Source organism: Falco peregrinus, chromosome 11 (genome assembly GCF_023634155.1).
Source record: "Falco peregrinus isolate bFalPer1 chromosome 11, bFalPer1.pri, whole genome shotgun sequence".
Taxonomy (NCBI): domain Eukaryota; kingdom Metazoa; phylum Chordata; class Aves; order Falconiformes; family Falconidae; genus Falco; species Falco peregrinus.
In genome coordinates, this window is record NC_073731.1 from 30,213,829 (window position 1) to 30,358,007 (window position 144,179).

The window sequence follows — 144,179 nt, forward strand, 5'->3', positions numbered from 1 at the left end:
GACATGCTATTCTTAAAACCCAGCTAGGTGTTAAGTATGTATTCTGCAGCATGGATCTAACATAACGATTCTTACACAAACTACCCGTAATGATTAAAATACATTTCTGAACTTTGCTGCCTTAACCTTCACAGTAGTTCTCAGCAGTGTGAATATTCAGAAATAGCAGAGGTACTTATGACCCATACCTCATTAAGGACACTCAATTTTTAAGGCCTTATGCATTTAAAATTTAAACAGTTCTGAGATGCAAGGAGCTGGATTTTTTTTATGTCAGCTGGAACTCTGCTGCATACTGACACCAAATGGAAAAAAAAAAAAAAATCTCTACAGAAGACGGTATCGAGTTCAGATGAGACCGGTAAGCACTTCACACCTAATGACAACACCAATGTTTGGTAGGAAATGCCCCTCTCCCAGCAGGGCTGGTAAAAGATGTCATTAGCAAAGCAGGGCGGGAGTTGCATATAGAACTTTTCAAAAACCCTGTTTCTGACCACAGTGTTGAGACACCGTGTGGTCAGACCTCTGCTTGGGAGGTTGCACGAGGCTGAGCCTGAAAAGCCGTTACATGGCTCTTCGTCCCCGTCTGCACGAGGGGTCGGAATTGAACTGAAGGTGTGAAGACACTGAGGAAAATTCATGGCATGTGGGGTGCTCTCACTCAGGAGTTTTAAGTGGCTGTAGATCTCTGTGGTTTATGCCTTGGAGAATTAAATTACAGTGAATTAAAGACTCTGCTGCACAAACTCAGGTGATTCATGTTGGGAAGATTTAACCGATTAGCAGGCTGTTCCCTCCTCTAGCTGGAGACTTCTTCCAACAGGGTCGTAACTTGGCCTGCCTTCAGCCTCTGCAGTGCTGCAGTCATCGCTCTGTCTTGTTAATTGCTTGTGCAATCAATTGCACTTTGGATTAACTCTTGAGCCGATGAACTGTGGCACCAGGAATCAGACCTTCTCCATCTCCCGCACTCTTGCTTGGTGATAGAAATAAGTGGGAGGACAGGCAGGTGGAAAAGGCAGTGTCCTCTGTCACGCCATCTAAACCTTGCACAGCCTACGTGTTAGGAGCCTGAAGGCATCTTAGCATCATCCTGCAGTCTGAGTGTGTTCTGAATTACGTGCAGCAGGCTTGCCTCGACCCTCCTCAGTATGTCTGCATGTAAACAGGCCCCTAAAAGGGGCTGCTTGCCCTGCTGAGGCGAGCGGGGGAAGGGGGGATGGTTGAGGGCTCCTGCTACCGATGGTCACCCCAGAAACTAGTGGTACTTCTGTTTGCCTTGTTATGTTGCCTCGTTTTCTTACTGAAGCCATAAGCTTGAGGCTGTTGCTACAGGCAGGGATGCTCGGTGACAAAAGGCCTGTGCAACCCACTTCAACAAAAAATATGCCAGCATGAGGTGGGAGTAGAAGGAGCAGGACCCCATGGGGTTGTAAGTTCAGAAGTGGCTGAGCACTGCATAGCAAAGGAAATAAAATAAAAGGGAATGAGGGCGTGAATAGGCTTGCATGTGGTGGTCTTGAGCAGCTCCCCCACCTGCGCGGCAGGGAAAGGGGATGCTGTGGCTGTGGTCCCCTTCCGTTCCTGTGGAGCTTTCCCGTGGAGGGACCCACGCTGGCTGTGGCAGGAGGGCTGCGTGGCCGTGGGCAGGACAGCCTCTTCTGCAGGGCAGGAACAGAAAAGCAACAGGCAGAAAAGCTACAAGCAACCACCAAGGCCACAAGACAGCCCTGAGTTAATTCTTATTTGAATTATTAGTGAAAGCAAACCAAGCCCTCTCCTACTAATGCAATACTTCCCTGTGATGGAGAATCTAATTTACCCTTGGTAAATTGGTCCAGTGATTAAGTACAAAAGTTTTTTAAAAACTGCACTGGGTTTTGAGTGAGGGTGGTTTTTGTGTGGTTTTTTTTTTTTTATTCCTAGCTTTAGGTTCTAGCCATTCAATCTTTGATGCATTTGACTGCTAGGTAACAGGCTGAGATGTGCTCAAATTCCTTCTCCCTAGGTAAGAATTTTTAGGATCTATCCAAGTAACCCCTCAACCCAGATGGGTTAAATAGCTTAAACCCCTGGAATCTGTTGTTCTTAAATGTGCTTTCAAATCCCCCAATCATTCTCGGGAAATTTCTTGGAATCTTTTCTGTTTTCAGGGTTTTTTTGAGTGACAGATGCAGCATTTCCATCACAGATGGGCAAGTCTCATATGCAGAGAAAATCTGAGTTCCCTGCTTCCATCAATACTCTTTAATTATGCACCTAATGACTACATTTGTCCAGGGCCACAGCGCTGCACTAAGAACTCACACTGAACTGATTATCTGCAAATCTGTCCTGCTGAAGATAATGTTTGTTTTTTTACTGTGGAAAGCCAGGGGAAGATTTATCCTGCTGCTGCCTCAAAATGCAAAAACATTTTCTAGGTGGCACTCCTAAAGCATGCAAGATGTCATTCCTCTCAGTCAGAGAGCCAGGCTCTCTAGTCCAGCTAATACTCTGCAGTGACTTGCTCATGTTTTACCATGTGAAGATGAGGAGGCTGGTTTTTGCAAATATGATGTGTCCCACACTTGGTCTATGGACACGAGAAAGAATTTAAATAGACTTATAAGTGCCAAGGGAATAGAGGGAGACACAACACAGCAACTGGCACTGCTCTCACTTGATTTCCCACAACGGCTTTGTTATCAGGAATAGATGCACTTGTCAAATTTCTTCTCCCTTGCAGAAAAAAAAATGAGGAAGGCTGACAACAATACATCTCTGAGGGCTGTATGCCCAGAGCTAATCTCTACAGCTCATTCCAAGGCTGTGCAGAACCGCCTGAGGAACACCAGTTTGTGAAAGCAAAATAGCCACCGTGTAGGTTATTTATAACAGCAGTAGGACCCAGAGGAACAGTGCTTGGGGGAGCACAGAGCTCTCCTGGTGGGTTTGTGTATTACAGAATGAATATTTAGTCTTTCAGGCTTCCGTTGATGCTGCAAGCTTGCATTGTGGTAAGGTGGCTTGCCCATGACCTGTGGATTTTAGAGGAGCAGCAGGTTGTATCCTGGTGGTCATAATGCCTAACATCCTAAGGAAATGGTTTGATTGATCATAGAATGGTTTGGGTTGGAAGGGACCTTAAAGATCATCTAGTTCTACCCCCTGCCACAGGCAGGGACACCTTCCACCAGACCAGGTTGCCCCAAAGCCCCGTCCAGCCTGGCCTTGGGCACTGCCAGGGATGGGGCACCCACAGCTGCTCTGGGCAGCCTGGGCTGGTGTCTCACCACCCTCACAGGGAAGATTTTTTTTTTTTCCTTGTAGCTAACCTAAGTCTCCCCTCTCTCAGCCTAAAGCCATTCCCCCTTGCCCATCACTACAGGCCCTTGTCAAAAGCCCCCCCAGCTTTCCTGTCGGCCCCGTTAGGCACTGGCAGGTGCTGCAAGGTGTCCCCGGAGCCTTCTCTGCTCCAGGCTGAGCAACCCCAACTCTCTCAGCCTGTCTGCACAGGAGAGGGGCTCCAGCCCTCCCATCATCTTCAAGTCCCTCCTCTGGACTCGCTCCAACAGGTCCATGTCCTTGTGCTGGGGGCTCCAGAGCTAGACACAGCACCGCAGGGGGGGTCTTGGGAGAGCAGAGTAGAGGGGGAGAATCCCCTCCCTTGACCTGCTGGCTGTGTGTGGTTTTTGGTTTTTATGCAGCCCAGGGTATGGTTAGCTTTCTGGGCTGCAAGCACACATTGCCGGGTCATGTTGAGCTGCTTTTCAACTAACACTCCTAAGCCCTTCTCCTCAGGGGTGCTCTCCATCCATTCCCTCCCCAGCCTGTATTTGTACTTGGGATTGCCCCAACTCATGGGCAGGACGTTGTACTTGGCCTTGTTGAACATCATGAGGTTCACACAGGCCCACCTCTCAAGCCTGTCAAGGTCCCTCTGGACAGCATCCCATCCCCCAGCATGCTGACCACACTGCACAGCCTGGTGGTGCGCTCCATTCTGCTGTCTGTGTTGCCGACAAAGATGTTGAACGGCTGGGGGTACTTCTTATGCGCCGCAGCAGTGAATTGCACTAATAGTAGTCAGCAAAGCCAGCATGGTTAATTATTTTGATGTAATAGGTACGTGTGATCATGCTGCATGGCCATGCAGAAGAGGTTTCTGCAGTGGATGTACTTGGGAGGAGAAGGGGACTCTGGGCTTAAGCATGATCCAATGTAGATTGGAGACAGGAAGATGCAGGAGGAAGAACATTTAAGAAGGCTTTTAGGTATGATTCTCCACACCATTACTTTTAAGTGTCTCTGAAGTGAGAGAGGGAACATTTTATACCTGGCACTGCAGAGCGGTGGGTGACAGCACGCTGGAGGGGGTGGCAGGGGAGTGCCCGCTGCAGGGGGGCTGGGAGGAGTGTGAGTTGCCTTGGAGCTAAGGCAGCTGCCCATCTTTGGGGGATTTACCTGACTAAAGCGACCCCAAAGATTTTAATGATATAAAGTCTTTTTTTAAATTATTAATAAAAAATAAAAACCAGCATATGAACGAGAGTGAATTAAAGGACACTAACGTGGCATATTTCCTCTAGTCGTATCACTTAAACTCAAGGTTACAGCAATGTAAAGCACCAAAGCATCGAGGCATTTAAAGAAAAGCAATTCTTTAACAGCCTTTCTACCAACACAAGAAGCTCAGGCAATAAACAAGAGGAATTACCCATTCCCTTTTGTGAAAAGAAATTGGATGTTGTCAGGAGCCATGAGAGCTGGTTGGAAGACCAAGATATCTGGAGTGTCCAAATACTGACCGTAGCCTCTGCAGGAGCATTAAATGGGGCAGCAGGGCAGTACGTGTACTTTAGGTGCCTGGGGTGGGCTGGGAGGAGCTCTCTGCATCTGCCATTTGTACCCCAGAGGGATTTATTTCTGACAGGCTCAGGGCTCTTCTATGCCAATAGCCACAGGGCTACATGCAGAAGGGCTGGGAGGTGGTGGCTGAACGAAGGAGGAGGAGTGAAGGTGATAGACCTTTGTAGGGCACCAAGAATATCCCATTGTAATCTAAGTGAGGTAGGTAGAGGGAATAAGCAGAGAAGGTCAGATTTTGGAGTTGTACATTCTTCCACTCACACCATAACCTTAGATTTTCCTAAAAATGGTAGGTAGATTTCTAAGAACAAAAGAAAAACCTATTTTACGTATCATTAAGAAACCCCTGTATTAGATATTATTCTGTTGGGTAAGGCAGCTTGGTTACTTCAGAAGAAAGTGAAAAGCATCATTGCAATGTGAGTGATGAAACCTGATTGCATTTGCTGATCCTATAGCAGATCACTATGGTCAGATACACCCAGCGATCTCTCTCCCTCACTTCCTCGTGGCTCTAAAAAGGAATAATTTTTGAGACAAAATCATAATGAGAAAAATTGAAACATCAGAGCACAAGTGATAATAGAAAGCTCTTCGAGAAAGGTTTATTAAATTTCAAGTCCCTGCAATCTGGCAATCAGGGACAACCAGGCTGCAACCTGCTGCAAATTAGAAGCGACAGCAGTGATTATACGTGAAACCAAATACATGCATCCATGTTCCTGCACATTCCCATACAGCAAACTGGAATGTGAGGTTCTCAAACAAGAAAAAATTCAGAAAATTGATAAAAAATGCTAAAGACAGTGGTGAGCCACCTAAAGCTGTTTGTTTTAAAGGGATTCCTTACACGTCTGAGGAACAGGTGAAGCCTTAGCACTGGTACATGGAGAGTCATAGACAAGGATGATAAAATTATCAGTCTTGATACTAAAAAACTCAGATTTTTCTCATAATGATTTTGTTGGAGCCACCACAGTTTAAAGATTTAGGTAAGGCAAATTTTGCAGGGAGTGCTAAAACCTTTTATTAGACGTGCTATCACTATGATCAAAACTATCCGTTAGTCTCATAAAGATATTGTGTTTCCCTGGCAGCTTTGCCTCAGGATTATTCAGTAACTTTTTGTTCTGTGGTCAGAAAAAAGCAGAATGATGGTTGCATGTCTCAGTGCGGTAACACACACTTTTGATTCTCTGCTTAATTAGGGAGGGTGTGAAACAGCAACTGTTGAAGTTAAACACTTTAAAATCTCCAAACTGGAGTACTTGCATCCAGAAGCATTGAAAAGATTGCCTGAGGAGATTTATGAACTGCTTGCACTGATTTCTAGCAAGGCTTGGAGCACGAGGGCTGAGGGTTGCCAGAGCTAATATTATGCCACAATTTAAAAGGGTAAATTGAATGACCCAGCAAATTATAGACCAATTAATCTAGCAGCTCTCCAGAGGAGACATCATGTGGAAAAAGAAGAGGATCCATAAGCAATAAATTAAAAATAATAGCAGAAGTATTGTGGTAGGTTTATGAAACATCAGTTTGCTCAGCTTCATATTGTCAATGCAGTCTGTTTTGATTTCAGCCAAACAATTGAAATCTGCTACTTGATGAAAATATTGGCAGTCTGCAAATATCATGGTGGACCCTTATCAGGTGGATCGCATGCCAATTAATCCACTAAACTGGAAAATGTAACTGTGAAAGGAGAACTGTTATCCAAAGGAGGGTATGTCTGTTGGCTCTCTGCAACTGTGATCCGCCTGGTAAGGGTCCACCATGATATTACTCATTCCATTACTGGTTTAACACTTTAGCAACCACCAATGTAGTATTCGTCAGCAATTTTTACTTCTTATTTAGCAATTTTTTTAATGATTTAGAATAATAGTCATCTGTAGAGCTTGCAGCAGTGGCTGGACTGGCAGAGCAGTCAATAACGTTGGATGGAGGGAAGAGCAGCAGGCGTGTAAGGCGGTGTGTCTGGGGAGGAAGTGTGATGGGCATCTCATTAACAGCGTTGTGTCCTCCAACACAACGAGGCTGAGATCAGCTCAGGGCTTGCCGTGGGAGGCGTGCTGAGCATGTGTGCCAGCTGGGGTGGCGAGGCAGAGCAGGCAGCCGCAGTGCCTGGGTGTGCAGCGTGCCGAGAGCGGGCAGGGATGTGGCTAACACTGCCCTGCACCCTGCCCTGGCAGCCTGACTGCAAAACGCTGAGGGGTGGGAGAGGGGTTGGAAAAGAGAGGCTGGGTTATGTGTGAGTCTGACAACATGCCCTGAAGCCAGTAAACCTGCCCTGCAAGTGAGCTGCTAATCAGAAGGACCCAATCATTCACTGTGCACACAGCTGCAACTTTTTCTTTAAAAAAAAGAGGAATTAAAGTTAATTTTTACAAGGGTGTGTCTAATTTATCCAAGATAAAGAGGCGAGCTGTTCATTGTATACATCTACTTAGAGGGCAAGAAGATTCAGGAGAAAAGCCAGCCCTGTAATGCAGCAGAGAAAAAAGTGATTAAGGACAGAGATGCGAGGGATTCAGGATGGGCATAAATATATTAATGCATACTTTTCCTTTTTTTTTTTTTATTTAATGCAGCAGGAAAAAAAGAGTAAGGACAGAGATGCAAGAGATTCAGGATGGACATAAATATACGAATGCATTCTTTTCCTTTTTTTTTTTTTTGTTCAATGCAGCAGGAAAAAAAGAGTAAGGACAGAGATGCAAGAGATTCAGGATGGACGTAAATATATGAATGCATGTTTTTCCTTTTTTTTTTTTTTTTTTTCTAAATGAAGACATAATCACGTAGAAATCTTATGTTGGGGTCACTACACCATTTAGACTTCTAACCACACTGAGTTACCTTGTCAAGGGACTCAGCACAAGGGCACCACAACTGTAAGTTTGCAGATGATGCTGCGTGAAGTTGTCTGTGTCATGCAGACACCACTGTTAGAACTGTCTTCCTGGCCTTAAAATCTCAGAAGTGGGGAATATCTCACTGGTTTAAATGGGCAGGCGATTCATCCTGAGGAGGTGAGTAAGCTCAGCTGGTGAAATAGTGGGAATCTGCTGGAAGGCTTGGGTTTAAGGGCAGTTGAGGGTGTCCGTACAGTGAAGGGTTGGGCTTTCCTGACAAAGCAGTTCATTTGTACTGCTGTTTATGCTGACAGAATCACATCAATTGCTTTTTTTCCTCCTCCGGAATTTTAATGATCCTGTACAGATTTAACTTTGCCATTATGGCAAAGTGGTTCTTTCTTACGAACACAAGCACTCAGCTTGGAAATCTCAAACCACCGTTACAATCTCCATCCCCACAATAAAAGTCTCTGAATGGCAAAAGCTGCAGAACACCCATCTAACTTTTATAAAATCAAACCCTTAGGCAAAAGTCATAAAATAAAAAAAAGCAGTTGGAAAAGAATGATTTTATTTTGAATTACTTTGTGTTTTTCTATGTATTAAAATACATTTTGCTCTAATCTATTCCTATGTTTGCAAGCAGAATCTAAAAGGACAAAATATCACGCAAAAAGTGCAGTGACCCGATACATTTACTATTACCATACACTTGTGGAAGCCAAATAAAACAAGTGTTTTCAGTTGCATGTAAATAAATATATATTTTAATAACAGTTAATGTCAGTTCATAAAAGGAAGTGCACTAGGAAAATTCTTTAAGAGAAGATTACACTCTCAGTGCCAAATCCTTTCCTAGAAAGTGATTGAAAAGAAATATGAACTTACAAAATATCATCTCCGGCACAGGAAAGTCTCAGCTTCATTTTGCTCTTCCTCCCTTAGGAAAGTAGAATGGCATTATTAAGGCATATCAATCAATTTTGGTAGCACCTTTATTGCCTGATATTATCACTGTGTACATACTGATAATTTCTCCTCCTATTGTTTACATAGTACATCTTACTGGTCCCTGCTTCCTGCATGTAGACGTTATCACAAAAATGTACGTCTTGAATAATGCATGTGCACAAAGCACTCGGTGATACTTTGACATTATCCACCACTGGCAGAATCTGCAAGAAATGTAAAGAAAAGGTCCCTTTCACTCGGGCAGCATAACCCCACATTAGTCACAGCCAGCACTCCTCACTGAAGGCTTTGCCTTCAAACTGTGCAAGTATTTTTTCAAGAGATACGTGTCATACTGTGATGGATGAAGAATAAACTACAGCTGTAACTAGAAATTACACCCCCCCCACCCCACCCCCCCCTTGAACTTTATCACAAACCTGCTGTCAGACTGGTTCTGGCCAGAGGTCAGTACTGTTTGGATCTTGGGTTTCATCTCCACTCGCCACAGACAGAGTCAAGGTCGGGACTATGAGTGGTTGTCCCAGGATCTTCTTCGGCTCTTACATATCCTTTGGCTCTTACACTTGTTGCTCACTTAGCCTGAAATAGCGTGTAGTGAGTCAGTGCTGCTGCACAGGGAGGGGGGGCTTCAAGGAACCAGCTGTGTCTTCACGACCAGTCCGTCCCCGTCACAGACAACTGTGTTTCAGGCACTTTATTATAAAGAACCACTGAACACCTCTTGTATGTACCATTCCTTTCTTCCCCAGCTCAAAAAAACCCTGAAGAAATGTGGTAAAAGACCAAAATCTCCAAATACAGTGTGCCACAGGACAGCTGAGGATGTTTCCAGTGACCCAAGACTTGCAAAAGTGAGGTTTTGGTTGGAGAAAGCTCCCAGGCTGTGATGAAGTAGGTCATACCAAGCAACAAGAAGATGGAAGGCAAGGAAACCATAAGCAGTCAGGTGGGAAACGAGCATTGCAAAATGATCTGAAGAAAAATGGTTTCGACTCCAAACCAGATGAGTTTAACCCTGAACAAATGAGGGAAATGCCAGCTGGGCACCTGGGAGGGGTTTAGTGTCAGCCAGCACACGCTATACTGTCTCCTGTGGAGAAGCTCTTGTGCTGCAGAAGAAGCTGCCCTCCCCCCCCTTCAGAAGCCATGTTATGTATGTATGGGGAGGAAGAAAAAAGGCAAAAGAACCCCTCACATCCCCTGTCCTAGTAGCCTCCGAGATCTGAGGCAGGTGTAAGTGCAGAATAGGTGCGGACAAGCGCTATTTACAAGCAAGCTCCGATCAGCTCTCTGCTTGGCATATACTGAGAAACCAGGGGTGTCAGGACTGGTACAGCAATCCTATGTTATAGTCCCTTCTTTATACAATCTGTTCCATGAACTTATCATCCTCCTTTTCAAACAATGGGAGGTCCAAGCTCCCACTACCTGGTCTGTCGACTGCTTCGCAGTGTCATTTTTTGGTTAATCAGATCCAGTTTTTCCAATTTCCAGTCTGAATTTGTTCCCGATTCCCTCATATCTATTTCATTTTGTATCAGTCTTAACTCAAACAATTACTCTTCCCTTCCTATGCACTTTCAAATCCATTTATAAATAGACATGATAATGGTGATGTCACCAAGAAAACTGTAGGATGGAAAAAGGGAACTGGGGCAGCCCACATCTTCTGGCAATGAGAAGTAACTGTTGACTGACTGCGACTACTTCTGGAACTTACATTTTTTTTGACTGGTACTGCTGAAATGCTCAAACCATCTCATGATAGACCTCTTGCAAGTTAGAAGTGAGAAGCTGATATAAACAGGGCCACAATTAGCATTTCAGAGACCTGGGCTCGCTTACCACACACAATGGAGCGCCTGCATTAGCATTTTCGAGCAGAACCAGTTTTGAAATTAATTTCCTGGCCATCCCTCCTCACTCCTCTTTTGGTTCCCACTGTGGAGCAGTCTTGGACCACATGGGGTTTGCAGGGGGAACTAGAGACGTGCACCCTGTGCACTGCCTGTGATTGTGAGTTCAGCTCTGTGGGACAAGGCTGGAAGTAAATACATAGCAAAGACTGTCCACGTGGGTGTTGTGAACTGCACGCAAATACCACGGACCTCTGGTTGTAGAGGAATGAAGCTGGGTTAATTAACATTGATAACATACAGCTGTGGGCTGGCTTCAGGGGCGGTGGGTTGGCCGATGTAGATAAGGTGCAGCTGTGGCTGGTTCTGTGAAGTGGTTGAGAGCCGATGGGGAGGGAGTAAGCCGAGGAGGAAGCAGGGAGAAGAGAGAGAACGCATGCCCTGGGTGAGGCAAGATGAGGAGAAGGCAGCAGAGGGACTGGCGTGAAGTGTGTGCTGGTATGAGATGGTAAAAGACCTTGTTGCAGCCAGTAGTTTGAAGAGTGCTGTGACATCTGGTCTTCAGCTGTTCCTCCCTACAGCTCCACTTCTCTTGGGCTGCGCTACCTGATAAGCTGTACGTGTCCTGCATGACCACAGCAAGTGATGCCAAGGATCTGTGCCCCCTGTTTGCCATCTGTGAGACAAGGGTCACTTGTGGTTTCACACTTGAGATGGTTAGAATTGTAGGTGGCTTGTGCTGCGTGCTTACAACCGTGATCTGCAACAATTCTTATAACCTCCTCTGCTTCATGGCACCAGAAGTCTGGCGTTGCTCTTAATTAGTAACCAACTGAACAAAGGAAGGGGGTAACTCCTCCCCGCCCCCCCCCCCCCCAAAAAAAAGCAGACAAAGACTTTACTGAAAGTCTTTTCACTGTGGTTTTGAAGAGCTAAAACTCATTAAATGTTTGGTTTGAATGTAGTGACTATTTTTGAAATGAGAGGTTTTGTTTTGATATTCTGCATTACTTCTGAAAATTTCCACAAGTAGTTATTTTTTGTTTAAACTTAACACAAATTTTGTTTTAAAATATAAGACCTGATTATATAACAGACAGCTATATCCAAAGCATTTGATTTTTTGGTCAAATATGACTTTTTTTTTTTTTTTTTTTTTTACTTAGTCCAGAATATGTGTTTCTAGAGTTCTTCTTTGTAATTTTTCAGGTAAAACTGTAAATATTCTAATCTGACCTGAAACAAATTTCTTGTAAATTTTCAGATCAATCACAAAATCGAGAAGAAAAAAATAATAATCCATTATTTCCCAAGCTATCCAACAAAACACTGAAAACAAGCAAAATAAATGGAGAGTGAGATGACTTTTAAAAGAAAAATCCTTGCGTAAACTCCATATTCAGCACAAGCCTCCTGTGGTTATGCTACATCATTGGAACGCGGCTTTGAATCCTAGAACAACAGTCTTTGGTGCACTAATACATCATTGATGTGTCTGCCTTCGCCTCTGAGCTGCCAGAGCATCTCTGCTTGAGACCACAAGACTTGCACCCTCTGGGGAGAAGGTTTGCAGCTTAACCAGCCCTGGCTGGGGCAAGTGTCTGTCCTTACGGGGCAGTCACCATAAACAACCGGGTCTCATATGCAGATGTGTTGAATGTATTCACACATTTAAAGCATTCCTCTTTACGCTGACTTCAACTCAGTTAACATTAATGAACCCTTTTAGCACAGTTTGACAATGGTTCCAAATTAAGCTGTTTTCATCCTTTTTTTTTTTTTTCCTTTCTTTCTATCTCCCTGTGTTGTGGAGCAAAAATGAATATATCTGAATTTTTTTCTTCTTCTGATTGCAGCCTAAAATAATTAAATTCAGTAACTCCCTTCTACCCAGCAGTGAGAAAGGCTTCCCATCACACTCAAAAGTCATGTGATACTCAACTGGTTTCTGGTTCCTGACTAGCTCCAGCAGGATTTTCTTTGAGATCTATTAGTGACTACAAATCTTCAGCAGAAATTGCAAATGGAATAATTCAGCTGCCTCCAGAGCAGCACAATTTTCTGGTGTCAGGACCCCATTTATTTGTTTCAAAGTCATTAGTAAAAGCCACATGGCAAGTATTCTGGGTCTTCATTTGTCTGAGCTCACATGCAGGAGTTGATAGAAATAGCCTCGATGCCAATGCCTGTTAAATATTTGTAATGTAACAGATTGTTTATTTTCTTGTGGTTTTTAGACCCCCAGCGAGCTGAATGTAAAAGGCTGCCCAGGTCTGCAAACCACAGTTCCCCAGCTTGCCTACAGGAATGGACACCCTGATGAACTGGAGGAAGACCATTAATACAAGATTCAGTGCTGTGGAGCATCAGTTCCAACAAAGACAGGTCAGTCACTTCAGATTCTAGAAGAAAAGCAACAATGTAATGTAATATTTAATGATAACAGTATTTTTTAAAGGCTCATTTTGCCTGTGACTCTCCAATCGAGCAGATGCTAAAGAAGAAAGGGTGGGGTTTTTTTTCAGCATTAGTCAGGCTTGGTTTTTCCAGGTGGAACAGTGCTGGGTGGAACTGGATGGCTCTCACCAAAGTACTGCTCTGTGCCTGCATTAGTTGTTCTTGTCCTCATCCTCTAGGCAGCAAAGCAGCTGAGCCTTGAGCTAGCCCTGAGAAGAATAGAGTCTTCTAGGGATCTGGAAAGCACCACGTGCATACCTAGTGGAGAAGTGGATTGTTTTGTCTGGATTTACATGGTGATTTAGGCAATGAGTTGCATAGTTTTGTTCCTTGGCAGAGTTAAGGTTAAACCTGCACTCTCGTCATGTTGCTAGTGTGCTACTCTGTGCGTTCATATATATGATATCATAGATATCATGAAAGCTTCAGAGATGGAAGATGTGAGGTAGAATGTCCTTTATCTTTGAGCCTTCATTACTATTACAAGGGAAAGGAAATCTTAAGGAATAGAACCACGTATGCTCAGAGCACACGAACAAAGCACACTTCATGTGGCAGGTGTTCCTTTGCTCCTTACATCGTGAAATTCAGGCACTCCCATCGGAAGGAGTCTCCAGCCTACTGTAGGAGAGGCAGCAAACTGCAGTAATTCCAATTTGCATCCACATTTTCCTGTTACATGAAAACAGAAGTTAATTCCTCAGCAAGCATGTATGCTCCATAACACCCCTTCTAAGAAGAAATAAATATTTCCTAGGGCAGACCCTCTGCCTACGGTCCTGGAGATGACAGCTACAGCTCTGATGGGAGCAGCCAGCCCATAGAGAGCCCCTTCTTCCTCAGAGAATAACTTCTCCCTTTGTCATATTTTGCTGCTGCTAGCCACCTTGCTGTACCTTTTTCTTGGACTCTCATGGTTCATTGTTGCAGATCTGGTGCGTTCAGCGGAAAAACCCCAGCTATTCCCCTGGCACCTTTCCCTTCTGGGTGTCCAAATGCACCAAAAGGTTGTGTAATTTGCTTTGCAGTGTATCTCCCTTTTGGAACACGTTATTACATTTAATCTAGCAGTGTGGTGGGTGTTTGGGGTTTATGCTGAGCAGAATGTTTGCATACATTCCGTCCCTGAGATTTCACACAAACATGACAACCTTTCCAAGAATAGCTCTGGGAACATGGTGGTGGTTAAAGTTTCATTTTGTGGGGGTTTTGCTGCTGCTGTTTTAATTTTCAGACTTCTCTCAAATTTTTTAAAGAAAGCATCACTTATATCATTGTCATTCATAAATAAAGTATGAACATGCTAGGCCAATATATGACACTCAAGTTCTTGGTATTTTACTGGATAACAGTGGTACAGCCAGCAATGCAGAAAATGTCAAAATAAGTTTTCTTATTAAAGAAGGTTTGGTACCAGTTTCTCAGTATAATCACCATACAGTGTTTGATATCATTAAATCAATGAAGGGTAAATCTTCAGTGAGCACCACCACCACCACCATCCTTTTAAACCATCCGTATTCAAAACCCGTAACCTGGGCATCGACTTCTGTACAGAGAGGTATGGAAACCACTTATTTCCTTGGTCTTCCCAAAGCAGCTCGGAGGATTGCCTTCCTCCTGAGCATGTGGGGCATTTTGTAGGGAGTCACCGAGAACCTCAGGGAACGGACCCCTATATGGGAGTTGTAACCTCAGCATAGCAGGCTTGACTCCCAAAGCACATTGTCTTTTTATCCGTAGAATTAGTCTTTTGTCCCATAAATGGAAAACCTGGAAATGCATTAAAAAATCCACTTGAAAGCATAGTGTAAATCATTACCAATGCACGGAGAGAGAAATCCTGAAGTGAAAGTGCAGCTATTACAGGGCTGGAAAGAAACTAATCTGTTTTTCTGAATTTCCTTTTAGGTGAAATGCTTATTGGAGAGGGAGGAGAAAAAGCAACAAAATGACATACTTGCAGCAGTACGTGACAGGAGATATATCAAGATGAATGCCTGCCTTTTTGCTGTGAGCAAATCTCTGCTGTCAGGCTCCTGTAAGGGTTCACTCATGTGTGCAGCACTGTCTCCACCTTCTCACCTGGTATTAAATGCATCTGAACTCCTGTCAGCTTCAACAGCATGGACAGTAGAAATGTAATCTGGGGATCTCTTACACAGCACAGAGAAACTACAATCCCAGTCACAGTCAGTGATCTAACTCAGCCCGGTTACAGCTTTTTTTTTTTTTTTTTTCTTGTGCATGTTTCAGATGCTGTTGACATACAGAAAGGAGCAAATGCTGAGCACTTGCAAAGTGCTTGCAGATGGGATAAATTCAGCGTCACCTGCCTGCACCGACGTTCTGCTGACGGGTTAGCAGGGCTGGCTGTGGGTCAGGGCCAGCCGTGTGAGCATCCCCTGAGGTCCCCTCTCACCCTCCCATGATAAACCTGAACGTGCACGGTGGGGGGAGCCTGACAGTCCTTTGCTCTCCTCAGACCCCCAGGAGATGCTGGGCCCCTTGGTGCTTTTATGGGGGTGGGACCATAAAGCTTCCCTAAACCCCCCACCCCATCCTCTCTCTGGTGAATTATTTGAATTATTTTCCATGGGCAGGAAGCAGAGGAAGAACACTGGCAAGGTCATAAGCACCAGGATGGAAGGAGCCGGCCTTTCCTGCCCTGCCTGCCAGCATCCTTACATTTTAATCATCCTTTTTGAGGTAATTTTTTTGCTTTTGTCCTTAAGGAAGGAGTGTTTCCCAGTATAGGCATGATGTAATGCTCTTTTTTTTACTTCGGAAAGAAGACAGGCATTACAGTCTGTGTCTCAATAATATCTGTGCCGTTAAATAACTCATTCTGCAGCTGTGTGTGGGAGCACACCACAGCGTACGTCTCGGAGTAACTCATTTTTCAGGCGCAGCAGCGCCGAGGAGGAAACTCCCTGGCACTGGGCTGACCATGGATGGGGGAAGCAGCCAAGCGACCGTGCCACGGGCTGCTTTGCCTGCTCCTTGCCATCTGGGAGTGACGGCTGAGCCAGGCAAAACTTCCCCACAAAGTGTAGTGTGTACTGAGGCTGAGCCAAGCATTGTGGCCCTGGATCCCTGCGATGTCTCTATCTTGCACAGCTTGTTCTTCTCACCTCTGGATCCGTGGCTCTCTCCTGAGCCAGAAGCTGCAGCAGGAGGGAGCTGCTGGCTCCAGCAGTTTGTACCCGCTGTGGGGCATTTTGGACATTTCCAAAGGATGAAGGGAATTGCATCATGGTGGAGGGTGCCCCTTTCCAACACCTTGCAAGCCTGAGGTGCATAAGATATGGGCTGGAAACACCAGCATCTCTCCAGGCAATGGGCATCACTGATAAGGCAAAATTTCCTTTGATGTTTGGCAGCTTGAAACACTCATTGACGTCAGTGGCACGTTTTCCATAGACCAGGGTGAGCTGCCCATGCACCCTGATGTTTCCCCTCAGGGTGCTGCTCACTCACCTCTTTGGGACTGTGCACCTCTGCCGTCGATGCACCAATTGCCCCAAGAGCCTGCTGCTGCCGCCGCAGCGTGTGCCCGTCATTTGTACACCAGCTTTCCTGGCCGCAAGCTCTGCTGTTCTCCCATAGGCAAAACAGCTGTTTTTGAGACCGTTCAAAAGTTTTCAGCCACTGAGAAATTTCTGTCAGCTCCTGCTGCTCAGCCCTAGTGTTCATGTCCTTCTCTGAGCTTGAGCCTCCAGCATAAAAGCCTGTTGTATTGCCACAAAGCAAGACTGGAATGTATTAGTATTTTTATTATTCTGCTAGCACAAAATGACTGCTGTGAAAGCCCATCATGATAAATTCCTCTGGGATGCGATGGCCTGAACCCCGTCAAAGGCATTAGGGATGCAGAGTGGGGAGTGAGTGCTTCCAGCTGGTGCACATGTGCCAGCAGTGCCAGTGTCCCCAAGGACCGATGTGGAGGAGAACAAGAGGCACCCAGCAGCGTCCTGACAGCACCCAGCATGTGAGTGTTACCATGGAAAAGGGATTGTGTTGGTTTTGTTTTTTTTTTTATTTAAATGCCATACCTAAAAGCTTCGCAAGGTCATAGTTCTCTGGCATAATGACCACATTTTTCCTAAGGTGTGAAAGCATGGGATTTGCTAACTCATAGTATTTTTTCCAATTTAACTGGTTAGCAAACAAAACCCTCCCTGCAGGTCCATGGTACCTTACTTTCCAAGAAGGAAAAATACATCAGAAGTCAAAAAAGGGTATCTTACCTGAGCAGCTGCATAACTCACTAGATTTTACTTCACAACAATCTCTAATGTGTCAGGACCTTAAGCGTCTGCAGAAAAATTTATACTGTTTGTCCAAAATGGCTCAGGGCTCAGGAGAAGCTTGACCAAACCTCTGGAGTGTATGCTGCAATGTGAAGGCAGTCCTGTCTTCTTTTCAGTTCTGTGTGCACATTTTCATTGCGTGACACTAAAATCTCACGTTATTCTACTAGGTAAACCAGAAAAAGCGATGCGAGGAATAATTTAGGTCTAAGGAAAGAAGTTCAAAGGAAGAGGATAACCTTTTCTTCACCCTCAGTCATGGCAAGAAAAAGGGTTAACCGAGCTGTCCAGAAAATCTTGGTGGGGCTGCAGGTATGAGAAAGGAGAAAGCAATACTCACTGCTCTGAGAGGAAAGCCTGAAGTCTATTCCTGGCAGGCGCATGGGTCAGGTCTAGGAAGTAGAGCAATCGCGTTATAAATAATGCTGAAAGCTATGCCAGAAAGAGCTAGCGAGCAGCACCGGTAGCTAATGCCATCCCATTCACACGCTAAGCACTGGGTACTGTAGAAATCCAGGACAGCTACTTTCTACTTTCAGAGGAAAGGGAAGCTTCTGGATTATTAATATGGATGGGTTGAGACTGGATATTCTATGCAGCTGCCAGGTAATCCCGGTAAAGGGAATGGCTAGGAAAGTGTGATGAAGCGTCACAACTACGAAAATTGCAGGTGGTCACAAACACCTGGCGCTGGGGGAGCACAGGGGCATGGCACAAGCTTGCCCTGTCCTCTGCCCCCCCCAAGCCCAGCTGGCAAGAGCCTGCGAGCAGCAGAGGCAGCCCACTGCCAGGTCCCCCTGTGCGGTTGCTGCGCCCTTCATCTCTGCCTGCAGGGCTTACCAGATGTAGGGAAAATGTGCAAAGAGCTCAGGAATGTGAAGAGGAGAAAATTTATGCATGTTCACAGCAATTGCCCAGCAATTGGCATTTCTGCCTTCTGGAGTGGCTGCTTGGTGCTAGGACCCTGGCCGGACCACCTGCGGATTGCAGGGCACATGCATCCAGCCAGTCTGATTTTGTGGCTGGAGGCTGCTTAGCTGTGCTTTTTTTTTTTTTTTCCCTGGCAGAGCTTTTAAAGCACAGCAGCTTTCTTTACTCTGCTATTACACTTACATGCTAGCAAATGCCAGCCAGTGTCCTGTAAACAACGTGACAATCAGTTTTCATAATTGCTAGCATTTCTAACTCTCCATCTCAGTCTACCTAAACCAAGCTCTTCTGAAGGGTTTAGTCTTTACTTGCAAAAGTCCTACCCAAAATCAGGACACAAATGCTTTCAGGATTCTTTGGGCTTGGCCAAGACTTCTCCTTCTGCTTCTTCTAAATCTCTCAAAAAAGAGATCCATCAGCCTCTTGACCAAGCTCAGGTGTCCTGCCTTGAGCTCCTCAAATCTCCCCTCCAAGCTGTTGGGGCACTTGAGGAGTGCGGGATATTCCCATCAGGAGTGAAACATCTGGGTTGTTCAAAGAAATGTAACAGGGAGGGAAAGGGCAAACCAGGAAAGCGCTTAAGCAAAAAGAGAAAGGGAACACGTATGCCTTGAGAGGTGGTGGAGGGAAACACAGAAGTGGATTGCGGAGGAGAAATGTGGCACAGCTTGGTGCATAAGGAAGGAGGCAGGACACGAAGGAGCTGTAACGGTGGCAGAGCCGTAGGCACCACGGCACCGCCTCAACCTCATAACCACCTGGGCTGGGTGCTTTCTTCTGCTCTGAGAGTAGATGCTTTAGCTTTTAAAATGCTACATATAGAGAATACATAGGCTTGTGTGTGCGTGTGTGAAGCAGAGGGTCTAGCTCTCCCACCCCCCAAAAAGCGAGGGGCAGCCCTTGAGCAGCTGCCAGGCTCAGCCTCTTCCCATGGAGCCCACGGATCACGCCGGTGAGCAGTTAACGGTGCACAGGCAGCATCTTATTTTTGTGTCCTGGCTCTTAACAAGTAGCAAGAGAAAGGCAATAGCAAAGCACAGTATCTTTATTTCCTCGGCTCTGTACTTGCTCCCTTGCTCATCACACACATTTGTATAAAAAGAAATTTACGCAAGGATGAGGGGAGGACAGGGAGTGCCCAGCCTGCTCTCTGCTGTTCTCTGCAGCCCACCCTATCTGTTTTTACTTTTAGTGCCCTCACAGTAGGTGGGACAATATTCGCTTAATTATTTCACATGCTTTTCTCTGCAAGTTACTCTGATGTGGTGCGCGATCAAAAGCAATTCTGCAAAAGCACTGAGGTTTCACCTTCATTTTGCAGCGCCTAACATGCTTCCCAGGGAAAGCACACCTTGCATGTCTGAGTTTGTCAGCTCTGTGCAGCTCCAGTGACTCTGAGGAGTGAAGAGGCTTGAGTCAGTCTGCAGACACTGCTGTGATTGCTGATTTTGACATTATCAACCGGCAGCGAGGGATGGGGTCCTGGCATGCATGTCACCTTGCAGGCATGAAGTGGGGAGAGAGTTTGCTCTGTCGCTAGTGGAGACACCAGTACCCCACGCAGGCATGGGAAAACTGTGAGTGGCAAATGGGATGTTCATTGCAGACGGGCTTTCTGGTGGTGGGAAGGGCTTGGTTCGAAATGGATCAGTTTCCTGAAAACTGAAGGAAAACATGGAGATGAAGCCTGGCGGTAACGAGGCAATGAGACGCTTGCATTCAGTAGTGGTAAAAGTGATGCCAGATGATGAAACAAGTTTTGGTTTTTTTGCATGTATGTTTGTAAATTCAGCTGTAATTCTGCAGAGGAGCTCATTTGGTCTGTTTCTAGGTCAAAATACATATAAATCCCTGCCAGAAGCAATAGCCAGCCCAGCTGCTTAGCTGTTGAGACGACAGAAGACTTTGTGGGCTCTTTGCTCCTCTCTCGCCACCTTCCAGCCCTTCAGCCACCCTCTGCAGAGGGGAGGGTGTTTGCTTGGAGATGTTGGGAGCTGAGACACCCAACTCCAACGCACCTTTTCTTTGCCCAGGCTTTCTTCGCTCTGTTTTTTCCATGCAGCTAGAGCAAGCAGGAGCTCAGGTGCTCCTGTAACATGTTTGCCTCTTTTCTGGGACTTTCAACTCAAAAAAGACTGTCCTGATCCTAGGTAATAGGCAGGAGTCGCCTATCTTTTGGGGAAGAATTTCATCATACACCTTTTTTTTTCTTAATAGGATGTTGCTCTGGTGTTGTTTTGTGATGCAGCGCCTTGAAGCCAAACGGGCACACAAACAAATGCGTGTTAGGAGTGACTGGGTGTGATGGGGCAGGTGTGGGCAATTTTTCATAGGCAAAAGACAAGCGTTCCTTCCTCAACATGCAATTTGCTGCAGTGCAGAGGGCGAGCACAACACTTACACATCATGTCAGCCCCACTTTAAAGGTCATTTATTGTGGAAATAGTCCTTGTACTGGTTCCCTGAACAGGGGTGGATATTAGTCTCGGTGCGGAGCGTTGCTCACGGGAGGCCCAGCTTGGAAAAATTAGACAGTGGATTTTTTATGAGCCTCTTCAGTACAAATTTTTTCACTCCCCTCACAAGAATTATTTGGATAGTTTTAAGTAAGAGAAATTTCATTCTCCCCATCTTCCCTCTCTCTCCTTTCTCAACACTCTTTCTTCAGAGTTTGCCAAGATTAAAAAAGAGACGAGGCCTTTGAAAGCCTCACTAGGACTCTCTCCTCAGCCAACCATCTTTTCTTTGCTGGCTGAATAGCACAGGACATGGAAGATTTGCCCCAATACCACCTGGTTTCTGGGTGCTGCCTTAAGGAAATCATTCTACTTCTGACATACGGCAAAAGCTCCTGATAAGTGCATCTTGTTTTCATGGATGCTATCCCTCCCTTATTTGTGATTCTCCGCACCCTGCTAGCAGTGAGTGTTTCTTCAGGCTTACCCCTCAAAAGCCTTTTTATTCTTGTGATCTTTTGGGATCGGGGAGAAAACCATGAAGGTAAGAAGGGGACGGCTAGAAACTAGCCTTTATGTAAGTAAGTATTAATTAAAATATGGCAGATGATCATCCTGTCTCATGTGAAACCATAACCCTTTCCCCCAAGGAGTTTTCCGAGACTGAAGGGATGCTAAAAACTCAAGTCTTCCAAGGAGGTCTCTCGGTGAATGCCCCTGAATCTATTCTTTAGGTCCCTCTGAAGATCTCTGCCTACGTTCTTCACTATTGTCCGCAGGCAGCTGTTAGCTGGAGCTCTGCAAAAGTGAGGAAAGCGTGGAGGTTGCAATAACTTGATGAGCAAAGGAAACACGCATTATGCAAACAGCCTCAGCTCGCTCGCAGCCGTAGGCATCGCCATCTGTGTCTGCTAGGCAAGGGGATGCCAGACAGAGCACTGGCAATTGTCTCTCACCTTTTGAAAAAGTGACACAGGATCTTTGCTTATGAAAGAAGTAACTAGAAGCCACTTGGGCTATGACTCACATGGGATGCTTCACAGAAAGAAAATGAATGTGTTTGTTAATGAATTATTCCTAAAGAGGAAACAAACTAAAGGATTCCTGGACTTTTATTTTTCAGAAATTAGGTCAGACCTAATTAGTTGCATAATTAGTTGCCTGATTACCTAATTAGTTAACTGTTAGTGACCTCTTTTAACTTGTGGTGACAAATGCAACATGCATGTTTCACAGGAAAGGTTCCCACTGACTGCAGCTCTGACACTGAGTTTTGGGATGCAGCTGAGCCGTGGCGATGCTGCCCCGTAACGCTATGTGGTACATGGAGGTTTACATGATGCAACAAGGAGAGAGGCCAAACTGGAATTAGATGTGTTGTGATTTGGCTGCCCTTCAAGTGCCCCTTGAGGTCCTTGAGCAAGGATGAGGCTGTTCTGAATGCAGGTCGCCTGTTTCTTCCCCGGTTTCACATTTCCCAGATGGCCCTTCGCATGGGCAGAAGCAGGTCCCTGCTGCTGGCACCGAGGAACGCCAAAGCAAGGGCTAGCACCTACAACAGGGTCATCAAAACATGAGGTCTCTTGGGTGGATCTGGGAATGATGCTGCTTGTCTGGTTAACACAGGTGGACGAGGAAGAGCAAACCAAGACCAATGGCACTACCGAGCTGGTGCCTTCATTAATAGTCTCCTGTAGGACAGACACTGAGGCTGAGCACTAGTTATGATGGTGTTAAATGCGTGGAAAAATATTCTGTAGGCAGAGTGTTACCGTGAGGTAAACAACACCTTTATGTAAAAAAAAAATAAATTAAATAAAAGTAGAATACCAATACCTTGAAAACTTTTTCAGTGATTAACAAATGTTTCAATTGTGGCTCTGGCAGAATCATGAAAAAGCTGCCACTGTCCACGGAAAGGAACAAAAGCTGCTAATAAAAGTGGTAGTGTGGGCAGCCGTGGTCGTTGAAGGAAGAGAGAACAAGTACTCCAGGAGAAAGGTAATGTTGGGTAGCAGCAGAAGCTGAAGTTGCTGGAATAAACCCCAAACCTTGGTTAATTTAACATGGTTGAAGACACACTGCCATCTCTAGAAAAACCTCAATTTTTGCCTAGTAAGTAAGTTAGTGCTGCTGAGGAACAGTGTGTTAGCACAGGTGCAGCACTGAGCAAACCCACCGTTTCTGTTAGCCCTTGCTAATTCGGTGTTTTGGCATGGGCTCATGCCATGCGGACATGTGCAGAGACCCCACGGGAGGGTGACTGCTGTCTTAACGCAGACCTTGGTGCAGGAATTAAGAAAAAAAAAAAAAAAAGAGAAAGACTTTGGGTTTTCCCTTGAGATGAGTTCAGGCAGTCCCTGGGGCACGTGGGGATCATTTAGAAGCTGCCCTAATTTGGCTGTGCTTTTCTAACTTTTGATGGCCCCACCTTATCCAGACTGCATTTCCTCCCCTCTCCCTCCCCCAGAGCACTTAGGGATGCCCTATGCCACCATGACATCTGCCAGACAAGGGAAAGATGTAGCTGACAATGTGGGGAAGGAAAACTCTGAATCACCTACATAAAAAGAAGATTCCCCCGCCAAGTCCAGTGAATATGGCAGGGCAGGGAGAGGGATCCATGTATTTCACTCTGATTTATTGAAGTCAGCTGGCTCAAATAGTGACTATTCAAAGCAGAACATTTTAGGCTGGGGAAATGGGGAAATGGCCAGTGATACTCACAACAGTCACTCAGATGAATAACCAAAATGGGAGACAGAAACTGGAAGGCAGCATAGAAGCCAGGAGGACGGGGCCAGGCTCTGTTCAGGGCTGCCCAGCGCCAGGACAGGGGCAACGGACACAGACTGCAGCACAGGAACCTCCATCTGAAGACGGGGAAAATCTTTACTGTGAGGGTGACAGACCCCTGGGACAGGCTGCCCAGAGAGGCTGTGGGGTCTCCTTCTCTGGAGACATTCAAACTTGCCTGGATGTGGCTCTGTGCAACCTGTTCTAGAACCTGCTTCAGCAGGGGCTGGACTAGATGATCTCCAGAGGTCCCTTCCCACCTGATCATGCTGTGATTCTGTGACGCTGATTCTGTTTATACATGACTGTAGGTAAAAGCAGAGCACTTCTAAGCACAGGCAGCTTGAACCATCACCATGGAAAGGATCAAGATGGGATAAAGCTGAGGCAATGAAAGTACAGACACCAAAGGGACACATGCCTGTCTATTCAGCAATGGCAAGAAAAGAAACTGATTAGATGTTTGTAGCTCACACACAATGCACTGAATTGCAATGCAAAGGTGACTGGTGATGGTGCAGTGTGCAGCCTGTATGGCCCCTAAAGGAGCTGTCATCCCTTTTCCCGGAGATGGCACATACATGCTATTTGTCTCAATCTTTTGCTTTTTTCTTTGACGATGAAATAAAAACCCAGGACTTGAACTTCCTTCTAAGTTTATTTCTCCATAGGATTTTCCAATGCAAATTGCTATTGCTTGTTCCCTGGGAACTACAGCCAAAATAGCCTCTTTAATGCAGAATTTTAGCACTGGATGTTTGGATGACTCAACAGAAAAGCCCAGCTTGCTCAGCCCTGCTCAGTAATCTTCCACCCACTCATAAATACAGCACGTTCCCATCTGTGCCTGGTCTCATTGTGATCTTGCTATTTTTTCCTGTTCTTTTTTGGTGTGGGTAAGTGATACAGGTGTCCAGGCTGGGGTAACAAAGATCCAGGTAACACATGGCAAAGTCTGCATGAGACAGAAAAAAAGACAACACAGTGTTTTAGTTGCAACAAGGTTCTGTGAGGCATTTGTCTGATGTGTTGGACCTGTAAACATATTTTTGTCTCATCCAGCATCATTTCACTTGGAAAACCAATGCTTTACAGAAGGTTTTCAATGGACTTGGGGGAGGGAGGGGGGCAAAGGGTCCTCTGCAGTTTCTTAATGCTTGAAATCCATTCCTGAGCACTTTCATCCCTAATTAAAGGTCACCTACTGGTTCGAGAACAACTGTTAATGAAGAGTTTAATTATCCAGATGACAGCTATAAAATCCTACTCCCTGTGCTTGAATATTTTAAAGCAACAAGGCTCAGATTTTAAAAAATGTGCTTGTAACCAAGTACTTAGACCAAAAACTCATGCTGAAGAAGAGCGCGTATGTGCAATTCACATTTGCATACACAATGGGAGATTACACATGCCCGCATTAAAGATGCAAATCTGTGAGGAGGTTTGTATGTGCTTACTTGACTGTTTGAGCCAGACCCACCTTTCTTTTCTGTTCTTTCGTTCAGGGAGGAATGGTTAAATTATTCCTCGAGGATAAATTATTTCGCATTATTAACTCTTCTTAACAAAGCTGCATAAATTAAATGTAAGATTATCTGCAGTGTTCTCAGTGGAATGATGAGGAGGGAATCTACAGGAGAGGAATGTGGTCAAATGATTTGAAGACTTGCTAAATGGGATGCAAAGCCTCATCTTGCATTCTTAACAAGCTCGGGCATAGACCTGCCTTCTAATGAGCACACCCCGCCTGGCACAGCCGTGCAACCCCAGAGTAATGTTGTAAAGCAAACGGCTCATGTTTCATTTTCTCTACTGAGTCAACTTTTTGCTTTTAGTGATGCTTTTGACCAGCTTCTCCCATTCCCTCTACCTGTAGTGGCAATTTTTGTGATGTGGCCTTTAGTCTGCTGAGCTGGAGTGGCCACATTTCTCGCTCCCTATCACACCACCCGAGAACGTGTGTCTCCAGGAGGTCAGGTACGGGTTCACCACAAGGTACATGCCGGAAGGAATGATGCTTCTATCAGGCAGATGAAGTTTTTTATAGTGTCCTTGCTGCCAGCTCTGATGATATAAGGGCATAAGGGCAAAGATAGTCATAACTCTTTAACTAGGTGTTTTTCTGGGGCTTGGTGGAGACTGAAATCAAGGGATACGTTAAGGGACTGGAGGGAAATCAGAAGGTATGACAACATTGTTGATGGTCACGTTGTCTTTGGAGCGAGCTAGCAATGGGCTCCCAGTTAGAACAACTCCACGTTTTCTCCTGAGCCAGAGCTTGGCTTTGACTCTGTTTCCTTGATACCCGTGGCCTGTCTCTCCCACACACGTGCACACAAGTGCACACACAGGCACACACTTACTTGTATGAACAGAAGACTCAACAAAACAGAGCTCCAAGCCCTGACTATGAAAGCGTGGGAAATAAAATTAGAGTACATCACATAAGAAGAACCATTTATATATATTAAAAAGGAGAAAAATGCTGGTCAGAGTTCTGTCAGTGGTTTCAAACATACCTTTCTGTGCTTTGTTAACTCTCCAATAGGCTGCAGGAAGGTTTTCTTTGCAGAGTCTCTCATCAGGCGAGTTCCATCTGTAGGTCACAGTGACCCGACTGCGGAGGCTGTGCCACATAAATGCAGCTCTCCAGACAGATAAGCAGTAACGTTTATTGCATACTTTGTCAGCGTATCTCTGGCCATACACTTGTTCTCAAGGCACTTTGTTTTGGTATTTGTTTTATTAAAATAGATTTCAGAAAGGGAAATGTAAAATAGTTCAAAGTTTACACACATAAACATGTTAAGTGCTGAGAAAATCCACAACAGAAACCAGCGGGCTTTTTTTGCATTATAAGCGTAACTAAAATGTATCTTTTTTTTTTTTTTTCTTTTACTTCTTTCTTCAAAAAAACCCCACTGCTTTAAAAAACTGCTATAAACTGACCAATGTCCCACATAGGGAAACGCATAGGTCCTACAATGCCCCCCACAGTTTGGAAGATGCTTAAATTTAAAATCCAAAGAACAGTGAAAGCCAAGGAGATCTGAGGACTACAAGACAGAGGTTTTTGTCTTGGCAACCACACGGGCAGCCTCCCAGCTTTGGAGCTGCTGCCACAGCCTGAGCTGCCATCTGAGCTCCTGCACAGCACATGACGGTAGAATGACGTGTGCCTCAAGCATTTGTGTGCTGTCCTCCTGCTAGGGACGAGGCAACGTGTCCAGTTATGCAGGCTCTACTTTCTCTTCAAGTACCACCCCGTGTCTCTTCTGGACTTCATCCCTCGGGCCCTGGTCTGACTCTGGCTACAAGACACAAACCTGCAAGGTCTTTTTTTCAGGGGTTTTCATTTGTAAATCATATGCAACTTGGTTGTGATTCTACAAATGTCTGGGCAAAGTTTTTGCATCAAGGAGCTGAGCCGTACCAAGCTCATGTGCCTGATGTAGCAGCTGCCAGAGGGTTTACAAGGCTGGCTTCTAGACCATGCCTGTGCTGCCCTGAGCTGACAGGTCTCATCCTGCTGCCTTTGCAAACGTTCAGCACCCAGGCAAAAAAGTGGGATGCACTACAAGAATTTGCCCTGTTTATCCACAAAAATGGGCTACTATTTGCCAAAGAACACCCCTCATTTTTGGTCCAAGAATATTCAGGAGCCTTTTTTAATGGAATTAGGATATTTGTCGTTTTGGAACATCACCATTCAGACACTTCCATCGGGGTGGGGTTAAATGGCTACACACCAGTACATTGTATGTGACACAAAGCATTTGTGAAGAAATTATTCCTCTAAGGAATCCGAAGAGCTTTCCAGAGATGAACTGCCTTTCCTGTTTTGCTCTTTCATTCTTCCTTCTCCTGGATCTTGGAGGGAGTGTTACTTGTCTTGGGTAATGAAATTTCTGCCCTCAAACACACTGGTTTACACACTAGGAAGCTGGTACTTCCTTCCCTGGCTAGGACTGAACGACTAATCGTCTCCTGCAGTTATTCACATCAGGTTCAGGTGCTGAAATATGAAGATGATGGCAGGAAATTATGGGTAGAAGCATCAAGATTTGCTACTGAAATTTCAGGAGTTGTGGGCAAGAAACATTCAAAGCACATCACCTTTAACCATGAAGATCCTGAAGTTTTCTCATGGGGCAAAACTGTGAATTGTTTGCAAGGTGGGAATGAAGCCCAGACCCCTATCCTGGTGTTTTCTTTATGCCCACATACCCACACAGAGACACGCAATCAGCATGAGAAAACCCTACACAAGCCTAAATCTTTGGTGTGATTTGGAATGATTAACCCTCAAAAAGTTTGATATTCAAACCATGTAAAAACTCTGTATGATCATTGAGATGTTATTCAAAACCCCTGTAAAATCAGGAAATCTCAATTAAGACGTTTTTCTCTTTTTTGTTATTTCAACAAATGCAGCATATGTTTTCTTTCAGGTCTTTCCATCTAGACCATCACCTGAGAATGTGCACATGAAGGACTTTTTTTAGAAGAGCAGGGGAAAGAGAACTTTTAGGATTTCACAAAAACTTTTGTTCAGGTTTTCAAAAGCCATATCTGGATCTGTCGTCCTTTACACAGCCTAGGCAGCATACATAATGCACTAATGCCTCTGTATGGCCAACCTGCTTCAGGTACCATGTTAGAGCAGCCCACTGGCCTGTCCTGCCATAACCCAGGGGCACCAGCCCCACAGTAGTGATTTCAACCCAACTTGGTGAGATCAACTTGAGAAAACACCCCCCTTATTGCAATGGGTTTCTCCTGCTCTTGCTCTTCCTCTTTCTTGCCTTGAAACCAAATCAACCCCTTGATCCAAACTCAGATGAAATCTGGTTCTCTGAGCCCACCATTCTAGATCAGCGCAAATCCTACCCAAAGTTGTGCAGACTAAGGCAGGTCCATGCAGCGTGGAACAGCAAACATCAGCACAGCTGGAGATGTCTCCTGCTCCTCTGCTGTGGCCAACAGAAATGGAAACAAACCAAGATATTCTCATCCCTAGTAAGTCTGTGCTGAAGGAGTTGACCTTCTGCCTCCTGTAAGCCCAGGAGGTATGATTAATGAAAAGACCCAATTATCTGTCATTTTTATAACATGCTTCACAGGCAAAAAAATTAATTCTGAATTTTTTTTCATTCAACCATATATAACCACCACTTAATTCTCAATAAGCAGCTAACATCTTCTTAGAACGAAGGGATTCTCTTCCTGTATGGTGGGAGATACCAGTTTATACTCTCGTTTATTTCTTGAGACAAGTCTACACGAACACTCTGGCACATACTGAAGTTCTGTTCTTTGTTCTTCAAGAACTGATGGAGATGATGTGTCATCTCTTATGGCTGTTCACTGAACAAAAATAGCAAAACAGAAATATTTTTTGCTCCTAAAAAATAAGTTTACATGCTATGCTGAAGTCATTATTTAAATTCACAGTTGAAAGTGATTATCACACTGCTTCAGACACCAATTAATGCAAGCAGTTCAGTTCAAGTGATTCAGAGGCACCAATGAATAAATAGTCCCACCACTGTTTTTTAATGCAGGAGGAGGGCAATGGCCATTTCTTGTGTGCAAATTATGAGCAGATGAGGAGGTCTCTGTTCTGTACATCTGGGCTTGCATTTCACAGCAACCAAACTTGCTCAACAGAATGAAGAAATCCCTGCGGAAGGTCTTTGTGAAAATGGCATAGAGGAAAGGGTTAGCACAGGAATTGATGGGGTAAAACAAAACCAGAAGGATCTTGGATTTGGACACTGTGATGAGAGGAACCTTGAGTGAGGCTGATATTGCAAAAAAAGATATTGGTGCCATGCAGAGGAAGTCCGTGAATATCAGTATGGCCATGCGCTTGGCAATCTTGGTGTCACTCTTTGACGAGATGACATTAGGGTTTCTCACAGTAAAGTAGATGCAGATGTAGCAGGCACATATAATAAAAAATGCGAGTACATTCAATACTAGAAGAAATATAACGTAAGCTTGAGAAAACGGTGTTTCTATATCCATGGGCAAACAGATGCTGACCTTCATGTAGCTGCTGACTCCGAATATGGGAAAAAGTGCCACTGTAAAAGCAAACATCCAGCCAAAAATCATGATAATCACAGCATGACGAAGTCGAACCTTGCGGTCCAGTTGCATGGCGTAGGTGATGGTGTGCCACCTTTCCAGGGTTATCACAGTCAGCGTATAGACTGAGAGTTCACTTGCAAACACTGTAAAGAATCCTGCAGCGTTGCATCCTGCCCCAGTTTGCCAGTCTATGGCATAGTTATAATACTGGCTTTTGGTCTGGATATCTACCGATGCGATGAACAGCAGATAGATACCTATGCAAAGGTCTGCAAATGCAAGATTGCACATGAGAAAGCGAGGTACGGTGAGCTTGTATTGACTGCTTATTAAAATAATGAGGACAATAATGTTCCCAGTGATTGCTAAAATGCTGATAAACCATATCAAGACTCGCAGAACGTTGTATCCCATGATATCTTCACAGGGATTGAAAGCATCAGGTTTAGGTGAGCAAGCTACGTTAACTACTTCATTGCATAAACCATAGTCAAATTCGTTCTCTGCTGGGTCAAATCCTATGCCGTAGTTGGAAAAATAATCATCAGCTGCAGATCGTCTGTGTGTCTTATCTCCAGGCTGCTCATCAAGGTCTTGCTTGGCCTGAGACATTCTACATATCGGATGTAATTCGGTGCTGAAATGGTAAAAAGAGTAGAGTTGGATACTAAGAGACATAGCATGAGGCATACTACAAACACAAAATCATCCAGTTCCCATTAACAGCTCAGTTTTTCTGGTTAGATAATTATATATTCTATCTTGGACCTTGAAATTAATAGTCTGGCTGGTCCCTGTTTATAAAATATTACATGCAAGTGTAAATAATTTGGAAACATCATAAAATGTAAGGGAAAGGAAAGCCTGATGATTGCCTTTACTAACAGTCATGATGCTGTTATCCACCTGGATAACACATTGTGTAGGAAGCCTCCCTTATTTCAGCCAAATCGCTCACATAACCTGTCACTGATAAGCTGATTCTTGCATGGAGGAAATACATGGTGACGAATTCCGATGTGAGAGCGAACTTTGAAGAACAAGTAAATTCAGCTGCGCCCATAACGAGTTTGTATGATCACAATAATGCTACTGTCCCTTGGTATTACTCTCAAATTCTCTTTTTCCTAAAGTTTTCGACAGTCACTGTGCCATAACTTGTACCTCTGTCAGGGCACAGAACCACTCCAGCCTGTGCCATTCATTTTAGGTATCTCATATCATATTGGAAACTGGCCAGTAACACAAATAAATAGCATCAATAAGTTCATGCAGGTTTCCAAATAATCTCTATAAGCCAGATGCCAACACAGATACAAACACAAGACACAGTAGAACATTTTGCTTAAAATCTGTTCTTCAAAGAAAATGGACTAGAAACCAAGTGAAGCAAAACCAGACCAAGCCAAGTCAAGCCATGCCAAACCAAACCATGCCGAACCAAACCACACCACACTACCCCAAACCAAACCAAACCAACATTTCTATGGAAACAGCAGTTGCTTTTGTTTCTGTCAGAAAGGTTTTTTTTAAACATTTTGATAAATCTCAGTGAAGGCAAGTAAAGGAAAAGAGTTTCAAGAAAAAAATGCCTTTGAAGGTAAAGCTAGTATTTTTCGACAGTTTTATGTTTGGCTTTATTTCCCAGATTATTAACTCGATAGCCTTCTCCATGCCTAGACCAACAGAAGAAACAAATGTTTTGGCTGAGATGATAGAAAGATGATCGGCTCCGTGAAGCTAAGAAATATCAAGGCATATCAACAGGAGATAAAGGGTCAGACTTTACAGCTGCTTCTCCAAGGCCACCTTTGAAGTTTGCTATCTCAGAAACTTGCATCCATAGCTCTGCACAAAACGGACCCAGACCTAACCTGAGTTAAGGAATAAAACAGGTGACCAAGTGTTGCAAAACCAACGCAGTTCAGCTCTGCCTACTTCCATCTACAGCAATATAGGTGTATAATTTCTGAGACAGGAGCTCAGCTTACCTTCCACCCTGACTTGCAGTACAGGTGAGACTTTCCAAGCAAGGTAAGTTGAAATTTTTAAACAATTGCTAGCAGTTTAAAAGGGGGAATTCTTTTTTGTAACCTAATTTTACCCTTTGACTTTGTGCACTCACTGCATCTTCCAAAAATTGAGTTTAAAAGGTCTGCAAGAAAGGAAAACTAATGAAGGCCCAGTACCAGAATGTGAGGGACATTTCCTATGAGGTTCTGAGCATCCTTTGCTATTATCAATATTTTTTATCTTGCCTGTCAACTGAGGCAGAAAACTGATTTTCTGTGAGGTCAAATATGCACTATGAAGGTCACAACAGCAATAACAAGGCTTTATATTTTGCTCCCCTGTGTTTTGCTCGCATAAGGATGAGTGAGGTGTCCGGTGTATTGATCAATATATCAACAGTTCTCTAGCTGAAAGGGAATATATGCTCCAAGGAGAAATAATGGGAGAGAAAGTCCCTCAGTTTTGAGAGCAACAGGCACTTGAGGGCACTGAAAACCACTGCAGCTGGTGGTTCCTCATAAAAGAACTGAAGCAAATGTTTCTATCCAGTCATTTCTCAGGTATGAGCCAAAAATAAACCTTTTGGAACCTGTAGTGATAGGATAAGGACTAACAGCTTTAAACTAAAAGAGGGTAGATTTACACCAGGATTTACACCAGTATTAGGAAGAGATTCTTTACTGTGAGGGCGGTGAGACACCAGCACAGGTAGTCCATGGCAGCTGTGGATGCCCCATCCCTGGCAGTGCTCAGGGCCAGGTTGGACGGGGCTTTGGGCAAACTGGGCTAGTGGACAGTGTCCCTGGCCATGGCAGGGGGTTGGAACTAGGTGGTCCTTAAGGTCTCTTCCAACCCAAACCATTCTACGATATGACCCTATGATACGATATGATTAGCAATTTTCCCCCCAGATTATGGAGGCACTGCCTGGAGCTAAATCTATCCCCTGACAAGACTACTACGTAAGGCCAATTAAGTATTTCTGAGTATTAAAATTCTTTAATTCTTGAATTATTTTACGGTCAGTGGTCCCAAATAAAACGTAGAGCGAGCTGCTCTGTTTGCTGTGAGGATGGGTGGTGAGGGGTGACCCTGCTGGTTACCTGCACCGTGAGCAGATAAGATGGGCAGTTACCTCTCAATGGAAAGAAGAGATGTCCTCTGGTACTGACTGTTCTTTGCCCTGGGATATTTGCCCTCTGGGCTGTGCAGTGCATTCAGAGCAACAAGATAAAACATTTTTTGGCAAGGGATGGGTCCTTTCTTTCTTTGGAGATGGTGGGTATCATAACACAGTTAATTTATTCAGTCCCTTTGTAACATGCTAACTGTTTAACATCGCATCGCTTGGTTCAACCCGCTGAAAAATAAACTAGAGAGAGGACAACTTAAAGAATAACATTAAAATTGGCAGAGTGCTCTGACAAAAATAAACAAAAATTACTACCTTTGTGCAAGTTGTTATTTTATGTGCTTTGTCTGGATCCAGTGACAGCAAGATCTTGTGTTGAGAAACACACTTAGCAGAATAAACGGTCCCGACCTAGGTTCTGTATTGAGCCCTATCTCAAACCAATCATCCTCACTGAAAAGTGACATCAAATGAGTTGTGAGCAACTGATATTATGTTCTCATAAGATGAGGCCCAAACACGACTCCTGATGCTGCCACATTTTTTAAAAAAGTAGTATTTCAAGTGACAGCTCCTCCAAAGAATAATGATCAAGTGTAAGGACAGAGTCATATCAATGTCATTCTTTCAGGCTGAAGGTGATCTTTATGTCTAAGAAAGCCAAAATCTCGCTGAAGTTCATAATGGTCTATGTCAAGTTGAGGGTTTTAACATCCAGCTTCTGCCCTATCTGCACTTCCAGGATATTATTTTCCCATCACAGAAAAATGTGAGGGGGTTTGAACATACTGCACTGGGCTTGTCCTAAGAAAGCAGTTTACCTTCTGCTAGGCTAGAAGTTCAATATTCCAATCTGATAAATCCACAGATCAATATTTATCATGGCATCCTTATTGGAATGGACAAAAAGAAAGTATCAAAAGTGTCTACGTTTTTAATTTGTGTCTCAGTCTGCTGGAGCTGTGCTTGACGTGACAGACTCCAAAATCTAGAAAGCACTGCTGCTGTGACAGGTTCAAACTCTCCGTTATCAGAACAGTGCCTGTTACATTATCAGAACAGTGACTACTCCAAGGTGCAGGCAGATCTGGGAGAGGTGATCGAGCATGATCCACTATGGCAACTTATTTTATCTAAGGTTCTTAGACAGAGTGCTGCAAAAGTCTCAGACAGGGGAAATTAACATAAATAGGGCAGCCAGAAAGGAGCCACACATCCCTGATTTCCCATGCGAGCACCAACTGCTGCTGTAATCCTTAGAAATGAACTTCTGGGGATGATGAAACATCCTTTTTATCCTCTCTGGACTACCTGGAAGCATTCTGAGACCCAATCAGCCATGGGAGAATGACCGCCTCCTGTGAAGGTGCACGGTGGGTCAGGTCCTGTCAGGGTGTCACCACCACAAGTAATGCCCGCTGCACTGAACCAAGCATAGCTTTTGCCAGAGAAATGATACGCATCGTGTGACCAAGGACTGCAAACTATTAATAACGCTTAAACAACCCAAGCAGTCTTCAGTGCACTCGCAGCATGTGCCAGCTGTCAAGAAAACTGCTTTGAGATGAAAGCAGGTGTAGCTACTGTACGTGTGACTCATCTCTGCTGAGGTGTGTGGCCATACCTTTGGTATTCCAACTGATCGAAAATGTGTCTGGTTTCTCTCTTTAAGCTGAAGAGAGGATATCAGTCTCCTACTCATTTCAGTACAAGACACATGACTGTATGAAAGAAATTACCATTTTTAATTGTTTTAAAGCAGTTAACAGGAGGGGTTGATCTGAGTAATTGGTTCTAATAATTTTGCGTTTATGCTTAATATTTTGTAAAAGATACATCTGGTAACTATTAAAAGTTACATATAAACACATTCAACTTTGTTCTGTCGACTAGGGTGGCACAGTTCACACGCACATTCATTCAAGTGATCCTGGCTTACGTATCATAAAGAAGATGATACATACTCCAACTTGAGTACTATTTCTTACCATTGCACCACACCTGCTGCTGCTGGGGACTGTGAAGTTGCTCCATCAGCAGTCCCACCACCGCGTGGGGCTCCAGCCCAACTCGCTGGCCATCTGCACGTGGGTAACGTGAGCTCTGTGCGGTTTGGTGGCATTTCTCTGCAAAATTACACTTGCCCAGGCTGTGGGAAGGGCTGTCTACATTCTCTTTGGATTCTTACCTGCCAGGGGAGAGGCTTCCAGTGGTGGGGCTATACTAAGGGGGAAGTGAGTGCTGTGAGCTTCAGTGCCCTGGGGCAAGTGTGACACAGAAGATATTTAAAGTCCAGGTGAGGGGACTAGATACTGAGAGCCTACCAGAAGGCTAGGGCCATTTCCTCCTGTAGCTTTCCTTCAACAGTAACTCCTGCCTTGTGTTTGATGAGTCCAGTTGCCTGATTTAAGGGGTGGATTCTGAGATTTGGGTCCTGATTTAACCCAAGCAGCCCAGAAGCCAAGCACCTTCAAAAATATGAATCATGATGATATCAAGGTCCCTTTGCAGATTCAGGACTAAATGTGCTTCCATTGGACTCATTGGAAAGTAACACTTTGCCACTGGTGCTGGAAGGACTGGACCCATTCCTGTGTAGCAAGCTACCAAGCACCGTGCCTGCACAAGCCTGCAGAAGTACATAAAAGTGCCTCCTGCTGATAAACTGTCCTAGAAGAAAGTTTAGCATTTTGGATCAAAAATGAGCACAGGGGGATGGATTCTGTCAAATACTTCCCTTATCACTGCAGTCTCCACCACCAGACTTGCACCCTACACAATTTTGCAAACACATGTAGGAGATATTTATTAGCTACCAGCACAAGCAAGATCAGTTTCCATTGCCTGGTGACAGTACAATGCTACAAGTGAAATAAAACGCTACTATTACAATAGAATCTACTAATAGTTTATGCTTCCCCTCTGTCTGGTTTTATTTTTCTTTGAAGTGTTAGGCAAATTCTGAAGACAGTGTCTGGAGTTATAACAATGATCCACTTTTTTTTTTTTTTTTTTTTTTTTCCTGTCATGGCAAATTCCAAGTCTTTGAGGGCATCCAGTAAAGGAAGAACTTCAAACAATTACAAAGGCTTCTGTAGGTACCAGTTCCTCATGACCTCCAGCTGCAAAAATTTGGGAGGTTCATTAGCTAGTTAGCGTGTGCATTTAAATTCTATCTAAGCACCTGAAAATACTCAATGAGCATCATTAATACCTGAAGTCTCACTGCAACTTGCTAACGGAAAATTAAAACAAACATGGAAAATTACTTTGGGAGTCTAAAAAGACCCCTCGCCCTCCCACCCCACTCTGTTGATTTGGGTAAAAGGGGTCAGCTCTAGTTTAACCGTTTCAGAAACTGTGTCCAACAACATTGTGCATGTAGACTTGACAGATAATCTGTGGTGCTTGGTTGGGTGGTGTTCCAATATCAGTGTGGCTTTCTGAGAGAAGAGTTTAAGATCACTCAGTGGTCCTGTTACCCTCCTGGATTGATAGCCAAGTACTGACCAGCTTCTCTGCAAACACAGGTTTTCCTCCAGCTACCTCCTGAAAAGTTATCAAACTTTTTCCTGTGGAATGTCTTCAGTGTGGCTCCAGGCCGGTCCAGGATGGCAGGTCCTGGTGAAAGATGGACCTACGACAGGCGGGGGCTAGAGCTGCAGCTGGGGAAAACACTGATGCTAAGACAGCTATGGAAATTTGGAAATTTATTACTTCCCTGTAATGGAGAGGCAGTGCACTGTGCAGCATGCATAAACCTGTATGTATTATATATTTATTTATCTGCATCCATTTACTTACCTGCACTGAAGAGATTTTCTATTCAGATTTGGAGGAAGTTTATTTAATTTGCTATCAACTGCTAAGAAGCACCAAAAAGAAAAAAAAAAAAAAAAAAAAAAAAAGAAACCACTTACTTTTGTCTTTTCCAGTTTGTAAATGCACAGCAATGGCTAGGATAGGTGAAGTTTGCCTCAATCAAAGATCTAAACTTGCTTAAATCAGGAAGCTTTTTTAAATTATATGTAGACCTTGCTCTTAGCCTCTTAATGAGTTCTAATCCATGACTTGGCAGGAAACTGATTCTTGTCCTTGAAATATCCCTTTAAGAAAACACATGAAAACCTTGGTAAAAAGCAAATTCATTTCTGCTCGGCAGTGGATACGTTTTTTAGACTGTCCTACTCATTCTCAGAGTAGCGATTGGGAAGAGATCAGCTGGAAATCTACACTGAAAAGAGAATCCAGGGATAAATTAGGTGTCCCTCCAGGAAACCTAAACTAATATCCATTGTAAACAACAATCAAGTGATGCTAGTCTGGTCTGGGGAAAAAAAACCCCAAACAAATCTCATAACCTTCTGGGTAAGAATTAGCAGGACAGAAGCCATTAGTGCCATATGATACTGGGTTTAGTAGATGCCCAGCAAATGCAACAATTATCCCAGAATACTGTTACAGGTTAAAAAAGGCTGATGAAATCACAACAGAAGTTTGCTACATGACACACATCATGGGAAGGCTGCTGTGGAAAAAGCAATAAACACAAAGAGAGAGGCTCACGTGGGTGTACATGTATGAGAAGTTGGGGATATTAGGTTTGGTACTCATTTAGAAGAAAAAGAGATTAAAGAGAGACAGGGGTGACATGGTTCAAACTGTGAGAAACAAAAAATAACATTTCCAGAGGTTTAAAAAAACCACAGCCTGAAGAGAAGAAAGGGGCAAGATTACAGGAGGTTAGGGGAGATGTACCTATGTGGAAAGCAATCAGTGTGGGACAGGCTATCAAAGGCAGTGACGGAAGCAGCAGCTATGAATGTATTACAGAGAGCATCAGTGGGGCTTTTAAAAGGAAACACATTGCACAAACAGTAAACCTTGACTTGTGCCATGCAGGTGAGGAAAGGGAAGAAGAACCAAAGGTGCTCCATCACCACACTAAGAGATACTTGGGAACCTGTCCCCATGGTTCCAGGGTGCAACAGCTGGGGTAGAACATCCCCACATTTCCCTCACTGCTTCACAGACTGCGTCCCTCAGCTCGTGACAGGAGAGCGTGCTCCATTCTCTTAAGAGCAACAGTAAAAATGAGCTGTACAAAATCACCCTGCCCTTCAGCCCGTGTGTTCTTATGGCTGAGACTGATCCAGGATACAGTGTTTGCTGAGGCTGCTCTGCTCTTCATTCTCCAACAAAAGAAAGGAATTTTCCCTAATCAAGGAATTGGACTGACAATATTTGTAATTTTCTCCATGTCCCCTCCAAGGGACAGTTTCCAATTCATCTGTAACAGTACGATGCCAGGACAACATGTTATTTGATCTCTATTACCCAACACGCACAAATTGTTTTTATTTTCATATTAATGCAATACAGTGATGCCACGTGAGGGGGAGACCAGGCTTTAACAACATGTAATAAAGTTTAGACAGTCGCTATGTACATTTACACCTCTGTTCTCTATCCTAAGAAATGAAATTAATGGCATGGAACGGCTTGGTTTGACCTCCCAGTCTGTACCCCAGGGTGGCCAAGTCTAACAGGTGCATAGGCAGCTAATCAAGCGGTTAGAAAAATGGGTGGTGGGCAAAGGTGATCTTTGTGTCCGTGCTGAGGCTTTGCATCCAGGCTCCGAAGGAAGCAACCGGACCATGAACGGTGGCAGCAGGGGAGCAAACAGACGCCGCTCCACTGCCCCGGGCTGGGGCCACGGCTGCTGCCAGCAGGGCAAGGCAGCCTGGGGGAGTGGGAAACGCTCGGAACTTCATCAGGTCGGGCTGACAGAAGCCACGCTGTGGTCCTGAGGTTTCTCTGGTCCTGACCTGTTACTCGTGGGAGCTAAAAGCTGATGAGCCATTTTAGGCTATCGATTTCTGACTTAGACAGTTGAAGAAGTAATGAGGTTGCAACAAGCAACCTCGATTGTTTCATGGACTGACTATTGCCCTTAGTGTGCTGCCTAGTGAAAACTGTCACCTGGAGTATATGCACATGACTCAACAGCTAAACAGCAGTTTTCTGCCTAAATTCATAGACAGCACCAGTCATGGCATCGTTAAGAGCCTGTGAAGCTTTACAGGGGCTCATAATTCTGAACAAGAGCATGGGAGATGTTTTCTTTGCCTTGTTAGCTAAAAATCTTTACTGAGTCCAAACTATTATTACACTGGATGGAAATAACAAGTAAATATGAATAGGAATGTCACCTAGACTTAAAAAAACCCAAAATGCTACTGGATTTCTATCCATCTCTAAATAATTTCTTAAGTATTAAAAATTTTTCCATGAAAATTCTTCTGCTAAAATTATTTTGGTTTATCCTCACTTTTGCGCATCAACAGAAGTAAGTTAGGGAAAGTGCATTGCGTACTCCGGCGGGGTTTGTTGGTATTCTGTTAGGGATGGTTATAGATACACCGCTGCAAATCCCTGAACAACAAACACTGACGTCGTGTTGGTGCTTTAGTAACTTATTTCGCTGAGACATCACACGCAGACCTCAGCACAGAGGTTCTTCGGGATGTTGCTGTCTAGTTAGAGGCTTGATAAATTAGATAAACATGATGAACAAGACGATAAAGTGGCAGTAGCAAATCAAACCAGAAAGCATCAGTGACTGGGATACATGTTCTTGTATTATTATTGTTTGGCTGCTAGTCATCAGCCTTGACAGCAGCCGGTGCAGAGCAGCAAAGTGCATCTGACTTCTCTTCCAATCACTTCTCCTTCCCACTGGGAGTCTCTGTTGGATTAGCAAAAATACTGACCAGCTGATGAGGTTTGAAAGGCACATACAGAAATAGCAAGAAATGGCTGGTGGAGCAGAAACCAGAGAGGGGTAGACTGATCAGCGAGAAAAGGTTTCCCTGTGCTTATATCGAACCTGATCTCTGGCTGTGCCGCGGGGGCTCGGCTGCCCAGCCACGGGTCTGCTGGAGCTCTCCTGCAGCCGCCTCGCATGGGCTTCCCGTGAAAGACAAATTGCAAGCGTAGGATGGACCACAGACATACCTTGCCCTGCGTCTGAGTCAGGATGCAGTGAGAGAACTCCTAAGGACTTCACTAAAAGCTGGTGTAAGCCACTACAGCTCCGGGAGCACCAGGAGATTATTAAATTAAATGCTACGGATGAAAATTGAAGCTATGAAACTCCAAGTTGGAAATACAGTGTATTTCTGTATAGAAGGAATATATATAGGTGTGGGAGTAATTAGCTATTTGATTTACTTGCCTACTGTCAGCGCTGAAATCCTTTAACTCAAAACTTGATGTCTTTCCAAAAGAGAAATTCTAATTCAGCCAAGAGCTGCAAACCCGAGAGAGGAATTGATTTGTGAACCTGTGTAGCCTGCACAAGGGCTAGGATGGTGCTTTCTGACATCGCCCTTTGTGTCTGTGGCTCTTTCACCTTATTTCAGTATGTGGAATGACAAAACAGAAGTTGGCATTCAGTGACTGTAGAGCACTGGTTCAGGAAGATCAGGAGTTAAAACATTCTGACGCTCATTCTAATGAAGCGTGGCAGTCAGTGACACAAATTTGATTGCAACAACACTATTTGTCCCAGCAAAGATATGATTATGGGTCAATCATTCCTGTGAGTGAAAGCGTATTCCTGATGTAGTCTGCAGTGACAGATGAGTAAGAAGGCTCTTCTTTCATGATCTCAGTCAGGATAAAAAGGAAGTTTCCCATCTATAGAATAGTGGGTGTATTGGTAACGGAACAGAAAACTTCTTACAGAAATAACCTGGTGTTAGAAATTGAACTATCAAACAAATCTGAACTACAGCCAAATCCATTTGATAAACCTCCAGAATACGACTGAGAAAGCCTCTGATGAACTGGTGAGAGTTTTTTTGTCTCACGAGTTACAGAGACTCCCATGTCTCTGTGGCAGCTCTTGTGTGCTGTGGCTCGTGCTCAGAAACACAAGCAGTTGCGGCACTCACAGGCATTTTCAGACCCCATGGCAAGCCGTGGCTTGAAGCGATGGCTCTGAGATCCATGAGCATCCTGCTGCTGAATTCCCTCCTGCTGAGAGCTCACTTCCCAGCTTATCACACACCCAAGGCACTCTGCTGTAACCGCATGAGATATCTCATACCTCTCTCCGCAGGGGATGGGACACCGCTAGTCCTGTAGGGTAGGGGGCTTATCTTCAGAATATTAAGCTTCAGAGATGCAGGGGCAGACCTTCACTGGTAAGCAATTCAGATTTAAGCTACGAGGACCCCCTCACCTAGTCGTGATTTTGCTCAAGCAAAAAACTAACAGCATTTTTCTCTAGGAAAAAAACCCCAAAGTAGAACTACTCTTACAGAACTTAATCAGCTGTGGAGAGGAATCTGGATCTAAACCCTCGGATCTAAATACTCCCAAAAACTTGAGGACAAAGTGGAAACATGGATTTAGACTGAAATTTCAGTTATGGCTTCAACTTTGGTTGTTTTGGTGTTGGTTTGTGGTTTTTTTTTTTGTTTTTTTATATTCAGAACTACACCCCCAGTTTTGAACTCCAAGGTTTGTGAGATGTTGAAATCCAGACTGGCATTCACATGTTCTTCTCTGTTCTTTTCTAGGGAGTGACTAATGAGAAAAACAGTATCTGAATGTTACTTACAAAACAACAGGCCCATTGGCTCCTTGGAAGACCTCATCCGGTAATTTTTCCAGGTTGCGATTATCACTTAGATTTCTGAAAAACAATGATATTTATGCTAAAACAATCTGAGATTAAGAAAATAGCTTGCAGCATTTACTACCTTCTGATGATTGCTTTTCAAAATAGTAAACAACAGAGATAGTTACAGCTCATCCAGGCAGGTTCCATTGAATGCATGATTCTCAATTTCCTGAATCCCATTTTTATTCAGCCATCTGCAACAGAGAAAAAAAAAAAAAAAAAAAAAAGTTGTGTTCTTATTCACGCTTCTTAACTAAAATGTAATCCAAATCAGTGAAAGGGATCTCAAATTTATTTATTTAATAAAATAAATAATTAATCATTTAATTAATTATTAAATGGATATTCAAATGGTGGCATTTCTACGAATGCTAGGTTGTAAGATCCCATTAGCTGGAGGAAGGCTTTGGAGATGACAGACATGAATGGGGCAGGTGAGCAGGACCTTCGGGGACAATAGCCGAAGTAGTTTCTGAAGCAAGGGTGGATCTGATGGAGATGCTGCCCTGCTGATGGCTCCCCTGGGAAGGCTGCCGCAAAGTCAGCCAGGCTCTTCCAGGTTAATCCCAGGAAGGGTGAGACCAGGATCTTTTCTACCAGTGCCATTGGTGCCACTGAGTTTTACTTTTTGCAAGATGCTTTTGAAACACAGGGTCATGGCTTAACCTTTGCCAGTTATTAGAAACAAAAACCAGACGGCTATCTGCAGTGGTCTCATGTCGGCTGGGCAGGCGGGGGTGATGCTGACTGTCAGCGAGCAGGGCAGAAGCATGGCGGGGTGGTAGTGGTGCCAAACTGCCCGGGGAGCAGCGGATTCCTCCTACATCTGCTGCCTCAACAAATTATGCTGCCTGTCTGCTCTTCTGCCCCAGTCCTGCCTCCCCGGGTTCCTTCCCCCAAGAGGAGACACAGGTAGTAAACCTGGAAATTGAAGCTCCTGGGGCTTTCTGCCAAGTTTTTACTGTAGTACATTATCTAATTAACATTTAACGTCCTTCCCTCTCTTCCCTTCACAGTCCTAAAAATTTACATTTGGGTCAGTTATATTTATCATCTTTATGGTGCAATCTTTCACCTCGCTTTAAACGTCACTTTGCAACTCACGCCCTCTCCAAAAGGCAATGACAGGTCTGATTGATGGCAAAAATGGCCTGATTTAATTAAACTGTCAGCAAACCTGGATGTTTGGTTTCTAATCCACACTGAAAGCTGAGCATGCAGGTGACCCACGTGTCTAAGGTCTGAGGTGGTGAGCTAAGGTCAGCATGAAAATCAGTTATGGGTCTGGCTGGAAGAATTATCCTTTTGACCATGACAGGCAGATGTACATAGCTCCACGTCTATAATGTCTGTCAGGTCAGATCAGCAGAGCTGTCACCGTCCCCTTTGCTTGCAAGCACTATTAGACATGAGTGAGCAGGCACAGAGGAGAGACATGCCCCTGCTTATAATATTTAAAACATTTATTATATTACATTGATCTTGCCCATTCGTAGCTGCCAGGCTGATATATATTAGTACAGTATTAGCACGTACCGCGCTCCCTCACTGAACATGATACTAACGTGATGAGATACTAAGGTTGTAAAATCAGAGTCAGTCTTGCCATACAGTGTGGACCGTACACTTCTGTCACCTGGCTAATTGCATTCAAGTAGTAAAAAGAGAAAAAAAGAAAGAACCCCCCGACCCTATAATCCCAAGACCTCATAATACCACATATAGACAAGTTCTATTTAAGACAGGTTCTCCCCCCACTTCAGCCAGCATCCTTACTGACTTCACTAACTCTCATGTTAGGAACGAGTGACAATGGAGGCGGAGATGCAGAGCCTGGACATATGGGCTTTTACTCACCATTTCATGGCTATTACAGTATTTTTAAAAGACACTTAGAAACTCACCCCGTGCAGGAGGCCACTGCCCCTGAGGTACTATGCACCCCCTATTTCAGGGCAGGAAAGCTCTATTTTAGGCTCTAAGTGGCACGCAGACCTGGAAGCAAGGCGAATTACTTCCATAAATTCCTAGTACTTTTTTAGCAAATGTATCCATAGTTCCAGCCTGTGCTGATCCCTTGCACAGCACAAGGTCACATGCAGTCCAAATTACTGGTTTAAATATACGTGGAGCCTGCCACAACTGAACCTGCTAAAATTGTGCCTCCCTAGAATACGGGAGTTTAATGGGTCCTGGGTGTTTTTAATGCCATCTTGACATGCCTGGTTTCACAAAAGGAGGTTGCTGTACCGGTAGCTTTCTATTGCATTGCATAGTGACTCCAGTTTTGTATAGTAACCCAGCAGATTTGGGTCTAAACTGCGGTAAGTTCACCACAGCACAAGGAAAGCCTGATAAGGGACCGTCAAAAAGCACACGTAGGGCCTCTGCCCAAGGGACAGCTACACTGAGCCGGTGGGTGGTGGCACAGCTCTTGCTGCTCCTGCACGCACCAGTAGGCGTGGGGAGCCCCTGGCACTGGGGCCGTTGCAGAGGCAGAGCAAAACAGCTGGAAGAGGACATGGTCCCCATCCCCAGGCCAGTTCTGCTAGCAAACCAGCAGCCTTAAGTCCTCCGAGAGAACTGTCCTTCAGCGCCCAGGCAGTAATCATAGAAGCAATGAGACATCCTGGGGAGAAAGGGGAAGCCAATTTCATGGTGCTCGAGTGGCACAGAGAGGTCAAATCACAGTAAAAATCTGAGATATTTATCTCACGCCTTAGTGGTATTATGGAAACAGATACAGCGCTTGTTGCACAGCACTCTGAAAGCACGAAGTCCCACCTGAGTAGCAAATATCATTGCAGGAGAAAAAGATAAACCAGTGCATTTGGGGTATCATTACTTGAACATATATTTGAGAAAACTGTGCGCGTTTAAAACTTCAGGGAACTTGATGCAGACGGAGGTTGTGCATAACTGATGGGGAAAAAGGTGAGATAACAGCCGAGTGACTTGTTACTGGCCTCTTTTCAAATATTGATGGTCTGACCTTGCTCCCACCAAAATCAACGTAAACGCTATCAATCAATTGGATCTTGCTTGTTTACTTCAGCATACGAGGTAAACTGCACGCACGCAGTGGGGAATTTTTCGTCTGGCTACTGGCTAGGTGAAACGAAGGCAGTTTGTTAGCCAGCAAACATATATGTTTTGATATACCGACAGAAAGAATCAAAGGAGCCAGTTAGTTCATTAAAATGCATGACTGTTCAAGTCAAATGTAGAGCCATCTAACCATGCAGCTTGAAACTGCATTGTCAACCAGCCTGTGTCAATGCCTTAACACCGTGTACAAATATCCTGCATTTCAGCAGCATCTACATATATTTTGCCTGAGTAATAAATGTTTTTGAATGATGTGTCTGACTGTAAATATTTATGAGTCGTGCCACCCTTTTGAACACAATTTGTATCACATGGAGCTGTTGTTGTAGGTGGAATATGTTTAACCTTGGCATCAGTAATTACTAAATTTGCTCTATGCTGTGCTTCTCAAATAAAGAGCAGGACTAGAACACAACAACAACAAAAAAACCCAAACCACAAAACCATTCATTTTTCATGGCAGGGAAAGAGAATACTGAGATTTAAGGGGTAGGGGAGAAGTCTAAAATCTCAAATTGAATTTGGAAGCATATGAAATAGTGCCCATCCCCTGGTTTCCTTGACCCTATTCTGGGAAAGAAATGAGCTAACAAGGAGAATAATGTACTTGCAATGTCTTACTCACAGAATCACGCTTTCAGAACTCAGGCCTGTGAATGAATTTCTTTCAATTGTACGTATATTGATATTGTCTTGAATATCTCTGAAAAATAAAATAAAACAGAAACTACACCATTTTGTACCTCTGTGACCCTTTCAATATGATGTACTACTTCATTTACTACAAATCAAAATACTACAGTATTTTCCCTTATATTCGATCTGAGGAAGTGTTACAGGCAGAGGGTAATGACTTAAGGTTTGAAGACATTTTTTCACAGCACAAACCTTCCTGATAAAAAACGCCGGAGCACAGCATTTCCAGCACCCCCACACCTTCCTCCCAAACAAGCTGAAGTCATTCAGATGCGTAAAAGCTTGGGTCTCCCAACCCTGAGGCGGATGACATCGTTCCTCCCGCAAGCCTGCTACCCAGAAAATACAAGCCGAGGGGCTGCGAGGCCACCCCTTCCCGCAGCCTCCCTGCCACGAGAAGGGAACACCGTTAGCCTTTTGAGCCTGCTGCAGGGGGTACCTACCAGTCCAGCAGTCACCCCCCCGCCCATGCCAGCAGGATTGCTTATAATCTTTTTCTGACGATGTGGGACCCCTGTCAACACGGTCTGTTGGGCTGACAAGCAGGAACGGCAGATATACATTCTGTTGCTTGCTCAAAATAGACCACAAATAAGTTAAATAGTATTACTCATGATTTAGACTGGGGATATGGTTGTTTTCACGCTGTTAGCATGGAACGAAATTAATTATCTGCAAAGCTCGAAATTAAGTGTGGCTCCAGAATTATCTCATGCTGACAGTCGAATGCAGCCACAACTCTGCATTAAGTGACATTTACATAGAGGCCTCGTCCAGCAAACTGAGGGCAGCAGAGGTGGGAATAGGGAGGGAGCACGGCCCCCATACAGGTGAGGTGTACCCCTCTGCTAAGGACCTGCATGAGCCCTTTATAGACATCAACAACTCATCAAGACCTATCTTTGGGTCTTAAATATTGGCACAAAGGAAGCCAACAGGAATTTTCTTATTGACCTCAGTGAGGCCAGGGTTGGAGCCAAGGTCTAGTTTAGGGCTCCAGCAGTACTGAGGGTTGCTTATTCTTACGGGAAAGTGAGGAGTTTCATGTGCAAAAAACCACAAACCACTTGCTCAACAGGACAAAATATTCAAGTCTAGTTAAGACTAATGATAAACATACAAGTATACTGGAGGAAGGCTCTGTAGCTCCGTGTCTGTTGCATTTACTTGATGGTTTCAGGGAGCCCTGAAGTTCTCAGGGTTATGTATGTCAAGCATATTACAGAAATGTATTTATTTTACATGTGTGTATACTATAGTCAGGCATCCCCCTCTATGTTTTTTATGCATTCTTATTTATATTAATGGTCATTGCTAAGACAATTGCAAGGATTAATTTTTCTGCAGCTTGAAATCTTCTAATCAAAGATGTGAACATGCAGAACTTTGCCTGTGTGTTAACAATAGATCTTGTCGAAAGGATGAGACGAAATAGCTGGTTATTTCCTGGGTTTTCTGCTTTAAATTATACTAAGAACTGATTGAAAAATGTATGTCAACATATTTTTCACTGAAAAAAAATCAAACTTTTTCTGACGTGTATTTTTCACAGAAGAAAAAGTGCTTTAATAGAAAAACAGCCCTCCTTCACACAAAATTTTACACAAATATTTTTTTTCCTTGTTGGCACTGGAATTTTCCATTGAAAAAAATATTTTGTTCTCTGAACAGCTTTACTACCAGTGAAAACACATGAGCATAGCAGAGGTATTTTCCCATGGGTTGGTTGGGGTTTTTTGTTTGGGTTTTTTTTTCCCCACCCCGTGATGTGGCCACTTCTCCACAGAAAACAGCTCTGAGACCAGCAATTCTTCCCACGCTGGCCAGAGAACTGTCACCAGGTGGCAACAAATTTCCACTGCCACCAGCCTGGTTTGTATTTCAACTGGTGAAAGAGGAGTAAAAGGCTGTTACCCATCCCTTGGGCCATCCAGGTAACGCTCTTAGCAAAGGAAGAGCGGTCTGTAAAGTGGAAATTACAATGCTTTGTAGAAGGGAGACCTAGAGAGAACTGAGACCTTTCGGGCCATATTATCAGCAATGCCTGCAAAATGACAACCCAGAATGCTACCGTGAAGATAATAAGCAAACACAAGTGGAATCACTTCTTGAAAGGTTTTGTTGGAGCAGGAGGACATTCAGAGGGAACTTTTAAAAAGTGAGAAGCAGATGTTCAAACTTACAGTAGAACCTTCTGGAAAGAGTGCACCTTATGGACAGCAGGTAGAAACCGGAGGCCAGTGTTTGATATTAACCTAAGGGGGAGAGAACAGATTATTTGCTCTGCCCTAGGAATGAAGCAATGATTAACAAAGAAGAAAGAACATTGGACTTCAGATGGCAGCTACAAAAGGCAGAGTTTAGCCAAAAACCCGGGCGTTGCCCATAGGAAACTTGACATTGTAACGTAAAACGGTTTTCCTCCAAAGCACAAGGTGAATTCTGCCCTGCTGAAGTCAAGGGAGAACCCCCCCCCTTGGGTAATTACACAGTCCCTCCCAATAATCTCAGGAAACTGTTGGTGGTGTTAATTTCCCAGCCATTTTCTAAGAAATCAGCTGCACTGACTGAATTATTTTCAGTCATGAACTATTTTCATAGTAGCTCTTTTAAGACAAAAGTATCAATTCACACATCACAATTTTAACCTTCTACTCTAATAGAGGGTATATTAATTCCACTGGAAATAACAATATTCCCTGAAAGCAAGAGAGAATTAGGATACTTTATTCCCCAGCACCTCAATAGCAAGGAACCGAACGCACGGGAATGTTTCAGCAGTTTGTGTGACTGGAAATGGGTCTGAGCCTCCGTATTTAACTACCTCCACCCTACCACCACGTCGAGCATCACTGGCCTCTGCGTTGTGGTCCCCGTCCGGAAAACGCCACCCCAGAAATGCTGACTCTGCAGGACAACCCTTTGCCCACAGCCAGCAAGGAAACACGGTCACAGGTATCCACAGAGCTATACTACACCTAATTTAAGAAAATATTGTTATACGGAGCATCAGCAAGCGCAAGACAAACATGAGATTGCCATGGAGCCGGAGGTGGTTGGTCGCTGCTGGTGTCTGGAAGGAGGGCTGAGCGCTGGAGGTGCAGGAGGAGCTGGGCTGAGCTGGGCTCTGACCAGCTGCGAGCTCTTCCCAGCCACCAAAATATCTCATTCTGATGCTACCAAACAAAGCGAAAATTTTGGTTCTTGAAAGTTGAATTATATCTTTGTATTTTTAATATGTCAGGTAACAGAGGTAGTAGCCTTTCACTGAGAATATTGGTTCCCTAAAGAACGTATTAGTAGTATATGGAAGGTAATTTTGTTCCTAACACTTAAACAGAACAATATTTTTTCATTACTGGATGTGATTATTTTTTTTTTCCCCAGATTCATTCCTGAATAGTTAGATGGTGGTGAACGGGACTGGTTGAGGCTGGAAAAAAGTAACAGTGTTCATTTGTTGTTTATTATGAACCTAGATTATTTCAGGAGAGCTGCAACCTTTCAGGTTTCATAATTTGAACACCTCTATGGGACAACCAAATCCTCCATTTGGGCACTCAGGGTGACACACAGGTCCATAAAATAGTCATTCACTTGCATAATCACTGCTCTGAGCTCCCTGAGGTGGTATCTGGATATCCTCAGATGCTGAAGAGTCAACTTGTTACCCGTCTCATAACAAAAAGCAATGCGTTATATGCAGGAAAAAGAAGTATAGTGAATATTCAAGAAACCAGTTTGGGAGAATTCCTGGCATGTCATGACTGTTTCACCTCACGAGCCAGAGTCGTCTGACATTGCATTAGCTTAAAAATAACAGCTGTCAGATGTGACCAGGAAAGCTCTACCAAAATGCCTTTGAAAAACCATTACCTGTAGTTAAATAGAAAGCACGATTATTGATGCAGGTGAATTTCACAAGGCCCTTATTATTTAAAGTACTTCTGCAGTTATATTTTGTAAAAAGAGTTAGCTGAAAAAAATTAGAAGCAATAGAAGAACCTGTAGCTCCCCCCTTACAGTATTTTAAAGTATGCTCTCTAAACTCCTGGAGATGTACAGGTTTTTAGTTGAAACCTGCCTTTAATTTTACATGAGTCATATGCTAAAAATTCATGCAATTCGTTTTATGAGGCCCTTGTTAAATGCGAATTATGGCACGCATTTCCTTTAGTGGGGAAATGAAGAAGCAAACTGCTGCCAAGTTGTGTGCGGCTGTTGCAGGACAGAGAAGACATGAGCAGCTTTCCTTTCTACAATACTTTCCCAAGAAAACCTCAGTCCTCACGTGGCAGTCATGAAAGGCGGCGGTACTCTAAGGTATGCTATCCCAGCACTGCTCCCAGTGGCAACTTACTCCTGACGTACCAAAATGCCACACTGGTTAGCAGGGCTTCCACCATGCGTGTGTGAAAAAAGACATTCAAGGTGATGCCATAGTCCCGGGCTTTCCAGTAAGCCCAAAGCGTTCAGGGCTCAGTTTGTACTGGTGCCAACCGAACATCATGAGGCGAAGAGGAAAGTGTCTTTGACAAATCCTTATGTATTGAAGAACGTCTACAGGTGGCACAAAGCTCTGATTGCACAGAGGCACAGAACAGTGATTAGGAGCAGGAGAGGATGTTCTTTTAATTAATTGCAGAAAAAAGAAGTAAAAAAAAATAATACTTGGCTAGACTGCAGCCTAGATCTTCCCTCTCTTTTTATTCAACCAGCAAATCTCCAGAGGCCTTTAAGTGGATAATCTTGTTAGAATGTAGATAATCCAATTTACTGAATATCTTTCCTGCAGGACAGTTTTGTCAATATATTTACCATACAATGTATACATCCTTAGGAGCCTCACTTTAAACAAGTGTCCTCTTTAATCTTTGTTATAACCAAGTCCCCCATTGCCATGCATAAACAGCTCGGTAAGAACCTGTTTTTCGGATGGCTGATGGCTGCTTTCCAAAGCATTAATTGTCTTTCTGAAAAGGCTTACCGCAGTCAGCACTTAAGAAAACATAGCACCATGATCAGTGGAGGAAAAAAAAGAAAAAAAAATCTCGCAGAAACTAGTTCCTGGAAGATTCTGACTGCCTATCTCCAGATGTAGCATCACGTCTGCTCTTTTTTTACACCAAATTGGTAGAAGCTATTCTGACAAAACTGAGAATACAGTTTACCTCATCAATTTATTGTGAGTATTTGCTAAATTGCAAACCCAAGGTAGGCAGAGATAAATACAACATCACTCAGGGAGCATTATTTTTGTGTCCCTTAATCATGCTGGTTACTTTATCCTGCATGTGAGCCTGACTCCAGCAGGAGATTTCTCTGCCTTACGTGCCCCAACCTCACAGGCTAAGCTGAGCCTGCAATCCACAGCACTCGCTTCTGGGACAAGGTCTTTAAGCGCGAGGCAGCTGTGCAAAAGGAGCGAGGGCAGCCTCACTTCTTTTGATTGAAGAGCCGAGTCCATGCAAAGGGTCATCGATTTTGTGGGCCTCGCTGCATCTGCAGCAAACACAGGTTTGGATTTAGGAACCCTACCCGCTACATGTGTCAGGTCCTCCGCAAAACAGCAACAGGCAGGTATAAGTAGCCACAAGGCTTCAGACTTGGGCTCTGCTCTCCACCATGCACACTATTTTGCAGATAAAACACATGCTTTTGCAACCTCTTTCCCCTCCCCTCCAACAACCCAGTAGTATGCCCTCAAAATTAATCTGGAAGGAGTGTTATGCTTAAATCTTTCTATCTTAAGCTGAGATTGCTTAATGCAGGACATCCATGACACATCCACTGTAAAAAAACACCAAAGGACACAGGTTACACATGAGAACTAATTTTTGAAAGAAAATAGGTTTGAAAAGCCATCACTGCATTATTAAACAGAGACTGCCACAGGTCTCCCTAATGAGAGCCAGATAAATAATCTTGTACCCATGAAAAGGTCAATAAGGTACCATTTTGAAGCAGTCTGGCTCTTTGGCATGTATCCAAGAAGACCAATTAACAATTCTCTTCACTTCTTCTAAAAGACTGGTAAGAAAGTAAAGGTTGCATTTTTCTAGAAGGTTTAGAGTATTTGCATTTTTTTAAGCATTTCCCCCCTCTTTAGTGTTTTTGCCATACTAGCAATGATGATGCAGGAGACAAAGGGAGTGGGGTGAGTGGGAAATACATTTGTACCCAAGCTGAAAGAGATAGAAGCATATTAATGTTCAACAGCTGGCAGCTGTAACGAGCCCGTAAAGCTGATGAGAGGACTGACATGGCTAGCCAGAACTTTTTGCCTGCCCATAGGTAAGACCTATTGGTTATACAACTATTTTTGAAAGAGCACAGAGGAAACATTGCAAGCAACAAGTTGAAAAAGTCATTAAACTGATGGGCTATGGTGCCCAGGCTCAGTCTCAGGCATTAACACTCCTTAATTTTTCTCTTTTTGGGTCTCGCTATACCTCTTTACACTGTGATATGGGGGTGCCCATGCCAGCTGTTCTGACTGGTGGGGTCAGGCCAGGAAGGGCTGCAAAGGTTTACAGTGGGGTCTATGGCAGAAGGTTGGGCCAAGGACCTCTCTGAGTACAGGGCTTCCATCTCCAGCTCTGCTGCCTTGATGTGGACTGTTTGGGAAGCTGGCACGGACACCAGCTGGGAAGAAGATACACAACACGGGCAACAGGAGTACGTCCGAGTGGGACCAGCATCAGGTTTGCTTTTCCACTCACACACAACCCCGCACAGAGTTGGACAGAATCTCCTAGTCTGTTTTGTGATGAGGAAATTATGAAAGCACTTGCTATTCCTTCCTAACTTCCAGTAGTTAGTGGGAGAATTTAGGCTGTGACATACAAAGTTTTTTGAGTTTCCCTTCAGGGCCTTAAAATTTTTATCATTTCTCAAGTAGCTGTTGGTAGCATTTCTACCCACACAGGTGCTGAACCCTTTTCTCAATTGTTTTAAACTCTCCCACACGTCTACAACCATTTACTTCTGTATTGTGTAAAAAAACCCAAATCAAAACCACAACAAAAAGAACCCAAAACTGAACACTAAACCCATCAACCCATTAACTCCCCTGAGCATCTTGCCTTATATTTTCACAAACTGACCCTTCCTCGTACGCTCTGGCAAGGTGAATACCAGGACTGGGGTACCTTTACCAGCTGCTATTTTGCAGCCTGCTGTCAAGGTTTCTGCTTTCTCTTTAGCAGTCCTGTTCTTTCAAAAAGTACCACTTTCTGCCTTTTCAAGGGAGAGGTTCTAAAGGGGCAAGTGAGTGAAACAAGGGGATGGAGACAATAGCAGCCTTTCCTACAGGAACGTGCCTAGAGAGAGCACGAAGGTATGGCTACGTAGGGAGGGTGACCTGAGCATGATGTGACTCAGCATCACGCTCGGCTCGTTGCTAGTTTGAACGCTCCTATGGGGACTTCGTGTCCTGCTCCCGATCCCTGTGGTGTGAATTGATGTAGCTGCAGTGAAGCCAAAAGCATTGCACTGATTTATACCCCTAGCACAGCCACCTCAAACCTTGTCATTAGCGCAAAAGACACATTTATCTGTTCAGAGACTCGGAGCCACGAAGCTTGCACCTTTTGTACTATTTATAGTCATACAAGAGGGTTGTGGGTATTTTTTGCCTCCTGGAATGAAGGCACAGAGGGGATGCAGCATAAATCCATTAGTGGAGTAAACACCAAAGATTAATTTTATCAATTTAAATTAGAGAAAAGCTTTGTCACAAGAATGAATGTGAATTAAGTGGCCATGAATAAAATTAGAGGAAATATTCTAGTCACCAAATCATTGCATTTCTGGAAAAGCCTCCCCTGGAAAAAAAAGAGAGAAATTAGGGAACTGTGGAGTGCATTAAGAATGTCAATAAAGCACTTAATTAATGGGATACATGAAGTGGAACCAGTAGGAAATAGGATACAGTAGCCTGGAGAGTCTCTTCCAGTCCTGTATGCCCACAAGAGAGAAAACCTTCAAAAATACTCCAAATATATTTTCCTCTGATTTCATCTGGCTACTAAAACTAGCTAAAGAGGAGTGGGGAATAGTTAGTTAGACAAGCAAACCTCTATATTTTTAATCTGTTGCTTCTATAGATCACAGTATTGCTGCTACAGCTGAATTTTTATACAGGTAGTATCTATGAATGTTTGAGTCAATGCATATAGGAGCATGGAATGACAAAAAGTTCAAACAAGGGAGCATCCACTAACATCAAGAGAAAAAATTCCACTACCAGATATTTAAAGTGGGGATTTACCTGTTCCTCATGACCTATAATTTCTGTGCCCCACATCTAAAAAAATCACTGAAATGAGTGTGTTCATTAGTGCATTCATATTTCTTCTTCTTCTTCAATTTTGTATGAGATCAACGTGCTCTCACACTTTCTACCCACTTGTACACCTGACAACTGTACGACCCATAGCAGCTTGTTCTGGGGACTTTACATGGGGTAAACAAACATTGTGGTTTTGTTCATAGGTAGACAGAACTACTCAAAGACAGCAGTCACTGCTGAATGACTATGACTTGAAAGGAGAAAGGCGCTGGATTTTTCCTCATCAAGATGCAGGCTTACAGCTTTATTTCCCTACTGTTAGGAAAATCTGTGTTTCAGTTACGCACATACAAAAGTTAATCAAGATGCCTGGTGGATTTGATAAAGCAGGTACCAGTCAAAATAATACTGGGGAGAGCAACAATCCTACCACAACTCTAACCCCATATTCCACTTCAATGAGAGTTCAGACTATAATGGTTTGTGTAGCACTAAATAGTCCTTATCTCTAAAAAGTGCAAATCTTACATCTCAGATCTTCAAGTTCAAATCCAGAGGAATGCCTCTTGGCATTTTTGAGCCCAGAACCTGTCAGATACTAGTGATTTTCAGAGACTTTAAACACTCATTAGTTTACTGGGAGCTATGCTGATTAGACCACTGACCTGATTTCATCCCGTTTTTAAGAAATATCTAACCGGGCAATTAAGCACTTTTATGTACTCCAATGTAGAGATGGTGATCAGGCTCCTTGGATAAGTAAGGAAAACAAGGCTTATAGTATGAGCAAGGCTTCTGGTATAAGTCAGGAAAACAGGACCTGGGTGCACGTGCTCGGGTGGATGGACACACAGAAGTTCCGTTGATATCTGCTGGGTGTATAAGCTGTTGTTCAGCAAAGAGCGCCATGGGGCTTATTTAAGCTACGGCGATTAAACCCAGTTACTGTTAAACTGAGCCCATTGCACGTCGTTGGGGGTTTAGCGCAGAGGAGAGATTATTAGTCATGTTAAGGTCACGCGCTAAAAGCTTTGAAAATATTTGTAACAGTTTATTTTAAGGATAGATTCAATTATCACCGACTTCTGATGGCAACCCCATGGGGCCAGATGTAGCAACCACAGCTGTGCAAACAGCGCTCTTGAGCAGGCTGGCAAAGACCCACAGCAAAGAGAGGGGAGAGAGGTTTTGTCCCAAAGGTCTCAAGAGGAATTTCAGCCTAAACCTGGTTTTGTAGACATAAGAAAGGCCCGGCTCCTCTTCTCCTCGCTCCGTTTCAACCTGTTGCTTAGAAAGGCTGAAGGATCTTGCACATGGAACTATGCCATGGAAGGTATTACCTCCAGCTTTTCTGAGCACTGTGTGCGGGTCTGGGAGTAAAAATGTGGATCGGCAATATGCAACTAGTAACAAGGAAAGGGCATAATCCTGTTTATCACCAACGGGTTAGACAGTAACGCATCTGTATCATTCAAAATGACCGTAGTACTTGCAAAGAACAAAAGATCTTACAAATATCTGAGGCTCGGAAGGTGTTGGAAGGCACCTGGATCAATGTACACGAGTTTGTTGGCCTTCTCAATTCTTCTGCAAAGAGGAAATGAAACATTAGAGGAAATGTGTCAATATATTGATCTGAAAATATTTATGGCAGCCCCATGATGTAGTGGTAGTATATGCTAAGATTTTCTTTTTCACAGCAGAAGATCTACATGATTTCTGCCTATCACGGACTGGCAGACCACATCACCTTTTGATATTGGCAATGGTTTGAGGATAAGTTTCAGGCTGACTAGGGAAAGAAAGGGACAGTTAGATAAGAAGATGGAAAAGACAAAAGGAGATTTCAAATGTTCTTGTATTGCTAGAATTCTTCAGAGTTTACCTGAACCAAAATGCCTTTTGTACTTGCATATAACGAATTTTTATAATTGTCTCCTTTGAATTTAGATCGCTCATTACTTACATTTCATGTAGTTTGGGAAGATTGGAAAACACATTTGCTTCTATGACCTCCAAGGCATCATTCTGTGAGATCTCTCTGAAAAATAATTTGAAAGTCAAGATATTTCAAACCACAGTGAAGCAGAGAAGGGAGAAGTGAAAAATGCGCAAGGAACTTCTTCCTAGATGACTGATAAGTTTTAAAACCAAGGTGGAGACCAGATAAGAAAACAGACCCCAGGAACACTGATGAGGTGCCACCGAGGCAAACACCAACAGTTAGGAACAGACATCGCCGAGCCTGAGGTTTGTGTCGGTAATAGCGGCCCTGCCCCTCCTGCTGGCACTGCTCCCTGTGCGTTGGCAGTCAGGCTCTACCCACCGTGGGCTACTGGATGGCTGACATCGCTAACTGCCGATAGAGATTTAATGACATTTTTTAACTGGGTGAAGGGGGAGTGAAAGGTGACTGAAATAAAACCAGCTCAAAAGTTCCCAGGAAACATGACTCAACTTCAGCTGTAGGACATGCTGCCCTCTTGACCCAGTGCAAACTACAGAGTGTAAAAGGAGGCCACCAGCAGCCCCATCCTTATTACATGGAGCTGGAGACCACAGGCATGAAGAAGTCTTCCACACCTTGGAGAAAACCCCCTCTGATCTCAGCTCTATACAGTTAATGCCCGCTTACAGCCACAGGGCTGCAGAACAGAACTGGACCATTTTCTGTTATCAACACACCAGAGTGCATCTCCTGCTGGTCCCGAGTACATATTTCTTTCCTTCCTTAATCTGTGGGATGGCAAAGAGAGGTCTCAGGCTCTGGTGCAATTTAGAGCTTGGGAGTTCTCCTGGTGAATCAAGTGGGAATCACTGCAGCGCAACCTGTGCCCTTATGCTGGCAGTGACCAGGAAAGTCAAGGTAAGGACGGCTATGTCAAAAGATTCCCCACTGCTGTGTTTGGAAACGGCACAAAAATGCTATTTTCCCAGGCTGACGTCAGCTGTAGGAAGTAAAATTTGTAATATGGAAATGATGTGGTGGTAGTGTGATGGTCTATTGGACTCTAATGGCAAGGGAACTGTGCACTTCTGTGGAACGAAACCTCAGATAAACAGTAAGATTGTAAGCTGGCTGGAACTTCTTCCTGGAGATCTTGTTCTTTTGGAATGATGATGGTTGCAAATGGATTTGAACAGGCCTGGGGTAAAAAATAGGTTGTAATGATAGGTGCACAGTCAAAAAAATAATAACAAAAATTATTACAAGTGGTATAAAAACTATTCCACTTCCTTCTGAGTAACAACTGAACCATACCTGACAAATTACCTGCCCATTTAAGACAAAAGCCTTGTAAAAGAAGATAAGTTGTTCAACTGACCTTTTCCACTTTAAAAAATGCCTCAATATTTTGATATTTCTTGGTTTAATAAGAAGCTTTCCCTCCTGTTTCCTCAAGTTGATGTTTTTCTTTTTTTCTTTTCTTTTCTTTTCCTTTCTTTCTTTTTTTTTTTTTATGGAAAAAATCCAGCTCTCCTCTGCTCTGGGAGCTCTAAACTGACTGGAGAACAAGAAAATAAGAGTACATCAGGGCTGACAACAGGCGCTTGGGAGGGTGCAATGAGAACTGGGATTGCTTAGCAGTGCTGACCCACCAGCTCACATGCCAACAAGTTCCTCATTGTTATTTAGGTTTGAGCAGGAACAAAAGGCTTTGCCTGAGACCAGGATTCCTTCACGCCATGCAAGGTACACAGGCATTGCAAGGGATGTTTCAAAGACTTTTTATCATCTTCCTGTTTTCTCAAAAGTGATGTATTATAGAACACATGGTAGAAGCAATCACCCCCCGTGCTGTGTTTATATGACACTACAAGTCACTTGCTTAATTAACTCGTCTAGAAGTTTCAACAACATGGGATGTGTCTCAGACTTTTAAGATTCACTTTGGTTTTGCTTGTGGCAAAACTTCTGCTCTTTTTTTGGTGGTCAGCAGTATATTTGCCATTTCCCACAATCTGAAAATCAGTTGTCTAGAAAAAAGAAATCCACAGAAAAAGCAGAACACTTAATACCAACAAATCCATTTAGCCAGAAGAGACTTCATGCCACGAAACAGCTCAGGGGAAAATGTTGCAGATTTGTTGGCTTTATACAAACAAAAAAATATGTTAATTACGAAACCACAACATGCTAATGACCTCACCCAACAGACAGGGCTGTCGAGGGCAACAATTTTTTATGATCCAATCTGCTATCTAACATTGGAACAACTTGGACCATATACCTCCTTTAATGGGATGCTTAAACCCCAAAGTTTCTGCATCAGGAGAGTGTTTTGGCTTTCTGAGAGTGGGATAGGTTATGGGCTTTGTTTGAGTTCAACAAATGAAAGATACAGATTAAAGCAGGACGTGAGCAGGTCATGACACTTTGGAAGGCTTGGAGAATATATAGTTAAGGAAGAAATAAAACAGAGGTAGGAAAATTGGAATCTCTAAGATTGCAAGTCTAAGTTTTTAAAAGATTAAGTTTTTTAAAGACTAAGTTTCTAAAAGAAATAAATAACACTCACTTGAGGGGGGTGTTTCAGAGATTTGATTCCGAATTCAGAACCAGAATTCAAAGATGATTTGAATCATTTGAATTCATTTTAATACTCCCATTCACAGGTAAAAAGGCAACAGTCTTTTTTTTTTTTTTTTTTTTAAAAAAAAAAAACCACAACAGAACAGGTGGTGAAAATATGTCCATTTAAAATATTTTTTGCTGTCTTCCGGCTCAAGCAAACAACTACTTCGGTCACTGTGGTTAGGAGCCCCTCAAGACAAGTAAAGGGAACAAAAGGGACACTAGTCAATGGCAGAAGGCAGTAACCCTTCTGGCGCTGAGCTTTGTCCTCCATGTTCAGGGGGTTGCAGGTGGTGAGGGAAAAGGACAAGACCCTCTGTCCCCAAAATGAATTGTGCCTCCTCTGCTACACTTTCTCCAGGAAATCCTGTTAGTGATGACCTTACTTATCATTGTTCTTTGTCATTTTCTGGCAGAAGGCCATTGCTATTCCTGTCCTTTGGGATGTCCATATACCTGTTAAGGCTGTCATTTAAGTAAGAAGGATAAATTAAAAAAAAAACAACCCAAACATTCTGCTTTGGAGGCCAGTCATACACAGGTAACAACAGGCAGCATTAGCCTGGGTTTTGGCTGTATAATTTGTGTGAACAATTTATTCACACCTGGCAAAAAAATGCACACTGTGCTCATGAACACTGTCTTTGATACAGGTATCTGTGGCATTAACAGTACAAGCCACTGCTGCTCACATCAACCAACCAACCCAGCAGACTCAGATCCTCTGCAGAGGAGAGCAGACAGTACCTGCAGCAGCAGCTAAAAACAGAAAAAGGGGATTGTGGGCTAGTATTTGTGCAAGTGATTTGTCTTACAGTATAAATATACACAAACAGATGATTGCTCATAATGCATATCTTATTATATGTCATCACAAGCGAAGATGGGACTGTTATTACAATGTTTGTTTGTAATGAATGATACTATTAACTCTACTACTAGCTATCACAGCAAATCCAGACAGCAATTTGAACATCATTTCTGACGCATGCAAGCCTTTGAATAGACGGTATGCAAAACACTCTAGGGGCAATTTCGTGAAAAAATCCAGACCTCCAAAACCCCAAACCACTCGGTGCATCTGCCTAAGCTTAGTTCACACTGCATGCACAGCTCTATTGAAATCCACAGTGATCCTCAAAAGCATAAACTGTGTACTCAGACACAGCTTAAAAGAGGAAAAACCATTCGGTAAAAATGTTTAGCAAAGGGACAAAGAGTAATAGGTTTTCTTCAAAGAGAATATAAGACTTTAAGGTCAGACAACATCACACAACTAAGGAATTTCCCCTAATTTGCCATTAATGCAGAAAACTGTAATCGTTATTCTTTATCCACAAGCAACTAACTGCAGTATGGCAGTTCCATGTGTAATAGCCAGAGCCAGGGACAGGAGGGAGAGAGAGGGAAAACAAAGAGGAGGAGGAAGGTGCTGCCTCATGCCAGTACAGCCTTAGCTTGGTTTAACCTGCCTGCAAAGCTGCCCTTAGGCAGGTCTAGGGGTAGAGCTTCACGGCATGTGCGGCAGAGCCCAGCACAAAGCATCGGAAGGATTCCTCTGCAAACCAGCTGCGCTCAAAGCACACCCCATAAAAATCAAGATACATTGAAACAGCCTTTTAAACAATTCTATTAGCAAGGAATTTATAGTTCATGGCAGTTTCTTTGTAGTCCTCTAAAGAAAAAGTCTCTTAGACTAATCGAAGTCTTATGGCAAAAGCAAGACTGTATTAAACTCACAAACTAATGGTCTTGCAGCCAAGTGGTCTCGTATTTCAAAATAATGAAAGAATAAAAGACCGGACATTTATATGTCTTTTATGATAAGAAATCCTTTCAGGATCAAAGCAGAGCACACAGGCAGGGATAGGGTCATTTTTCCCCTGCTAGGAAATGTGCCTATTTAAAACAAATGTGTGTGTGTGTATATACAGGTATAGAAATTTAACGTAGATGAGTAAATGGAAACCTGCATCAAAAGAAGAGCAAAGCACACGAGTGGCAGAAGACCAGCTTAAGGCAGATCACAGTGTCGGTCCCTCACACGGCACCCAGGGATGATGCTCTTGGGCATGAAGACCTTGTCATACCAGCAGCAGGAATGACAGAGAGTAGGAACTGGTGCCCAACTGGTGAACTTAGCAGTATGGCGATCACAGTAAATGTGGGATTTATGGATTTCCGCACTTCATCTCCCCATGGCAGAGCAGCAGAGGGGCTGCCCTGTGCGTCGAGTTTTCTCAGGCATTTGTTTGGTGGCTGTGCTTTGCCCACAGGCACGGCACGTGGTGCAAAGGGGGTATCCTCGCCCCCAGCTGCTGCCCTCCCCTGTAGCGCTGGCTGTGACCCCCTCCCTGCAGATTCCTGCACTTTTCCTTGAATTCCCTCCCAGAGCAGGTATGTACATGGTGTATATACATACACGTATATACATCTTTTCACCTTATGTTTCCTGCGATATGTCATAACATTATGGCCTTTTACCCTCAGCATTTGAGGCAGATTTTTGTGGCATAAATATCTTGTGGATTCCTGTGAACAATTTTTTTTTTTTTACTTTATAGGTACCTGAAATCACCAGATACTGGAAGTATCGGGTACTGCTTCCCAGAGCAGGCAGCCTCATTGGGCTCTCTGCACCGCCACAAATCAATAGCTTTGCATTGTTTTAAGGGAAAAGGGAAGGAAAAAAAAAAGCCAACATTTTAAATCTTTTTTCACCCTTTCTTTAGAAATAAATACTCTTTAGACCAATTTGCCAGGTCAGTTTGACTTGGTAGTTTGACTGATGTCACAATTTATGTCAAACTTAAGAAGGAATTAGCAGTAACATGGTGTTAATCCTGCCCAGCATTCACTGGGTGAGCACCCCTGGGTCCAGCCTGCAATGTGTCTGAACAGAAAAATTAAACACCCTGCTACCTCTGCCTCCATGTCCTAAATGAAACAGCTCTTATTTCTTTCAGTCTGATCAGAAACAAGCCAGTCTGAAACCTCCTTTTGAAAACTTCCCTCTAAAGTGACAGCAGAATGCTACTACATTGATTTAAACAGGTTACAAAAGAAAAGCTATTTTTCTTAGAAGTATTAGAGACTTTTGACCTTTTAAAAATAGATAGTTGACACTTTCTACTGCCACTTTCCTTGTGAACATGAAAAACTTGTCTCCCTACCATGATTTATTGAACACCAGGGAGTTACAGGCTAATATATCTTAGCAGTTATTGACGTTTCAAAAATGAATTCAAGCACTGACTCTTCTCATCATCTCTTTACTTTGCTGAAGATATACGCACCTTGTACTGACCTGACCCAATAAGTGGGATACACATTTAACCAACTGAGTATTAATAGTGATTTCACAGTTAGAGCAAAATAATGTATATGTAACTCTTTGAAGGAGATTATCAGGTGGCACCAATACTACTACGTCTTCCTGCTTTCCCCAAAGGGCATGACACTATATTCTCAAATAAATCAATGCAGGCACGGGAGAAATAAAATGCAAATTTCCGCACAGCAGACGGAAGCAAAGGGGATTTTATTTCTATCGGTGTTTTAAGCACCATCCCAGCAATCCAGATGAAAGTCTGTTGAGAGTTTGGTTGCATCAAATTAATTGTCCATGTAACAGTTTTAAATTGGTCTCTCTAATCTGAAAAAGTGCGCGATTAGTCTGCAGAATTGGAACTGATAGCAACCGGATCCAACAGCAGAAGCCACATCATTATAAGAATTGATTTTATAATCAGTACAGTTGTGGCGGGGTGGATATCTTCTCATGCTCTAGCTCTACAGGGATGTATTATACTAGTTTTAGTTTATTGCCAGCAAAGCTGAGAAGCTGTGTCGAGTCGAAGAAGCAAGGAGTGGAGCCTTGGAGGCAGCAGCACCTTCCCACAGAAACGCCGGCTCCGTGCAGGCAGCCCACAGGGATGGGGTCTATAACTTGGTCCCTCCAGCTGCTGGGGCAGATGTGCCTGCTGCCCCCTGCACTCAGGCATCACTAAACTTGACCTGTGACTATGAAAGCTTGCAGAGAAGGCAGAAAAGCGTCTCTAAAATAAAAACACCCACCGTGGCAATGACTTTTTTTTCTGGGATGGGCTCCAGAGGATCTTGAGACCGTGCTGGCAGACAAAGGTGGTTGTGCAGTTGAGGAAGGGACCTCCTCGTTCAGAGATGCTGACGCAAGCATCATGCCCATATCCTAACTCCTTCCATGGAAATGGGCCAGCAGCATTTACTGCCACTTATCTTTCATTACTTCGCACTTGGCCTTGATAGCCAGCTAATGATGAATAGTTTTATTAAGATGACCTGGGTAGATGAGGAGATTACATTTGAGATAATCACTCAGGAAAGTGGCTCAACGAGGAAACGGGAAAAATAATTTATGGGGAAAATCAACAGGCAGACCATCTTGGACTGGGAGAACATGTGGCTTCCAGGACGCAGAGGTGAGTTACAGCCTTTCCAAGCAGACCATCTTGAAGCAGATGTTCCCAGACACTCAGCAGCCCATTTGGAAACGCTTTAAGGAAGCACACATGCACAAGAGGCCTCTGGAGGACAGTTCACTACTAACTCCAATGCAGAACAGATCCAGAACAGCAAGCGTCTAAGATAGGCACAACCAAAATTGTTAGCTAAGAGGGAAAACTGTAAAAAATTTCCTCTGACTCCTCAGTTCTGGCATTAGAAATCTCCCCAGGTTTATGAGAGGACTCTTGAGTATTCAGCAGAGCAAATCATGCAGTATGTGACACCCACTTCGATGAAAATAAATCTCCATGACTCGAGCCATTATGAGAAAAATATTAGCATTACCTAATGTTAAACACAATCACGAACACAGACATTATCTTACAGCTTCTAACACCATCCACTACATCTTTCTGATGTCCTCCTGAAGGGATTTAGGTTTCTCTTACTCAATGTTACAGTCTCCCTGTGAAATACTTTTTTTCCAGCACAGAGATTTCCTTCTGCCTTCTATTTGCATACGTTCTTCCCTTCCATAAAAACTAGTTACTGTTTCTGTTGGTTTGTGTCTAACTGAGGCCCTGCAAACTCTTACCCCCGAGCTTTGGCTCCAGGCTCAGCCAAGACCCTGCTGCATAAATATTTGTATGATTGGGGCCCTCAGGTATTACCTACCTGGGAAAAGGAGATTCTTTTATGCTTTCAAAGTTAAACCCAAAACTCTGCCTTGCAACAGATTGCCAGAGAAGACACAAGCATCAGCAAGAAGCTACTGAGTCAAAAGCTTTACAAAACAAGTGTGTAACGGCTGTTACTTATCTGATTGTGATACTGTGCTATTAAAAGCAGAAAAAAATACCATTAAGCCCAAACCTGCAGGTTCTGTATTTGGGGATGCAGAGGTGACACACAATACAAACATGGCAATTACATACAATCCCTGAGCCTTTTGCCACGTGGCTGATGGCAGCAAAGAGGAGCCCGATTCAATACATCTAGAGTCTTATTTGACAAACGACTGAACAGCTTTCCACTACGAAACCTTGGAAAATCTCGTGCTTCCACCTGAGTTTCCCTGACACAAATAACTCTCTTCATCAGCAAACACAGCAAGACCGCACACTGATAAGTCAGTCTTAACAAGGGCGAGGGAACATGTCATCAGCTTGGGCCGAAATTCAATATATTCGTACGTTTCTATGTTTGTGTCTGTGCATATACACAACCTTACAACAAAAGCACTAAGAGTAATAGACCCATGGCCACACGATGGTGCTTACTCCCCAAAACCAGCCAGTAGCAGCCTTTCTGCATATCTAGCCTCGTTTACAAGGGAGTTGCTCATAGGCCACGAAGGGCTCTGCCACAACTCTGTTCTGTGACACAGGCTGGTAGAAATGCCAGGCAAAGAAAGACTGATCTGCTATCAAGGTTCAAAGACTGACCTGCTAGCATCTGCTGTTGTGGTGCTTTAACGAGAAAGTCCTTGGATCGGGCTCAGCCCTTTGGCAGGGGCCCCGCAGTACTGATTCCCCCAGTGCAGTCTCCATAGGAATGAGGCAAAGCCCTCGAGAGCCCAAAGGCAATTCCTGGCCTCTTGGGAATGACCTGTTTCTCCTACATACAAGCCCTTTGACCTCCCTGGGAGCCCTTCTCCAATTTATCCTGGGTCATATATAACCGGGGACATAGAAGCTGGAGCTAGAGATGATGCAAAATCTGTATCTCAATTAGTTCTTCCATCTTCATCAGGGGAAAAGTAAAAGGAATCTTCCTCCCCAGCCACAGCACTTAAAGAAGGAGGCTGAACAAGAAACGTGGTTTGAATAAAAAAAAGATGATGTTTTCCTCAGAAGATGCTGTGTCTATTTCTTTGTGCACTGCATTGCATATTCTTAACGATATTTTTCTGTCTGGCTTCCTGTACTGATGTAAACAAACTGGAACTTACAGTGTTTTCACAGCACAAGCCTGACAAAACCCTTTTTGTTTCCAGTAAAACACTTTAAAAAAAAATGCTGCTGATGGGGAAGGTGGAGGGAAATCCTGAAGAGATCCCAAACCACAAAAATTGCCATTTGGAAAAGTCATGGTGATGAAATATGCTTAAAAAATAATAAAAAATTAAATTAAATCCATCATTTCTGGTTACTATCATTGCTTTAGTTGAGACTGAAGGAGATTTCAGGCTCTGCAGCAGAAGGCACGGAAATCCATTGGTTTTCATATATTGGATCTGTATTTCCATTAACATTCTACATTTTAGAAGAGAGCCTATTTTCATGTAATTTTAAATAAGTACTGTCTCTAGAAAGCCGGCAGCTCAATACACAAAAGGACACAGAAGTACATGCGCTTGAAGGCAATCCTGTGAGAGCAATTTAGTTTTCAGATTTAGAGGATTGTTTTCTGTATGTTAAATACTGAATTAAAAATGAAAAGGTAACTACTATATTGTTTCTTCCATTTGAGTGAAAACAAAACTTGTATTTTTGGATTATTTTAACAGGAAAATGAAGAAACAAATATAACATGTATTATGGAACATGATCAGAGCTCCCTCTGAAAGATGTTCTATCTTGAAGTTACCCACATCCCTACGGATTTGGACTGGATCCCTGGACAGGAGTGTATTTTTCTTACATGCAGAAAGGTACAGCAAACAGAAAGCAGCCAGCAGTACCAGCACATACCTAATTTTTCTATACAAAGGTAGCAGGGTTTTGTTATATTCTTTCTATCAGTTTGAAGATGGCTTTGCAGGATTGCTCTGGTATAAGAGATTCCCCAGGTGAATCCCTTGTGCCCCATACCCAGCTGGCGACCTTCAGTGAGGACACATCAAGCAGCAGCTGAATACGAGGGATTTAAATTATTTTTCTTTTCCGTGAGGGCTATATTACTGGTAACATGAAGTGGTTACGTCAAAATGGCATACTCAGGAATTGTCTCTACAGTGGCACCTATTTAACTTGAGGACCAGGCAAAGCCTCAGACCAGGTGTTTTTGGTTTCATTGTTAGAGTCATTTTGCTCTGGTTTAGTTGATGTTAATCACTTTAAACATACTTCTATCTTTTGGGTGTTTTGTTTTGTTTGTTTGTTTTTTTTTGTTTTGTTTGCTTGTTTTTTAAGTGTCACGCACTTCTTAGTAATCAATGTTATATCTTATTTTCAGTTAAATAAATGCAACTCTGTGAGCATACGAGTCCCAAGAAGCCATAGAGAGAATACTCTGTTTATTTATGAGACCTGTTAAAAGAGATTTATGCTACACAGTAGCTGCACTGCTGCTCACATTTTTCGTTATGTGCTGCTAATGTCAATTTAAGGACATTCATCCACTGACGACTGAGACGGGCAGAGAAACTCATGCTCACTTGGAAGTGATCTGAACTCAGCACACTCCTGTCTCCCATCCAGTCCTGTGAGTCTCCTAGATACATATTGCCTCATCATTCAAACTGTCCAGGAGGGTAACAACAGGATGCATACTCATATTCCCCTCCTTCTTAAAGACGTGCAGATGGAAACTCATTAGGAGAGCTAAGATTTGTGCGTGACATGACTAGTTAGTAAGGTGCCAAAGGAGGAGAAGGAAGACCCCCATGAAACAGGGAAGGATGCCCTTGATTTTCCTTTGCGTCACATTTAGCTAAAAAAAAGGTGAAGAGACTCTATTAGACATGACTGGCAAAATCTTCCATTTACCCACAGATGAGGCACGGCCCAACCAAAACCATCCAACCATCCCGCAGTGCCCCACCATGGAGCGTGGTCACCCACCGAGACACCAGCGCTGCCGTGGGGCCGTGCCAAGGTCTGGCCAAGGGGGGCTGCTGCTGAGAGAGGCAGCCCTGACAGCCCCGGCTTGCCATGAATCCCCGTCTCCTGAGGGCACAGTCTGAGCCCATGGGCATGCAAAACCATCAACCTACCCGTGTGGAAATCAACCATCCATCACACACATGCAGGCTAGATATGAACAAGTGACCTACAGATCTGGGGGGTTCCCAGTCCTATTACCCTCTGCCCGAGTCATTCTCCCATCACGTGAAGCTTGTTGTGACATATTGCGTGTGGGCTACGCGGGGGTTGTGTGTGGGGTGGAGAAGAACCCAAAGTTCACTTTGTTATTTAGTCCTAAAATTATGCACAACTCACTCAACAGACAAATAAAAGGACAAAATGTCTATGAAAGAGGAAAATGTGGCAGCAAGGGAAAAACTTCCTTGTTGCATATTGTATCTTCATTTGAATTCCAGAATAAATCTGAATGAATTATATTTTTTAATTTGTTTAACTATGCTAATAGTCACCATGCACTAGTGGTTTTAGCAGTATTTTCTCTTTATATGTATGACTCAAGAATTACCATAGCAACTTGCTTCCTAATTAGCCTTCAGTTACTAACAATCAATATGATTAGACAAGGTCAGTGCTGGAGTAAGCTCTATAGATTTTTAAAAAGGCTACTGAGAGTCGATAACGGCGAGAAGAGGAGGAGCGGGCTCCTGAGCAATCTCCCCCGAAGGATGGTCACTGCTCTGCTGTTACTCACTCTCCTACCAACGAGAGGAGCTGGGGCAGATGAGAGCTTCGCCACCTAGCCAACTGCAGAGAGCTTTTAACCTGCCACCCAATTCACAAAATATGGAGAACAGAAGCATCCTCAGACCCGCAGATAAAAAGACACCTTACTGTTGCGTTGCTGGGATGGATGTTGACTGCACACCACCAAAATCGAGAATAAATGTGTCATCGGTTTTTATCCATGTAGCTACATCAGAAACCAGTCTCCCGATATGGGAAGGATCCCTGAGTCCTGGAATAAGGTGAGACTGGCCAGTTCACCACAAGGCGCTCCCTGGGATTTAAATCTGTGCAGTGCTTAGCTCCCCTTAGGAAGTCCTCCCTCTAGTGACCTGGGTGATTGTCCACCACCAACACGATTTCTCCCTCATTTTTACCACCTTTTTCAAACTTTAGCATGCTGTCTGTTACGCTGAGCAGCACAGAAGGATGAAAGCATTATGTGCTATTCAGAGGTACTCTGGGTCCTGTGAACACAGAACAGGCTGCTCGGTACTGCCAGATGAAGGCTTGTGAAAAACCACTCTACTTGTTAGCATATTGAAGCCTGCTACCAAGAAACACAAGCAAAACCAACCTTACTTTTTAAATAAACAGCGTGTGTGGTCGGTTATGCCCAGGCACAGGGGTGTCACAGATGGACTGTGATCCATTGACTTGCCTCTGTAAAAGCGCGCTGTCGCGGGGGCTCGCTGCTTGCATCCCCCGGCGGTCACCTCTCTGCTGCAGTGGTGCCTTCAGGCTCAGCGCATCCCACCTCTCAGTGCCGGGTCTTCAGACAGAGGGTCAGGCTCAGGGAACAGAGGAGCCAGGACATGGCACGTGGTGAAAATGGAATGACAAGACAGTGTGGATAGTGCCAGACGATGGCATTTCAAGCCACAGGCTTGGAGGCAGTATGTCTTGACCTTCCTCTGCACAAAATGCCCCAAAGAAGGACGGAAGGGTTTTAAAATCAAAAAAGGCAGTTTTTATTAGAATATAAACTAGGATAACTAGCTTTAAAGAAGAAAAACCTCAAAGGATATTCGAAGAGAGCTAAGAAGAGTTTATATCCCCCTCTACCCTGACACCCAGTGCCCCTGGGGAAAGTCTGGTGTTCCTCCATGGCTTACTCCAAGTGGCAGTAAGCTCTGCCCAGACCTCCTGCAAAACCCCGTTCGTCATCCCTGGGTTTGCTCCCTGCTCTGCAGTGCAGCCCTTGGGTGGCACATCCACCTCTGGCCTGTAAACTTGCCACTTGTACCTCCGAGCTGCTCCCCTTTGCATGTGCCCATTAGCAGGCAAAGGGAAAATGCACCCCCCCTTCCCTCAGGGAGCTCCGCTGCTGCCAGTTTTCCTAAAGAGCATTATCTAACTGGGAACAGAAGTCATAAATAAGCAGATCCTTTTCACCATACTGTGCTTGCCTCTTCTCACAGCACAGATGGGCAAAGCCAAAATCTTAAAAATCCAGCACAAAAAGTCTTAAAAATATGAAAAATAAAGCTGAAAAACATATCGTAAAATCTCATTCAAAACAAGAGATTGACAAAGGGATTAGACACGTCTAATGAGCACTTTCACTTCATAAATACATTAGAAACAACAAACATTTCCAGATAAAGATGTAAATCTTTGTGCTCTTGAGCAGGCGAGCAAGACAGAAGTAAATGATGCTTCTAAATAACAAAGACTAGTTTAATTCAGTCCTTATGTGAAATTCTGCATCATTCCTTGCTTTAGTGGAGATATTTCACAGCACAAAGACAACACAGAGAGGCCATTCCAGGAGTTTGCGCTGAGCAGCCCGTAATTAATTAGGTGCACTTCTCTTCCTCAGAGGAGCAGGCACCCTATGAGATGGACAAAACATATTGTCCATCTGGATGAGCTATTCCGCAATTGTTCCAGAAACGTTCCCTTGACCATCCTCCTTCAGGATTTGGCAACAGTGGCTCTCAGGGAGGAGGTTCTGAACTGCAAAAGCCACCAGCCTGTCCCTGTCCCTGTCCCCAGCCCCTAATCCTCTGCTGACTGTTCTGGAAAATGCACAGACCCCAATAGTTTTCCAGCGCTCTGCATTTCTCTCACAATCATTTGCAGTTTCCATCTGTGGTGTTCGCTCCCCAAGCATTAAAAATATTTTCTGGCTTAGTATTTGTCTACCATTCTACATCCTAGCAATTTAAATCCTTTCTATGCTACTCTATACATATACACAGATATGCATGTATAGAAGTATATATGTACATGTATAGTCTTTCATGTGGTAAGTAGTTTAGTCAGAAAAGGTACACTACTATTACTTATTTTTGAAGAATCAAGCACATATATGGAAGTCTTTATCAAAACCAGGTTCCTGCTTGAGAAATCAAAACAAATATTCACACTATTTTGCAAACAAACTGTTCTTGGCTTGGTCACGAAACAAACAATGGGCCCAATGAACCTCTGGTTTTACACCTGGGATGAATTGAAGCTGGCAGTGTCCTTGATAGAAAAATCAAAATGCAGCTCACTAATAACGATAAAATGTTCAGCTGCCTCTCCACTGAGCAAAGCAGCCATCAAACTAATGATTAAATCCACATCAATCATTTGGCATAATAGAAATAAAGACTGCAATGTAATGTTGTCAGAGAGTCAACATCTCCTGCTTAGAAAATAAATGTCTTGACTTCATCTCAACATTTGTTTTCCATAAATGCTGAGGTTTGTATCAGCATTTGTATTGCAATGGGAAACAATCCTTCATTGCAGCATGCCAATTCCACTAACATGTTTTGGTTGTTGTTTTTCTTTTTTGTTTGTAAAATAAACAGAAAAGCTAGATAAAATTAATATGGGAAGGTGTTTCTGAAATCCTCCTGAAACTGAATTACCATTTCCAATCTGGTGCCAGCCTTCCCCTTTCTAACCAACAATTTTTAGTAGCGGCAACAATAAATATTGAAGAAAATCCCATTTAGAGCAAACTGGGCACAATTTCAAGTAGGTCACAGATTTTGCACTCACTCACTCACTGGTATAGTTAGATATGCACACAAAATTATTAGAAAAAAATCCTGTAAACCCCTGTTTTCTCATGAAAAAAGAACTTTTCATGATTCATACTTTTTTGCTTGTTTGTTTGTTTTAATAGCAGTACTTTTTAAAGAAAACCTAGAAGCCAGATCTATCTGGAAGGAGATGGCACTATGATGCCTCTTGGGATATACCATCACCCAAATTCCCAGGCTCCCAGCAGCACAGCACCAGGGTGTATTGGGGGGCACGGACCCCCACCCGCCTCCGCCAGGTGGAGGAGATGGAGGTGCTGCGTGTTTGAGCTGAACACCCAAGTGAGGTGCAACCGCTGTAATGCTGACCGCATGTCTGAGCTCTCAGAATTACTTTGTTATGCAATTTCACACAAGAATTAAAAGTTCCACTCTTATTTTTTTGTGTAGGAAGAAGCCTTTTAATAATAATTCTCTTAAAACTCTTTAAAAAAATGTGTTGATGTAATTCTGCTGACTTGCATTGATTTTGTTTAAATCTTAATTTTTATTTACAGTTCTCTCTTTTCAAGTCAATCCATTTTACCTCAAATTCTATCCAGAGATTTTGGAGTTAATAAGTAATTAATAACCGAAAGAAGAATTTTTTTTTTTTTTTTTTTACAAATTATTTAGGGATATTAGAACTGAATATACTTATTTTATCAAGAAAAAGGTAATTATTTAAATCAGAGCAATATTCTGAATGTCAAATGAGAAGAACCAGCTTTTGCCATGTATGAGCTATCAATTACATTTGAAAATGTAAAATGTAATTAAAACCAGCAATTCTGAGTTCTCATTTCATTTTCTGATATACATGTGTAAGTCTAATAAACATATCGCTCAGCCAGCTTAAGAATTATTTTACTTTTCTTAACAAATACTTGTTTTTATACTTACAAAGTCACTTAGACGATCACTGATTCTACTTTGAAAGTACAAGAACCTCATAGTAAAATACAGCTTGGAAATTCCTTTACTTAAAAACAGAGTGAAGTTCCTGGAAAGAAGAGATGGAAACTGAAGGAATGACATGGTCTGGGGAAAAATATTTGACCCTGCCAGCAGCTGTCTTACATTTCACAACACCGCTTCTGGCCCCTCCTGAAACAAAAAACCCATCTGAGATGGCCCTCAGATAGCTGGCCAGTAAGCAGGCATCTCTGCCTCTTCAGTATGCATAAAGCACATCCCGCAGGTGAAAAGAAGAAAGGTTATAGTATTAATTCTGCACCACGAGGTGACGATCGGTTCCGAGGTACCTTCCTATGTTTATCAGTAGCAATAATCAGCTTCATGCCCCTGATGCAAGGACCTAAGAAGCTGCCTTGCAAAATGTAGTGACTTGGAGAAAGCAAAATCTCTCTATGAATAACCACAGCACGTGAAACCTGCAGTCCGTCTGGCGCCTTCCCAGAAAACAGTGGAAGAGCACAGCAAGCCTATTGAGAAATATTCTTAACAATTCAAAAATTTTTTGAATAATTCCTAACATCTTCATTTGAAGAGTTTTTTCTGATCACTGGGCTGAGACCTTTTTTCAAGAACTGTGCATTTCATCCTCAAACCTCATTTTGAGGGAATGGGGCTACTTCACAGCCCACATTTAGTTATGCAAAAGAGTTATTTTTATCTAATTTGTTTGTGTAGAGGAAGAACACTGGATCGAAGTTTCCTCCGAAAGAAGAGTGGGAATTCACACAAACATTTGCTCACATTTTGTCTTTTATGAATTCAGGTAGTCTCAACAGCATGCCACTGGGGAGAGGCATTAAAGCACTTAGCATACATGCAGGCAAGTGGATTTTCCTTTTTTTTTTTTCTCTTCCTTCTTTACCTGTCTTTGAGTCTAGACAGCTGTAAACCAGGGACCAGAAATTATGTCCAAGATGATTCTTCCATTAAATACTTCAGTCTCTAATGCTGGCTTCATACCAGTGGGGTTAACAAAGATTCTGCTAACAGTTCCTTAGCCCAAAACTCAGTCTTGCTCAACAAAGGGAAGTAATGACAAAATGTATTATCTTTTTTTTTTTCCTTTCTAAATCTTTTTTATCAAAGAAAGCAAGCATCAAAATACCAAACCACACAGAAAGAATTATGGACTACTTCCTTTCTTGTACTCTAACATGTTTCAATTAAAATATGCAAATATTAGCATGATTTTCTGGTGGTTTTTTTTTTTTTTTTTTAATAGAAAGTTAGCAAATATTGATATGGATACTATGAATTGATTTTACTTTTCCTAGCTTCTTCTTTCAAGGGTTTTTTACTTTATTTGTAATTTTGTTCCAACCAAACATTGGGAAAAGGTTGAGATCAGGTTATGCATTTACTGAAATATAACAAAGCTGTAATTAAAATTTCTGCTCTTTGACATCAGCAGTGAGTTGCTGACACAGATAATAAATTTCCACTTCACTTTTCTGTAATTGTGCAAGGGATGACAACAATCACTGTGAGCGCACGATCTCTTCCACAGATAAGCTTTGCCAGGGAAAAGCAGAATGCCGGGTGATGATGCAGCAAAACGTTTATAGATTATAATAAAACCCACCTAGTCTTCGCTCACTCCTTGTTATGTTTAGAACACAAGGCATAGCTTCTACTTGCAGGAAATGAATTGAATTAAGAACACGCCAGGCTTCCTATGTATTCAGAGCAAACACTACAGTTGGCTGTTCAAGGGGAGATGTGTGTGGAGGTTGCAGAAGGACCAGCTGAGTGATGGCACTCCTTCGAGGAGAAAATATACCCCAGCTGCTCGTGGCCACACCGCCAGCCCCTGGCACGAGGCACCGCTTTGCCTGTCCGCACCACCAGCGATGTGTCACAGGACCCCGGGAGAACCTCGCACAGCCGTTCGCCTTTCTGATCCCGTTTGTGGGAACCCATTTCAACGGGCAGAGTGTAGCGATGGGCAAATGAAGACTGACACTCCGGCTACTGCTTGGCTAAAGAAGGTGTACAGCGTGCAGAGCGAAGGATAAGCTTTCTTACATGATTTTGCTGCTGAAGCAGAGGACCGGAATGCAAGCAACCCCTCCAGTATCTAAAAAAAGCCAGTTCAAAACCACTGATCACCAGCAGACATGGACAGTCAGCTGGCACGGGGCCATGCGGGGCTTGCGAGTCCACCTGCGGGAGCCGGGAACCCTCCGTGCTCACTGCCCGACCCTGGGCAGCCTTCGGTGCCTGCTCTCTCCTGTAGGATTAGACCTGGCAGACAGAGGGGAAAGCCCCGTATCATAATGGTAGCTGCATTAAAACATTTATTCTTTGAGATGTCAGCCTGCACTTTGAGTTTCTTTGCCTGTGCTGGTTACTCACCTTAATGTTTTTGAACTGTAGTGCTCTGCTCCCTGAGAGGAAATGTGTACTTAGACTAACTTAGATGCATTAAGCAGCATACTTATTGTCATACCTTGCCCTTAAGATGCAGAATGTTACACATAACTCCCTATAATGTAAATTAGAATTCAATATCCATGGAGTTGCACCTTCAGAGTATACCCTGGAGCATTCATTATCAAAATATGATTGCTACCTGATTCAGGATATATTTTGGTACACAGAATGCACCACGTCCCCCTTTCACCTTTGGGATATAAATACGTATTTTTGTAAACATGCACTATTTAACTTGCATATCACAGCAGATTCTGCAAATCCATATTTTACTTCTTGGAGCGAAAAAAAAAAAAAAGGAAAGGAAAGGCAGATTTATCCAAAAGATGCAACAAAAGATAGAAAGGATGTCCTGCTTAGAACCAATTTCCAAATATCTTGGTTACACTGAATCATAACAATTTTCTCAAAATAACTTTAATGATCTTATTTAATCACAGCCTTTCACATACCAAATGAGGCAGCACACAATGCAAGAACAACTGGAGAAGTTGCAAAATACCGACCAGCTTTCCTGGTAGCAGAAGACACAGCCTGCTCGCCCTTAGGTGATCGTGCAGTTTCTGCCTCCCTGCCTTCATTCCCCTCTTTTTGGGCTGTACGCTGCCAGGTATTACAGAATCACGTGCTGGGGCTGAATGAAACCGATTTCAGGAGCACGTGGGATGATGGACATCCCTTAGCCATTTGCTAGCCTGGGCAGCTTCGATGGCTGCTCCAAAGAAGGTCTGGATGGTGAATCCACCACTTTACCAGATTGTTAAAACTTGCTAAGTAAAGCGAAAAGTTCCTGCTACGACAAATTGCCCTGGTGAGACTTTTACAATCAAGCCAAGGACTTTGCTCCTTCCCCACTCACAGAAAGAGATGCCTTGATTCAGCAATGTACTTCAGCACGTGCCTCAAAACACTCTACTGGATGCTCTCCGCTATCCTTGGTTTAGATAAAACATAAAAGGTAACTCAGTCTGATCGTATTAAGTCCAAGGAAAGCGTGACCTGCCTTTTAGCCTACAGGGGCAAACAGGAGAGATTATAACATCGTACATCAGGTCAGTTGCTGTGCATGAAATAAGCTGGTGCTCATGTAACTAGGTCACAGACCAGCAGCATTTTTTCATATGAACCATCACTAGATAAACAGTCTTGGCAAAAAAACATAAAAGCTTGAATGCACTGAGTGATTAAGTAAATACAGGAGGAAGGCTTAGGTAGCTGGTGTGTATATTCCCGCTGCCTTCGACAGACAGAAGACTTATTTCCAGGAGTATCAACTCTGGCAGATTTCCTCAACTGTAAAAGTTTTATCTTCCCAGGATTTCCAGAGCTCATCAGGAGTTTAGCTCGTCAAGCTCTGTTAACCATAGCACAGTTCATATTCTTAAACTGTGTCTTTGCCAAAATCTGTTAAAGAAATGCCCTTCTCCTATTACTCCAAAATACAAACTGGGGCCAACAAGGGTGGTTTTTCTCTGTGACATCCTCCAGTTCAAGAAGTACCTCGTCCACATGGCCACATTTACTGGGGATACACACAGGTTGGATTTGAGAGCGAATGAGGAAACAAAGCATAATGATTTAGCTTAAACCCTTCAAAAGAAGAAATAACTGAGGATGAGTCGTCCAGGGGATTGTGCCTCAGGATGCCAACGCGTGGCCTCTTTGACTCGCACATGGTATGGCCATCAGACCAAACTTCCCACAAATACGATGCCCGAATCAGGTCTTATTTGACCAACATTCACAACTCTGCTTTGCTGCCTTATAGTAACAGGAGGAGACTCAGGAAAAGGGAAGACCTGATATTGCTGCAGACTGTCTCTCCTCCAAATTAGGCCCTTTCAGTGCAGGTTGAAGACAACATAGCAGGTGCAGAGCTTGTTGAATTGATTTTGCCAGGTGTGTGCCTGCATGGGGCTGCTTTTTAATTTAGTAACTGGAGGTTAATTAGTTCTGGGAGTGTAAACAGGTTGGTTAAACAGGAGTCCAGACAAGCTACCACGTTCCAGTTGCCTAAGACTTAGAAGCAGACTAAACACGTAGTAAGAATAACTAACCCGCTTCCCTGAACAACTATTTGCTAAATTAACATGAAGCCGGAGCTGTGCAGAAGTTGGAGGGCTGCTAGCGGCAAGCTGGTTAGGCTGTTCCTCAGATCGGTGGGTTTCTGAAATACTTTGCTATAAGACAATTCAAGTTGCACCTTTAGCAAGAGAAATCTGAGATAATTAGAGCCTGTTAGCTTATTTCATAACTTTAAACATTTTACCTAAAAAGAAAAGAAGATCCTTCTCCTAGAACATACTGGGGGAAAGTTGTTTCTCTAAATGACAGTCAGCAGAATGGTCATTTGATGTTTTTTCAGTAACTGAAGGAATTTAGGTGGGTGATAAGATAATGACAAGCTAGAGATGGTTCAAATGGACGCTCATTCTTTCAGAAAACTTTAAAATGGCAGAAGAACTCCAGCGACAATTTTGCCATTTTTCTTTTTCTTTTTTTTTTTTTTTTAATTAAAAAAAAAAAACAGATTAAACCCCAAAGATTATGTCTTGGTAACTAGAACTGGAGCTTCACAAGGGAGAGCAGATCAGGTGCTCCACACTGACATTTCCACGTCACACTGTTTTTTTCCATTGTGTCCGTTCTGGAAAGTCCTTGGACAGCCCAAATGGAAATCAAACGAGATCTTTCCTGGGTACTGTGATATGATGACTGGGGCCTGACTGCAAGTATCTGGAAGAATTTGACACTTTGTGCCAAAATACATTTGTTCAAAGCTCTCAGCTGTTCAAGTGTTCAGGAAGAAAGTAAAATGCAGACAGAAAGCAGGAACAGTGAAAAATGTCATTGAATGATTTTTCTTTGAAAACCAGAGATTTTTTGGTCACTGTATTCAAAAGCCTTCATTCACTTTGAATGTAAATACAACAGAATTGAGATTCTCATGGAGGACTCATCTCTGCTTTAACTTGTACTTAACCAGCTCATCCCCAATGGATGATTCTGAAGACCACCACTTCCTTGCAACCTCTGGGCTTTAAAACCTACCCTGTTCTCAGAAACACTGTTAGAAATGATCTAGTAATAAAAATCACGTGTCTAGATATGCTGGACTGCATAAAGCACTTTTTCTTCAGTAACACATTTAGGAAATACAGTCACTCTCTTCATTTTTCGTCTTTTTAGTTCTAGGTGGGCACATACACATAATGCATTGAAGTATCTCATTTGTATACATCAGGCTATCCACATTTTACCGTATGGAGGTATCACATTATTAATAGCTGTTTTCCTTAAATAGAATACAGTTTGCTTTAATCTTCCTTTTTGTGCATGATCTTGCAAGAGTAAAAAGGCTTTCATACAAAGGCTATGTTTTTATATGCAAATCCATTATTTGATTACACACTTTTTTGTCCCTACATTATCATGAATATTTCTGATGAATGTTTTATGGGTTAGGTTTAGGATTTGTGAGCTATTTCAAATTTTATCTGTTTGCCATATCATCTGCAAATACCACATCTTTGTTGATGTTGATTGGTCTCATTTACATATTTATCACACTTGTATTTTCAAGGATGTTTTGCTATAAACTGTCTGTCCCCATTTCTCCTCTATGTACTACTAGAAGATAGATAACTTTTCCAATTGAGCTCATTTCCATATATAATTTTTTTCATTAACAATAAATCACCACTTAGAGACATCTATTCAATGCGATCACCACCTTCACACATACCAGACATACAGTTTCTGAGTAATTAAAGAGAACAGAAGTGGTTTACAATGCACTTTGCAACCCACTTCATAGTCCAGGGAGCTCAATGATTTTCCATATGGACTAGGCTAAAAGGAACCCTGCAGGACTGGGATGAAACAAAGGCCATCAAAACTGTTGATGCAGAGCTGATCTTATTCCTAACTGGTAACTTTAGCCTGCCAAAAAATAAGATTTTCTTTTTCTTTTATAAAAAAAAAAAAAAAAAAAAAAAGACCATTTATAGCAGTGCTTGATGGGCTTATGAGGGTCCACTTGCTCCTGAACAGCAGCTCTTCAGCTCCTGAACAGCAGCTCTTCAGTCTTTGCATGTTCACTGCTTGTTCTTCATCCATCCACTCTCATCTAGGTTCAAACTCCTTTTCCTTTCCTTGCCGCACCTCCTGCTGTGTTCCCCTTCTTGCTAAATCTCTTACTTATGCAAGAGTAGGAGGCAAGAGGGTAGGAACATTGCAGAGAAATGCTGACAACCCATCCCTTTTAGTGTTGCCATTACATACACAATCCATTCCTTTTTGCCATTACGCACACAGCACTGAAAAAGGCACTGACTTTAAACCGAATTTCCCCACTCCCACTCAGACTCCTCTTGGGTGAACAGCCTGTTTGTGAGACCCTTCATGGTGCAAGCACTGGGCATATTTCTCAACAAAATGTTGCGATTTGCTGATATATGAAATAATTCAGAAAAATCATACATGCCCCAGACCAGTTCAGACTGGACAGTAATAGTTATAATTTCTGGTGCTAGCACCTGTTAACCCATAGATTTTTTTGTCACTAAATTATAGTAGGAAATACATTTCCAAGGATTTTTCCTTCTAGTGGTGTAGGGCTGCAATACATCCAAACTAGTATAATAATGAATCTATGATACATCTGTGCATCAAAGGTGCTCATAATTGTATCTCCAGGCTTATCACTAAAATTCACAGAAATTAGGTGCTTACACCCTTTATGTGCTAAGATTTTCAGATCTATCGCCCACAAGAAACTTCTCTCACACACTCTGCCAGCTGACTCTGAAGAGAATCACAAACTCTTTTAGGTTGGAAAAGACCTTTGAGGTCATCGAATCTGACCGTCAGCCTTGCACTGCCAAGTTCATTTCTAAAACACTTCCTGAAGCATCACATCTACGTGTCTTTTAAATACCTCCAGGGACGGTGACTCCATCACCTCCCTGGGCAGCCTGTTCCAATGCTTGGCCGCCTTTTCCATGCAGCAATTTTTCCTAATGGCCAATCTAAACCTTCCCTGGTGCAACCTGAGGCCATTTTCTCTTATCCTATTGCTTGTTACTTAGGAGAAGTGCCCGACTCCCAGCTCGCTACAATCTGCACAAAACAATCCTATATATTCATTAGTGAAAAAAGGATTGGCAGACCTGCTATGGACAGGAGTGCTTTCCTCCATAATATTTCCACTGTTTAATCCCAAAATTCTCAGAATAATCAGTTTCCCATTACCTTCTGCTATGGCATGGTTACTAAATGCAATGACACTCCATGCTGAACCAACCTGTCGACCAAGGACCACCCGCTTGCTGATATAAAAATGTATTTGTGACAACAGTGTTTTGGGACATGCTGTTAAAAACAAAAATATTCTATTTTTTTAAACAGAAAGATGAAACTAGATGAAGCTCAGGATAGGGGCTTGCTCACAGGTGGTAAAAGGAGCTGCAACCAGAAACTGCTGCTTGGAGTGTAATAGCTGTTTCCTAAATATTGACATACATACATTTTCTCTAGGTCACCAAGTCCTGCGAAAGCTCCTTTTGGAATGACTCTCATCTTGGTGAGGACAAATCTCCTGAAAATAGAGAAAATAGGGTGATTATTCACTATTCACAACACAGGCCCTTGTCAGTGTAGGAGAGGCCTTTTATCACAGGTACAAGGACAGTCTCCAGGCTGAGGGCTTTGGCATCTAAATATAGCTGTGATGTTCAAAGCCTTCGTGGGACTCCAGCTGCCTTCCCGGACCACAATTATAGCACAGCGTTAGGCAAACTCCAGAGGTCCTCAGGGAAAAAAGCATCCGTCAGTAGCTGCGGTGTCCCTGTTTGCCTCGGTAAGAAATCCAGACGCGGCCACCGCAGGTTTGCCGGGTGCTGGGCAGGGACAGTGTCTTTCTCACCTCGACCTCTTTTGAGAGATGCTTAAGCGCAGGATGAAGCAGCCCTGTCGAGCCAGACTGGGGTGAGTTGCTTACACAAGGCTGTGCGGTGGTACACACGTGCTTATGCAAGATAAGCCTTGACCTGCTGCACAGATAATTGAAGGAGTCAGCTACTATCTCCCGTCAGCACAACTTTAATACCCTTTATTGCTTCTCACAGTCTCTTTTCTAATTAGTTCATAATGTGCCACAAAACCGGGACTTTGGAATTCATGACTTGATCACGTGTGCAGTGAGACAACATTTTAATCATTTTCTAAAGGTCACAGAATACGCTTTGTGAAGAAAAATAATTTAAAATATCATATAAACCTTTCTGTTAACCTGGACTTGTCTCCTTTTATCACAGTAAACAAAGACGACTACAAACCTCTTGATGGCACTCAGCAAATGAAATGTAGTGTTTCCACTACTCCTTGGAGGAATAAGGTGTTGCCTGGTTAATTGTTTTCTTTCACGCATTTAATCGTTCATAGGTAGTGAGCGCAAACAATTGCATATATTAACATGACCTGCTCATCAAGATACATCCTTCACGTGATGTGTTTACAGAATTATAGAATCATCAAATCGTTTAAGTTGGAAAAGACCTTTAAGATCACCGAGTTCAACCGTATGACTAGATGCCAGGCCAAGAAATCATAGCTGAGACATGAGAAAGCCCACAGAGATGTTGTAGGGAGAAATATCGTAGGGAGAAAAAAAAAAAAGTATTTTTTGCTGAGAATAAAAGTCATATTCAAACTCCCGGGTATCAAACACCAAGCACATAAATAAACAAGAGATCAGATCATAATGGTTACATTGAGCAGTAGTGGTTGAAGAATGAAATTTTCTTTTTAAAAAATAAATTGCGTGTGCTACGTATATGTATACCACCCTGTGATTCAGTTTCTTACTCTATTTTCCCTTGGAAACGGAAAGGGACTGTTTCTGAAGTACTATGGAATTCTTTTTTTCTGTGAGCATGTCTGCCAGACCATCTCTCATTTTTATCATCTCAGAACTGGTTTTGCATGGCTGCTTGGGATCACCCTTCAGCTCATGCCTGCGCTGCCCTACTGTAACGTCTGCAGGAGGGCAGAAATGGGAGCTTAGCCTGGTATGACCCGCTGTGTAGTCCTGCAAATTTTAACACAATACCTCAAAATTAGAGACTTACTTTCTTATTCTTCCCATAAAGTATTCATGCAATCCTCATCTATTTTTTATTTCAGCTGATTAGTTTAGAATTTTCATGGGGAATTATCATGTTTTAATCAAAGTCTTGGGGAAAAAAAGTATTATTCTAATAGAATACCGCTGTGAAGGGTTCCTATTTTTTAATGGTAGGTCTTTAGTAGAATCTACCCCCTCATTATGACTTAACATTTACATAAGGGGAGCAAAGTCGGTGCATGCCTCACTTAGCTCTAGAGATGTCACTGTGATTACACCAGGAGTGAACTTGGCCCCACGCTTTTTTAAACATTGAAATGTATGGTATTCTCAGTCCTGAAAGACAATGAAGTCAATTTGGCATACCATTATTCTTGTACTGTCATTAATGTAAGTCAGAAAGAGCTTCAACACACTGTCACACAAGAATCACAGTGTTGAGATCGTTATGCAAATGTTAGAAGGATTAAAGAGCTTCCAGAAAAGCCCTAACCTGGATTAGGCAATTTGTAAAGCCCTACTGAAAACACAGCCGGTGTAATGCATGCAAAGGTACAGCCGCGCGCTGGGAGCGCGGCGAGGTACAATGGATCCGTGCAGAACACCCAGCAGGCTTAGTGCTACAAAGCTGAACCATCAGGAAACTCTTTAACTTTCATCTGCTTTGAAACCCTTCCTAAACTCTCCTTTGTAGAAACACATGCCTAATTTTGGAGCCCTAGAAAGCAGGCTCTGTCGCAAAAGCCACCTATAATATTTTTTATGGCAGTGTTCTAAAATGAATCCTCTCTGCAGATGCAGTTCATCAGGACTTTTGCAATTTTGTAATGAAATGCTGCCCTATTCCATGCTTTACCACAACAAGAATTTACAGCCTGATCCTGAAACTAATTAAAAGACTGGAACCTCGTTCGTAGGTGAGGTTACCTGTATGAGGAAAACCACAAGTGCTCAGAAGCAAAAAGCAAACCTTGAGTTTCTTTGTCGAATACCCTGCCTTCCTGCTTTAATAAGGTGCCAGAATTCAGGAGCCAAGTGTCTAATGCCCTGGAGCAGTTAAAGTAGAATTGAAGTTTAATGGCTGAAGTCTCACATTCTACTTAAAAAAAATGAAGGTTAATTGTTTTTACACATCCCTGAGTAGTCTAATAAAGTCAGCCTTAATGGTATAACGGACCCTGAAAATTCACATCAGCTACTTGTTGAATTATCAGCTGTATAATGAATAAGTCTATTATAACTAGCCAAATGCTGTATTGTCGATAAATCTCACCAATTAGGCTCCAACAATCAAACTACTTAAATTGAGATACTGGCTGTTCAGTACCAATTCTTTCTGAGGTACATGGAGAAAATAATTGAAAAGCATTTTCTTGGTTTTGTTGCTGGTGTTATTTTAGGGTCAAAGAAATAAATACAGCCCACCTTCATTCAAGCGTGTTTCATGTCAAGGCAAGTCAGTAAACAAAAGCATCCTTTAAAAAAAACTTGTGCTTGATGGAGAGATGTAGTATTTGGTCCTAAAAAAATACGTTAGCACTTAGGCACCTGCAGGGAAAGCAGTGGGAAGCGTAAGCAGTCAGTGCATGGCATGGAACTGAAACCCCAGAGCCAGGTGTAAGGTGCAAGAAGGGTTAGAGTGAAGGTTGGGTGATCCAAAAATCTGTGCGCAGAGCTAGCACTCTCCCGGAGCTTTCAGCTCTGCACCAGAGCTGCAGGTGTAGCACCACCCTCCAGAGACATGGGGAGCACCCACTCACAGGAGTTAACTCATGGGAGGGAGGAAGGCATTGTGGTCTCTCAACACAACTCCGGCAGCCTGAGCATGGACACAGGGAACGCGAGTCCTGGCTTCAAGATGCCCCTCACCCTGAGGGGGGCCATCTCCCATATTTCATGCCCCAGGAGGATGCTCAGTGGCTGAGGGACCTCTCCCTCTCTGGCCCCGAGGGTTGTACAGCCAGGGCTTGGCTCCTTGTACCACCCAAGAGGACAAGGGGAAACTCAACCCCACCATCCTCTTTACACGTATTACAGTTAGCACTGGTTTCCCAGGGACAAATGAAAAAAAACCCGAAAATTTTTTACACTTTTTAAAGTCCAAAGTTCAGTGATGTTGATGTTATTTGGGCTGCAGTAGGTCCCAGAAGTCCTAGCAAGGACCCCAAAAACTTAACACTTGAGAGAGCAGAAAGGAGCACAGGGAAGAAAAGAAGCCCCAGATGGTGCCATGGTTGGTTATCCTGCGTGGCGAGAAGGCAGTACACGTGGCTGGAGGTAGAAGAATGGCAGTATTAACTATTGCTGTTCCCTACGTACAGAAGTATAACCTAACTTAGATTTAAGCCTGACCCATTGCTCCTACCACACCTGGATATCCAGGAGAGGTTTCTAATCCTGTTTGATTTAAAAACTTTTGTTGGAAGTGATTCTTCGTGAGTTTGTTGGTAGGAACTGAGGCTGTCTGCTGCGGTTGTACAATTGCACTTACACTTTATATATCTACATATGTGTTACGAATGATGTTTACTTAAATATACAATATTGTTTAAAATTTAACAGATTTTTACTTGCTTTTTTCTGACCAGTGTGAACAATTGCTTTCTGTTGAGCAGGAATAGCCTTTTACACCTGGAAGGAGGGGTAAGCTTACAGTCAGGCTACCTTCCTCTGGGCTGAACATGCACAATTCCCACAGGTTTTTCCATTTTTCATTTTTAAGTGTTTTATAGGCCTCTTTGTTACACCATTTCAGTTTCTCCCATGAATGGGTGTGAGTAAACTCTCCTATTATTAAACTGCTAAAAACCTATTGCTAATTGAGGCTAGACCTGTCAGGACTAGGGCCGAACTATCTCCTACTGGTTTGTTTACTTATACAGAGACATCTAAACCTGGTTATTTAAAACAGCAGGGCCTCAGTGGATATGAAGCCACTGACACAGGTGACTTACACCACTTTATATCACCATGAAGAGCGAACAACCCAAATACATCTTGTTTCTGCATGGTTGTATCTAGTATAAGAGAAATATAGTGCCAATGTAATCTCAAAGCCTATAGAGGACACGATATAAACAGCAGAAATTAGCAGGTACTGGTAAAATATTCCTGAATAACCCTCTAACATTTCCAATTATGAAGACATTTTTTGAACTTTTCCAAAAATAGAGGCTTCTGCAGCTGAAGTAGTTCAGCCAGACAGAATACAAGACATGAGGGGAAAAAAAACGGTCCACAAAATTATTCTTCCATCCAGCCTCACATGAATCCAGTGACAGAAATCAGACCGATCTCATCACGACAGGATGGAGGGCTGGATGTCGTTGTTCAGGTACCTGGTGACAAAGGTATGAGTGATTAAAGAGACTTGGTAAATTACAATGTAAGGGAAGTAGAACGATACGAGTTATTTCTGCTAAATGTCTCTGGAAAAATTACATAGTAAACATGAAGTATGCACATTAAGTAAATCCATGTAATACAGTGTGCTTGTGAGGTTGGCCATTTATGTGCAAAATTATACATTTTGCATATTTATCAAATGAGTTCTCAGATCCTGGTCCCACAAGCTTTTTCTTGAACAATTATGGAGATGCTCTTTGGCATAAATTCTCCACCAGAACTTACTCCTGCACTGCACTGGTGCCTCCTCCTCCCAGCTCCCTTCCTCAGCAAATGCCCCCACCACTGGCAATAACCTTATACAACAAAGGACTGCACTGATTATCAGAAATTAGACTAGTTAATATATATATATATATTCTGCTTCATAAAGCATGGCTGCATTTATGTCTTTCAAACCCCTCTTTTAAAACCCTTTTCTCAGATCTACTTAAGTCACAGTTAATCAGAAAGTATGTGCATTGTGGAATTATCTTCCCTGACTGATGTAAATTGCAAATTCATGATGTTAAAATGAACTGTATCAAGCAGTTACTATAAACTTAAGGACTAAAGGAAAATAAAATAAAAAGCCAAAAAGATTCAGTGACCATAATGCTAAATCACCAAATTTGGTTCCAAAGAAGTAAATGTGATAGGATTTTGAAGAACACTTTACTTTAATCTCTCAGCTAATAGACTGATGTTATCACCTTCTAATCCTCTGCAGCAATGTGTATTTTGTCAAACAAAGATTTACAGTGAAATCTAATTTACTCTCTGTAATTTTTTTGTTTTGTTTTGTTGTTTCTTTGGTTTTGCTTCTTGCATTGGGGATGTGCTGGAGGTTCCAGCACAAGCAACAGAGGAGTCTTTGCTTTACATCAGGAGAAGACAAAAGGATGCCATGACCTATTCAGTACACGCTTGATTAAATGCAAAAATCATCAGAACCTTGCCCCTGTTGTTATTTTTTCTTCCCCTCCCCCCCCCCCCCCCCGCCCCGTTTTCTCTTGATTAGTCAATGCAACAGTGAAGGGCTATGGTGCTTTTATGCTGTAACAAGAGACCAAGAAATACTGCAGACTTTGTCCCAGGTGGTGCAAATCAATCTGGCTGTGTCGTTTTTGCCCTAATTCTCACTGGAATGAATCATGAGATTCCTTTGGGCTAAATGTTATTTACTTTAAATTTACGGAGAACATTTGCAAGCCCCTAGCTCCTTGAAATGTGTTCACGTTGCCATACGACCTCACTATTACTAGGGTCTGGTTCTAGTAAACACCTCACTACGAAGGGGCATGTGTAAGATATACATGAACATGAAAGTATTTTTCCTAACCAGCTGCCTAGGTGGAAGATCTCTGTAATCTATTAAGCCGTTTGTAGCTGCTTTCAGACATAGCTATGGTTTCCTGGTCCTAACAGCAGGCAGAGAGGAGTCCAAAACTCATAAAGTGGGTGCTAAAAAAACATCAGGCTTCAAAACCCATCAAGCTAAATGCCAAAAGATTGGTTTAATTTGCTTTCTGGTTTTAAAGTCTTTAGAGCGCATTCATATCATGCTGCAAAGCTATTTTCAACACTCACGAGGCTTTAATTTAAAAACAGAGAAAGATTTATGTTAGTTGCTTCAATTCCAGGAGGTATTGAGGTTGGGACTTCATAAGGCTGACAGGATCATGAGGAACGGCGCTGGCAGGGACAAAACACCGCTCCCACCACTCTGCTGGCTCACCTTTTCAGGGAGCCACGCCATCACCTTAAGGGAAAAGCAAAGCCAAGCAGAATATTTTTCTAATAATGACTATTCATGTAACTACAGATTCATTTCAAATAGGGGACCCTGATGGCACAGGCAGGCTCGAACAACGGAGGAAGAGCTTTGCAATTCATTTTTCCAACCGAGGCGTGATCCACGCGTTCGAGAGTCTGCGAGCGCCTACTTTACACACATGTAAATTGACTTACAAGAGAGAGACCGTAATCCCTTGCTAATATGCACAATCTGGCTCGAAGCATCTAATCACTGCGTTCACCTAATGTGCTTAAATCAGCTGCTCATCCCCTTCAGATGCTTGTGAAAGGACAAGTTATCTAGGCTGTGCAGCTGGTTCTTTTTTTTCGTGGGATAATATAAGCAGGTAAAGGTGAGTATTCCAAGGAAAAATTAGGTAATGTACATTTTACGGAGCAGACAGAAACCAAAGATCCCCTCCTGAATTTCAGGCTGGACTGGGCCTGGTGAAGGTAGATTTAATTTTCTTCATGGCAGCTCATACGGTGCTGTGGTTTGGATTTTTGATCAAAACCATACTGATAACACACTAATCCAGCTTTCACCGAACAGCACTTGCTCAGCACCGATGCAGCCTTCGTTTTTCCCTTTGCCCCCTGCAATGAATAGCCTGGAGGGGGATGGGGGGGGGGGTGTGTGGGCCACAGGCTTGGGGGCACACAACCGGGCAGGTGAGCTGAACTGACCGGGGGGGATGTTCCATACCGTATAACGGCACGCTCAGCGATACAAGGGGAGATCATTCCTCTACCTGACTGAAAAATGTGGGGTACACCTGGGAGGATGCACGGCCTCCTTTCAGGTGTGCTGCTTGGGGATTTCTTCGGGTCTCAGAGTGATGTAAGGGGCATCTGAGAAAGAAAATATTGTGCCATGTGTGCTATCAAACGAAGCCTGTACAGACAAAGTAAACACAATTAGAACCATGATGATCAAGTTATTAGCAATGCCCCTCTGCTTTGCAGCTCTGAATCTAAAAGGCAATATGTGCAGTAGCTTGCAAAAAATCACTCCTTAATCCTTACCAGTGGTCTCCCTTAAAATTCAATTTCTTTTTTTTTTTTTTTTCCTGAATTAAGATTAAAAGGATAATGAACAGTACTGATGGCATTCCTATTCTAAATGTAGTGAATACTTGCTCGGCGTAATAATAATGCCACCCAGCCACCATAAAGAGCTGAAGGAAAGCATTTTAAGATCACACAGCTGATGTCCTGCTGGCATTTTGCTTGCTGAGTGCCCACAATACCCTAACAGGGGGAACAAAATGCCCATTTCCCCAGCAGAGCCATGCTGCCGCTCGCACAAGCACACAGCAAAGTTGCTGTGGGATTTGTTTTTCTCCCAGGACCCCGCTTAGGTCAGCTAATAAGTTTCACACAGTGCCCCTCAGCAGCTAACAGCTGATAATGAGAGATAAGGAAGGATAGAAAATTGTGGTGAGGGGAAAAAAAAAAAAAAAAAGGCATCTAAAAGACTGCAAAAGTAGGCAAGCAACATGCTTGTAAAGCTTAAGCTCCCTCCCCCCTGCCTTAGTTTTCCAAAACCACGGTGTGTTTAGTCTCAGCGCTGATACCCTTTTCATTGCTGGACAAAGCACACACTGCGCATCGCCCCGCTATGCTGCAGATAGCTTCTTCCTGAGGTCACACATGCAGGCAGTGAAAAATAAAGAAAAAAAAAATTAAAGCAAGCTGCAAGATGCTTTTAAATACCTCTGCTTGAATAGAGTGGGATGAATCTGGAGGCGGGGGATTAAAAAAATATAATCTAAAACAAGATGGAGAGGGGAAGGAAGAGAGAAGATTGCACAATTCCCAATCAGACACAGAGATGCAACAGCAGGACTTTTACTCAGTCTGAGCTGTTTAGTGCTCTATACTTAGTGCAATTATCTCACTGTGCTGAGGCTGGATTGCTTGGCGCTGGTACAAAGCTGGGGAGGAGCAGAGCTGTGCCTATTCAGACCAGTTGCCGGTGTGTGTTAATTTATTTTGCAAAGTGCCTGACAAACAATTTTGTTGAAGATGTAGGTGCGAGCAGCAGTAAAGCACAAGGTATGTAGCAAACCGAAATGACATCTGCCCTGAGCAGACCTACTGCAGAGCACCCTTGGACACAAGGACGCTGGTCCCTTTGGTGGCCTGGGGTGGCTGCAAACCTGCACCCTGCACCCTTGCAGCAGATGCAGCAGACAGCAAAGCAATGCCGTCCTGGCAGGCAGGATCTCCCCCTCTCTTTTCAGATTACCCAGAGCTTGAGCAAAGCAAAGCAAAGCTGGAGCTCTAGGTTCCTCAACAGTATGTACACACAGAGAAAAAGGTTCGCCATGGAGCATAGATTGCAACAAACAGGTCCTTTGTAGGGCTCTGAGCAGAATCCAGGTTTACTGTGCTGGCATCTGGGAAGAGTTTAACTGCTAGGAATGAGCTACCTGCAAAAAAGGCCGGCAGTAAGCTTGAAAGCGCAGTTAAAATTGCTTCTATTAATGTCAAAGGCATGCTGTGAAAAGTGTTTTGTGTAAGATAAATAACACAAGTGAATCAAGTTATCTCGTCTTGGTTACACAGCGCCAGAAAATAGCCATTGCTTTATTTTTACAAATAGCTATAATTTTATTAGTATCGATTATCCTGTAAGACACTACACTACTTTCAGAAGAGCACATCCTCCTTCCTCACAGCTTACTCACACAGGCCTTTGAGAAACGTACAGAAATGTGCAACTTCCTTAAAATCTAACCTTGATATCTGCAACCGCCTTTATGGTGAGGAGCCATTAAAAATTCATTAACTCTAAAGGCACATGCTCAGTGTTGCATCTACTTATATTAATATTTCTGCATAGTGTCCTAACACTGCATAATGTCCTAACAAAAGGACCATTGTACAAGCACTGGCTATTTTATTCTTGCACAAAGAGTGTTTTACTTTGTGTTCCCTCCCGTGGGCAACTTGTCAAGGCAAATAGGGTTATGGAAGATGTCCACAGCCCAACCAGATGGGGAGCTTTTTAGGTGCTGGCTTCAAAACTTGCCCCTCTCTTTTTGATTCAGAGCAAGAATAGCCACCCTGCTCACACACAGCCGGCCACGTCAACCCTTTTCCCATCCCAAGAACGTGTCAAAAAAGATCTTATTCCACAGCAGGGAGAGTACAGTGGCTTGTTCATCAGCTGAGGTCATAGCAGAAAGGTGACAAGTGTTCTTTGTGTGTAGTGTCTCTGCCTCTAAGACCTCTGGACTTTCTACATTGGCAGGCCCTTCATACATGGTGCTATTTTTAATGACTGAGACAAGTTGCCCAGGGGTGAAATTCCTTAAGTTCTGAGTTGGATGCCTTAGTGTAGGTAAAAAAAAAAAGAAGAGAAAGCTTTTCTGCAAAATATCTTGATGAACCATTGTTGTTTAGCAGAACACCAAACAGCTTACCTCTGTCATTTTATCTCGCTTCACAAATTAATTAGAAAGAACTAGTGTGGTTTTTTACCTCCTTTCTCATCCATATCCTCACAGACAGTATACTATGCTGCTTAATGGGACACAGCTGAAATATCACAGAATATTAAATAGAATAAAAGAAAGATACTCACCGTTACATTCCTTAATTAGCACACACAGCCTAATAAGTAACAGGGTCCCCGCCAAATATTTGGATTAATTTGGATACATTCAAAGGCTTGTTTGAAGTTGTAATGAGATATCTGATACTCCTTGATGCCAGAACAGTCAGAAACCATTTAAGGAGTAGCACTTGGAAACTTGATCGTACTTTTTTTTTTTTTTTTTCCGCTCTGGAGCTGAGCATGAGCTTTGTGAAAGTAAATATTCTCTCTGCTATCTAATACGTGCTGTATGTTCCAAAAAGCAGCATGAGTGCCAAACACAGCTAACCCAATCGACAGTCTTGGGAAAACAGCATCTCCTGAAGGGGGTCCTGGCTGCAGACGGCGCGTACTCTGCTGTTCTCAGGGCAGCAGTGCTGACATAACTGTACTGAAATACAGAAACATGCTGGACCTGTGCCATATGCTCCCACTTCGCTCTCACTGTGGCAAGTGGAACATTCCCTTCTTTTTACAAACTAAAGTGCACATTTAAATTTTAAGTACTTATGCTGTGAAATAACACTGAAAGTGGCAAAGGTGAAAAATCCCCACCTTTTGTTACATTAGCACCATGCAAAAAAGCAAAACCTGTTCATCCCCTCTGGTCATGCTCTCCTCTGATCTGAATGTTTCTGCTGACTGTTTCGAGGGGGACAGAAGCTGGCTTCTGGAATTGCTGTTGCCTGTGCGAGGGAATGAACCACACAGCACATCGAGAATGGAAGCACCTGTGAGATTAACGGGACCAACAGGCTCCTGTGTGCGTAAGATTGCTCCTAGTCCTCACGTTGTAATGCTCTTTGCACATTTACACAAGTCTGGTAAACATTCCCGTTTACTGCCATTGCTCACCACACATTCCCACATCACTAGTGCTCTTCTTAGCCACACAGCTTCCACGTCAAGAACTTCTCCTAGCTCGTCAGTTAGCAATTGCTGAGGGACATGTTCACATGGATATGAATTGCAGGTGGATGGACTCTCAATTTTATCCTGCAATCTCCTGAAAGCACCTCTTCTCCCTCACAGTCTTCCTCTGTTATTGAGATCTCTTCCCCACAGACATCACCAATTTGATAGAAAGGCAATGACAAAGCAAGGAATCCTTATTATTTCTTCTTATAGTAAAAAAAAAAAAAGTTTTCCTACTATTTTAGCAAGAATTAGCTTGCCACTGCAAATGCTGTGTATCTATTTACCTTCCACTAGCCATGGATTTACTCTCACGTGTTAAAATGATGCTCCTGAATATGTATAGCATGGCAGCTAGTGTACCAGCAGCCTTAAAAATACTAACCATACTATTTTCCTTAAGATTGACAGGTTTCTTTCCAGTAACACACAGGGTGAAGCTCACACTGGTATCAAGCATGGATCTCTAATGCATTTGAAAGTGAGAATTATTGTTTCAGAAAGATGCCAGCTTGACCACTCTGGCAACTGAAACACTAGCTTATATTCAGAATAAAGATGTGCTTAGCGCTTTCACCTTCAGTGTGCTTCTGGAACATAAGCCTTCTATAGAGCACTTAAAAAGGGTGACAGAACAGTGAAATAGAGATGGGAGAAACCTGACCTGCTCATGGCACAGCTGCAGGTTATGAAAGACCTCTAAGAAAGAGCTTAGTGGTTATGCCTGGGAAAATATAACCTTTGCAACATCTAACATCAGCAGATGAAACCTAGACATCTGTCCCCTTTCTACACACCTTTCCATCAGCTCTCTAAATGACTGTGATAAGCATCTGCTCACGTAAAATTGGATAAAATCTGACTGGAAGAAACAAGGATAGATGTAGCAGTCATCTGAGTGAGGGCAGGTCATGCATGGCACCCCACGGGGCTTGCATACCGTAGTTATAAGCAATCTGGGAGTCAGGAGCAAGGTGACAAACATGCACGATGATCAAGGTAGTAAGACAAGGGCTGGGTGAGAAGAATTGCAAAGCAGAAGGAGTTCAGTCTTCACGCAGCAAGTAGCCCAACGATGCAACTCCTTGCTACAGGACACTGCGGATGGTGGACGTTCAAGAAGAAATGGATAAATAAATACATGAAAGCAAAAGTGTGATGAGTGTTGACTATCAAGGTATCACTCCTCAAGACGGCCCTGAGCCAGGCAGAGCTGCAGAGGTACACAGCTGTCTGCTGGGATACACATCAGAGCAGCCAAGAACCTGCACTGCCGCCAGCCTGGGGCAGCTCTGCCAACACGGGGAGACATACCCAGGGCAGCACACGCAAACACCACCAATTCTGGCACTCTGAAACAGGCCATCTCTGCCTAGATTGAAGCACTGAAGTATTCTTTCATATTTACAGCCAGCGCAGGTTTTTGTACATTGCAGAAGTGTTGTGTCTTAGGTTAAAAAAAATTCAGGGATTAGTCCCATCCCTTTGCAAGAAGACCAAAGAGTAAGACTGAATTGTGGCAACATTTTCAGTGCTCTGCACTCAGACTCCTATTTCATTGCAGAGAATTGACTCTACAAGAAGTGGGTGTTGTTTGTTTTTTGGTTTTTTTTTTTTTTAAAAAAAAAAAAAGGCAAAAGAGCACTTCAACATTATTTAATAATAAAAATATTAAAAGAATGTTTCAGCTCTCCACAAATTCTTTTCCTTAGCCATTTTGATAATCTTTGTAAAATCAAGGGAAATGCACTGCCACTGCAAAATGTCCCTTTCCGCCCTCCCCACCCCTACTTTGGGAGATGCACTATAAAGCAGACTTGGGCTTATAGTACTCTAAATGCTTAAGGGTTTTGTTGCAGTTCTGAACCCTGTCATCTCAAAAACGGTACATGAGTGTTGGGAAAGGCAAAGAGGAGGGCAATAAGGCTGATCAAAGACATGATATGGCTTTCATAAGAGGAATAACCAGTTTGGGTAGGACTTTTTGGTGTGGAAAGCTTAAAGGGATGCTGGACATCTCCAAAATGTCTTGGACACGGTGGGCAAGGACTGATGCTTTATCAGCTCTTCCATTGCAAAAACTTAGAGGTGAGGCCTGCAGCAGCTAGACTCGGAGCAAGCAAGAGGACCAGGCGGTGCACATGAACTGTCAAAGCTCCTTCACGCAGCTTGCCTTGGTGCAAGAAGCTGATGTGGGCTCACGGGTAGAATGTACAAGTAATTTGAGGGGAGATAAATCAGGGTTACCAAACAAACAAGAATTTCAGGCAATCCCCTGGGCTGGAAATAGTGGGAGGCTGGAGGTGTATTGTGGCAATGCATCTTAAATGCTTGCCCTAATCTTACTCTACCTTTAGCAGTTTTTAAGAATCCCTGTTGTAGGCAAGAGACCTGTTCCGCCCTACCATAGCCATGGCTTATGTTGCAGGGGGAGGGCAGGCAAAGCAGGATCAGCCTTTCTACAGAGGAAAAACTGATGGTCATCTGCCTCTGCTGGGCTGTACGCTTGCCTGGGAGCAAGGCGGGGGGTTGTGAAAAGAGGATCCAGCATGCCCTTGTTGGTGCCGATGGGCCAAATTTGAGCTGTGACCACTCACAGGAGATCCTCTGTGGGCTATACAACCCCCCTGTGAAGCTCTGGGGCAAGACTGCATCACAAACAAGCTGAGGGGCTTTGCTTTCTTATGTTGGTTGCAGCAAGAATCTAATCAATACTCTACCTGTGGCTCTCAAGTCAAAACAAAGCTACCTTCCTCCTTCACTACACAAGGCATGTCTTACCTACCAAGGAATATTCAGTAATATTGACTCCATCTTTCAGTGTCCATATTGATCCTGAAGTGTAATGTTTTTAAAAGCAGACCAAGACTTCCAAGGCTATTACCCTGTTTTCTTCATGCGAATATCTAGCCTTATGTTTTGTCTGATTGATTCCAGCTGATAGTTATGGCATATTGCAGGAGAAATGACAGGCTTTAGACCGTGAGGATGACCAAGCAGACCTCATGATAAATTAGAAATAGACTATAAGGTTGTTTTTTTTTTTTACTGTGGAAAGAATGCGTTACAGCAGCAAACTCAGAGATGCAGTCCACACAACACGCAGTCCCTGTGCAAGCAGGACACCCAGAGAACTTTTAACCAGCTGAAGAATTGGTAAGTAGAAGATTTAAAGTGTGTTAAACTAAGGGAAAGAAGGCTACAACAGCATCACCAGCAAAATGCACTGACAGTAAATAAGTACCACTAAGTCACTAAATGCTGATCCTTGGCCAGAGACTCAAATCCAGCTCGGTGCTAAAAGGTGTCTGGATCCTTAAGGCTTTATTTTTTATCTGTTTTCAAAAGCAAGGGCTTTGTTTGATTTCTCAAAGTCTGAATAAAGGTATTTATTTTCAGAGAACTATCCCCCAGCCCTTAGAAAAACCTGTGCTTCCCAGGAAGCAGGGAAAGGATTTCCTCTGTTGGTCCTTAATTCAGGAACACAGTGAATCCCATTAACTCCAGGACAGCTGGATGAGGGCATTTAAGCAAACACTTGGATTTCTTTTCCAGCATAAAGATAGGGCTTTGATTTAAGACAATAGAGAACAATACACAGTGGGCTCCATCTGAGCAAAACCTGCATGAATATGAGCCAGGTAAACTTTCCTGGGCTCAATTCATATATCAGAAAAAGGAATCTAGACCTCCCTGCTCTCACTGGAGGTGTGAAATTAAATGTCTCTTTTCTCAGAGGGAAACAGGGAAAGAAAAAAACCAAAACCACCAACCAAATGAATCACAGAACAGAACTCTGCTTGAAAACAGTGAAAATAAATCAGCAGTGAATGGATTAGCTTCAGATCAGACTGCCCAGAGCAGCCTGATCTGGAACAGCAGAGCACTCGGGGCTTGTGTTTTTTAAATTAGTTTTAATAAATAGAATCAATAGCTCAAATTATTAAGAAGGACAAAAGCACAGATCAAATCGATCAAGGCTGTAGCTTATCGTTATAAGCCAAGGGGTGTCTTCTCGTGTCTGAACGAGATAAGGTGGCACAAGAATCCACTTGCAGCTTTTCAGTATCTCTCCCAGAACAGCTGTACATGGAGTTGGATACAGAGCCTGAAAATGCTCCTGGGTATCCAAACGCAAACACAGCCTCCCTTTCTTTTCCTGCCCCAGAAGGGAAAAAAATAAATTAATATTTAAATCAGGAAACGTATTCTTTGCCCTGAAGATGAATGTAGGAATTTACAGGGAGGACAGTACTATAAATGGACAAACAAGCACAAAGTATCCTGCATTATATATAGGATTTAATGCTCAAGTGAAGACATTCTTGGTCAAATCACTGGAAAAGTGTTTTTCCACATATTAGGTTAGGAAAGGGCATGGGACAGCATTCAGGAGTTCTCTCTACTCCAGAGAGTCATTCAAGGATTATCCGGTGGAGGGGAGTGAGGGGGATGTCATTAACTGCAGTCAGGTTTTTGGCAGTGGGAGGGGGCATTTGTACACAGGCACCTTATTTTCCTCTTTGTGGTTTGGGTTGGTTTTTTGGTTGTTTTTTTTTTTCTTTTTTTTTTTTATTCCCCCCCAAAGGGCACACAAAGGGCTTCACCTGGGCACACAGCTGCATTGGTGCTCACAGCAAGAGCTGGTCTCCAGATCCATCGTGACAACAGAAGGGTACAGCACACAGCCGTGCCTGCTACCCCACATGCCACCTACATGCCTCCTTACTTGGGGTGATAGGGGGATGATCCTACCTCAGATGAGCTTGTTTTGATTAATAGCTGCCTCTTCCCGCAAAAACAAAACCCAGAAAAAGCATATTGCAGCTCCAAATGTCTTTTCCAGTCTTAGTTGAGCCACAGATCACCAGCCCTGGGTCTGAATTAGAGGGCTTGTACTGTTCATCCCCAGGACATCACCACAAACTCCCCTTTCGTCCCAGGGGTTTTATCCCAAACACTCCAAGCACCAACTCTGGAGCACAAGTGCTGCAGAGGAAACTAAAACACTTAAAAAAAAAAATAAAAATTCCCCTCCTCCAATAAAACTTTCTTGTCAAAATTAAGCCAAGTACAAACTACGAGCCCTGAATTTATTTCATCAAACACTGTACAACTGTAGAAGTTTTTGGCACCCCACATGGCACGCTAGAGGTGTGAGAACAACGCACGACACTGATGACCTCTGCTAACTCTGATCCATCCGCAGGTAGAAAAACTGGCATCAGTTACATGGGCTTTGTGCCCTCGTATAACACATAACAATCTTTTTCATTGTTGTGGCTGAGTTATAGATAAACAGCAAAAGGGGAATAATAATCTTATAATAATAGAATATATGACAGATATACTACTGAAAGTCATTCACCTGCTCCAGTGATGAGCATGGTTCAAAGACTATCAGGAATAGCCTTCCATCTTGCTAATAAATATTCAGACACTTTTTAATCTTCAAGGACACACTATCGAACATCTGACAAAATTCAGCGTAGATCCATAAGTGGGTTTTAGTACATTTCAATCAGAAGTAGATTTCATAATCTTTTGTAGCAAACAGCGCCTTTGCCAGAAGATGTAGAACTTTCCTGGCCGAAGTACTCGGTGGTTAACTGCAAGTCGACCAAATAAACAAACTACCAATTATGATTCAAGTATAGCGTGAGTTATTTTCTATTCAGTGAGGAAGAATTGATTTTCCCAGCAGTGTCACTTTACACTATAATGATTATTGCACGTAAGACAACTTAAGAAAATGATGGAGAAACAAATTAGGTGGGCTGCAGATCATTGGCTTATCTTGACTGCTCACCTTGAAGAGAGACTTGGAGAAACATAATATACAGTACTGGATGTCAGCGTGCTTGAAACCTCCGCTCGCCTTCCACCTCCTTGATATTTCATATTAAAATTTCAAAATAGAAATAAACATTTCCAGCAGGGATAAAGCATGAAGCAGCACATCTTGCCAGGCTAAGGACATTTGCTTAATTAAAAACAATGATAACTTGCTGTGACAGAAGATAATTAGAGAGGTATAAATTGTATAAGAACTTGACTTTGTCTAATGCTCCCATTTTATACACACATCTATTCATGACTCATATGAGAAAAACATTGCCGTGGCTCCTTGGCTTCTGTTAGTTAACACTTCAGCACTGATGACCAAGTGCTAAAGCAATGCAGTGAAAGACGGGGGCCAATATTATGGCAAAATCTAATGGGAATCAATAGGAATTCTTCCACTGATTTTTCAACATGTGTTGGATAGACCTTTCATTGCATGCATAAGCCTGCACAATGGGAACAGAGGTTAAGCAATCAGTGACGCACTGATAATCTTTTTGCGTAGAGATGGAATCGTCCCGATCAAAGCTTGTAATAAAGTAGTGAACCGGCCTCACATTCTTCTCTAGCGACATCCACAATCAGCCAATGTACTGTACATTGAGTGCTTCACATCTTATCTAGCTGATAGAATTTGCTGCAAGAGGCTTGGTTAACCATGTTTGGTTTTGCTATAAGGCCAGCAAAAGTGACAGTCAGCGTCACCACCAAACCTGAAATGTCATTGCAAAGTTTCACACATACCCTTCCAGAATCATTCTTTTCCCTCAGATTCATTTCAAAGGTCTGCATCACTACTGTACATCACTCTAATTGCAGCTTCTTTGCAGCAGCTCCTATTTTTTTGCTCTGTTTTTACATGGCAAAAGGTCTCTTAAGTTTTAAGGGTGAGTTGGCCTTGCAAAAAATGAGAGAATACATGAATTTTGTAGTCGATTACTTTGTCGAGAAAATATGCCACTAATTTATACCGCTTGACCTGTTGGGTTTGATGTAGTGCTTGTTATTTCAGCCCTTTTGATTATTTCCTCTCGCTAGCCAACCACATTTTTTTTTTTCTTTAATGTAACATCCATATCTATTCCTGCAAATAGATTGTTCAAAGACTAGGCATGATAGCGGTCATTCTCGCTCACTTTCGCAGATTAAGGCATGCTTTTGGCAATGAGAAAATGAACATTTGCTCTGAGTTTTACAGTAGTAAAGGATGTTTACTTCCTAGGGCTTTGTTTATAAGTCTGCAGCGTTTAAAAGGATATTTTATGCTGCTTTTGGCAAAAGTTGCAGTTTGTATAAGTGTTACCGTTACTATTATTCACCACAATAGTATTTAGTACCCATATAATGACTTACAGAAGAGGAAATAGCATGCAATGAAAGTATAGAAGCCACAAACAACATATTGTCTGCCTTTGTGTATGCTTTTTCATTTTCCTACCTCCTTCACCCAAGGGTAATCCTATGAAACAGGCAGATGTTTCAGCTGATTATCCCTTTATCTGGCAGAATAGCCTCTGACACAGTGAGCATTGCTATTTCAGCATCGAGAGAGCAGGGAATGGTTACCGATTGGTTTGACACTGTTTTTTTCCAGAAAGTATTTTCCATCATCACCTCTTCAATAAGATCAACAGAAGGGAAGAACATTCAGATGACCATACCAGCCAAGAATAACTTAGAAGCTTGCCGTTAGGTAGGCTAGCAAAGGAAGAATCATCACTGGGTTCTGTTAGAGCAGCTGCTGACATACAGATTCTGATGCCGGAAAGTGACTTTCCAACTGGGGGAACTCCTATACTTGATGGTGTAGGTGAAATTTAGACCTCTGTATAGTCTAGGGGCACCTTTTTCCTTCTTTGGAATGTTTTAAGGAAAGCAGTTGACATCATATTGAAGATTAAGGCTTCTGGGACTTGTGGGCTTCTAGGATCGAGAGTCAACCCATGTCAGTTGAGTTCAGACTAACAAAACCCTGAGTGTTTCTACGCAACATAGGCTGAAGCCCAAAACTGTTCATAAAAGGAAGATACTAGCATAAAGTGCTTTATAGAAATGTATAAATTCCTTTGTGTGATGAACATCATAAAGATGTACTGTAGCTGGCAAGTCAGGCGCTGCTAATAAAAATAGCAGCCTGCCACCCCTCCAAAGCAGAGGTTAACAAGCTTTCTGAGGAATGCAGAAAATCTTCAAGGAGAAGCAAGCAGGAGCTTCTGAAGCACCCCCTGCCTCATTCGCTATTTTAGCTGATAACCACTGCTACGTGCACGCAGCCTGGAGGACGCTGAACAGATGAATCTACACCTAGAACCAAGGCCACCTCTTGGCAGCCTGACATGGAAGAGGAAAAAAAAAAAAATAATAATGAAGCCTTTCAAAGCCTTGAACAAAGAGCCAGTCTCTCTGTTTTCTAGTGCCACTGGAGAATTTCTTTCAGGCAACATTCACGCCTCCAATTGACAAAAAAAATTTGCAAAACCAGGGCTGTAGACCAGCACCAGCTATGAAAGTACAAGGCTGTCTGCACCAGACCAGGGCACCCTCAAGGGCAAGCACTCCTCCACGGGCGCCTTGTGGAGACTCACACCTCCATGTCCAGCCTGTACAGCGCTCCTGTGAAACCCTGGATGGACCTGCTCCAACTTCTAGGGTAAAGTGCTCAAAAACCAACACGATTCTGGGGGTGCGTGCCCCTGCAGTACACTCAGCTGCACTGGTATAACACGGTGACATGTACAGAAACGAGGGAAACAAAGTAATACTGTTTGCTACACAAATACCGTATATAAACAAATAATCCTGTAGATGCATCACTCGTATTTATGAAAGGCTTTAGTGAAGGAGACATATACAGATAGTATAAAATCAGAAAAAGGTGAAAACTTTGCAAGCAGTGCTCCCTAGGCAGCCCTCCTGACCACAGCAGAGCACACAGCTGGCCATAATTGAAGTGCCCACCAGAATCTCCACCTCAGCTGTCTTTAAATTACTGACTGTAACACTCCTGTGAGATGCTGCTCTTCTAATGCAGTGAAACTGCCACAAGAAAAGGGCAAAAATGAAGAAACTGGAAAAGGCGATGATGCAGAGGCACTATGTAAGTAAAAATATATTTGGGGGGAAAAAATCCCTGAAACTGTATGCATCACTTGAACACTAAAAACTAATATAGCTATGGCTTTGTACTGCCTTATACAAAGGATTTGAGAAATAGTTATTAGAAAGGAATATGAATGTGCAAAAGGTAATATTATTTTTGGTTTTTTTGAACAAAGATATCTATCCCCATAGAAGTACAGTCTGGTGAATATGGCCCTGAAGGAAAGGGCTATAGCCCAGCTAAACCACGGGTTTGTTACGTTGTACTCCTGGGAAATGCCTTGTCCTTTACAACCTATAACTCTGCTGTTTCTATAACAGATAAAATTATGTTTATACACTTACTAGGAATATTGGGAAGTCTGTTGGTATTTATAGAAAACTTTGCAAGTCCTAAGAAAATCTCATCATTTCCATATGGCCCATTAAAACAATTAAGATCTCCCCTAATAATTTTAAATAAATTTAAAAAGTTGGTTACCTATTTCATTTGTGCTTTCAACACCCGTTTTATTTTTCCCTAGAGTGGTTTCCCATCCACTGCAGCAGCACCGAGTCCTGAACCTGCAGATCCGTACAGATGGGCAGTTTCACACCTGTGATCTGTCCCACTGGAAAGCAGCGGAGCTGCTCGGGCAAGCAATTAGGATGTGTGAGAATGCCGGTGGAATCCAGCCCTAGATCTTCTTGTAGGGTTTTCCCTCACAGGGGCCACTAAAGCCGATTTCAAAGGACTGAAGAATGAGGTCTGGGCTTCATCTGCCATGGCAACAATATACTGCAGATAGGAAATTACAACCCCTGGGATTCGGATACAGTGAGTATTTCCCCAAACCAGTAATTCCACCTAGAGAGAGCTGTTCTGCCGGGGCATTTCTTGTTCTGTTGTCATTTTCTGACAGACTGCGCTTCTTTTACAACTCTCCACTTGAAAAAAGAAAAATAAAAAAAAGGAAAGAAAAGCAAAAATTTCTATAGCAGCTCTGTCGGCCAAAGAAAACTTTGGGGACAAGGCAGGGTTTTTTTAGCATCATCCCACTGTCCTCCCATAGCAGGGGGGCTTATAGCTCCTCTTATACCTTGCTTATTCAGAGATTTCTGTATGTCTATAAATATTCCTGCTGAGAGACTGGACTTAAAGGAAAGACACTTCAGAATTAATTGCTTCCCAGTTGTTAACAAGAAGGAAAAAATGGATTTGGCTGGTCTGTGCTCCTTTCTTGCAGCTGCAGAGAGACTGGAGATGCCGGAGAAGGCAGCAGAGCCAATGCTTCCACTGCTGGATACTGATCTGCGTTCTCACCTCGGTGAGCATCCATGACTCTCACAGACACGAGTGTTTCCCATTGAATAGGATGCCCTTTCACAAAGGTTCTCTCCTCAAAAGTGCTTATTGGGCTGATAAAGGCAGCAGTCTAATATATTTTATATCACGTGATGGGGCATGTGAAAAAAGGAATCAAAGCTTATCCTGAAGTTAGCACTGAAATCCAAACCTCTCGAAGCCAGGGGTAGGCAAGAACGTTACACAAGGATCATTTCTAAGCACAAGGCATAGCACAGACTGTAAAACCCTTCAAAGGCTTTCAGCAGGTGTGTACAGAAAACCATTATAATCCTTAGGCTGCCAATGCAACAATCCTTTTCAGGGAAGAAAACCACCCCCAAGTAACTCCGTATCACTTCTTCCCATCCCATGTTCCTGGTTTTGGGAAAAAAGCACAGGTAGACAGTCCCTCCTTCTGTTGCTGCTCTCTCCCACCTGAGCCTTGGCTATATTACCAGTTACAGCTATATATATGTGCTACTGTTTTCCGCTCTCATGTTCTTTGCCCAGAGTCAAACTGGTGGAGGAAGAGGTTAAACACCCAGACAGCCTGTGCACGTGCACACAGATGTGCACGCACCCTATACCCCAAAACCAGATCCCACCAAAGCAAAGAAGGGAAAGGGAGGGGAGGTTGCTTTATCAATATCCCACTGCATCCCACAGTTTTATGTTCAAGTCATAAATACAGGACGCCAGAAACTGTCCTCAGAAAACAAGCACCACTTTCTTTTCCAGTCTTCACAAAGTCAACCCAGCTCTTCATTGCACCCTACAATCTCAAATTAATAAATTATATAAATCAATCAATCAATCAATCTGCTGACCATCATTTGAAAGTATATTCCCTCCTTGCTTCACTCTCAAACAAAAGAATCAAACATTGAGAACTTGGAAGCTTTCCCCACTGCATGTTTATGAATGCAGTGTTTTTGGAAAACCACTGAAGACTCACAGTTTTCTTACAAATAAATATTTACAAATTAATTCTGATTAACTGACTGTATCTGGACAAGAATTCATATCAAAAAGTACATCTTTGTATCTGCTATGGGGAAATTTTATGTCAGTAGGACCATTACCAGAGCAACGCCCCATAGCTGTTCACAAAAGAGGATTTCCAGGCAAATATGCTAAAATGCTGACTAGTAACCGCATTCCAGAGTAGATAAGAGAGCAGGCAGATGTAAAAGCTTCAGCCTGCAGCTTACCCAGTGGGTATATGTTTAAAATTGAGGCTGCCCTGTCTATAGCAAGTTCTGAATATGCTACAGTCAAGGATACAGCATTGTTTAGCTAGTCCAGGCAGAGACAGAGGCTCAGAAAGCTTATAGAAAACAGAGACAGGTTCATTTGAGCTGGGTTGAAGGCTATTTTCATTTCACTCAGAAACATATCTCCCTCTGCATATTATAGCAGTCTATAAATTATCCTCTAGCTAACCAGGAGCAAATGCATCTCAGTGGCTTGATAAGGTACTGGGAGATAAGAAGCATCCATACCTTCCAGGCTGAGGTCCTGAAATACCTAAGCATATTAGGAGGAAAATATTAAGCAAAAGCAAACAAATCATAATCTTTCCTGATCCTAGACCCCGCAAAAATCAAGGAAGCTGCACCTGAGTAAAGACAGAAATTGGGCTCCTTATTACAGTGTACGCAAGACAATTAGAAAAAAATAATTTTCTATACTCTGATATGAAATCCAGGCTTGACTCTGACCTATAATTTGAAATAAGCTTCATTTAATGACTTAAATTTCATTGCTAGTAAGAGTGGTCCAATCAAACTACAGGCAGAGTGTGAAATAATTTACAGGTTTTGTCTGAAAAGGTCAAGATCTTAAACAAAGAAAAGTGCCTTTGCCTATTAAAGTGCTTGCCCCTTGCTGTGTAAAACTAATAGACTTCTATGAAAAATAATGCCTCTTTTGTGCCCAAAGTATCTTGTTTACCAACACTCACACATTAATTACCAATCAGTGGCTGCCAAAATGGACAACACGCAGCTGATAGAGGTCCTCATCACCAGACACTGAAAATGAACTTAGTTCTTTCCACTGAAGTTAATGAAGCTATGACAATTTAAATTAGCTGTGAACCTGCCCCAATTATCTTTTAGCTTGCCTGCACAAGGACACTCGGGAAAGTTAAGCAGAACTAACTAAAATGCCATCAGGTTAGAAGAGAGTGAGGCACATTGACCTTTGCATGGATTTCTTTCGCTCCTCAGGTGTCTAACAGGTTTGTTTATTTGTCTCTGGTCAATAATTCGGTTTGGCTCTGCAGGCGCCCCTCCTGCACGCACACCGGCGGCAGCTCACGCGCCACCCCCTTTGGGATGCACAGTCGCTTGGCACCTCTCTGCTGCGTGACTGTTCTCTGTTCTGGTGGCACTGCCTGTCCACCCTCCCACCCTCGTTAAGCTCTCTACATACCCTGTATTCTCTGTGACACCCAAGCCTGACGAGACCCCCCTTGGCACCTCAAAGAAACCCCTGAGCTGCACAGCGGACTTTCTCCTGCTGGCTTATCGGGTGATATCACGTGCATTTTGTGCGTGATACTCTTCCAGAGGAATTCAATGTGGAGATTTGAGAGACACCTTCCATTGGAGATCTCTTCGTGACACCTCAGAAACACTGATAGGAAGATCAAGCATTTGAGAAGCCTTTTATATATATATATATATATTTTTTTTTTTTTTAAAGAGGCATAGCCTGGGTTTTGAGGCAGAAAAGCTTTATTCTTCAGCTCTGCAATGCAGATATGCCTTTGCTAAGGGCCAGATTCAGAAAATGATTAACTCAAATTCCCAAGCTATCATTCATAAATCTGAGTGAGATGCTCAGCATCTCCACAGACAAATGCAGATACAGGGATAACAGATGAGTTGTCCCAGCTTGGTGGTGGCTCTTACAGTAGAGCAGCTCGTACCCTGCTGGGTCAGGGCAGGAGGGGCACCCCCCACACCTTTCTGCATCCCCGTCTGTATAAATACCCTGATCTCCCTATGTAAGGGATTGGGTGGCAACTCAGCGGAGACAGAAACACACAAGCACTTTAATGTCTTTCAAATTCATAAAAGCACCCTTCAAAACTTTTCACTAGAGCTCTGACTATGCTCTGCTTTCCCAGCTAGTGATGGTCACCTTTGGCTAACAGTAAGATTCCCTGTGCCAAAGTGTCTTGGCTTCCCTGGTGGGATGAAGGATGAAGTTAATACATTCTAACATTAGAAAAGAGAAGGCAACAAAATCTAAAATACAGCATTTTAATTCTGTGCACTAAAAACTGATGAGTTGTGAGAAGCTGTAGTAAGGGGAGTAAAGGAAGCTAGGAAATCATCTGTAATGTTGAAGAGTTTAGCGTGGCATCCCATTCGGAGCAAAGGAAATTAACTGCTGCCTGACACCAGTGAATCTGTTTTGTGATTCACATTCTTGTTGGAGAAGTAAAAGATAGACCTCCGTCCTACTTTGCAATGCCCCCTAGGGTTATCAGCTTCTTCATTTTAACCACATATTAGTTTAAAACTACTTATTTCTGATCTTACAGGGGCTTCTGTCTCTTGCTGTGCCTCTGTGCTAAACCTGGGTATTTACCAGCTCACATCTCATGAATAACATTACTGTCAAACTCACCTAGGTTATAATTACGTGAAACAAGATTTGAATGGGGAGCCACCAAAGATGAAGATACCATATTCAAGACAAGAATATGTAACACCTACAAATGACTAGCTTAATCTTCCAAACACTTGAGAAAAACATTGATGATAAACTCATTCAATAGGCATGCTTTGATTCCTATTGCTGATATATATAAACTGAAGCAGAATACACTTAAAATGTCTAACACAGACTTCATTTCAGGACACAGAGCTGATCAGCCCCAGGAATGATTTTGCCTGGTATCAGACATGTGGGGACGGCATATGGGCCCTCTGGTTTTTGCCTGTGTGTGAGACAGAGGCTGCTGGAAGAGCCAGAACTTGTCCATCGGTGGAATCTCTCTGTAGCTGACCCCAGAAAAGGGCATCAGCTGGCAGAGACCTCAGGATAGACCTCCTAATGCTTCAGGCAAACAACATCAAGTCTTGGCTTTCACTCTGTTTCCCTGCAAAAAGCGTAGTGATTTAACAAGTCGCAGACTTGCCATTAAATTTTAAGTGGATGTGCTTTCATTTCAAGGAGACCTCAGATACACATGCACACATCTATACATCTTCAGGCTCGATCACACATCTTGCACAGGTGCATCAAGCTGCAGTCATTCTAAGTAAGGTGAAAGTCGTGTATGTGTTTACTGCCACAGCACCATGAGTAAGCCAGCAGAGTACAACACTGCAAAGCAACTCCTGTTGTGTGCAGCATACCTCCTCTTATTGCAAAGCTCCTGAAGCCCTGGAAACTGGATGTTTCTACAGAGATATATGCTTGGTAGTTTATACCAGCTGAGGCTCTGTCCTGCAAAGTTTATTATCCTTTATTGCCACTTCCTTCCTTTTCTTTCTTCTCTCTTGTGCTCTGCCTATTTCTTTTTATCCTCCCAATGAAAATGTCAAATACAGAATCCAGGACAAGCATTGGACCACACCACCGATATATATATATATATATATAGCCAGTGATCGTACTGCAGCCTCTATAGCTTTTTGCTTCAAAGTACCAGCTGATCATAAATTCAGGAAGAGAAGAAATTAGCACTAACTGCAGATTTTCTTCTACCCTAACAGAAGCAAAGCTGTTTTAAATAATAAAAAACCCAAACAAACACAAAAACTTTAGATGGCAAGTAAGATGTTCTCAATATGCTCTGCTGCACAAATATTCCCATCCCCTTCTGCTAATACGTGGGTTTATTGATTAACTGTATGATTAACCAGCATAACACAGGGACGTGAAAGCTTCATGGGTCTTCATTTCATTAGCTTGCTTTATCCTCTCTACACACTGTCTGTCTTAGATTAAGCTCAGTCCACCAGTACAAACACCTGTGCATGAACTGTAATTGTTTGCAGGTTTCAATGTAATTTCAACTTTAAGTGTGAAAGCATAAAAAAAATTTCCTAATTGCAGCTGTCAGTAACAGCATTGTAGCTACTGTTCACGTAATTTTCAGCTTGTTGCAGGGAAGCACATCTGACTCAGTACAGAACAAAGAACTTGCTATTTCAAGGCAGCCAGTGTTTTAGTGGTCAGACATCTACTCAGCCTTGACTTGATAGTCTAAAATAAATATCCTTGTACAAAAACACCTATGCAGAGAGCAAGTAAAAAACCCCACTGTTTTTCATTTGCAGATGCTTAGGAGGAAATGCTTTATATAACACACCTCTAAATGGCTCTGACAACGGCGACACTGGCTAGCGAAGCCAGAGAATGGTTTTTAAAATACAAAACACCACATGATTAAGCCTGGGCCTCATTTATTTTACCTGCAGTCTCCTCTTAGCGCTTTGACAGATGGGTGCCAAATGATGGACTGTCTCTGTTGTCAATTATTTGTCACCTCAGTTATTCCTTTCTAAAACTGGCTCCACTCTCCCATTGAAGCCTCTGGAACACTAACACATTAGACAACTCCTTTTAATTAGTTGAGTCACACCCCCAAGTTTGCAAGCTTTCTTTGAGGAGCTTCTATTTCCAAGAGATGTTTCTTATATTGCCTCCCTAGTGTAAAAACAGGCAGAAGGAACCGACTGGTCAACATCTACATGCTACTGTTGGCTGCTGCACTTCCATGGCGGCTAAGGAGGGCTAAACATCAAGGGAGCAAAGTTCAGGAGCAGGAGGAAATCAGGAAAGTAACTGAGTTGGAGGCAGTTTGCCTTTATAATGAATACAACATGACCAAATTTGATTTCCTGATACCTTTTTATCACCAGCATTAGTTTCAGGATGCAGGTAAAATGCTGGTATTAACACTCGTCTCACAACACTCTGCAGGACTGCAAGCAGAATTGGACCAAGCAGCCTTTTTGACCTCCCTTCTTAAATTGCCTTCTACTGTTGCTTTACTTTGTTGAATCAGATATATCGCCTATTGCCCAGGTGGTTGCAGCTAGCTGCTGGGGCAGGGCTCCCTATTTCCCTGGGATACTGCAAGAGCAATTTCAAGCACTGCTGAGATGAGAAAGCCAAAAGCAAGGAAGGGTGTTGTAACACAATGAGTAAGCTTTTCCCAGAATTTGGAGTTGTATTCTCAGCTGATATTCATATGTTTCTGCTTAAAGCAGTTTGCTAAATCTTAGGAAGGATCTCTTCCATTCTGAGAACAAGTTATTTTGGTTTGCGTTACTTTTTCAAATCAAGACACCTCTAATGCCTAAATGAAATCTTAGTACTGAGGATGGATTACAAAGCTTGACACTGGGTTTTAAAACTGCTTTAAATCTTCAAGGTGTAAACTGCCCTAGCTGACTGCTGAGTTGCTCCCCACCTCTCTCTGCGAGGCTATTAATAGCACTTTGGCACAGATGAACCTCCATCTCCCACCTGAACTTTCAGCCTCTGGTTTCTCATGTATTACTTCCAGAGAGCTGTAAGTCAGGGCCACCTACATTTCTCACAGGCATTTTGGTAGCTATAAAAAAAATGCCCAAAATTCTTTTGTCCAACTCCTCTTCCAGGCAAAGATTTCAAAGCAAAACAGCTAATGACCACAGTCTCCCCTGCAAACGCTCGGAGCATGCCACCTGCACAGCGCTTGCAAATCTGCAAGTGGCGACAAACAGACCAAGCTGTAACCACCCTCTCCTGAGATTTTGGCCTGTAAGTGAAAAAGTAGAGGTGGTAGCAAGAACAGTAATGAAAATCCGTGGTTTCTTATCCCTGCTCTGCTCCCATGTGATAAACGCAATCTGAAATCCCTCACCTGAGAGGCTGCCAGTCCTCCCCTTTGCAACACCCTTGCTGAAGCAGATGCTAATCCAACCAGGAGTAAAACCCTAGCTCTTGTACCATGCTGCAGAGCTCATGTTTGCTGCAGAGCGTAAGCTCTTACTTTTGAGAAAGCAAGCACAAAGAAACCCATCACAGCAGCAGTGGTCAACCCTCAAAAAAAAATATTAAAAAATCAAAAATTTATTAAATAATCCATGGCAAAAAGCGAGATAATGGATGTTAAGGGCTATTTTTTACCTTTATCCTGAGTCTTCCTACCAAGTAACGGAGCTGGCTGCCACATGCCACTGTCCTGACTTAAGAAACAGCTGTAGTGGAACAGAAACACACAGCAACAGGGGAAGTGCTTGAGGCTTATCAGGCTCCTGTTATCTCTCCAAAGCTTTCACTGGCACATTATTCAACAGCTAAAAGGCACTAGGAAAAGACTCTAGGATAGCTTAGTAAAGCTATCAAGACCACATAAGAGAAGGTGAAGAGCTCTAAATGTACTAAAGAATGCCCCCTCCTTTACATCAAATGAAAATAGACTGCACCCCGCACTCCCAGGATGACCTCTTAAGTGAAAAAAGTACCTTGCAGGAGCTGTACCTGGCAAAAAGAAGTCTCTGCTTGTGTCCTGTGCAGGGTCCTTGGACACCATGGCCATCTACCCTCAAGTTGCTACACTGATTTAAAAACCCTTTCAACTCATTGAGGCTTTTTGAAGAAACACAAAACAAGCTTTTTCTGTTACCGAGTCCATTTGCAACAGCACCTGGAGCAGTAAAGTCTGGTTTAGTCACCCGAATCACCCCACCGGGCACTCAGTGGAGAGATGCATAGGAAGGCACCTTTCCAGAGTTCACCTTTGACCCTGAAGGAAAAAATCTAAGGTTTATCTGCCACTTAATAGCTCTTCACCTAACGTAACATGGCTTAGTAACACCGACATTTGATACTTTCAGAGCAACCCTACATCCTTTCCATGGGCAAAGTTTTAAGCCATGCTGAAATCAGTCCTAGGGCCATACTGATTGAATGGGACCAGAATTACCTCCTGAGGAACAAAAAGTTGGTGTAAGCAAGAAGACAGTCAAGTCAAGAGATTCTAACTCCAAGGTTTGTGCAACACTGCCAGGAGAAAGGATTCTTTCGCCGTTTTCGGTTGCAGTAACGTTGCAGGCTGCCTGTTCCAGAGAGTACGCACTTGTGCTGAGGAACCCACAAATTAGCATCCTCAACAAACCCTTGAAAAGTTAACAAGGATCAGCTGTGAACAAATCCCATTTGACTAACAGGTGCTTTTTGGCAATATAAAACTACTTCTTTGCAGAAATAATTGTAAAATGTTCTTGCTTAATCCCTAGAAGGCAGACCTTAACTGTGTAATCTAAAGAAACAATCAAAGCAAAATTAAACAAAATTAACAGTATATGCCTGGAGCACAGTTCACTCAGAATTTAGATGACCTAAATCACAGATGGATTATTTTTCCCTCTAGTTGTGAGAATGATTTAAACTTTTACTGACCTTCTGTGGTTAATTCAGACATTTTTCTCAAGTTTTCACTGCAGTCTACTTATTCAGTGAGCATAACAACTCCTCCTCCTGAACAAAACAAAACTTCTGCCCTAAGAAAACTGTGGGATAGTCACCATGGATATATTGTGGTGTGTAAAGTCAGGGTAAGGGTATATTTTTCTAACTAGTGACATTTTATTCTTTATCGTAACCTCCCTCCAAACTTGCCGCTGTATACTAATGAAAGGGTTTATACAGGACTACTCCTAGTTATGAACTAAAGCAGAAACATGTCAGACAGTCATGGGTGCAGGCAAGAGGTGATATAATTTGCTTTAAAAAAAAAATAAAAAATAAACAATCTCTTGCACAGTTACATAGTTACCATTGCATAAGCTCGTTTGCTTGCCCATGCTACTAACACAGAAAACAGCTGTCATACAGTATTGCTCACGTTACTTTATGGAAAACAAAGAGAAGTTTTAAGACAGATAAAACCCTTCCTCGAGTAATGCAATACGATTTCTTTACGTGGTTCACTCTCTCCAACAGCAGCCGTTCTGCTCCTCTGATAGAGGAGGCTCGCTCCCTGAATGTTTATCAGAGCCCTTTCCGTAATGCCTTTGTGATTTCCAAAAGAAAACATTAAGTTGCTTCTTGGCAAACAAGTGCAAAGCTTTGGAAAGTACAAACACAAACGCTCCTCATCAAGTTGTTTGGGGCAGACAAGTTGCGCTACGCGTTTCGGCAACGCTAAAGCAAGCTGTAAAGGAAGCTTAGACTTTATGCTTCAAATTACAGTCACAGCACCAAGGAAGCTTGTTTAAAATTTAGTCTGCGCTTTGCATTATAACATACCATATCTTTTCTTAACAGAGATCTTAAAATGAGTGTGATCACAGTAACGGCGAGGAGCTCCAAGATGTAATTAAGCGAGCGTCGGAGGAGGGGTTGTGCTTTCCAAACAGCTGGAGTAAGTCTCCCGAGTGACTCCCTACGAACCCGACCCTTGGCTTGCCAAGCAGCAGCTTGTTTTGAGAGCCAGCAGCAAGGCTGCTGATGACAACCGTTCCCTCTTCCTACTTACAGCTCGGTGGTGTTGGCAGGGATGTCCTGGGGAACCTGGACCACCTTGCTTTCCTGACAAACGAAGACCCTGCCCACGCAGCAGCAGGCGCGGTGCTGACATCCTGAGCAGCCCACCAGGAAAACCAGCAGACAGGCGAGGACCAGAGACATCTCTGCCTTCACATCTGTGCCTGTCTCCTTCACCTCAAAGGGAGGAGTGCAGAGATCTCCCAGCCCAACTCCCTGAATGGAAGATCCGCCCCAAAAGCTGGGATGAACCACGTGGCTCTTGGGGGATAACTTCTCAGGAAGTTTCGGGTCATAGCCCCATATCCTGTGTGGCCTTAGGGCAGGGATGGATTTGCCATGACAAAAGTGTTCTGTATTTAAAGTGGCTTTGAAGTCACGGCCCCCAGCTGGACTAACCAGGGTGCTTTTGGCCCACTGGGTACCTGCACTGGGAAAAGTTCCTTCCTTCTCAGGTACACTGTTCTGCATGTCTTGTTTGGTAAGACCAAGGGACAACAAAGCATTTTTACCTTCTGCAGCCCAGGCACTTTTGTCCCTGAAGGAGAGGCACTATTTATGCTCCCCTTCATGGATTCAAGAACCCCTGCTTTTGTGTTGCTCCTAGGCAAAAGAAATGTGTTATATTTTTATAGGGTATATAGCCTATTTGATAGGTTAAAGGCTATACAGTCCTAAAGGGAGAGATAAATAACATGACTTTATTTTCAGCTGTGAATATTCCTCATGCACTTGCTAATTCATCTCCTCTTTTCTTTGGCACATTTATAGAAACCCAGACAGGAGAAAATGCCACAATCCAAACAGTCCCTGTGGACTGGTAAACTAATTACATCACCTGAAAAAAAACCCAAAAATATACAGAATGACTGACTGTGACACAACAGGAGGAAAACAGCTTCAAGAATGTCATCATGATGTCTAGACCTTGAATCCCATCTTCTAGTCCTTATTTGTTTTGTTTATTTTTTGACTGACCTAAAATATCTTTCTTGTTACATATATTAACTTTTGAGGAAGGGCTCTTGCAAACTCTTTCCTTTCACTAAGCCATGCTGCACCAGTTGTCTACAAGACAACTGGAATGAGAATTTTCAGATAAAAAGGTAGGGATTTTTGTTGGTGGCTATTTTTGTGCAGTGTTTTTTGGTTTGTTGTTTTGTTTGGGTGTTGTTTTTTTTTTCTTTTAAAATGTAAATAGCTGTTTCAAACACACCAAACTTTTAAATCACATGCATTTTAAGTGTCTGCTGGAGCTGGATTGCCATGGGTCATTCTGCTGAACTTGACTCACCGTCAATCTTCCACATGGCTCAGAAGGATTTAAGTTTTGTTAAAAGCAGCTGTTATGTTGTTTTCCCATGTTTTTTAATTGTTTGGATTTTTTTTTTCTTCTCCCATAATCAAAAAGCATAAACAAATGTGATGGGACACAGGACAGAAACTTTTCTCTGCAATGTGCTGGCCAAAAGATTCCACCATTCTCACCTTTAAAACAAATCTCAAAATGCTGATGTTTCCGAGAGTTGCTAATTATGGTCTTTAAAACTAATTCAACCAACTCTTGAAGTTACCCTAAGTGTTACCCTAATTTTACCAAATATAAAAAAATAATTTTACCAAATATAAACAAATATTTGTTATTTTTCCCTCGCTCATTTAAGCCTACTCAAGATGAGAACAGTCATATTCATACACAAAACATTAGGACATTTTCTAACAATGGCAGGCTTGCAGTGAATTTTACGTGTTCATTTAGCTGGTTGTGTAAAACAGAGTGTAAAAAAGCGTGTGGTATCTAAATCAGTTTCATGAGAATGCCAGTGACTACCAGAAAAAAGTATTTTAAAACATTAGTCACTTTTTCCTCATATCTATATATATAGTACACACACACACATATATATCTGTCTGCCCGCTTGCCTCTCTTTCTATCCTCTTTCTTTGAAAGGTCTTAGACTTACAAGATTTTCTCAAATGATTACAACCTTTAGTTTCCTTCATACTCAATGGATGAAAACTGCACAAGTCCATCCTAAAACAAATTCCCACTTAGTAAAAATCTGCTGTAGCCCACTGCAAGTTGATCTAGCCAGACACTTCAGGACTGAAACAAGGGCCAGGAGGACAATTCATTGGAGGCTCTTCTGGTTTTGTCTTTTCAATAGCAAGTCTCTAGTTTCTACAGCTGTAGACTGAAAGTAGGCTAAAAAACCCAACCCCAACAACAAACGAACCCTCAAAAAGGAAGAGGTGAAGCCCAAGGAATATATAGGGCACAAGAACATTTGGTTATGAATGAGTGTAAGCCATATCTCTTCATCCTGAAATGCATCAATATAAATGGTCGTGTTATACTGATGAAATGGATAGTAATATTTATGACATAGTTTAAAAAGTGGTAACATTCTCTGCATGTCAAAATAATTTGCACTGATATGAAGACATTTCAGTTTGATTAACTTTGGGTTTCATATATCAAAAGAAAAAATTTGTTTCAGAACATAGTAATAATTCTTCTATACGCAAAAGTCAGAAGAATAAAAAATATCACTAGGGCTACAAGAGATCTCTCCAATTATTAGTGACTTTCGAAGCTCTACCAAGTGTGCTTATTTTAACACAAGTAGTAAAACAGATGTTTTAAAACATCAGGTCAGGCTCAGCAGCAAACCATGAGCCAAATGAAGAAAAACTGAAGGGAGGTTGGCTCCTCATTTTCATTTGGTGAAACCATTTTGTCAGCACAGTACACATTGCTCCGCTTCCATTTACAACAGTTAAGAGTGAGATGGTGATTATTAAATAATAATAAAACAACCCGTAAACCCCCAAGATTGTCTTGAAATACTGTGGAGATAAGATTTTAAGGGAAATATCCAGTTATCATTAAATTCGATAAAATCAGACTAATATGCAAAACATTTCAGTCATATTGGAGCAAGCACTAATTCAGGATCACGCTAAAACAATCTGAGGATAAATGAAGTTTCAGAAGGATTTCCGAGGTGTTTGATACATACAATCCAAGGTCTTGAAGAGTAGACTCTAGTGGTTATTAGTTTTTTGAACTGGGAATCTCTCTCCTGATTTCTGTTCAGGACTGTCAAATGACAGACAGACACATCACTACGGTCCCGGGATGGATTAATCAGCTGATGAGCCTCTCTCTACCAGTTCAGGAGCACAACTGCCTCCTCTCAGGAAAAAAAATCCATGTAAAGGAGGGGGGAAAAAATGTCATGATACTTCCTGGTCTCTTTCTGGGGATATTGCACTCACAAGTCCTTCTTGAGCACCAGGTTGCAGCTACAACCATGCCCGAAAACTCAAAGGACCTGTTTCAAGGGATCCAGGAGAGATACTTAGAGACAGTCATAAACATGCCCCTCATCTTTGTGCCACCACACAGTTTCATACTTTTTCCTCAGTAGCTTCTTTGAAGCAATGTGGGGGGAAAACTCATGCCCCCACTGACCTGCCCCAAGTACGCGCTGTGCCGCTTTCAGAGCCTCCTGTGCCAGGAGCAAGGACCTGTCTCATGGAGATGGCTGGCTGTGGTGGCCTGGCGTTGAGATACATGTTGTGAAAAGCATGAACGCAGAGATGATGGTGCTTTGAGATATTTACAAGAGCCTTATCTTTACATCCATTGCAGAAGAACCATTCTCCAGCTGGCAAATTGGTCTTGAGAGTGTAAACTGTTTTCCCAAGTAAGGAAACAGAAATTTTCCCCAAATTGAAGTGCTGTAGCAACAGCCATGCAATTAAGTGGATTATGAAGAAACGCAACAATGATATTATAGATTATGAAATTAGATGGCTTCTGGGATAGACAGTTAATTCAAGGTTATATGGTCACCAGGGGATCTTTTAAAAGACAGTAATAAAGGAGCCTGGTTGATAAGATTGGCCTCTAATGCCAGCGTTGGCCTCTCGAATTAACATTGGTCTAATTCTGCAAGCACTGAGCCAGTGGAACTGAAGGGTTTTGCAGACCCCATCCTCAGACCAAGCAGCGATGCCTGTCCCAGGCCATGCTGTCGCCTGGATGGGTGAGGATACAGTGGGAAGTAACACAAGCCACCCCAGCTGCCTTCCTCTCGCCCTCACTGGACGTGCTCCAAATATACTGAAATGACTCTAAGTCCTTCCACCGCGGTGCAGACATGGTTGGCTCAGCATCTAAATCCAGCTGTCGGAGGCATGGGAACGGCTCTTTCTCATAAGGTGGGAAGCTTACTGGGTGTTGGAGTGCATCAGCCTATAGGCAAGCACGTTTGCAGCAGTATCTGGTTGCGTTCCTCACTTTTGAAACACAACATGACAACTATTTAAGTAAATACTCTTTCTGCTGATGTTTCCCAGCCTCAGAGCAGAATTTTATTCCTGAATGCCACTGTAACGCTGTTTAACCATAAGTGCTCTATACAATTGTGTAGGCAAATAAATGGCCTGTATGAACAGATGACACACAAACCACAGCCAAAATAAAATTTATTCTTCAAAGAGTGGAGATTTCTCACTCTTTTGATGATTTCCAGCGCATAGATTCTCCCCTATGGGTTTGCAGGCAGCAATAGCATCTATTGTCCTGACTACCATACTATGATCAGAAAAAGGTGTTTTCTATCCAGAAAAGCAGCTTGCAACATGAGATGCAAATGATCGGCACCTTAGTAAGAGGGAATTTGACACATCATTGATTTACCTTTTGCCAGTGACCAACATGGGTTTTAAAACAACATATCACCGAGGCAAACAGACCATTTGCCTGCTAAAAATATAGCAGTTTAGGCTGCTTTCCAGAAATAGTCTTTCTGAACACATTTCTTTTTTTTTTTTTAGCTTCATCTTTTTACACACATGGGGGTTATTTTTAAATACATCAGAATGGTCAGACTTTATCTGTGTCCTCGGTGTTGTGAACATAAAACATTAAAGAAAGCCTAATAAAACCAGTAGTGTATTGCTCTCACAGCATGCAATCTTAAGTCAGAAATAAAAAAAAGACAAAAGAAAGAAAAAAGAAAAAAAAAAAAAAAAAGAAGAGTGAAATGGGCAGTAAATTAGCCACCAGAGGGAGTGCATTCACTCGGGAAGGGAAAGCACACGGGTTTGAGGAAAGGATTAGAAATTGTGGATTGCACTCATGCAGATTTCCTGTGACGGGCTTTTGACTTCAGAACTTGGCCGTGACTAGTTCCCCTGTGTCTAACGCAGCGATAACCACCCGCGCTGTGCCTCTGGCTTCCCTCCTGTTATCCAGCCCCCCTCCTAAAAAACCTAATTAGCATCCAATGTCAACGGCCCTGCCTATCTGTTTGACTAGGGAAGGACACTGCCCAGTGTGGAAGGGACCTCAGACACTTCTAATATTTTTGCTGGTGCTTCTTGTCGGTGAGCACGTGCTTGTGTTATGATCTAGGGGGGCAGGGGCATGATGCCTGCCTTCATTTCACTCTGCTCCAATACTTCGGTGGCTTTGATGGCTGACAAGCTCCCAGCCAGCCCTTCGTCTATATGATTTTTCAGAGGTAATCTGAGGATATAAGCACCTCATGTATTTTCAGACCACGGAAACATATGCAAGAGACAACACTGCAGAGAACAGCCTTTGCCACCCCATCTAGTACTGCTCCCCAAGTTCAGGTCTGTTCATCCCCAGTGGATAATAAAAGATGCAGCCCATCTGCCAGGTTTCTATCACATGTCTGTAGAAGCACAGTGATAGAAGTACTTTTTCTTTGCACTGCCCATGAGTGGGTTTGACTAGACCAAGATAATGCACAAGAGACACCCAAGCCTGCCTAGAATCGCACTTTGCATCCTATATTCTTCCCTGATGCCTTTCCCAGCCAGCAAAGCATATCTGAAGGTCAGAGATGTGAAGCAAGAGAAACCTTGCCTAACTAGCGCCACGTAGACCTGCCTACAGACAGCAGTAACCTTACATTGCTCACATGAGCACCAGTAGAACCTCATGAAATCCAACAGGGACGAATGCAAAGCCCCATACCTGGAGAGAACAACCCCCTCGCAGCAGCACGGGCTGAGCACGAGGTCTGCCAGTAGACTGAGAGAAGCAATTATTGCCCCTTACTCAGCACTTCTTAGACCACATAGACAGTGCCGCATCCAGTCTAGGATGCTTAATAGGAAAAAGACATCATTTAACTGGTGGAAGTTGAGGGAAGACCACCAAGATGGTCAGAACAGGAGCTCTTGACCTGGGAGCTGAAGCTGCAAGACCAGGGCTTGTTCAGCCTGGGGCAGGGGTGGTCTGTAGGGACCAGGCAGCAGTCCCCAGTGCCTACGAAGAGGTGATCAAGAGGCAGACACAGGCTCATTGCAGCGGTACGGGGTGGTAAAACAAGAGGCAACAGGTGTGAGCTGAAACAAGAGATGTTCAGACTGGCTGCAAGGAGATTATTTTTCACCTTGAGGACACTCAAGCCATGGCACAGCTTGCTAGAGAGGTAGTGCTGTCTCCTCCCATGGAGGTTTAAAAGACCAGATGGAATAAGCCCCTGAGCAAGCCAGTCTGACCTCACAGCTGACCTCACTTCAAGCAGGAGGTGGGACCAGAGACCACTCCATGTCCCTTTTTCACCTGTATTCTTTTGTGATTCTACTTACGGCTCAGAAGAAAACCCCAAAACAAACCCCACCTCCCTAGGATGTTTAAAATAGAGACTGACTATTCACGCTTTTCCTTAAACATACACTGTCAGTTGCTTTTGAGCATGGTTACAATCCTCAGCTATTAGTCTTTAACCCATAAATAAGGGAGAAATGTTCGTCAGCATGAAAAAATAGGCTGGCAATGCTTGCTCTCCACAATGTCTGAGCACATGAGCCTGCCACCCAGGAAGATATGCAGTTCAGCAGTATATATATATATACTATATTATATAAAATATAAACCTGAACTCCTCAATCACTGAAATTCAAGAGGCTGTTAATACTTTCAAGTACAATTTATAACAAAATAAAATGAATTAAAGAAACTTTACCCTAACAATGCCTCCAAAACATGCCATGTAATTAGCAACTCCTGTTCAAGAAAGGGAACAGCCTGGCAGAGCATACATGAGGAATTTCAAGGACTGAATTACTGAGAGATCTCCAAGGAGAAATCTTGTTTAACTCCTCTAGTACTTAAAACCTGCCCGTAGACAGTGCTAGCAACCGGCTGTTTGGCCAGAGCAACTAAATGAAATTCGTTCAGATTGGATGAGCATTTCAGGCATTGAAATACATTAAAGAGGTCTGAAATGGAAATATCTTTACAGCACACCACAGGTCACAACTTTCTACTTCTTATATCTTTATTTTCAAGGTACTCTGCAATGTGTAAAACTATATCTTTTCTTTTTTGACCTCATACAGCTTAGGAGAAACCATCCCTGCATGAGAAAAGGAAAAGCTCAGCCCTGATTGATACATGAAAGACACTAAATACCCTTCCGGGAAATTAATTTTGTTCTGACACTTAATAAGAAAAAAAAAAAAAAAAAAAGACGACAGGTAAGAATGACAAATTAACATTTGTTAAGGCCTCTAAAGAAGATGCAAATGACTAACTAATCCCTGTAGCAGACTGAAGAAAACAGAAAAAAAAAAAAAGCATTGTGCAATTAGTGTACGTTATTAATATTGATAAAGGAAGGCTAAAAAAAGTGGCTCAATTACTTTGCAAGAGTTACAGTGTGTTGTATACTTCTTACCTTCATGACAGGTAGGCTAAATAAGCTGCCTGAGGTGATAATTAGGAGCCAAAGAGTCACCAAGTCTTTTTTTAACACTATACAGTGAGAATGAACATTGCACCTATGTTTTAAAACATCCCTAGAAGGTCATCCAAGGTTTTTCCTCTTCTTCCTGAAGCTTTTACACCAAATTAAAAAAAATAAATATATATTTTACCGCATTCAGTGACTAATGTGGAGCTACATTAAAACCTAAATATTGATCTGATCTCTGTATCCATTTTCCTCTTCCACTTTTCCCTGCTCTTCCCACTGGGACTTCTCAGCTGCTGCTGAACAGTACTGTTTTCCATAGACGGATCCACTGAAGTTAATAAGATTATTTATGGAAAAAGTTTCTGCCAAACATGACTAAAAAATTTAGAATCTGCCCTTTAGCATATAGAACGGTGAAAAACGACACATGCACTTCAATGTAAGCAAACAAGCGTTGAAAGGGAAGCTGGGCATGCCTAAGTCTCTATGCAGCTGGAGTCCTGGCAAAATAAAAAAGGAACAGCTTCCAGTTGCTTCAGCAAACTCGTATTGGTGCTAGAAGACTGTTCAGTGATAGATTCCTCCTTGGAATAGTTTTCCTTTAACACTTTTCCTGCTAGGAAGCAGGTTACTGCCCGGGAGGTGACAGAGAGGAGCCTCCAATTCCCAGTCTGCTGACAAGTGCTCCCAGAACACAGGGAGCAGGTCGGTCCCTGCTCTCTGCAAAAGGAGAAGAATAAGGTCCTGCCATTGCTCTTAAGGTAAAGAAAAAACCGGCAGGTAGACTAATGAGTTTCTGCCGATGATGAAAAAGGAGCTTCTCCATCTCTCTCAGGAACTTTATGGCTCTCATTACTGAGTTACCAAAGATTCTCAGAATTCTAATGCCCATTTTTGTCTCCACACCTGTAGCACAGGAAGACCTCTAGCATCATTTTACAGACGATGCTGGTTAAGTGTCAGGGAATCTAACAGCACATCCACAGCCTGCGGGTGGGTGGATCCATCAGGGTGCAGAGCTGAGATCCCCAGGGGCAGATCCCAGGGAGGTGCAGGGCTGAGCCCAACACGTGTAGCCCCAGTGATGTGCCTCAGCCAGGAAGGCGGGCTTCATGGCCCCACACTGCAAACACACATGCGGGACTTCTGACCTCCCCCCGGCCAAACCAGAGCTGCTTTTGGCATCTGTGCATCCAGCTGTGACCTGGCAATGGAGAACCCACGCTGCTGCCTGCCCCCTGGGGAGCTCACTGGCATCCACTGGGGGAAGCCTGGGGAAGGACAGAGATACTCTGAGGTTCCCCCTTACATCCTCGTCATCACTTCAACTTTCCCCATCCTCTAAAACTGTATCACACCTACACATTTACTACCATTTTCCTTATCCTTCTGACTCACATGACATAGTTTAGCATGATATAACTTATCAACAAGTGACACATCCTAACATGCTAGAACCGTCTGAAATGAAGAAACCAAATACCTTTTGGACTAGAGTTGACACTCCTGGCACACCAGCCCATCCTGCCTGCGGAAGGCTGCAAGGCTCTTTCACCTTTCACAACCACCCTTCTTTGCTGTTTTTAAGATGTCCTGCAAAGGCAAAGCACAATCTGTTAAGTGCTGCTAAAACAAGTGATGAAGACCACGCCCTGGATAATTATTGCTAGTCCAGGTGAAGCTCAAAAGGCCTGGAGACCAAAATTGCTCACAGGTGAGGTTTTGTATCCTGTCTCTTAAAAAAAGTGTTTACATGGTATTTTACAAGCCTGGTCTGCAGGTGCTCCAGGCTGAGCAGAAATGTCATTAGGACTCATTAGTTTCCACTCAGTGCTAACCGATCTTACTCATGCAACTCCTGACTGGCCTGGCATGTGGGTAAAGTGACCTTGCCCCTGGTTGCAAAATAACACATGGTGTGCCCTTGGAGAGAGGGGGTTGAGTTGCCAGCCTCAGGGAGATTGCTGTTGCTTGTCTAAATAGAAAGCAAAAGAAAATTGCTTTGCACTCTCCCAAATCACAGCAGCTTTGGGAAGTGGAAAGAAGGCTCCTGGCCACATGTGGATGCCCTCTTACAGAATGCAGGAAGGCTGCACATTTCCTTGCAGATTCCTCACCCCAGCATAATCTGTTAAACTCGGGTTTGCAGCGCTGCCCTCAGGAGCCAGTGGTACCTGTTTACCAGTCTGCCTGAGCCAAGCAGTTTCTATCTACTCAGGATATGGGGCTACTGTTGGGACCCATTTAAACTGTCCATCCCTTCCATGCATGGCAGTGTAACCATAAGGGTCAGTGAAAATTTGTTCCCAAACTGTTCTGACATTCACCAAACTCTCAAGGTTTTCTGTTTTCGTGCTGTCTCCCACAGCCTCTATAAACATCCCATCGTCGATGCAAAAAACATGGAGCAAACCTGATTCCAATAACAGATCCATTCAGTTCATGTCGATGCGCTTTTTATACCAGCTGAAGATGTGGCAATGAAAGAAATGGAACAGTACCAATAGGATGCAGCAAACATTATGGAATATGAAGGGATATAAGTGAGAAGGAGCCAGGCCATGTTCCCCTTGACTTCAGCGCAGCTATGCCATTGCAGCGCTGCTGAAGATTTGGCCAGCAGTAGTCTGGATAAACAGCTTGCCTCTGGATCAGAGCAGCAACAGAGAGGCATCAAAAAAGCAATAAATCTCAGAGAATGGTGGTGTGGATGCACTGCTGGACTCTGCTGTAATCAGCTTTTATGGAGAGCTTTCCATTGCTTGCTCTTAAGGCCTAATTGCAAGGCATTATCTGGCCAAACAGTGTATGAAGTAGCACATAATAATGATTGCCTGCAGGAACCTCAGGTAGTGCAGCACACAAGGTGAGGAGCTATTCTACCTTGCTTATCACCCAGGAGCTGATTTGAGAAGTAGTTACAGTTGAGCCATTAAGGCACTGGTCACCCTAATGTATCTCAATTCAAATTCATTATAGGAGTGATTTTACCAAATGCTAGCAGTGACACCGAACTGTGGGAAGAGGATTGAATTTTGAATGAGGCAGAAAATGACTAAAAAAGACTCTCCAGGGGAAAAAAAAAAACCAAACCAAAAAACCAACACTTGAAGAAATTAAAATCTTTAGCCTCTGCTTGGTTGTTATGCAACCCTGCTGTACTGGCACAAGAGCAGGCACACCTCTGCCTCAAGATAAATGGATGAATAGCAATCAAGGTACGTCAGCCAATATAAAGGTCTATAAGGTTTAGGGGAAACAGAAGCCCAGCCCAAATGCACCCTTCAGATCGGATATTTGGCCAAATTTAAAGCTAGCATCAGCTGACAGAGCACCAGAAAGTCATCCAGCTTCTGGGCAGAAAGCATGCCAGCTCCAGGAGGAAAAAGTTCCCCCGGTTGATCATGGCCAATATTCACACTTTCACTTCCTACTACAAACTCTGGCTTTCGTCACTGACAGAGCACAGCTGTCATAGGGAGCATTCTCCAGCATGTGTAGGAGAAGGTGACATTTCTGCCATGTTTGAAGGTGACTTAACCAAAGTTAAGCCTTGCATCTGTAAACAGCTTCTGTTTCATCCCTTTTCTTCTTCTTTGTCTCCAGTGGATCTGTCAGAGGGCAATGTGGCACATTTCTGGCAGCAGGACAAGGCAGAGGGATAAATACTGTTTGCTCCTGCTTAGTCTTCGGATCCCATGATGAGATCAGGGTTCCAGGGTTCATTAGGAAATATCAAACATTTCTCAGACACAAAACTCTGAAGCCACCCCATTTTGTAAGAAGCTTGAAACAATAGATCTCATGCTCCCAACTGTACTTGGCTTCTCCGTTCAACCTCATTCTGAAGCCAGATGCCACCTTCAGAGGGAAGTGCCCATGGCACAGCACAGAGCAGGGTCAGGCCTGATGCAGAGGAAGGTCCAGCATTCAACTTTTCTTCCCTTTATTTTTAAGTTCTTCTTCCCAAGAAGAGGATGGGGAGAGGCTTGTAGGGGATTTTAGCTTCAGAAGCATCTTTAGAACAGGCAGAGTGGGAAATGATCACACTGGGCCACAACCACGGACCCTCTAGTGACACGGATATCCTTTAGGAAGCATCTCCCACTGAGTGCCCTGCAAGGCTGGTGCCAGTGATTGCTCCATGCTGAGAGGAATCAGAAAGGCAGTGAGGGCAGACAATTTAATTACCCTGGTTAACCTCAGCTCCGGGTGAGCGGTAACCAAATGGAAAAAAAAAAAAAAAAAAAAAAGGCACTAACCCAGGAGGTCTAAAGAGAACTCGAGCCAAGTAGCTGAGTTACCAATGGCAGTATGTAAGCATATCAACCACTTAAAATGTCCTTCAATTTAAAGAATGGGTGTAATGTAATGTCAGTCCTAAAGAAAAGATCCCAGGGAGGCCTGGGGAGTTGCAGGTTTGTCATCTTGATGGCAACATTGGACAGATTAACAGAAACTGTATTAAAGGATGCAGCTACAGAACACGGGGAAATGCCAGAGATGTGAGAAACTGCGAAGGGAAACCCTGCCTTACAGATCCTTGCAGAAAAGGGGTATCTAGTTGATATGGTCTGTTTGTATTTCCAAAAGGCTTTTGAAAAAATCCTTCATCAAAGTGTTTTAAGGAAGCCAGATAGCTGTGGGAGAAATGGGACAATTCTGACCTGGACAAAAAACTAGCTAGGACACAGGGGTCAAAGAGAAGAGGCTGGAAAAAAGAGCTGATTTAGAAGAATTTGGCATAAAGCTACAAAATAAGGAGTGACATGGAAGTGATTGACGGGAATCAACTTTTTTATCATCTTTTTTATTCCAATAGCTAAGAGGTATCAAATGAAGTCAGGAGAGCCGGTTGTTGACATACAGATAGCAGACCTGTATAATTCCTTCTTAAAGTGTATTGTGGGTACAAGGGTGGACAGTGATTCAAGGAAAGATTGGATGATTACCTGGAAGGGAGATCGTTTAGGGCTGCTGAATGAACAAGCAAGAAGAGAATCCAGAAATCCGCAGAGCTGTGTGAAGTTAGAGGCTGAGAGAACATTAGGGGAAGGTATCGAGTAAGTTTGCCTGCTCTTCCTCTTCTTTTTCAGGTGTCCATTTATGACCACTCCTGGGGGCAGAATAGTGCATCCTTGGTGTCAACATTGTCACCAGTTTTAGGCATGTGAGACCCTACAACAGCTAATCCTGACTTAAGGAGAATTAGCTTTCTACAGTAGCCAAGGACTTTCTGCTATGTTCACTGGAATACTTTATTTCTACTAAGCTCTTAAGTTTTCTCCCTGACAAACTCACTGGCTTGTGTAGAAGTTACAGCACTGAAATATGCTGTACTGATAATTCTAGAAATGGGAGAAACTTTCTAGCAGTTAGCTCCTGAGTCATATGTCCCTACTGCCTCCAGATTCATCTAAGGACAGTGGTTCATTACTAAGAGTTGAAATCATTGCTTTTCAAGTACATGTCTAATTTTATGCATTTGAATTGTTTCATGCATACCAGAATAACAACTCATGCTTAAACTTGGATCCTTGCTTGAGAATATTGCTCAGTTAGGGGCTTCCACTGGCGAGGGATGGCTTCCCCTGTTTGGAAGAAATGCATGGAAGTATTTTCTTTTTCCTTCTCTTTTGTCAGGCTAATCTGCTTCTGAGCACTTTATAACTGAAAGACTATCTCTGGTCTCTCTGTGGATGTAGCAAAAGAGGCAAAAAAGTTGTTTCTCTGATCATTCACTTCAAGTTTGCTTGCAGAAGGAAGCAGGACCACCTGAACTAAGATGCGGAACAACCACAGCCATGCCTTAAACAATATTACTAGCAAGTGTCACAAGCCTAGACCTCATCAGAGCAAACTTCAGCTATGAAACACACCATTCCCTAGGTTCTCTTACGGAAGCACAGTACCATAGGGCATGGCATGTTCTTTCGATGGTTTCTTTTTTCAGACTGGTAGAGAAATCAGCTTGCAAATTGTCTTTGCTTTGGAGGCTGTAACAAAATTTCTTCATTCAGTGAAATATCAAGATAAAATGCAAAAAAGATGTGTTTTGAGGGGCAGAACTAGTTTTTCCTAAAAGCTATACATGGTTATGAAAGGGAGAGAGATGTTTTTAGGAACTGCAGAGTTCCATGAAAGAAAAAGGCTTAGCAAGTACAGTATTCAGAAGCAAATACCTTCATTTGGCATTTCTAATGTATTTTAACTTTATGCTTTTCATCCTTTGATAATGATTCACAGAATTTCAGTTTTTCTGCAAAACAATGCACTGATAGCTGTATATATAGAAAGATTATATGAACTACTATATTTCCTGATAAAGCTCTGCAATTGCCTCGGAGTCCACCATGTACCTAATGTTCAGGCCATTTGCAGGCCTGAACAGGGACCAACTGCTGTGCTGGACTATGGATTTTTTGTTCATTAATATTTACCCTAGGTATTTTTTGTTTTGTTTTAGCCTGATTTTTATTTAGTCCATTGAGTCCATGAGACATTTTGTCAATAAATGATGATGGTATTTTGCCTATGTGGCACTCCTTGCCCTTGTGTGTCTAACAACTGCATTAGCAGAACATAACGTTATCTAGCCACAGCCTCTGGGAAACTCTAGAAACAAGTTCACTAATAAAATCCTGCTCTTTCTAAGGATGCTATAACTTCTGGAAGACTCCCTTGGCTTGGATACATCAAGCTCTTACTAATGAGGTGGTTTCTTTCTCTAAAACCAGGGTTCTCAAAACTTGCCATTAGGAATAAGAAGTTCCAGTTAAGTGCAGCTGTACATCCTCCTAAGTGTACTGCATTACATTATTTTGCATAGAATTACCCTTATTTTTCCCAGGAGGGTAATGCCCACTGCCACAAGCTGGCTCGCTCACATCAAAGCATGCCAGATACCTCAAGCAATATCACTGCTGGTGGGAGGTATCAGCAAAAAAGCTGGTGCAGACCACACAATCCGTTGGTTGGTAAACATCTGTCTTGTTGTTTTTGGTTATGTTTTATGGTCTTGCAGGGAGACAGGACTTGAAGTGACCTTTGAAGGGAGAGGAGGTGATGTCCTCCCTAGGAAAGGTCCGGGTACGCTCTGGGAGAGAAGGCTGTAAGCAGGCAGGGCAGCCGCAGCGGAGCAGCACAGCGCAGGGCTGGAGGCCTGTAGCACAGGCAGGGCTGCAGCAGGAGGAGGGAAGCAACCAGTCCAGCTCCAGAAGGAACAGAAAGACCTCCAGGAAACAGAAAAGGCTGGGCAGAGTTTGCTGCCATTTATAAAGTAACAGAAACCAAGCTTAGAAATACTGAGCAATTTGTAAGGACATAGGCTGTGGAAGAACGATGTATTATTTTTTTTTTCCTGTCTGTTCTATTTACTTTGATGTTTCTCTATTGGTAAAAAAACCCCATAGTTTAAATTCTAATAAAATCTGCCTTTTACACCTTTACTTTTTTGTTTGTTTGTTTGTTTTGTTTCCATCTCGTTTGAGACCTTCTCACTACCACAGATCCTCAAAGCCCTGGCCAGCTGGGGTTCCCATCTCCTAGAGGCTACAGGATCTCTACATCAGGAAATAACACTCTGATGAGTGCACAGCCTCTGACTTTGTCACCTCTCTGTCATCTGTTTGTGGAAAGTCTGCAGCTAAGCAGCACAAAAAGGATTGGAGGTCCATGTTTCCAGCGCCATTTTGGGGCATTTTACTCCTGAACTTTGTCTACTCAGCATTTGCTCCCACGTGGTGCCTCTGCAGAGCTGCCTTCGATATCTGTCAGCTTATGGAGTTGGTCTGAACATGAATTGAAACCCAGTTTCTGCATGTTAGAGGCAGGGCTTGATGGAGAGTCACGTAATAAGGGAATACGATCAAAATATGACACCTTTTGGTAAAGAGGCAGAAGAAAAAAGGAAGGATGGTGGCAAAGAGTTAATGTTCAGACTCCTCAAAATAAATACATCATCAGGGTTAGCAGTTTCTAATGAATTTGGTGATTCTATTTAGCAGAGGAAATGCTGTTTGCTGCTTGGCATTTCAGTGCTTACATAATTTATAGTCTATTATTTGATAATGTATTGAAGCAGGTTGTTGTCTTTGGCACCATCAAAGCTGTCTGCTAATTCACTGCTTGACCTTCTCTGCATGCATGTAAAATGGAAAAGAAGAGGTGCAGGGCATGCTGCAGCGGTTCCAAAAAATGGCTTAGTATTCAGACAGTTTGATTTGGCTGAAGCTCACACCCAAACTACAGCTTTATTTATATATGTTTGGAAAAAAGAAGCAAACAGGTGGTAAAGCGATATTTTAGAAGACTGACACATCTTTGTTTTGTTTGGCTTCTCAGCCAAGTGTTATTTTATATTAGGATTAGGGTGTACCTGGACACGTCTTGCTTCCACCCCACATCTATGAGTCGCCTATGTAGCCAAAGGCGTCCTGTCCTGGGTGTTCAAGGGTGTTCATCCCTGAGAACACGAGGTGATACACTGATAGCCAGCACACATATGGGAAGAAGGACTCTGCTTGTATATAGGGGCATTTACAGAAGTATTCCAGCTTCCAGATGTTGAACATAAACAGTTTGCATTCGGTTTTCAGAGAAGTTAAAAACGTTATATGAAAGGGATCTTCAGGTGTTCCAGAACTCACCAAAGCATCATGAAAAACAGACAGAAATATAAATTCTGGAGAACGCTTTGCTTTGTGCATTCCCTGTAACAGGGAGAATAGAAAGTATTGCTAGGACATGACAAATGGAAGAAAGCTGTAAGGCTGTCCGCTGGCAGGGGCTCCCCAGTAGTGACAAGCTGCTCAGTAAGCAGTTGGGGGACTATTTGCTTGTGCCACGAAGCCACAGTTCTCCAAACAAGAGGAATCGGTTTTTAAGCACTGGCAGATTCCCATTGACTTCAGTTTGGACTGCAAGACTAGGGACTTTATCTGCAGACATTGCAAAATATTAATAATAAAAAAATTATTTAATGCCTACATTACTCTGCCGGTGCAGGCTCACTGAGGGGAACATATGGAAATCTGCACGGGGTGACAGAGGTGCCACCCGTCCTGGCCAGGCTTCACCCTACAGTCCACACTACACCCATTGCCGTTCAGCTGCTCCAAATCAAAAGCACATTCCAATATTTCTTTTCCTTTTTCATTTCATTTTTGTGTCTAATCTGGTAGAAAAATAAGTAGGGCAATGTATTGAGAGAGGCAAGGAAATTTTAAATGACTTGTTAGTGCCAAAGTCATTGAAAGGGTTATTTAATCATAGATGCCTGGTAGGGGCATAAGATGGAGAAGGCTACATTATGACAGGGTTTTCTTGATGCTCTTTTCCCCAAGTGTGACTTTTCTTTTCCCCCATGAGTCACTTTTATGTTTTAGAGAAACAGTTGTGAGCCACAAATACATGTTAACTGGAATTGATCAAGGACAAAATGAATAATTTACTATCTGAAGAAGAGATCATCTATATTGCTACAGACTTTTTAGCCAAGATTTTTTTTTCCCTGATGTTACAGCCATCCTGTTTCAGCTGCATTTACATGTAGCAAGAGTGCTGCTTTGTTTCTAAACTGGTATGTCCCAGCAGAATTCCCCACCTTTTTTTTGTTTCAACGCTTCTGATCTTAAAGAGTATGAATTATTCACAAAGAATTCCATACGTCTTCAAAACAGTTCTGTTAAACAAAACTGCATATTTAATTTTTCCCCTCGTTGATTATCCACAATGAGGAATAATGATTTGAATTGTTGAAGATGATGAATCCCAAGCAGCTTTCTACAGATGGCTACACATACCTTCCTCCTCCCTGCCCCTCGCCCCCCCCGTTTTTTGTCAGACCTGTTCCCAAGCCTAACAGTTTGGCTACTTTATCACAACAATTTATATTTTTATAGGTTGCTATATTATATCTATTTCTGAGATAGCAGTATCAAAGGTGTTTTAATACTCAAAACCAAAAAAACAAAGTAAAGGGTTGAATAAGACATGAGAATTCTCCAGGCAATGAAGAAAAGTTGCAAACAGCTAAACACAGGCAACTTAACTGAAGACAAAATATACACAAGTATAGTCAAAGAGTCAATGTGAACTCTGTCATTTTTGTTAACCTTCTTTTAAATTTCTCATTTAACGTATACATAAACAGCAATTAAAAAAAGTGCGGATGCAGTATAACCACATTCACTATTTAATTAAAAAAAAAAAAAAAAGTTTGAGCTTCTTAAATCTTTGTTTTCTTTTAACAGTTCTCAAGCCACCATACTGTGGTTTTGTTTCTCCCTTTCCCTCCTGTTTGTCTTAGGGTTCTGAGTAAGACACATAATAATAAACCTATCACAGACATTCTGCATAACTTCTGTACCCATGTGCATCTTCACTTCCATGCCTTCAAATGGAGAGAGAATTACTTCCCATTTACAGGACTAGCATAAAAAATATCTTTTGTTTGTGTGGCACTCCTTTACTGAGGCCCTAAGACCAGTAAATATTGCATTGTATACATAACGTGAATGTTATAGTTGCATATTAACTGTTCCCTTGAAACCTGTGGCTTAAAAGTTCAATATGTAGAAATTCTTTGGACATTTTTGGGCTTGTGTATCTCACAAGCTTTGTTATGTTCTCTGGTATATCAAAAGTGCATTTTAAAACCCCTGGGTTTGACTTTCAGCGTTCACCTGTGAAGCTGAGGAGAGCAGCACCAATGCACACAAAAAAGACACGCTTAAAGAAGCTGTCGCCATTTTTTTCACAAACTGTACATGCAGCAGAATCTCCCCATGGAGCAGGCTCGGTCCCCTGAGTTCTGTCAAGCTCTAACCCCATCTGAAACACATGTTCCCTCCTCATTCTGAACTGAGGTTTTTTTTGGGTCTGGGCACATTTTACACAAAGCTGGAGGGGCCAGTTTTGACATTTCACTACTCTGGTAGCCAAAGAGTACCACCACCTATTCCAAACCACTCACAGTAGGTAAGGCAGGCGATGATGCCTGGACATCACCTTACAGAGAAGATCTAGTCACTGGTGGGTATACGTGTCTTGGGTGAGGTCACTGAAGTCCTGCAGCAGCTCTAGGGACTGAACCCAGGCTTCCCACATCCCAGTCCAGCACCCAGACTCCCTCTAACCCAACAGATTTAAAAATCCTATTTCTGCTAAAAAAGTGTGTGGTTTTTTGTTTGTTTGTTTGTTTTAATTTTTTTTTAGTGGGTGGCTAAAGAGAGGGAAACATTTCCCACAAAAGAAAAAGGATACACGGCAGTTATGCACCTCTAGGAGCACACTCGCACCGATGTGATATCCATCAGGGTGACTGCCTGTCTGGCACAGGCTTGGACTGTTGTCCGTGTACATAGTGAGCAGCCTTTTCTAGAAAGAGTAGGTATGCAGTTTGCAAAAGTACTAAATACTCGTGGAAAACATAGCTTAAACTACTGTCACTGTCTCTGCCCTAGAGATATTCTCCCTGTTATGACCTGAAGTGCATAAAATACAAAACAGGAGGAAGAATTTGAGGGAAGAACCATAACACCAACCTATATATGGTGGGTGGAGCCTATGCTGCATTTGCAGCACCTCTGAAGTAAACTACTAAATAAAAGGCAACAGATTTACCAGCATGAAACCCTCTTTTTTTTTTTTTTTTGTGAGCCAACATGTGGTATGTGGTGTGTGGTGGAGGCAGTCTAGTGAGATACACAGCAAAGCAGAGAAGGTGATTAGCATAAAGTGACTCAGACCATTGGCCATGCTGAATTTCTAGCAAAGAATCTGGCACAAACATAAATTCTGGGATAACAAAGTCTGTATACAGAATGAGTGATGGCTGGTAAAAGATAAAAAACTGAAAGGGGGAGGGGGGGGGATGTTTAGCCGTTGCATTGGGAAGAGAAGAAGGAAAAGCAAGAGAAATGCCATTGCCAAGAACAATAACTGAAACACCAGTCATCCGACAGAAGTGTTGAATAAGCATTGTGATCCAAATCAAATTAAGCCAGCAGGGACCCACCATGTACTTACATGAAAATAAGTAGCAAGAATTTTAAACTGTGGAAGTGAAAAATTTCTCATGTACCTGTAGTTTTGGAAATGACTCCCTGCCACCCTAGGATCCCAGCTACAGGAGAGTCTGCTGTGAGAGAGCAATGCTTTTCCTCCAGAGGCACCTCCAAATGCTGCCACCCCACTTGGGACACCCAAGCGATTAGAACAAACGGCAAAAATGATGGTATGGAGGGGAGGATCCCACAAAACACACACCCCACCCCACCCTGTACAAAGAAAGAGGTTTAAGCTAAAAACAACTGTGAAGAACGAGAGAGGGAGAGATGCAAGGAGGATGTGAAACAGAGCCATCTGTAATCCCCAGTGCTGCAGCTATTTCAGGAGGAAAGGAGTGAGCAGTGCATACATAAGGATGTAGAGGGCTTTGGTTCAGAGGATGATGCCTGCAGTGCAATTTCAGTAAAAGCAAGGACTCTCAAAGTGTATGCACAGCCAAAGTCAGTCACCGATCGTTCAGCTGCCATATCTGAAGCTATACTATTAAATGAATGACTGTTTTGATTCCAGCTGGATTGTGGCGCCAGATGCAATATCATTAAAACAACAATGATAAGCAGCAATCTTAGACCGGGCAAGTGCGGCCAACTGCAGGTGATGGAAAATAAGTCTTCAGAGGCCAGCTGCCATGAGCAGGCTGCGGCTAAAAGCAGCACAGAATAAAATATGATCTTGTTTAGAGTTTACATTAGCTTCCAGAAGTATTGTATAAAGCAAGCAGCTTGCTACAGCGGTGTCAGTGACTGGGAGACACTGTGTGCAGGTGTCAGGTCTGGTCCAAATAGCTGCTGGAAACTACAGTGAAAGGTAAACTGCAATGGGACCGGACTATATGAGGCAGCTATGGACCCCGGGCAGCAGCGGAGGCTTTAGGACTCTGGTCTCCCTTTGCTAAATATTTAAGAGAATGTTGCTAGTGGCAAGAAAGCATGGAATAACTTTAGCTTGGCTATATGAGTTACTACAAAAAGATCCAGAGGACCAAGACATTGCCAAAAGATGAGGCAGTGTTCCTACCCACTTACTGTCTAGAAGGACCTACAGGCTTAAGAGGTACTGGGACATGGTGGTGTGCCAAAAGGGCTGCGTCCATAGTGCAGCTGAGGAACTAGGAATCTTCGTGTCAGCAATCAGGAAAAGGTAGGGAACAACTCCTCCAAAATTTACAAGGACTTCTAGGGGAAAAAAGATGTAGCGCAGTAGGAGAGTGTTACAACTGTTCATTGCAGAATAGTTTTCTGAAGGCACCAGGGAAGGTACCAGAGCCACTCCTAGGCTGACTTACTACAGTTGTGGCACCTTTACAAATACATTTCTTCACAAACAACCTGTTTAGTTTGACAAGCCTACAGACCGTTTGACACCTGAATAGTGTGCGAGTGCTCACTGCTGATACTGCACGCCCATCTCGCATGAAAGCAGCTTCATTTTGCAGTGCATCTTCCACTGGTACCAAATCCCTTTAATAATGAAAGAGGATGTAATCATAGTAGGACTTCAGAGATTTTAGTTTTCTTGTTATATTTATTGACAATTCATAATAAAATGTACTCTAGCATTCTTTTTTTTTTTTTTTTACTGCCTCACCTTTACATTATAATTGCAGATTTTTTTTCTTTTATTTATTTATTTATTTATCTCTTAGTTGATTAATAACCACAGGGACTGCATACACTAGAAACAAATAAACTTTAGGCCTTTCATAGAATGATTAATTAAGGGAACCATTAATTAAATCACAAATACATGTGGGACCTAGTACGGAGGCTTAGAAGGAGGATGGTGAAAGTACTTCACTGATTTACTTAGGTTAAAGAGGCTGCAAAACTTGAAAATAATGATAAAGACAGTATATGTAACCATGACCTAGTAAGTACAAATGTAAATGATGATACCAGTTTGCTACAGCATCTTTGCAATTTCTGAAAAAGGAATCAGCCCATTCTGGAGCCAATATCGGGATAGTTCATAAACTTGCAGTTATCTTTCAAGATAGTCAGGTAAATACCTTCAATCAGAATACTTGTTATTTATGTAAAAAAATTCTTATTTATGTAAAAAAAAATATGTAAAGTGAGTTCTCTTTGTGAATATGTGTTTGAATTAAAATCAGTTTTACTTTGGCTTTACATCACATTTTGTGTTTGCACAGTGCAGATTTGTTTTAACGCGTTTACCAAACCAGAAACTCCTGTACTTCATCATTGCATCATCACAACGATGCGACACTGGATGAGTACCATGCCATCACTCGTGTGTGACAGGAGAGATTTCAGAGAACATCTGAAGCCAAGAGTCTTGCAGAAATCTGCTTCACTCTGTGCTAACTTTGAACTCCTCCTCATGGTGTAACATGTGGTTCGCATAATCACGCAGTAACTTGTTTCTAGTAGTTACAACATAAACATCTTTAAAATTCATTTCCCAAGAGCTATCCTTCCAAGCTGAACACAGCAACCCCCAATAAGAGAGCATTCCCACAATACAGAATTCAAATATATATGAAACATCAATATGAAACAAATATATATGAAAAAAAATATATCTTCTATTACCTGTGAAGGTGTTCTGCATGGAGACCTATGGACTTCTGAGTCATGAGGACTAAGGATGTCATCAACAAATCCATTTACTCTTGCACTGTTCCTTGGAGCTCAATATGTCTGGTTAACCATTAAAGTGAAGCAGGTAAAGAATAATCCATGTTATCCACTATATAAAAACAAACAAAAAAACAAACTCTCTGAATTTCCTTAACCATTATGCTGTTTTCCTGCCATGAATGAGTTTAATTGATTATCTGAAAATTTACCTAATTACAGAAGTAAGAATAGGGTGGGATGGAGTGAAGGGCTTACAATCAACTTTCCTTTGTGCTAATGCACTTTGTGTTCATTAAGAAAATAAAGAAGTGTTAAAGTCTTTGGTCATCCAACACAACTGCTGGATATCTGGGCCACATCTGTATTGCATTTCCCAGCCCACGGAGTCTGGGCATGACTATTTTCCCTAATCAAGCCCGATTGTCCTTGAGTGTGTTTGCAAGTATTTGCTGGGTACCTTGGAAGAAAATATATTAGAAGAGGACTTGTGTTTGATCTGTGAGCCTTTTGTTGTGGCTGTTTGCTACTCCTTGCTGTTGGAGTGGTATGATGGAATGGCCCCCAGGAAAAAAAACCAAACATAACCTGTGTGAATTGTGACAGATAATGTGGCTCCCTGTATAAAATAAACATTTGGCATGAAAGCCCCTGTGTTTTATAAGATTTGTAAACGTTTCAACTGGAAGAGGTTATGCAAGGAATGAGGTAACACAAATACTGTAATTCATGCTGATTATTCAGGAAAAAACCACAGAAAAATCAGATGTCAGCAAAAGAAGAAAACAAACATTTTTGTTTTCTGGTTAATGCAAAGATAGAGAATACACTGATGAATGTCTTTATGTTGACTGAACCTTCTACCAATCACAACCTTCTTCAGACAAGAGAAATCGGATCCCTTCCTGGGAACAATAAAATGGTTGCTAGTCTCTTTCGGCAATTTAACGTCTTCTGTAACAGCAAAACATCTTCTGCAACGGCAGGTTACACGCAGAGCCTTGTGGGGCACCCACACTGGTCACAGCTGCTCATCAGCCTGCGTCACAGAAGTCATTTTCCCGAGGACTGAACCGGAGCAAAGACAGGCTCCAGGCTCCGATAAATGATCCTCGCCCACTGACGGTGTCACACAAGCGTTCCCCTACTAAAAGTGACAGACCAGAAGCAGGGATGGCTCTGTGGGACATGTGTCCATGCCACAGCAGCGCTGGTTTATTAACTCACTGATGAATTTAAACTGTCAACAACAAAGGTCTAGTGGTGCAAGAAGCGCAGGTTTGAGACGGAGAAGCCACACGGCCCCAGCACCCCAGCTACAGAGAGCCAGCCGGTGCCAGGAGCATCTCAGGTACATCTAGATTTGCTGGAGGATGCTTTTCAGAGAGCTCACTCGCCATATACTCTGAAACAATCCTCTTCTCCCTCCTCCTTCTGCCCTTGAAGTCAATGGTGTCTAGCTGCCAGGACCAGTGCAAGTAATGAAAATGTAACAGACTTTGCAGAGACTATGGGTGACCAGTTGGCTACAGCCGCAAGAAAAAAAGGTAAATGTGCTCTTAAGCTCCATTAACAGAGATATTCCAATACAGACCTAATAGAGAAACTATTCCCGAGGACATTCTGCAAGACAGGATGTATGTATGCATATTACTTTGCTTATCCCTGTATTTTCACTTGATAATTAATTTGCTCTGCATCTTGCCCATATGTTGGTAAATCTTTGCAATTTACCAATTCAAAATTCAAATACAAATATATTCTCAATATATACCAAAATCCCAGTAAGAATATGTCCTTCTTACGGAAGAAATGAAGGCATAAACTGAGATCATTGGCAAGTGGGTAAACTTTATAGGGAAATAAAGTGAACGACTTTCACCTTTTAATCACAACAGCAAACTTAATGATGAAACACAAGTTTTACTTCTTTCTTTTTCTTTCCAGCAAGCCATGGAAAGCATGCTTTTAATAGCTGTTTATGTCCTTCTACCTCACCCCCTACCAAAAAAATAAAAATAAAAATCAGGTTTTGAACACCATATGCTGAGCTGACAAAATAGAAAATCTGTTTGATAAACTGCTGGTGAGCAGTGACAAAGAATGCATTCCTAACAAAGAGAAAGACTCTTTTTTTTTTTTTTTTTTTCCCTTCATTTTTATTATATGACTGCAGTACAACACTCTGGTGGTTTCAATGGCAAGGCATTAAAAAGACCCAGACAATTTAAAGAACCTCTCATTCTCTTCCTGGAAGATGATCTTTGCAGTGTGGTTACTTACTATACCTTAATAGACAAGTGTGAAATAAAATTGCCTTAATAACCTAGTCAGAGTGTAATCATTGCTTTGGTCTTTGTGACAAGATGTTATTTAGCAGTGTGCTGCGTGTACTCTAGGGCAGGTGTCAAAGACAAGAGAAAAGCATTTGTGAGAGTTATAAAAACTGGATGTGCTTGTCCTCCTCCTCTCCTACCTCCTTCCCCCGCCACTGCCTTTATGCTGATCTTTGTCCTAGCCCTGGAGACGTGCTACTTTCTCTGAGGAGCAGAGGATGCTCCAGCAGCCAGCATCCCTTGCTGGCCTGAGCCCTGCGGAGCTACTGACCACCAGCTGTGTCACAAGTCACTCCACACACTGCTGCTCTGATGGTGGTGGTGGCCTGTGAGGGGACAAAATGTGACCAAAAAAGCTAATTCTAGCTAAATTTCAGATGCTGTCCACTGCCAGTTTTTTTGTTTGTTTGGTTTTTGTTTTTTTTTTTTTTTTAAATCCTCTGGCCGTTTGCTGACTATGATTGTGTTCCCCCCCTGCTCCCCGGTTTACAGCATGCCTTCAAATTGTACTTGCCATAACGAGCCAAATCTGCCCCGTCTTCCCTGAGCCACACGCAGCAATAGTGAATGATGCATTGCAGGCAGCACCAGGGTTTGTTACAGCTTTCAAGCTGGATGACAGGAACTGTGCAGCCTCAGTCTTTCATTTTTCATTTCTTGCATTCATGAGCAAGATCAGAAGGACTTTGGGAAGCAAACTTTGGGGTCAGCTTCCAATATTTGTGCTATTAACATACTAGGACACCTTCAAGAATTCTACATCAGCTGTGAAAGGAAACAGGCACAATTGTTAAAGTTGCCATAGAAATGTTTATAGAGATGGCAAAGATATGCTACAGAGCCAGTTTTACCAAGAAATACATATTGATTGGGATGGAGCTTATGTACTTAACTATTTCATTGCATGGATTTTATAGATGACATTTTAAGAAGGTTAATATATTCATCCCTTCCTGAGTCAAGGAGGACCACAGACTATCATTTAATAGGGTCTCCTTGAACATACTGGGCGGAAGTAGTTTTGATAGACAACTTTTAAACTATTTTAAATATGTTAATACCTATGTAAAAATACACATTTTAATCAATTTGTTGTGTCATATTCTTATTAACCTTAAGGTGATAATAACAGGAACATCGAAATGCTATCTCCAGAAATTTTACAAAGGAAGAATAGGAAAGCTAATTTCATAACAGCTTGCCTCTCTGCCTCACTCAATAATAATCCCTTCAAGATGGTGTTCTCAGAATCACACAGTACACAGTGATTAATGCTTTCCAAAGGTACACTACGTAAGTCCTACTATAGTAAAACAATCATAATTTAGCTCTTGAAGGTACAAAAAGTGATTGCTTCACTTTTACAAAAAAAAAAATTACACAACCCCTCAGACAATTAGAACCTTATAAAGAATGATCAGCTGAATGTTATTTTTAAAGTTTATCTCCACTGCATCACCCATTTTCTTATTGTTCTTTGTAATTTTGGCAAGGTATGGAAAAATGCTTTATAGGTGCTCTCCTTCCCCAGGCTGCCTATTAAATAGTCTGTGTATCTACCAGCTGAGATACCATGTAGCGTAGTCAAACTTAGAGATGGCCAGACTGATGCAGATTAAAATAAAATTCCGTCTTAACTTTGGAGGTGTCAGTCTCTGGTGAGGACTTTAAAGCACTGTCCTCACCTGAACACTTGCAGAATTGTTTGATTTTAGCCCTGACCTGAAAACAAACTACCGTGCCAGAGGCAACGGCACTGGTTTCAGGTGGGGCTGGGATAAGGGAACCCTGAGCCTGCTCTCCCACAGGTTTTGGTCCAAGCCTTCGACAAGAGAAGAGAGGGCTGGTGGAGAGCCTGTCCCCCTCCCCTCCTTTCAAGAGCAGGAGCGACAGCAGCGTGACATGGGGAGGGAAGACCAACCCATCCACAATGCTGCAGTCCTCTCTGCCAGCAGGGAGAGAAGCTCAGTCTCCAGGCTACACTTCCAGCCCTGGTCTGCTAAGATGGAGTATGAACGAGGCAAAACAGGGCCCAAAGATGTCACTTTCTAGGGGAAAGCATTCCTGGTGATGAAACCACACAGTGCTTTGCAAGGCAAGGCACCAGTGTGCCAAGGAGTTCTGGAGAAGGCCGTGAGTTTGGATGTGCAGACACGTGCAGAGTCTGGAGGGTGGAATATAATCAACTAAATGAATCACTGTTATAGGAAAGAAAGCAGTTCTCCCTGATGATAACACCAATAATCCCTTGCATTTAATACAAACTCTGAGAACACTCAACTTTTTCACAAAAGCTCTGTGAATCCGACATTTTACAAACTAACTGCTTCTGCAGATGTCACAGGGAAACGATTCGATACAGGACAGTAGTCTGCTTTACTGCCTGTTTCTGAGCAATTGCTGAGGTTTTGCAGAACCAAATTGAAGATCGTTATCTCAAATGATCTCTTAATAACCCTTACACAGCAAATATCCCACAACGTTCTGAAAGTCGTCACTTCAGAAGTGTTTGCTGCAGATATTACTTTTGGAATAGGTATCAACAACTTATGCCCCCTGAAAAGTCAGTGCGGGGTCTCCATCGTAGTTCACTTTCATTAAAAACCTGAGCATTTCTTGTCACATTCTGGTGTCGGCTACATAACTCACATTGAATACTTGCATTTTCTATATTCTAATCTAAATATGACATAAAAAAATAATTTATAGTCAAAAATTTCATTGTTAGCGTCCCTTGGTGACATTCAGCTTCTCTAGCTCTAACTGCCCATATGTCCGGTGAGACCAATCATTCTCTACTGACAGATCCATTTTTAGAAAGAAATGAGAAAATCTTTCTTATGCCATGGGATATAGCCACGTTGGAAGAGTTTCATCTCCAAAACGCTCTTTCTGTCTTCAGCAGGCAAGCGCTGAAGGAAACAGATCCCATGTTAAATCACTACCTTGGAGCGAGCTGGGTCCAGAAGCAAATCAAAACGGACTCGTATCTTCAAAGAAGCCTTGGTGCGCTGCACAGGAGCTGACTGCGGGAGCCCACGCAACCCCACGTGCCAGCTGGGTGACCTCTCCGGGTCAGTGGTGCAGAATAGCACACTGGCCACGATTTTCAAACTTCTATCGGTGAAAGAAAGATTAGCAATGTGACGGTTGGCAGGTGTCTGTAGAACTTCCTATTCCGCTTAACATAGCCACTAAAGGCAAGGCCTTGTATGCTGGGGTAACTTAAGCTGTACCTCTAAGCATTAATCTATATAGATGTGGTATGTGTTACTTGTTCCCTCAGCCAGCACTCTTCCTTTCAGCTTCTGGGACTGCACTGGAGAAAAATCCACTGTGGATCCTTCTTCTTCTCTTTGCACATATGCGGAAAAGACCTGTTCCTGCTGACAGCAAACTTCCTACAGCACACGTGCAGCACAAACAAATCAAGTCCAACCAAGCAGAGACTCAGGGAGCATGAACGGTAAGAGGGCTCAGTACAGAGCACCCACAGTCATCTAGTTTTCCAGCTCCGTCTTCTTATTTCCTACCTTCATAATATATTACCTGAATTACATAAAAATATTATGCCCTGTGAATTCCTCATGGTATTTTAAGAGTCTGGTGGAGTGTGTGTGCATGGCAGAGGAAGGAATCCAGAGAAAAATGTTTTAGTACTCTAAAGTACTAAAGTACTTTTTCTTTGGCCCCTCCCTGCCAGGAAAAACAAACAAACAAACAAACAAAAAAAAAAACAAAAAAAAAGAGAAGAAAAGGAAAAACAAAGAAAAGGATTTTGACCTTGTTATCTTTAGGTAAAAATCATAAGCCTTACCTAATAAAAATACATGATAATTTCAACTCTTTGGAAGGTGTCTTGCCTCTCTTAATTTCCGAGGAGCATCTAATAGACTTCCAGGGACTGATACTTCGATGCATGCCCAAAATTTGATAGCAACACACACATGAATGTGTCTATGACAGGAAAGAGGAACAGGCAGATACAGGTGTATACTTCTAAAATAAAATCCAGTGCTGCCAAAACTCTTTGCCTGCCAGGACTGGCATTCAGCACAGCCCCAGTGACAGCAGAAGGGAAAGAAGATGACAGCTGCTGGCTGAGTTGGGTTTTAGCAGTGTCACCAGCTGGTCACTTGTGAGCAGCACTACTCTGAACTCAGTTCTGGCTGATCAAATGCTGAAGTTCACTTTTTGTTTGACCTGCAAGCCAAATTACAGACTTCATTAGCCTGGAGGCTTTACTAGCAAGAAAAACCCCACACAGGAACGCTAGCATTACCCTTGAAGTTTTGAAAAAAAATATACCACCTATAGAAACTTATTTAGAAGAAGAAACTTCTTCAGATCTAGTGAAGAAGAACATAAAAAATCTGCCTTTTACACCTGCGAATGAATCTGGCTCTTTAAGACAAGCAACGTATGAACAGCAGATGCAGCAGAAAACAAAACTAAGGGAAAAACATGACTGGACAAAACAAGATCTCAACGACTGTATGTATTAGTTGCTGGTGGATGCTGAATGCTGCCATATCACTGAGTGTTTAAGAATAAGTCCGTACACACACTCTGTAATTGAATGTCAAGAAAAATGAAAATATATTGTTTTATTGCTACTGTTCATTGATTTATAGAAGTGATTTATTGTCATTGGACATGAGGACCAACAAATCATTTTGCTGACACCATCAGCTGCCTTAACTAGGTTGTCAGTTCACGACATTAAAGGTAATGGATGGTGATTATTTTACTGTAATGGGTTTAATCAGTGCTTTGAATGACTTAGCAGTCATGTCATAGTATAGCCAACTCATCATTCATCAAGGCGGCATTTTGTTTACCAACATCATCTATAATTCATTTGATTGTTGACAATCATCAACAAATACCTCTCAGGCTAAGTTTTATCAGAAATGAAAATCTGCACAGCTGCAGCATGCTAACTAACCCCGCAGTTTACAGCCAGGGGAGGAACACTGGAAGGTGCTTGCTCCTTCTCTGCAAAAAGAGCCGTCAACCCAAAGAGGCAATGCCAGCCAAGTCTAAGTTCCCATGGGCTGCTTTGCAGCCCAGCACTAGGATTTACAGCTTTCTGAAATAGACAGTGCTTGTTCTGTTGCATGGGAGCGCTCCGAGAAACCTTGAATTCAGCATTGAACAGAAATTTTGGCTTTTTTTTTAAAAAAAAGAAGTGTGACTAACCTGCTTCTGTATTCCCAACAGAGGAACAAATGTAAGCATAACTGTCTGATTTTCTCTCCCTGAATGGAGGTGAACCCTGCACTTATGTATATTATGGTGAAATTAATCATGGAGAACTCCAGATCCATAGAAGTGCCTGTTAACTTCATGGAAAAGGGTACAGTATTAGAAACACTGTGGTGGTATCATCTTAAGATAGGCCTTTCAACCATTACTTGCGTCATGTCTGTTATAAGAAAGGGACAAGATGCAAATTGCTAAAAATGTTTCATGCTAAGCCAACAGATTAACAGTTTAATTATTCAATTACTAGCAAAGGTAGATTAATAACACAGACCAATGGAAACTTTCTACAGCTCCAGTAGCTTTTCTGCTGGCTTTTAGTGCAAATTTTTCACTGACATCTGGGTCACAGATCTCAACATTGATATTCTTCTACTGATCTGCTGGTGCACGGACAGAGAGCTACCTCAGATGTAGCGAGAGAAGAGTATCTGAGTTCTGCCTTTCCCGTGTGAGAAAGACCCTGGCTGAATAAAACGCAAGCGGTGGCTGTTCTGGATACCTTAAATGTTGCAGGAAATTATTTCAAAGATTTGACAGAATCTTTTACATTTCAAACCCGTATTTGATTACTGTATATAAATATGTAAGAGACCTGCAGAAATGGAGTTTAAAGGAAAGGCATTTGAAAAGAACATTCAAAGTAAGGATAACCCCCCCCTCCCTCACTCCATACTTAACGTTTGGCCTACAAATCTTAAAACGAAGAAATTAATGTGTTTTGTGAGTAGGTGGACCAAATTTTAAGGGTGCGAGCAGGATACCTTAGCTTATAAGGAATAAAAGTTATCTTCAAGGCCAACAGGAAACACAAACCAATGTTCCAGTCCAAATACTAGACTACAAGTAGCCGATGCGGCAGAAAGAAAAGTGTTTAAAATACTACAGAAAATATTAAATTATGCCCTGCTTGTTCAAGAGAAAATGTAAGACCAGATGTATAAGCACCCATACTCACTCTGACATAAAGTTATTGAAAATATACAGTGAAACAGTAACAGTGACAGATAGCATTAGGAATAAGATATCATACATATTAATGATATCCTGGCAATATCCTAAACTGAGATATCCATGGATTAGATGATCTACAGTAGGAAAATTACTTTTATTACAGTTAAAAGGTTAAATAACCTATTAGAGATTTCTTCCAACCCTAATAGTCTTTCACACATAAAAGTGAAACTGAAGTGAAGAGGAAGAACAGGTAAAGATTAATATATAGCCTAACAAATGTCGTCACTATAAAATGGAAGGTTATCGATGCCAATGCAAAACTAAGACTACAGAAACGACACTTATTTAGTAAGATTTTTTTTACAGTAAGGATTTAACTGTTTTAAAAGCAATTGATATTCGTGTCTGATGTCAGATATTAGTTAAACCCCTAAAAAGCTTTGGAAAACTCCAAATTCACAGTCATTAAATATTGAGTATTTTCACAGAAAAAGACCTTGAAAACTGAAATGCAACACTTACTAACATCATGGTAGTTACAGATGTTTTAATTAGCAGAAAGTCCTAATTCAGTCACATCTTACATTCTTACGAGTTTTACAAAATTGTCACCTAAATACCTTGTTCAACATTGCAAGATTCTGCAGCTAGACATCTTTGTGGAAAGGCTTTTTCCACAAAGTTTAGTTCGCACAAATAATATCCTATATGTTTCTTTATGAACTTCGCAGTTCCAGTGCCTACTGAACCTGAGGCATATCTAACTCTGCAGATACAGTCCCTGTATTTAGTGTATGAAACTGAAATTTAAACCTGAAGTTTAAATGCTGTGAGGTTGAGGTTTAGGCTGACCTGGCAGCAGCAGGGTAGCTCATCAGAAAGATGGTATGACATTCATCAGAATATCCTATCTAAATAGCAGTTGCTAAGTTCTTACAGTAGATGAAGCAAACTTGAAATATATGCACAGAGCGTATCCCATTCAGAGAAGCTCAATATTTGGTCTATCCTCAAATATTTTCTTGATTAAACCTGGTTTGGGAAGGCTTTTTTTTTTTTTTTGTTGGTTTGTTTTTTTGGTTGGGGTTTTTTTCCCCTAAATTGGCTGTAGGTCCGAACCCAAATCTGCTTCCTGCCAGCAAAACCTTCTGCCATAGGAATATATAGGAACATTCCTCCCTTTCAGCCACCTGCTATTACCCTTCCACACCCCAACCAAGGTATTTGTAAAGGCTTCCCTTCTCAAAATTGAAGAATCATAGAATTATTTAGGTTGGAAAAGACCTTTGAGACCATCAAGTTCAACCCTTAACCCAGGACTGCCAAGTCCACCACTAATCCGTGTCCCTGAGCACCCGATCTATGTGTCTTTTAAACACCTCCAGGGATGGTGAATCCACCACTCCCCTGGGCAGCCTGTTCCAGTGCTTGACAGTCCTTTTAGTGAAGAATGTTTTCCTAATATCTGATCTAAACCTTCCCTGGTACAACTTGAGGCCATTTCCTCTTGTGCTATCACTTGTTATCTGTTAGAAAAGACCGACACCCCCCACCCCCCACCCCTTCCTACAGCCCCCTGTCAGGTAGTTGTAGGGAGTGATAAGGTCTCCCCTCAACCTCCTTTTCTCCAGGCTGAACCCCCCCAGCTCCCCCCGCCGCCCCCCACCAGCCTGGTGCCCTGGCCCCTGCTGCCTGGCTGCCCAACAGCTTCTAACCCAGCACAGGACAACCCTGGCCCAGCCATGAGCAGCCAGTTCCTCCAGGAGATGCTGTGGGAAACAGTGTCCAAGGCTTTACTAAGGTCCAGGCAGACACCATCTACAGCCTTTCCCTCATCCACTGGGCGGATGGATGATCTTGTAGAAGGAGATCGGGTTTATCAAGCAGGACCTGCCTTCCCTAAACCCGTGCTGGCTGGGCCCTATCCCCCAGGTGCCCTGCACATGTCACCTGGCGGCGCTCAGGATGACCTGCTCTGTAACCTGCCCGGGCACCCAGGCCAGGCCGACCGCCCCGTAGTTCCCTGGAAGAACAGAAGAACAAGCTACGTACCTACAGCTTTCCCTGTCATGATTTCCAAGATAGCTAACCCGTGTGTGGCTCCCTTTCAAAGAGAGATTTTCTTCTCAAGATGTTTCACTGATGTCAGTAGCAGCCCTGGGTATATTAATAGCAAAACAAATGAGGCACCTTAATAACGAGTGACTCTTTGAGTTGCTTTCATGGCACACCGATTTCAGACATGCATGGATATTTGGTAAAAAGCAGGTAGAGGCACACTAAGTGAATTATGAATATGACATTTGGGTTTGAGATTAGTGTCCATCTAAGGTGACATACCTCAGTGACCTGAGGTGGCAAAATGCTCTGTTGTAGGCAGTGCTTGAGTCATGCCCGCGCTGCAGGCAGGAGAGGAGGCAGCAAAGCTACTGAGCTTCAATCTACCCACCTCCAGTAGTGCTAGCAGCGAGGATACAGCAGCACTGCCTTCAGCCTGCAACGCATTAGCAACATACTGAAGCCCATGGTGCTGTGTCTTCATTTATCCTCACATTTCATCAAATCTCCAGAGAGTGGTGGGGGAGGTAAAATCCCTCAGCATGGGATTGATTCGACTGCCTGGTGGAGATAATTCACACGTCAATATTGTTAACCATTTCTTTTTTTTTTTTTTTTTTCCTTGTGAAAGAAGGGAAGAAGGATAACAAATTACATTGGAAGCTATGTTCAAGCTTCCAGCAAACTCAACAAATCAGGAACTGGAAGCTATATTCAGCTGAAGAAAATGGTAAAGGGAGTGTTAGGAAGTCAAATCTGAAAATCGTAATATAGACAGGCAAAAGAGTTTTTAAGGAACAATTTACAAAAAGCAATTTCTTTTTTTTCCCTAAAAGATTATATTAATAGTAGTGTGTCTGCCAAAGAGTTGCTAGAAGCAACAGCTGGCCAAAAGGATAGTGCTTTATTAAAGAGCTTAAATTAATTCAGT

General features: G+C 42.7%; 1 protein-coding gene across 1 annotated transcript; it reads right to left on the reverse strand.

The window, feature by feature from the left end:
• Positions 1-26,176: 26,176 nt before the first annotated feature.
• Positions 26,177-110,402, reverse strand: FSHR (follicle stimulating hormone receptor). The gene is made up of 10 exons (XM_055816580.1): positions 110,205-110,402; positions 79,140-79,211; positions 55,495-55,569; positions 55,041-55,115; positions 47,419-47,490; positions 45,165-45,242; positions 41,557-41,625; positions 41,369-41,443; positions 36,660-36,845; positions 26,177-30,231 (listed from the first exon to the last, which is right to left on the reverse strand). Exons 1-10 carry the CDS (start codon positions 110,354-110,356, stop codon positions 29,001-29,003), a joined length of 2,085 nt encoding a protein of 694 aa, XP_055672555.1. The 5' UTR covers positions 110,357-110,402; the 3' UTR covers positions 26,177-29,000.
• Positions 110,403-144,179: the final 33,777 nt, after the last annotated feature.

Bases quoted from the DNA above. Each gene is read 5' to 3' on its own strand.
- FSHR (XM_055816580.1), bottom strand. From the start codon at position 110,356: ATGTCTCTGGTCCTCGCCTGTCTGCTGGTTTTCCTGGTGGGCTGCTCA. The intron at 55,570-79,139 runs GTATGTATGTCA...ATTATTTTTCAG, and splicing joins CTTGGTGACCTAGAGAAAAT to AGAGATCTCACAGAATGATG. The intron at 41,444-41,556 runs GTAACTATCTCT...ATTGTTTTTCAG, and splicing joins GGAACCTGCCTGGATGAGCT to AAATCTAAGTGATAATCGCA.